Genomic DNA, 144,179 nt, shown 5'->3' with positions numbered 1-144,179 from the left:
TAAACTTGTCCGTAAACACAAAGGAGCCTGCTAACAAGATACAAGAGGGGTGAATAAGTACTGGCGGCAGCAGGCTAGTTGCCACGGTACTCTGCTCTGAGCTCCGTGCAGGGCGTTGCTTTAGATATAGCTTTTTTTCTCCCCTTTTATCGAGAATGCTGAATATTATCAGCGCAGCATGCAATCAGCGACCTTTGTATAGGAACTAACGAACCTGTCATTGGTTTCTTTCTCAGTTAAGCGTTTTCCTTCTTGCTGCTTTCCCGATCGGACCTAAAAGTTACCGTGCTGGAGTAGTCTTCTTTCTATCCCCATGTGCCTGAGGTCGGAGGTGATACAGCCGTCTCCTGAGGTCTCGGCCCTGGTTTCGCCGCCGCCGTCATCTGGAGTTCAGCACAGCCTGCGGCCCTGGTTCCGGGCCGCCCTGGAGCTCCGTCGGGGAGGAGACAGTGGAGCTGTCGGCGTGATCCCCAGCTTGGTGTCAGCGTTCGTCAGGGTGGCGATAGCCTCAAGCTCCAAGGAGAAAGCAGCACGGAGTATACAGCTGGTAAACTCAAAGCAGCTGATCAGGTGACGGGCAAGGCTTTTGACAAGGGGGTTTTCTCGGATCGAGAGGAGATTTTTCGTGTTGCGGGGAAGTTAGAGAATTCCCCCCTACAAGTGTCGAGTGAAATTTCTTCCAGAGCTTGGGTGGCGGGGGTCAGCAACCCTACGAGGGTTACAACGAGAGCCATATCGAGAGCCAATACGGGGGTAGTTCACACCCAAAAGCCAGTAATACCCTCGTTCCCTAGAACTAAGGAGTCCCTTACAAACAAAATCTTGGGTGAAAAAGTTAAATATAATGCAGAAAGAAGGCGCTCACGTAAAAGCAAAGTGAGTAGGAAGCTTTCAGCTGAGGTTGTGGCTGGGGTTGGCACTAAGTCTGATACAAGGCTGGATTGCGGGAGCGCTCCCCAGGGTGGCACAGAAGGAGGTGGGGAATCGGTTGAGCCCCCCTATAAATTAAAACATTCTGAACCCCAGATCTCCTCAAAAACTTCTTCTTACTTGCATGTTGAAGTTAAGGCCAAACATACGAAGAGGTCTGGCAAATTAGCTAAGTCTAATAAATCTACCAAGTCAAGCAAACCGCTTTTAGATTCTACCTCAAGAATTACACCCTCATTACGATCGTATTTTAAGGTCGTTCCTCAAATACTTGATCTGGCTCAATCCCAGCTTCAGACTCCTTCTGTCTCTATCTCCTCGTTAACAATTTCCAACATGTTGGCACCTTCGGTCATAGGGGGCCTTCCTGAATTGTCACCTCAATCTGTAGCTTTAGGGCCTGTTGCTTCATCTGCGAAGTCACCGGTATGCTCTCCTATTAGTGACTTACTACCAGCCCCAGTCCCGGTGGATGAGAATGATCCATCTAAGGAACCTAAGGAAACCGGGGGTAAGACAGTGCACCATGACCCCCTAGACTCCAGCAGCAGCAAGGTCCCAAGCGATTTTGACAGTCTTGGGGCTGAGTGTGCACTTACTGGAGAGGATCTTGGGCAGGGTTCGGATTTTGAACTCGTAAGTTTGAGGAGTGCTGTTCAGAAAGAGCTCCCGCCCGCCATGGATGTGGTACACTTGAACCTCAACTTAGGTAATACTATTGATTCTAACGGTGGCTTAATCTCAGACTCTCCTGCTTCAGATCTCCCAGTCTCCGCCTTACAGCTTATGTTTGCTACTCTGTCGGCTGATATTAAAAGGGGTTTTGAGGAGTCTGCATTAAATCAGCGGGAGATAAGAAGCTATTGCGAATCCTTAGACACAAAGATTGATGGACTCTGTACGAGAACAGGAGTCTTAGAAGAGACAGTTGCCAGCATGTCGATACACCTTGACAAAGCTAAGGAGGAAATTGAGAGGCTTAAGAGAGCCGACATCGCTATGGCTGAAAGAATGGAAACCCTTGAAAACAATGCCAGACGGAGCAATATCCGTATTTTGAATGTGCCTGAGGGCAGTGAAGGATCTGACATTAAGCGCTATATTATCACCCTTTTGAGACACTCTCTTAAACTGAATCAATCTGAGGAGGAATTAACATCTGAGATACAGCGAGTACATAGAGAGCCATTTAGGCTGAATCCACAACGGACAAAGCCAAGGAAGATTTTGTTGAACTTCCATACCTACTCGCTGAAAGAACATATCCTTAATCTTGTACTTAAGCAAAAATCCCTTGCAGGGGTGGGTTTTACGTTTCAAATTCGATCTGACCTGTCGAGGGTTACCCTTGAAAAACAATGGGAGCTAGGAAGCAGAATGGAGGCTTTTAGGAAGTTTGGTGCATCAGTTCAGATGGGGTTTCCAGCCGCTATGAAAATAATGATCAATAATAAAATGCATAATATTCGTTCAGTACAGGCGGCGGATGATCTTCTGATGTCCTTAGGGGGTTCTAAGGGAGGTTCTGGCTCTGGTTGAGAGTCTTGGGTTACTATCTTTGGATTCTGACCTCTCTTGGAACTCTAAAGCAGTTCCCCTACTTTTTCCTCCTATCCTCTTGTCTTCAAATAGATCTTTACCCTTGTCCCCACCTGTGAGAAGTTGGCCTGGCATATGCTGGTCACTAGTTATAGTGGCCACCTTGCACCAGTCCAATTCGACTCTTATGGTAGATAGGTTTAAGACAACCTTTTAAAGAAAGCTATCCTAGTGGTAGCTGTGGAGAGCAGCCTTCAGGCTAAGTCTCAGAGGAATGTAAAGCAGCTTGTTTTACCTTATAATCTCTTGCATTACCAAATGAAAGGACACCACACAGGTATATATATCAAATATATATGTATTTATTACTAGACACACTCTACTAATCTCTTCATGAGATTAGAAGCCAGATACACATTCAAATGTCAACGTTTCACAATAAATTAAGCACAAATATGGCTGGAGCCCAAGGGGCGTACCAGACCATATACTAAAAAAATGGTATAAGAATGTCGACTTGCAACATGACAAGGCCTAGGGCCTGGGGAATCGCTGGGGCTTCACTACTGCAGTGATAGCAGGTAAGTAACAGGCCCACGGGAGACACGTGCAGTGTGTGAACACAGCCCCGGGTTCCCTATTGATTATAATGGTGCAAGTCGCGGTTTGATTTTTAAAGTTCTAGGGTACTTCGGGGAAGTCTACAAGCAAGCCACTTACAAGGTAAGTATTTCGAGGGCCAACACACACTAGGGCACCGGAGTGCACGAGTTACCTCACCCAGGGAAGCCGGGTGAATAGGTGTCTTTTGGTGTTGGGTCGCGTCGCTGTTTTCTATGGAGACCAAAGAAGACTTGCTGCTTGCGTCGACTGAAGAAGTGCCCGGTGGAATCCAAGGGTGGATTTGAGATGCTGAAGACCTGAAAATTCAAGGGACAGTGTTCAAAGTCACTTGACAGTGACCGGTGGCCAGAAAGATGGATGACCACAGATGTCGGGTGATTTCAGGTCATCAATGGTGTTTTGACTCTTTGCTCACGAGGTCCAAAAGGGATCAACGATGACCAGCAGCTGGATTCGGAGTGTCCCATGACGTCTGCAGCTGATAGCAGTGTCGGCAACCAGATTGGAGCCAACCAGCCTTGGCAACTGCAAGTCTCGTGTAGACTGAAGAAAGTCGATGGTGCAGACCGGCAAAGTCTGAGGGACTCACCCAGCAAGGGTAAATGAGGGCAGGCCTGGAGCAACCAGTGGAGCCCTTTTAGTTGATGAGAAAGTCTTTGGGGGACCCACAAGCTAATGGGCAAGGGATCGTGAAGGCGCCTCTTCAGGAAATGCTTCACAGGAGCCCACGGTCACTCGGGACAGGGTAGGCCTCTGATTTTTGCTGCGAAACCTGCTGGAGGCTTGGGCCACAAATGGTCCAATGCACAAGTCTGTAGGACTTCGTGAAGGGTTTGCACTCAACAATAGTGCACGGTCCCCAGGTATTGCTGTTCCTCGTCACTCGTGGGGTCCACTCACAACAGCTTTGCTGGGGACTCACAATGGCCATTGAGAAGTCAGGAAATCCACTTCCAGGGCAGCAGGACTTCGAACTCCTGCGGGAGCGGGAAAGTTTCCAACCATTGATTAAGGTTTTTGGTGCCTGCCAAGCAGGGGAGTCACTCCTTGACTCCCAGGGAGATTCTTCTGTCTTCCAAAGGTAGTGGAACATCGAAGGGCCAGGATTCTTCTTTGTAGAGAGTCATCCAGGGTTATCTGATTTGCAATGGCAAAGCTTGCTATCTTATAGTGAAGATAGGGGAGGGAATAGCTCTATGACCACTCCTCTAGGAGGGTCAGGGGAGGTGGTGGTTACACCCACTTCCCTTTGTCCAGTTTCGTGCCAGAGCAGGGGCAGGTAGCCCCTGAACCGGTTTGAGCTGGCATATGCACAGAGGAGCCTACTGCTCTCCCAGTGCAGGACTTCAAAGCACTCACCCAGCCCCAATACACTAAATCCTGTCTGGAAGGTGGTGACACCTCCCTGTGACAGGATGCCTTTTGTTGGGCTTCCTCCAGCAGGAGGGCAGCCCATTGTCTGTGCTGGTGGCATCCATTTTGTGATGCCAGGGCTCTATAGGATTTCTATTGTTTTACATGTCGTCCCCTCTAGAAGGGTGGGATCATGTTCCCACATCATGGACTGATGTGGGGGTATGATTCCAAGTTGTTTGACACCAAACACGACATGTTTTGATGCAGTCATTCCAAAGTTAGCATTTTAATGCACTTAAGAGTATATGGTTTAACCACATCCACAAACAGCCATAGAGAATAGACTCTGGTAGCTGCAGAGGGGCCCTGCTCACGAAGAGGCACCCCTCACATTGTAAACCATGCACCCTGCCCTCAGGATTGATAGGGCCTGCCATAGGGGTGGCTGATAGGTTTATATGTGTGTGTATGGTGAGATATAGAAACCTATATCTCAGTGAGGAGTGCTAACACTACCTCACACAGGCTGCAGTAGCAGGCCTGTGGTGTCAGATTGAGAATGCTTCCCAGGGGTGGCATAATACATGCTGCAGCCCCTGGTAGGCCTGTGACGTGCCTATGCCCTAGGTACCTAAGGTACCATATACCAGGGGCTCATAAGGTACCACAGTATCCAATCACCAGTGCATCTAATATGCACACCAAGTTGTTTAGAGAGAACAGAGAGACTGGGGCCCTGATTAGCAGGGACCCAGCCAGACAATAGCCAGAAACCAGTGTATACATCAGAAAAAAAGTGGGGGCAACATAAGTGCAGATCCTACTCTCCTACACCACCCTTATCTGGAGATTTAGAATCTTGCTTCTTTTGGTCACCACCATTCAGATTTTTCTGCTTTACCCTGGTTCTGACCCACTTATCTGCCTTCTTTCACAATTCTCGGGGAGAAGTCAGATCAGAGTCTACCAAGTACTGATGCAATAACTGATTTTGGCAATTATTAAGGATCTGCTCCCTCATAAACAAATTATACAATCCTATAAAATCATGTACTTTGCTGCCAAGCCACCAGCCTTCCAGTGCCCTAATAGCACTGTCCACAAGTCTACCCAGTCCTGATTCTGTGCTTTCTGAACTTAGTCCTATATTGTTCAGTGGTTAAGCCAAACCCATCAATGAGAGCACTCTTTGGGACTGATTAATTGTCAGTATCCTCTTCTCTAACAGTGAGGAGATTATCTCTGCCTTTGTCAGCAAAGCAAAGCCACAATATGTCTGCCCACTGCTCTTCAGGGACCCTCTGAACTTTATAGCAGTTATCCATTTGTGGATGTCATCCCCAACATGGTAGGGAGGGACATTCTTGCTTGGCTTCCTATTATCAAAGGAATGTTCCTTAACTCTAGGGACACTGTTGCTGCCACCATGGGACTCTAGTCTCTACTTTTGTCTGTCTCTCTGGACTTCTAGGGACTCCTTATCAATGGCCAACTGCTCTTGCCTGAGCCTACGCCTAGTTTTCTCAAGCTCAAGTAGTTGGTACTCCCTATCAAAAGAGTGGTCCCATTTGCTAGATAAAAGAGGTCCCTACAGACTGTCCTGAGTGATTAGATTCTGCAGAGGGAGATCTAGATCTCTTTGGTAAACTGCACTCTTCCAGGAGGTGTGAAGAGGGGGCCTTCGTGGCCTTCTCCATTACCCTCTTGAAGATCTGAGTTCTCCAGGTGGGGACCATCAGGTTCTCCCTGGTCAGGGTTAGAGTCTAGGTCATAAAAGGTGTCACCTCCTGACCTGTCTTCATTCACTGTCCCAACCACTCTCTCCAGACTCTCTGGAGGTGTGTGTTTGAAATCCACTGCTGCCACCAATGTGAGAAGTTGGCCTGGTATATGCTGTCTGCTATTTAAAGTGGGCACCTTGCACCAGTCCAAACAACCCTTATGGTGATTTAAGAGGTCAAAGATAACCTTAGAAAGCTATCCAAGTGGTAACTGTGGAGAGCAGAATTCAGGCTTAGTCATGAAGGAATGTTGAGCAGCTTATTTTACCAGAATGCCATCTTTTAGTATTGGTTAAATGAAAGGAGAACCACACAGTAGTTATAAAAATATTTTTTTATTAATATAACACTATCTAGTATGACACAGTATCTCAACATGGAGATAATCACAAAGCACACAATACTTCAGGACAGAAATGACAGTAAATACCACTAATACACAGTGGGCCCAAGGGGGGGACTAAACCATTTACGAGTCAAGACAGTGTTGAGAGGACGTAGAATTGCTGGGACCCCAAGGAACCACCCAAAGTGAGTTGATAGGGACACCACGGAGTGCGTGTGCAGTGTGGGAACACGACCACGTGCTCCATACAAGTCTATGGGGAAATTGCGGTTGAAGTTTTAGAGTTTGAGGATCCTTCCCAGTGGACTTCGAAGAAACCCTGTGGAAGACAGAAGGTTGGAGAGCCACCCCACCCGTGGATACTGAGGTAACCAAGTTACCTATCCCAGGGGAGCTGGGTGCATAGGTCTGAAGTGGCATTGGAAACCACAGTCGAACCCAATGGAGAAGTTTGAAGAAGAGCCGCTGCTGGAAAGAAGAAAAGGGTACGTTAAAATCCAAAGGTGGATTTTTATCGAGGGGTACCTGAAAGCAGAGGGGACAGAGTCTGGGTCACTTGGGAGTGACCAGGTGCTCGGTAGATGAATGCCCACCGATGTCAGGAGCTTCAGGTTGGCTGACGGGTCCTTGGCTCTGCAGCTGTGGGGACCAGGAGACATTGAGGATGACCAGGAGTGAGCTGTCCCACAATGGATGTCGAGTGCTGAGGGGTCAGTCTCTGGCGGGAGCATCAACAAGCCTTGGCAACAGCAACCCACGCAGAAGGTCAAGGCAGTGTACGATTTGGACAAGCAATGCCCAGGAGACTCACCACACACAGGGGAGTCAGGGCAATCCTGGAGCAACCAGGTGAGCCCAAGAAAAGCAAAGTTGACCCTTAATTGGACCCACAGGCTGGAGGGACATGAGTCACGAGAGGACCTCGAGCGATTTCACCAAACAACAGCCCACGGAGCACTCAGTGTGAGGAGGTTAAAGTTCTTGGTAGGAAATGGTGCCAGAGGTTGGGGCTACTCAGAGCCCAATGCACTTGTTTGAGAAAGGCCAACAAGCATATATACTTGCAAATACACGCAGTGCACAATCGTTCGGGTATTGAGGCCCCCAGGAGGGATGCTGGCCTCAAACTCAGTAAGCAGGTAGGTCAGGCCTTGAGAGACATAGAAATCCACCTCCTTTGTTGCTAGACACTTCAGAGTCCATAGGAGCTTGGGATCAGCAAACGGGTGAGCAGTGTTGAGGCACCTGCAAATGCAGGGGAGGGACTCCTTCACTCCAAGGGAGATTATCTTCAGTTGCCCTTGATGCTCCACAGGTCCTACATGGATCCTGTATGGTGCACAAGCACAGACGATGCTTCAGACTGAGAGGGAGATGAAGTTGGGCCCAAACGAAGCCCAGCGAAGTCCAGAATGTCCAGACAGTCGAAGTGCAGTGGTTTCTTGTTTCAGAATCTTGTCCACATTGAACATAAGGACCTACAGCCAGGTAAGCCCTTAGGTACCCACAGTAGAGGGTTGGCAAGATTCAGGGGACCCTCCCAGGAGAGGGTCTGGACAGTGGGGAGGTTACTACCATGTGCTTTGTACAATTTTGTGCCAGAGCGGGATCCATCGGCTCCCAGGACTGGTTTGAACTGGAGTATGCGTGGGACACCAAATGAGCCCCTCATGCAGACTTTCAGTCGCTGACAAGCGCACTCACCCACTCCCAATACTCTAAATACTGTCTGGGAGGTGGTCAGACCTCCCTGTGACAGGATGCCTATTGTTCTGCCTTCCCTTTCTTGAGCTTGACTCAGCAGCAGGAGGGCAGAAATGTGTCTCTGGTCAGCAGCAACCATTTTGTGCTGTCTGGAGTTAGAAGGCTGGTACAGGGAGCACCAGGGACCCCATGAAACTCGCTTCTGAGGGATGGAATCATACCTCCGGTAACCGGTGTGGGGGTATGATTCCAACATGTTTGACACCAAACACGATAGGGTTTGTTTCAGCCGTTTTAGATCTGGTCATCACGTGGTCGCGTAATGCCCCTCTATATGTTGAATATGGCTGCTTCACTGAAAACCCGGGAGAATGGACTACGTAAGCTGCAGGGGTGTTCTGCTCATACAGTGGTACCCTCTCACTTAGAACCAAGCACCCTGCCTTCAAGACTGTAAAGTGTATAGGTGTGACTTATAGGTTTTAAGTGCAGTGACCCTTAGATATAATAAACCTATATCTTAAGTAAGTGGTGCATGCCCCACCTTACACAGGCCGCAATGGTAAGCCTGTAGTTCCATTTTGCATGGCCTCTCATGGGTGGCATAATACATGCTTCAGCCCATGAGAGCCCTCTGGGTACCTTTGCCCTGGGTACATGTGTACCATATACTAGGGAGTGACACAGGTACTCCAGTATCCAATCTGGAGTGTACCTAAGTACATGGCATAACAGTTTAAGGAGAATGCAGATAGACTGGCATCCTGATTAGCAGGATCCCAGTCAGACTAGTCAAAAACAGTATTACATATAGCAAAAAGTGGGGGTAACCATAAGAAGCAGATCCTACTATCCTACACACGCTTTCTGGACAATGATCTAGCTTTCAACCAAATTTGGTGTAAATCCATTCAGTGGTTCGGCTGTAGCTGTGTCTAAACATTGAAAAATCTCCATAGACATTGCATGTGGCAAAAGCGTTTTGAGACCCCCCTTTTTTCTTGGCCCCCGCTTGACACATCACTCCAAAAACTTTCAAGACAGCAGCTGAAGTAAGTGGCGAACTAGTTTCGAAGATTTCATGAAGATTGGTCAAATGGGGCCAAAGTTATTAGGAAAATAAAAAACGCCTGGTCTATTGAAAAAGTTGGTCCCAACTATAACTACCTACTGGTGGTGTCCTAACTTTAGCTGCCTACTGGCTACTGCCGGGAGGTAATATAGATATATGATTCCACTGTTTCCTTTCGTTGTGTGAACAAGGCAACTTGTCTGTCGAAACGCGTTACAACTTAAGTCCATTAAACCTCCACTTGGTGGCATTTCCTGAGTGTGCGTCTTACCTTTTGAACTTTGTGCGATAAATACATACATATATATATATATATATATATATATATATATATATATATATATATATATATATATATATATATATATATATATATATTCACTGAAAAAAACATAGGTTTCAGGCACATTATAGTTAGAAATTATCATTTAAAAAACCTTTGAAATTCACTGAAAAAAACATAGGTTTCAGGGATGTTATAGTTAGTTGGACATTTCACCCGTACAAGACCATAGAAACTCCCCCGTTATAGTTAGTTCAGCTAACTATAACTCACACCCCCGCAATGCACTGCTGATGACGTCACATATTACATCATTCATGACATGGTCAGTGACATCACTGATGACATCTCAAATGACATCACTGATGACATCATCCAGTGACTGTGTATTTCTCTAAAGTGGGTGTATAAGTGTCTGGATGGAGGATTTAGTATGTGCGTGACTGACTGTATAAGTGAGTGATTAAATGTGCCTTACTCAATGCATGGGTTAGTGACTAAACTGTCTGAATGTGTGTATCAGCATGTCTGTTGTTGTGTAAGCTGCTGCATGTGTTGGTCAGTAGCTACATGAGTGTCTATATAGGTTATTGATTGGTTACCTGAGTATTTGTATGGGAGACTGAGTGTGTGTGTGGGTGGGAGGTGTGTGACTATGTACATAGATGTGTGAGTGGTTGATTCACTGGGTGTATGGGTTCAAGAGTGCATGTGGAAACAGCTGTCTGTGTGGGTGAGTGTGTGTATGGGTATGTTGGTGAGTGACTGGATGTCTCAGTGATAAATGTCCAAGTAACTACATACATAAAAGGCAGTGTATGTGAGAGTTGGAGTATATAAATGACTATACTTGAGATCCATACAGCCACTCTCACAATCACTGACTGAGTGTGCACTTGTATCAGTGATTGTATACGAGAGTAAGTATGTGTTAGTATATGTTTGAATAAGTGAGGTAGTGTGTGTATAACTGTATAGGTGAGGAAATGGGAATGTGATTGATTCTTTGCATGACTGATTACTGTGAGTAACTCCATGGATGAGTGGGGGTGTGTGAGTGTCTTTATAGGTCTATCAGTGCATATGATAGTGTTCTATTGATGAGTGACTCTATGTATAAGTGATTGTATGGGTGAATGAGTGGATGTGTATGTAGACCTTGGAATCAGTGAGTGCGTATGTAGTAACTGGTATTGGTGTGTCAATGGGTTCGAAAATGGTAGTCTATTTTACAGTGGGTGTATCAAAGATTAAATTAGAATGTGAGGAGGTGCATCAGATTTTGACGTGGCTGATGTCATCAGTGATGTAATCAGTGATGTCATTTGAGATGTCATCAGTGATGCTACTGACCATGTCATGAATGATGTAAAATGTCACATCATCAGCAGTGCATTGCGGGGGCGCGAGTTATAGTTAGCTGAACTATAACGGGGGAATGTCTATGGATTTGTACGAGTAAAATGTCCAACTAACTATAACGTGCTTGAAACCTATGGTTTTTTCAGTGAATTTCAATGTTTTTTAAATGCTCATTTCTAACTTTAACGTGCCTGAAACCTATGGGTTTTTCAGTGAATTTTAATGTTTTTTTTAATGCTAATTTCTAACTATGCCTAAAAAATTAGGACATGTGAAGAAAGTGAAAGAAAAGCGCAGCAAGAAGAAAGACAAATGCAGAAAGAGGCAACAGAAGTCCAGAAAGACGAGGAAAAGTGCAGGAAGAAGCAAGAGATGTGCAGAAAGAACCAACAGAAGAGTAGAAAGTCCTCCTGTGCCCCCAACGTTTTAGTGACGGGTACTGGTGGTAACTAACTCTGACTAACCAGACCTGGAGCCAGTGCTATGCTAAAAGACACTTAGAATTCAGTGAAAACACCTACATACACTAGGGAACACTATGCGTTGGGGTACCCCTGTAATTTGCATGACCTCCTCTGTATTTGCCATAAATCAGTGCCTGGATCATTGCATGAGTACATGGTTAGTGACTGGATGATTATAGTGCTGCAAGGACAGTGCATGGTGAATTTATAAGTGCTTGGGTTTTGGTGGCGTGATTGCATAAGTACACACAGGTTACATCAGGCCACGCCCCCTCCCTGCACCACTGTGCAAACGCACCCCCTGGTGCATTGTAAATTGGGGTATTAAGTCCCCTAGAGTCCTGAAGGTCCCTGGGGGCCAACTAGCCCACCAGCTACCTCCAGTAAGCGCCACAGAGCTGCGTTGCAGAGTGGTGTAAAAAGGAGGCGTGGCCTTGGACCACCTCTCTTTAAGGCAGCTCCCTGGTGCTTACTAGAGGTACCTGGTGGGCTAGTTGGCCCCCAGGAACCCTCAGGATTCAAGGGGACTTAATACCCCAACTTAAAACGGGCCACAGGGCGTGCTTGCACAGTGGTGCAGGGAGGGGGTGGGGCCTGATGTGACAAGTGTGCAAATACACCCTGTGGTGCAATTTAAGTTAGTGGATTACGTCCCCTTGAATCCTGAGGGTCCCTGGGGGCCAACTAGCCCACCAGGTACCTCCAGTATGTGCCAGGGAGCTGTGTTGCAGAGAGGTGTTCCGAGGCCACGCCCCTTTTTACACCTGTCTGCAATGCAGCTCTTTCTGGAGGTACCTGGTGGGCTAGTTGGCCCCCAGGGACCCTCAGGATTGAAGGGTACTTAATCCCCAAATTTACAATGTGCCAGTCTTTAAAAATTCTTTTTAAAGGAGGGGGGCTGCATAGCCCCTCTCCTAAGGCTTCAAGTGGCCCCGGGGACCCCATCCCCCGGGTCTGTGCCTCATTTAAAAAGACAAATGTTTTATATTTATTAATGGAAGGGGCTACAAGGCCACTCATGGCCCTGGGGACTCCATCCCCCGGGGCTTGGCCTCACTGTTGGGGACCGTGGGGGGAGCCCCAATGCCCCCACGGTCCCGCCGGCTCCCCGCCTCCTGCGGGAGTCTGCATTGCTTTTCCACAAGGAAAAGCAATGTGGTTTGGATGTTGTAAGCGAGAGCAGGAAACCTGCTCCCGCTTACAAAATCCAAACCAGAGATTGCTATGACAGGGCGAGAGCCGCACGGCTCCCGCCCTGTCATAGCAAACAGCAGTGTCCCGGGGGTGGGCACCCCGGGACACTGCAGGAGCCGACCCTGGGGTATGGCGGCCCCAGGGCCATCGAGGGCTCCAGGAGGGGAGCCGCGTGGCTTCCCTCCCTACAAGTGCAAAGCCCCGGGGAGGTGGCGGTCCACAGAGCGTGTGGGGGCTTGAGCCCCCCCACACAGGTTTATTTACATTCCTTTTAAAGCCTCGGGGGTGGTGGTCCCCGGGGGGGCAATGTGCCCCCCTGCAAATAATTAATAAAAGCCCCAGGGGGTGGCGGTCCCCGGGGCTTGGAGGGCCTTGGAGGCCCCCCACACATTTAAAAATTAGCCCCGGGGGTGGCGTTCCCCGGGGCTGCGTGCACCCCGTAATTCATAAGTCAAGCCCCAGGAGGTGGCAGTCTCCGGGGCAGTGTGGGGGGGATTGGGCCCCCCACACATTATTTTCAGTGCCCCCGGGACCTGGCCCATCCGGGGGCTTCAATACAACGAAGCGCGGGAGTCCGCGCTTTGTTTTTTTTAATTTTCTCGGCCGGATTCGTGACACCAGCGCATATTCGGCCAAATACTTTTTAAAAAAAATACTTTTTTGGGCCCTGGGGGTCCTTGTGGGATCCGCTGAGCAGGCCTAGGGGGTCAAGGTGTTTCTACCCCGCCCCCTTTTCTTGTTTTTCGCGTTTGTTTCACTGTTTTCTTGTGACTCGGTTCTACCGAGTCACAAGATGGCTACCAACACTTCCTGGTTGGGAGTCTTGAATAAAGCTTGCAGTCGGGAGGGTCCGCGGATCCACCGCACCTCTAGCTATCGATATTTTTATTTTTTTAATTTCTCAGCAACTACTGAACGGATTTACACCATTTTTAAAAAGGTCGCTTACTGAGCCAAGCAGTAGCTTTTTGCCAAATTTGGTATAATTCCGTTCAGCAGTTTGGGCTGTAGCCTTGGCTAAAGCTTCCTATTGGAAATTGATTTTTTGACTCTTATTTTTTGAATCTCTCAAAAACTACTGAACGTATTTACACCATTTAAAAAAAACATCGCTTTCTGAACCAAGTGCCGCCTTTTTGCAAAATTTGGTGTAATTCCGTTCAGCAGTTCGGGCTGTAGCCCTGGCTAAAGTTTTCCATGGAAATTAACATGGAGAAAACACTTTTTGGGATCCCCCTTTTTTCTCAGGCCCCTCTTGATGAATCACTCTCAAACTTTCAGGATAGGAGCTGACCTGGATAGACTTTTTTTTTTAGAATTTCCCGAAGAGTCGTCAAACAACGCCAAAGTTATTAGCAAATCAAAAAATGCTTTTCCTATGAAAACTAGGTTCTGACTATAACTACCTACTGGCTGTTCCATCTCCAACGACATCACTGATGACATCATCCAGTGAATGTGTGTTTTTCTGAAAATTAAATATGTTTTATATATGTATATCTCAAGGTCGATGGAAGAATAAATGGGTATTATAAGTGTCTAAATGGATGATTTCTTTTATGAAAAATTGATTGTATTACTGACTGATTAAGTGTATCTTAGTGAATACATGGCTTAGTGAGTAATGTTTAAATATGTAAATATCTGTATCAGTCTCTCACTTTGTGTATAAGTGGCTGAATGGATTGGTGAGTAGCTACATGAGTGTCTGTATAGGTTATTATTTGGTTGTTTGAGTATCAGTATAGATGCATGAATGAGTGACTCACTGTTTGTATGTGTTGAAGACAGCATGTGTGAAGGACTGTATGGGTAGATGAGTGTGTGTATGGGTGTGTTAGCGAGTGAATGACTGTCTCAATAGTGTCTTTATGAGTAACTACATATGTTTTAAACTAGTATATGTGACTATTGGTGTATATAAGTGAGTATATGTGAGAGTGAGAGATTGGAAGAGTTCCTGTATGAATAAGTATGTGTTTCTATAAGTGATTGTTTAAAAGACTAAGTATGTGTAACTTTCTGTAGAAGTAAGTGTGGCGGTGTGTGTATAACTGTATATGCAAGTAAATGGATGTTTGATTCTTTATTAGCATGAGTGACTGTGTGTGAGTAACTCTATGGATGAGTGGCATTGTGTAACAGGATATATAGGTGTATGAGTACATATGATGAGTGAGTACATATATGAGTGACTGTATAGGACTGTTGGCGAATGAGTGGATGTGTATGTGGATCTTAGAATTACTGAATAGGTTGTTGTAACTGGTATTGGTATGTCCATTGTTTTGAAAATGTTTGTTTCTATCTTTGAATGTGTGTATCAAAGGTTATATTAGGGTGAGAGGATGTCTGCCACTCTATCACAAGGATGATGTCATGAGTGATGTAATTTGAGATGTCATGAGTGATGTCATGAGTGATGTCACTGACCATGTCATGAGTGATGTAATATGTGACGTCATCAGCAGTGCATTGCGGGCGCGCGAGTTATAGTTAGCTGAACTAACTATAACGGGGGAATTTCGATGGTTTTGTACGAGTGAAAAGTCCAGCTAACTATAACGCCCCTGAAACCTATGGTTTTTTCAGTGAATTTCTAAGGTTTTTTAAATGCTAATTCCTAACTATAACGTGCCTGAAACCTATGGTTTTCCCAGTGAATTTCAAAGGATTTTTAAATGTTAATTTCTAACTATGCCTACAAAGATAGGACATGTGAAGAAAGAAGAAAAAATGCAAAGAAGTAACAGAAGTCCTCAAAGACGAAGAAAAGTGCAGGAAGAAGGATAACGTGCAGAAAGAACAAACAGAAGAGCAGAAAGAAGCCTTGTTGCAAAATCATCCGGTACCCTCAACTTTTTCAGACGGATACTGGTGGTAACTGAGTCTGACTAACCAGTCCTAAGGCCAGTGCTATGTTAAAAGACACTTAGAATACAGTGAAAACACCTACATACACTAGGGAACACTATGTGTTGGGGTCCCCTGTGATTAGCATGACCTCCTCTGTAAGTCCCTAGTATATAATAGGGCAGGGGGATTAAAACTGCCTCTTAAAATGCGCCACAGGGCATGTTTGCACACGTCACCTCAGGCCCCGTCCCCTCCCTTCCCCACTGTGTAAACACGCCCTGTTGCCATTTTAGGTTGGGAGATTAGGTCCCCTTGAATCCTGAGGGTCCCTAGGATCCAACTAGCCCACTAGGTACCTCCAATAAGCACCGCAGAGCTGCGTTGCAGAGAGGTGTAAAAAGGGGTGTGGCCTCAGAACACCTGTCTGCAACGCAGCTCCCTGGCGCATACTGGAGATACCTGTTGGGCTAGTTGGCCCTCAGGGACCCTCAGTATTGAAGGGGAATTGATTCCCCAACGTACGACTTGCCAGGGGGTGCGTTTGCAGAGTGCTGCAAGGAGGGGGCGTGGCCTCCGGTGCGATGCCGGTCTTTTATTTATTTATTTATTTTAAGAAGGGGGGCTGTGTAGCCCCCCCTTCTTTTTCTAATTTACCAAGGACTGCCCCCTAATTTTTAGAAAAAAATAAATTTGGAAGGGGGCTGTGTGGCCCCCCTCCCGAGGCCTTAATCAGCCCTGAAGACCCCAACCCCCGGGGCATGGCCTTTTTTCTTTTTTATCCTTTAGGAGGGGGGCTGCTTTGCCCCCCTCCTCAGGCCACTTATGGCCCCGGGGACCCCATCCCCCGGGGCCGGCTTTTTAAAAAAAAAAATATATTTATAGAAACACCTAGGACATGCTGGACAAGCCGTACGTACCTATCACCATGACGATTTGCGTGATATTCATTAAAAGGCGATTTTGCATACAATGAATCCAAGTGGAATGTGTTTACACAGCTAATGAAGCTCTGACGTGTCTGACGCCCTACCGTGCCTAATCCCGGTGCCCCCGCCGGTGGGTACTCTCCAAGTAGACACCCTTGTCATTTATTTATACAAACATGGGTAGCTATTGACGGGTACATTTAATACACATGCACACCAAGCCATTCAAAGGGGATTCGACAAAAATTCGACCAAAACTATGCAAGAAACCCCCCTCACGGTTAATAAAACACACATCCACCGCCGGATGTGTAATACTTTTCATTTTACTCTCTGGAAAGGAGACGAACCTCACTTGAGAGTCACAGTGCGCTCCTGGCTGAGCCCAATGCTGTGTTACACCCACCTGTGCCCGCCGAGTGCCACACACCTCTGTGATGTATTCCACCAGCTAGTGCGTATGCTATGACACTCTCTAGCCCATGTGCACTGTAACACCACCCCGTGAATATGTCATGCCACACTTGCCTTCGCACGGGTTATATTGCACCATCTAACGTGCCTTCCTCGATGCCTATGTTATAATGCACAGCGCTATGCCATACATATTACAATGTGGGGTCCATATATTTGTCACAGTGCATATGCAACGTTACACTCCCCAGCACATATTTTATATTACAACTGTAGAGACTAGTTAGGTTACACAACACTACCCTGTGCATATTACACTCCAAGGTGTATATCGCATAGCACGAGCTAGTAGTGCCTGTGCTATCTCGCGTTCTCCAATGAATCTGTCATTGCGCACAATGTATTGCATATTATATTTCACACCCCGGTTCATCTTATATCACACTTTTTGGTGCATAGTTTATACTATACACTATATCTAGTTTTCATTTTCAATCGTGCTCTCAGGACTATATTCTATATAACACTGCATTCACCTACCCTTTTCACTGGCATTACATTTTCCGATGGGGGGTGGAGGGTCAGGGGGTGTTTCTGCTAAGTGAGCCCGGAGTCACAGTCACAAACGTCCTCTTCTTCCTGAATAAAAGTGAGGTTATGCTGCATACTTGTTCATATTTTAAGTAGTTCACACAGACACACATTTTAAAAACAATAAAGTTCCTAATACCCACCTTCTCTGAACAGTTAGCTTGCTGCCCCATCCCCCTCCTCCCTATCCTCTGTTGTCTGAATCCATGGACTAGCCTCCTCCCTCCTGCCATGCATGGTCTGATGTGCTGCCACTGCCCTCCATTTAGCATGATGTACCAGTCCACTCCTCCTGCCCTCCATTGTCCAATTCTATGCCCCATCATTGACCTCCTGCTTAGCCTCTGTGCTTAGCTTGCTGCCCCTATTCTCCTTCCCCCTGCCCTCCGATGTCTTTGTGCATGCCCCTGCTCCATCCTTTTTGCCCACCATGTTCCATGGACCTGCCACTCCTATCTACTCTGAGTGTTCTGTTGAGCTGCCACTCCCCTCCCACCTGCCTAGCATTGTCAGATGACTGTAACCTGTCCCTGCCACCTCCACCCTGCCTATCCACAATCCATGCCCCTATCCCCTTCCTCCTGTCCTCCATGGTCCATTTTACTGCCACACCCTTCTGCCGTCCCTGGTCTGTTGTGCTGCAACTGCTCCTCCTGCATGCCCCACGTGGTCTGTTGTGAGGCCCCTTCCCCTGAACTCTCTTGTCTCTGCCCAGGTCCTGACCCTCCCTTCTATCCTCCATGATCCTTTGTGCATGCCCCTGCACCCTCATTCTTGCCCATCATAACCATTGTGCTGCCACTAACCCTCCTGCTTGCCATGCATGGTCTTCTGTGCTGCCACGACCCCTCCCACCTGCCCTGTGTGGTCAGCTAGCTGCCCCTGACCCCCTCCCACCGTCCCTCCATGGTCTGTGTGTATGCTATCATAGTCTCACTGTTGCTTTCCATGGTGTGTCTGGCTTCTAGTGCCCATCCTGCCTGACCTCCATGGTCATCTTGCTGCTCCTGCCCTGCCCACTTGCCCCCAGCCCTCTGTTTCCATGTGCAGACTCCTATTCCCTCCCTCCTGGCTTGTCTGTTCCATTGTAATGTCCCTGATCCGTCCCTCCTGCCCTTTATGGTCTGTTATGCAGCAGCTTTCTCTCCTGTCTGTCCATTATGGTCAGCTAGCTACCATTGCCTCTTTCCCCTCTGTTCTCTGTTGTCCATGTGCATGGTCCTGTCCCCTCCCTATTGCTTTCTATGGATTGTTGTGCTGCACTCCCGTCCTGCATGCCCTGTGTGGTGTATTGTGCTGCTGCAAACCCTGATGCCTGTCCTCTAGGGTCAGTTTGGTGCACCTCTCCATGTCCCTCTTGTCCTCTGTTATCCGAGTCCATGCCCCTACCCCAATTCCTCCTGCCTTCCATGATCCAATGTACCATACTTGCGAACATTTTGAAATTGGTAAGAGGGAGATTTTGAAAAAAAACTGGGGTATTGATTTTCCCCTTTGAGTTACATTGAAAAAGAGGAGATTGTAGACAGGAGACAGATCAAATAAAGCCCATTTGAGCTTAAAAACATTGGACGTTTCCTGGCTGAATCGGGTCTGTTGGCATGTATGGTTGTACTACCACTGCCTCTTCCTTCTGACCACAATGGTCTATTATATTGCCACAGCCTCTCTTGCCAGTCCTGTATTGTTAGTTTGTTGCCCCTGCCCCCCTTTCCACTGCCCTCCATAGTCTGTTGTGCTACCACTGCCCTTCCTGCCTACCCAGTGTGGTCAAATTGTTGCCTCTGCACCCTCCTACCTGCCTTCAATTTTCGGAGTCCGTGCCCCTAGCCTCTGCCTCTCATCAGTATCGTAATGAACAACTAGATTGCTAACATTCTATATTTATTACAAAAGTGTGGAACGCCTGACGTCATCTTGATGTAATCAAAACTGTAATACCTAGAGCATTTCCTTTACAAAATACATATATGAGAGGGTCTTATTTGCATCAAAATTATGGTTAGTGCTCTAAAAAACTAAAATGAGGATATATTTTCTGAGTTTTCAAATAGCGACAAAGCACTTTTAAATTATTTGTTATCTTTATGGTTTTTTTTATCCAGTTGACCACTTGATTAAATGTTGCACTTAGGGGAGAGGATGTGATGTTACTTCCAGAGCTACAGACTTTACAACTGGGGAACCAGGTTGGAGTTTTTGCTTCAGCTCGACATTCTGTGATTCTGGTCAAATCACTTAATCTCCCCATGTCTACAACCAAAATGAATTTGTTCTTGTGTGATGTAACCAATGTTCATGTAAAGCACTCCAATACCTGACAAGTCTGCACTATATAAAACTGCAAGAACACAAAAAATAAAAAGTGTTTTGCACACTTCTGTCATTGGGCTACATGTGGGCTACATCTGGGTGATATTTGTGCTGCATTTGGGCTCTTTTGTCTCTGGTGGCCATCTTGAGAGATTTATTTGTTATGAAGTTTCCTAATTTCCTCATTTACTGCAGTCTCCTCAGTAGGAAATGCTTTCAGTTTTTTACTTTGATTCCATCAAGAAGGAATTCAGATATGTCACACATTTGCCATAAATTCTGAATGTTAGCACTCTAGTTGCTCATTAGATCACTGTAGTAAAGCTACTGCTCACCACAGACGTCTGCTGCTGGTATTAAAAGTGTATGTTTCAGTCTGCATGTCAGAATGTTTTAATGAAATCGAAGAGGATTTGAGGTCACTCAAAATGTGCCCTAATTTGTCTTTCTTCAGCACTAATAATAATTTCTATGGCAAAATGAACCCCCTCATTGTGTTCCTTTTTAAATTAAATGTTTTAAGTGTTACCAGTTTATTCCAATCAAGATGGCTTCAGGTGTGCTATACCTTTGTCACAAGTAAGACAGTAAACTCTCTAGTTGTTATTAAGAACACTCTGGGACATTCTGTCATTGTGCTATACTTGGGCTACATCTGGGTGATATTTGTGCTACGTTTGGGCTCTTTTTTCTCTGGTGGCCATCTTGGGAGACTTATTTGTTATGAAGTTTCCTAATTTCCTCATTTACTGCAGTCTCCTCAGTAGGAAATACTTTCAGTTTTTTACTTTGGTTCCATCAAAAAGGCATTCAGATGTGTCACACATTTGCCATAAATTCTGAATGTTAGCACTCTAGTTGCTCATTAGATCACTGTAGTAAAGCTACTGCTCACCAGGGAAGTCTGCTGCTGGTATTCAAGGTGCATGTTCCAGTCTGCATGTCAGAATTTTTTTAATGAAACAGAAGAGGATTTGAGAAGTCAAAATGTGCCCTAATTTTTCTTTCTGCAGCCCTAATCATAATTTCTATGGCAAAATTAACCCCGTCATTTTGTTCCTTTGCAAATTAAATGTTTTAGTGTTACCACTTTATTCCAATCAAGATGGCTTTCAGGTGTGCCGTACTTTTGTCATAAGTAAGACTGTTAACGTTCTAGTTGTTCTTTAGAACACTCTGGGACATTCTGTCATTGGGCTATACTTGGGCTACATCTGGGTGATATTTGTGCTACATTTGGGCTCTTTTTTCTCTGGTGGCCATCTTGGGAGACTTATTTGTTATGAAGTTTCCTAATTTCCTCATTTACTACAGTCTCCTCAGTAGGAAATACTTTCAGTTTTTTACTTTGATTCCATCAAGAAGGCATTCAGATGTGTCACCCATTTGCCATAAATTTAGAATGTTAGCACTCTAATTGCTCATTAGATCACTGTAGTAAAGCTACTGCTCACCAGGGAAGTCTGCTGCTGGTATTGAAAGTGCATGTTTCAGTCTGCATGTCAGAATTTTTTAATGAAATAGAAGAGGATTTGGGAAGTCACTCAAAATGTGCCCTAATTTTTCTTTCTGCAGCACTAATCATACTCTCTATGGCAAAATGAACCCCCTCATTTTGTTTCTTTTTAAATTAAATGTTTTAAGAGTTACCACTTTATTCCAATCAAGATGGCTTCAGGTGTGCAATACATTTGTCATAAGTAGATCTGTTAGCGCTCTAGTTGTTCTTTAGAACACTCTGGGAAGCTGCAGTAGAACACAAAGGAATCAACTGACAGTCTCTGCCGTTGTTGGATGTACATGTTTTACTGAGAATGTCAGACTTCATTCTCACATGACTAAGAAAGATAATGTGAACTTACAGAAAATATGCTCTCAGTTTAGCTAATAGATCACCTTTCAAACCCCTGTGGGAAAAGCATGAGAAAATAGTTTTCTCTCAAACATGATTCATGATACCCCAGCAGAAGGCTTTTTCACATGGTAAAATCACCTTAGAACACACCACAATTCCTAAAATTAGTATGGTATCATCAACAAATGATTTATCATGTAACGAAAGTCTTAAAACCTTCTATTAACTGCAATGCTTTTTAATGAGGTGCTATCATGTATATTGGTCCCAAGATGGCTGTCAACACTTCTTGGATGAAGTGCTGACAGCCAATCAGATCTCACGATGAGATGTGTGGTTAGGCTCCGCCCAGATATATATAAGAACTTACTTTTGATTTTCTCAGGAACTACTGAACGGATTTACACCGTTTAACCAAAAGGCACGACTCTGAACCAAGGGCTACCTTTTTGCCAAATTTGCTGTAATTCTGTTCAGCAGTTCGGGCTGTAGCTGCGATTAAAGGTTCCTATAGAAAATTGCATGGGGAAAACACGTTTTGGGACCCCCCTTTTTTCTCGGCACCCACTTGACGAATCATCCCGAGGCTTTCAGAACAGGAACGGACCGGAGCACCCAACCAGTTTTGAAAATTTCACGAAGATTCGCCAACCGGCGCCAAAGTTATTCCAAATAGAATGTTGCAGATTTCCTATGGATAATAGGTCCTAACTATAACTACCTACTGGCAATATATATATATATGTATATTACCTACTGGCGGTCGCCAGTAGGTAGATATAGGTAGGACCTATTTTCCATAGCAAATCCGCACCATTCTACTTGGAATAACGTTGGCGCCGATTGACGAATCTTCGCGAAATTTTCCAAACTTTTGGCCAGCTCCGGACCGCTCCTATCCTGAAAATTTCACGGTGATTTGTCAAGCGGGGGCCTAGAAAAAAGGGGGGTCCCAAAACACGTTTTCCCCATGCATTTTCCCATAGGACCTTTTGACGCAGCTACAGCCCGAAGTGCTGAATGGAATTAAACCAAATTTGGCAAAGAGGTAGTCCTCAGTGCAGACTCATGCCTTTTGCTTAAATGGTGTAAATGCGTTCACTAGTTCCTGAGAAAATCAAAAGTAAAATCATAGATATAACTATGGCCTCGGTGGATCCGCGCACCCTCCCCGCACCCAGAGCGCACCCTGCCATGCACGAGCTGTATTCTAATTGGCTGTCAACACTCCAGATCAGGAAGTGTTGGCAGCCATCTTGTGCCTCGGTAGAACCGGGGCACAAGAAACCTATAAAACAAACGCGAAAAACGCAAAAAGGGGGCCGGGTAGAAACACCCTGACCCCCTAGGCCTGCTCAGGGGGTCCCACAAGGACCCCCAGGGCCAGAAAAAGTATTTTTTTTTAAAGAAAATCGGTGGGATTCGTGCATTCTAAGCGTACTTACCAGTAACTTGTATTTCCTTCCATAGGAATCCATTGTGTGGTTTTCACCAGAAAAGTTTCTAAGTGTCCATTTTTGAAACTTACAAATATTCCTCTAAAATCAGCCGAACTACGAATTCCGATTTACTCACCTGTTATCAGGAGAGAACCCAGGGCTGTATCTTTTAGCCCAGCACTGACCCTGAAAAGTAATTGTAAGCGTACTTACCAGTAACTTGTATTTCCTTCCATAGGAATCCATTGTGTAGTTTTCAAGAGAAAAGTTTCTTGTGTCCATTTTTGAAACGTTCAAATATTCCTCTAAAATCAGCCGAACTACGAATTCCGATTTACTCACCTGTTATCAGGAGAGAACCCAGGCTGCATCTTTTAGCCCAACACTGACCCTGAAAAGTAATTGTTAGCGTACTTACTAGTAACTTGTATTTCCTTCCATAGGAATCCATTGTGTGGTTTTCACCAGAAAAGTTTCTAAGTGTCTATTTTCACAAACTAAAAATATTCCTAAAAAATCGTCTGTATGACTTAAACACATTCTTTCAATTGTTTACAGGAGATTGGCCAGTGCTGGATCCAGGATCTACAACTGAGTAAGAAAAAGTAGCAATAACACTACTTACCTGCTAAGTGAATTTTCTGCCATAGGATAACATTGGTGATTCTATGTGAAAAATTTCTAAGTGTCAACTTTTAAAATACAATAATATTCCTTAAAAATCACTACTGTAACCAAAAGCCTTTTACTCAACTGTTTACATGAGATGTCCAAGGACTGAATGTAGGATCCAGTCCTCTGGTTAGAAAAGTAATCCATAAAGTAACTAATTGCATTTGACTATAAATTCACATTGAGCTCAATGTAGCATTGTGTTTGAAATTGTGTTGGCCATTGCAACAACTGTAACTACTGTACTTAAAAGTCTATTGCCTATTTGCAAAGTATTTAAACTAAAGTAATTCATTCTGAGAAAGTATATTTTGTATTGTAATGTATAATGTAATTCAAAAAATAAAATATCTAAAAATAAACAGTTTACAAAATGTAGTAAATCAGTATCAAAATAATCAGTATAACAATTAATACATTAAAAATTGTCATTTACAAAACCTTTGAAATTCACTGAAAAAACCATAGGTTTCAGGCCTGATATAGTTAGGAATTAGCATTTAAAAAACCTTTGAAATTCACTGAAAAAACCATAGGTTTCAGGCCTGATATAGTTAGGAATTAGCATTTAAAAAACTTTTGAAATTCACTGAAAAAACCATAGGTTTCAGGCCTGATATAGTTAGGAATTAGCATTTAAAAAACCTTAGAAATTCACTGAAAAAACAATAGGTTTTAGGGGTGTTGTAGCTAGCTGGACATTCTCACTCGAACAAAACCATTGAAATTCTTCCGATATAGTTAGTTGTACTACATCTCGCGCGCCCGCAATCCACTGCTGATGATGTCACATATTACATCATTCATGACATGGTCAGTGACATCACTGTTGACATCTCAAATGACATCACTTATGACATCACTGATGACATCATCCACGTGACAATCAGATACACCTCATCATACACTAGTATAACCTTTCATCACTCACTCACTGTAAAATACAGAGTGCCCAATTTAAAACCATTGACACACCAATACAAGTTTCTAAACACCCACTCAGTGATTCCTAGATCTATACACACATGTAATCACTTACCTATAGATTCACTCATACATGCTGTCAATGATCAATAGAACACTATCAAATATACTTATACACCTACATCGACATTACACACCAGCACACATCCTAATCACTTATGAAGTCATCCTACTCACTTATGCAAACAATGGATCATACTTACTTTTACTTAGCTATACACTTATAAAAACATCACTTCATCTATTCATATAGATAATAACTCATACTTAGTGTGTTATAAAAACACTATTACAAGTATACAGTTATCCATACAGTCACTCATACAATCACTGAGTCTTATGTATACTTATTTATATACAACAACTGACACATACACTGGCTTTTATTTTTCTAGTTTGTTGGACATGTACCATTGAGACATATATTTGCTAATCGCCACACCCATAAAGATATTCACTCACCCAAACAACTGTTATAACATGCAGTTTTAACTTCATATACCTACTGAATCAACTATTCACACATCTTTGGGCCGTCACACACCCCCCACCGAACCACATCACATTCACTCTCCCATACTCTGCCCTATCCAACTTGGATGAAAATGAGTGACTAGGGCTGCAAGAATTAACTATAGTGCCTGATACTCAGCCTGCAGTTCCAGATATAGTGCCATTGATAGTCAATGGCCCTAGTCACGGACCCACGGGTCCTTTAACTAAATTGGTCATCTGGAACATAGCTGGGCTGAGAAATAAGACAGATGACCCAGCCTGGAGAGATCTTATCTGCTCAGGCGAAGTAATCTGTCTCCAAGAGACTTGGGATACGGATAACACCCTGTGTATAGATGGATATAAAAGCTTTTTTGCTCCTGCTGTACCGTCTAATATGGGGAGGGCTAAGGGGGGGTTGGTTACCCTGATTTCAGCTAGCATCTCTGGCTCGCTGACTCAACTTGACACAGGCTCATGCAATTGTCTGGCAGTCCTAATTTCCCTCAACGGGGGTAGTAATTTTTTAATTGTTAATTTTTATAATTCTTATCACAGAGATACCACGGTTGATCATCTCACCGCATTAAATTGTTTTTTGGTTAAATTTAAGGAGGAAACCGAGATAATTTGTCCCATCATTATCATGGGCGATTTCAATATCCATAGATGTCCAGAGAGATGTCCTTTGACGGATCCCCTAGGCCCAATAGAATCACGAGAGGCCCATTTTGAGCACTCACCTCAGGGTGCTCTTTTGGAAATAATCCTTGCTGACCATGGCTTGCTACTCCCCGCCATGGTGGATGAGAATACCCCAACATTCAAAGGGAACGGGAAATACTCCGTGATTGATTATATTTTCATCAGTACAGTACTGAGGAACAGGACTATGGAATATTCAGCAGCCTGGACATATTTTAGTGACCATAATCCTGTGGTCCTCATTTTGTCTGATCTGTTTTCACAACCTGTTACGGCCCCTGATAGAACGGACAAATCTCACATTTGCCCCAAAGATCAGGATCGCAGGATCAGATGGAACAAAGTAATTCCTGATGATTTTTTTGCTATTTTGAAAAAGAAGGTTGGCCCCGAGTTGACCATGTGCCTTGACCCAGAAGCAGGGAACGTGGAAGTACTAGGGGCGTATTCCGTAATCTGCTCCCAGATCTCAGCAGATCTTCGGTGTCCAGGTAAAACAACGGACAAGACAGAGTTAGGTTGGTTTGACAATAAATGTTCACTGGCCAACAGAAAGCTGAGGGCGGCCTTGAGCAGTAACCCTTTGAATCGGTCTAACATAGCCCAACTCAGGAAAGAATATACTAAAATCTTGGCAACCAGGAAAAAGGAGATCCGGGAGGACGCGTGGGAAGAACTTTCTTCCGTCGACGTCCTTCGTAATAGTGCAAAGTTCTGGTCTGTCGTCAATAAACCCTTCTTTCGTGATCCCTGCAATAATCAATTAGATTGCGGTATTGGGGTACACCAGTGGTATTCTCACTTCAAGTCAGTCTACGAAGTGGGTATGAATGGTGGATTGAATCCCCCTCTTCCCACTGTGAAACAATATACTTTATTCGTAACCAAGGGCGAGGTGGCTGAGGCCATCGGCAAGATGACGAGCAATAAGGCTCCAGGACCCGATGGCGTCCCATCGGACCTTTTTAAATCAGATATTGAGACTTGGTCTACAGTTCTAACGAATATTTTTAACAGGGTATGTGTCGCAGGCATTCCGGACACTTGGTCCGAGTCCGTGATCATACCTATTTTTAAAAAGGGTAATAGAGGGGACCCTTGTTGCTACCGCCCTATCTCACTCATTGATTCCGCAGTAAAAGTCCTCGGCCGAGTAGTCTTGGGTAAATTAACAGAATGGTTGGAGGATACCAATACCCTTTCGTGCCTACAATATGGGTTTCGTAAGGGCCGGGGCACCATAGACCAAAGCTTGAATCTTTACCTTTTAATAGGTAAATACACCATAGCTAAGAAAGGGACGTTATACCTTGCCTTTATGGACTTATCCTCGGCCTTCGACCGAGTGAACCGGTCGAAATTGTGGGAACTCCTTCTCAAGCAGGGAGTAGATGAAAACCTTGTCTATTTCTTAGCAGATCTTCATAGAGATCTCTCTGCTACTGTTAGATTCGACCGATTGGGTAACTGCACTGGCAAGATCGGAATCTCAAATGGTGTCAGGCAGGGCTGTATTTTAGCCCCCCTGCTTTTTACACTTTATATCAACGACCTAGCCACTGCCTTAACTAAGACATGTAAGGATATTCCTAGGGCAGGGAAGTACCATATTCCAGCATTATTATATGCAGACGATGCTGCACTGTTAGCGCGTACAGCAGTAGGGCTTCAAAGTCTTTTAGATACATTTGCCGATTTTATGAAAAGACTTGATTTAAGCGTGAATTTCACCAAATCTCATGTTATGACTGTAGGTTGTAAACCCAAGAAAATCAAGACTATGCTTTGTGAGGGCCACGTCCTATCCAGAATCACCAGCTTTCCATACCTGGGGGTTATTTTCGATGACAAGTCATCTTGGGTCCCTCAATTAGCTGCAAAACGAAATGCCTTTGCCAGATCAACCATAGGGGTGTTGGACTTTGCTCGTAAACTGGGGGTGAAACCCATGCAAGCTATATTGAACATTTATGCAGCTAAATGTATCTCTATAGCTATGTATGGTGCGGACCTGTGGGGATTTAAAAATGTGAAGGAACTTCAGGTGGTAGAGGATAAGTTCCTAAAATCCATTCTATCACTTCCCCAGGCAACCTCCGGTTATATTGTACATCAAGAATGTGGGGTTGGTAATTTAACTGACCGGATAGCACTAGCCCCCCTATTAAAATGGTTATCAATCTGGCAAAATCCGGAACTTGAGCTAAATCGTGAAATTATAACAGATTGCTTATCGCTCGAGCTCGGAAAGGCTATTCCCTGGTTGCGCTATGTTAAGAACCTAAGTGACGAAATAGGTCGCCCAGACATATTTGATAATCCTAACAATTTATCAAAGGGAGACTTTAAATGGGTAAAAGATACATACAAGCTTAGAACTACTTTAGTTAGAGAAGAAAAGGAGTTAACAAAACCCACAGTAAAGGCCCATCAGTTATTAATTACTACAGGCAGCATTGAACCCTATTTGACCACAGTGAACAACATGAATCATCGCTTTTTATTGACAAGGTTTAGACTGAACAAATATCATCTTTTGCTCACTGATTCTAATGGTTGGATGAAGGACAGGGACCTGGAGATCTGTTCTTGCGACAGATTCTCCCTCAAGGATACTGCTCACTTTCTTTTCTTTTGTAAACATTTGTCCCCTCTCCGCAAAAAATTCATCATCCCACTTATTAAGAACAAAGGATTTAGACAAGTCAAACCCGCTCTCTTGTATCTTCAGTTGCTAGGTACTACTTGGGAGATTTTTAATATAGCAAATTTCTTGGCTATCGCGATGAGATTAAGGAAAAAAATCAAGTGGACATAGTGTTGTTTAAAATTAATTGTGAATTTTGATTAATCTTGACCCAGTCTTATTTTAAGTAGTGTTTTAAAATCATGTGTAAACGTTTATTTTAAATGTTATTTATTGTATATATATGTGATGTTTTGCACTTTTATGGTTCTTGATATAAGCCGAATAAAGTAATTTTGACTGACTGACACTCTCCCATACAAATACTCAGTTAACTAATCAATAAATAATATAGACTTTCAAGTAGCTAGTAACCAAATAGTGCAGCAGTTTACACAACAACTGACAAAGTGATACAGATATTTACACAGTTTAGTCACTATCCAATATATTTAGTGAGACACTATAAATTAGTCAAGTAAACAGTCAATCACACTGCTACTGAATCCTCCATCCAGATATTTATATTTATATATTCACTCATTCTTCAATGCAAATTGCTAGATATATAATACATATTTAAATAACGAACCAAACCACATTCAATGGATGATGTCATCAGTGATATCATCAGTGATGTCATTTGAGATGTCATCAGTGATGTCACTGACCATGTCATGAATAATGTAATATGTGACATCATCAGCAGTGGATTGCGGGCGCGCGAGATGTAGTTAGTACAACTAACTATATCGGAAGAATTTCAATGGTTTTGTCCGAGTGAAATGTTCAGCTAGCTATAACACCCCTAAAACCTATTGTTTTTTTCCGTGAATATCAAAGGTTTTTTAAATGCTAATTCCTAACTATATAAGGCCTGAAACCTAGGGTTTTTTCAGTGAATTTCAGAATTTCAAAGGTAGATCGATCGATAGATAGATAGATAGATAGATAGATAGATAGATAGATAGATAGATAGATAGATAGATAGATAGATAGATAGATAGATAGATAGATAGATAGATAGATAGATAGATAGATAGATCTTTCTATATATCTATATATCTTAATAAATAACAAGAATTATATACAGACATACATATATTACACAAATATTTCCCAAGGAAATTTTCCACTCGCACTCATGGATATCTTTGTAAACCAGTTGTTGATTTACTTGGCAACAGCTTTACTGGACCAAATTAGCAACACCCAACGCGTTTCAGTCTCTCCAAGACCTCGTTTAGGGGTAAAAACAAAGGTCGGCATTTTTTCATTATTTAAATAAAGCTTACAGCATTTCTTTACATCATTTCCTGTATTGTGCCGCTTTGCATTATGGATAATGTAGTGTGGTGATTACAAACAACACCCATTCTTGTAAAACCACCACCGATTCCAGTGAAATATTAATAAAGTGGTTCAACCGAATAAGGTAAAATTAACACAAAATTGAATACAGTTAAATAAACAGGTGTTCCAAGGGTTGCGTATTCACATTTGCAGATAATCTTTATCATGTCCCAAATATGATGATGTTGTTTTTCTCACAGCATCCTCTATATTCATATGATTATGCTCAAGTTTCATTTTATACTATTTGTGGCTCGTATGTTTAGACCGTACCTGAGTATGCGTACATTTGAAAATCAATTAGATCGTAATCGAATGATTCGATAACATAGTTAAAATCTATTGGTCACATACCCCACTGAGGCTTCCTTGCGTGGTATGGGTGATTACATTCTTGGGACAGACCCTTATTTATTTTGTTTTTTATGTTTTTACTACAGACGCCAGCCCTCTGGTGAACAAACTGAATTGGACATTTACATAGGCCAGTCTTGCTGTCACGTCGGACGTTTAACTATGGTTATTCAAATTATTATAGGACACTTTAGGCAAGCATAAAGATGGTCACAGACTGGTAATCAGGTTCTTATACATTTGGGGTCTATTCTGACAAATTGGAACACCTGGTTATATAGATGTCATAAAAATCTGGTACAAAAACAAGTGAAGATAAAGTGAAGGTTACCATATATACAAGGGAAATTGCATTTCATTGGGATTCAAAATATGGGGAGATTGCATATAGGGTCCATATTTACAAATGTGAATGCATTTCTTAATCTTGATTCAACCCATTCGGGGTGAGTGTGTGGAAAGCTAAGATGTGACATGATTCTTTTTGTCTTAGAATCCGTTCCCTGTCGCTGCCTCTCACATGGCGTTCTACTGCTTCCAGTAGATTCCTCTTCCAAACTATACCCTACTTCCACTCTCTGACTCAACCCAAACCTCTTTTACTACTATGAACTCCTAAGCAACTCATTTCAAACTCTTCCCTCTTCTATCCATCCTTTATTCTATTCATCCAACTAACAGGCTCTCTGATTTATCGTCAACCTCTTTTACTACTATGAACTTCCAAACAATCCTTTCTAAACTCTTGCCTCCTCTATCCATCCTTTATTCAATTCATCGAACTTTAAAGGGCTCTCTGACAAATCCTAAACCTCTTTTACTACAATGAAGTCCCAAATAATCCTTTCTAATCTCTTCCCTGCTCTGTCCATCCCTACTAATCCACCACTAACTGCTCCACAGTTGGGTTCTGGAGTAGCATGCTGCTCGCCAAAAAGCGCTTCAAGGCCTCATCAGGGGTAGTAAGCGCTATATAAATACAATTACAATTTCTTTCTGCGGGTGAAGATGTAAAATGTTCAAATTCAAACTTAGTGAAGTTTTGTTCTCAAACTTGGAAGCCCCCATATCGATCACAAATTTTGCAAAGTTTTATCTTGGTTTTAAATCGCTGTAAAAACTTGTAAAACTCGAATTTGTGGGTCACAGCACCAGCTGCTAAAATCTTTTCTTGAAGGAATTGTCAGCCATACCTCGCTGAATTTGAGTGGATCTATGTAGTACGTCGCTTTAAAATATAATTTGTCGACTTAATCATAATTATGCACAAATGTGACTTCTGAGGCACCTTCCTTTACAAAATGTCAATCTTTGACCTGCCCCACTCCTATATCGAACGGAATCAGTTATCCAAACAATTTGGATGTGACGCTCAAATAAATTGTTTTATTTCTCGGCCCAGCCTAAATAATAAAACCTCGAACAAATGAGCAAGGATAGCTGAAACCACCTGTTACTTTCCATCCTCGCACAAAATGGCAAGTTTTCAGGTTGGTGTAAACAGGAAAGACCACGGGATTTCGAGGAAGGAAGAGCTGACACGTGTCCTTCTCTTACGCTTCATTTTTGCAAAATAAAGACAATTCTAGCATGAAACTTGCGTTGCCTGTCCCAGCCCCCCGCGACCTCCCTTGAGGTTCTGTTTCCTTCAAGATACTCTTGTGTTCCTCTTTACAGTCAGCAAACATTTCTTATTCTCCAATACTTCCCGGTAACCCAAAGGAAAGCTATATAAGGCTCTGCTGCTGTCTCGCCATGACCTTGTCACGATGCAGTCCGCTGTGGCCCGAGAAGGGCTCCAAGATGACTTCATGCTGTTCTCCGGTAAGTGGTTTGGGAGTTGTGGCCTAGACATTTAGGCATGGGCTTTGGCACTAGGAGGCCTGGATTCGAATATCGGCTTCCCCACTGGACCAGAAAACGGTGTGATCCTGGTCAATAACTCTATCTGTCAACATTTGAAGTGCTTAGAAACGAGGAGAACAACGTTGTGAGTGGTATATATTACATAAAAGATAGTAATGTCCCTTGTGTTGGTCCTAGAAACCCTTACAGAGGATTTCGTTCCCAAGATTTGGAGAGGGCATCTAAAAGTGGATGATGCAAAAGTCATAGTCAAACTAAGATGACATTTGAAATCCATTTTGTTGATAATGTAGAGCTTGGTGGACAGAACTGGATGCTTTGCGATTCAAGGATCCATTTTGAACAACCACAAAACATCATTCCTCGAGATTTGGTATAAAGCAATTAGAAGAAAGTGTGTCATACTTTTCTTCTGTAAAAATGGTGCACGACAGCCTACCTAGGTGTAAAAAAAATATATATATATATTTTTTTTTTTCTATGCTCATGAAGCGTTTGACGGGGGAACCAGTATTTAAAGTAACGCACTTTTAAAAAGTTCCAATTTTACTCGTTTGTACTACCCATTTTTTTAACTACATGACAATTATTATTCGCTAGGGATATTTACTTGCAAGTTGTTTCTCAATAAACTGTTTTGATGATGTTGAGTGAGATATATGATGCAAGAGCATTTATATTTTAGTGCACCTGTTTTTAACAACTTTTGCAGTAACTGCAGTTTTAAGAAGGCGCAATTTTGCTTTTTATCTAGCGTGCTTAACATGCACCTTACGAGAGGAGCTCTCCAAAAGTAGATGTAAATGTTCAGATTTGCAACAGGCTTCCTACTGGGAGTTGCACACCCCTTGAGAACGCTTAGTGGAGAATGATAAGAACTATGAAACAGGAGACCATGGTGCTTGCCTGAAATTCCACAGAGAGTCACTTGTGAAAAACAACTGCTTTGACCCACAGTTACCTACCACCAGTAAACACCGCAAGGCCCACTAACAAAGCCATCAATTGATTTAAAAGTGCAATGATTTTGCAGGCTGTGAGACAGCACTCGTACACTGATTTAATATGGAGTAATATTACCCTAGAATGGTGAAGTAGTGCGCACGATATCACTCTTCACCTATTCACCTAATACTCTATCCACACACCCACATGCACCAAACGGCAGTTCTCAAAAGATCTCCGAAAAAGAGACCCTTCGGGGGACCTGTAGAGCATTGCACCGCCGGCCCGACGAGGAGCAACTGCCCAATGATGAAGCATGACATCCTTTGGGGTGTGTGAGGGCATCAAGAGACAAGACTTGATTTCCCCCTCTTCTTACCGAGTCCCAGACCTAGCACTCTATCTTCTCTCTTTTCCAACTTGTTTCCCCTCCTTTCCTTGGAGTGAGTGCTTGACATTTGGCACCACTCACTCTGGAACAGTGCCCCCCCCCCCCCCTTTTGTTGTTTTCAGGAAGTAGTGTGTGTGAGAAGTTGGCCTGATGTATGATGTCACTAGTTATAGTGTACACCTTATATCAGTCCAAATACCCTTATGGTGATTGGTTGTAAAGTCAACCTTATAGACCAGCTATCCTAGTGGTAGCATGGACAAGAGCAGTCTTAGGCTAAACTCTGAATGGCATGTGAAGCCAGCTGTGATACCATATATAATCCCTTGAATACCAAATGAAAGGACACCACAACAGATATATATATAAAATAAAGTGTATTTATTCTAAGCAAACCCTCAGCACTCTTTATGAGTTTAGAGGTAAGTACAACACAGTCTTATTAATGCATACAGTAAGTCACACAGGTAAGTAATACAGTTAGGCCCTAGGGGCCACGCAAACCATATACTAAATAAGTGGTATAAGAACCACTGTCACGGAAATAGAATAGGCCTAGGCCTAGGGAATCGCTGGGGCAACACTACACTAGCGTTAGTTAGGGAGTGGGAGGCCCACGGGATTCGTGTGCAGAGTGGAAACACTCACGCGTAATGCGTAAAAGTCAATAGCAATGTTACAGTTTAGAAATAGATAGATTTAGGACACTTCCGGAGTAGCTAGGAAGTTGAGACTTGAAAACTAGACACTAGGATAGTCACTATCCTGATGAGCACCGGAGTACCCAAGTTACCTAGCCCACAGGCTGCGGGTGCATAGGGGTGAAGATGCGTCGTTTTCGTCGTCGACTCCTATGGATGCCTGAAGAAAGATGCTGACAGGCAGTCAGGGGAGAGTGTCCGGTGGATCCCAAGCCTGGGATCAAGAAGAGAAGAAACCTGCAAGCAGAGGGGACAGAGTCAAGGTCACTAGCCAGTGACCACGTGGAACCAGGAAGGAACCAGGCGATGTCGTGAAGAGTTGCAGGGGAAGGTGAAGCTTGTCGCTGGAGCCAGGAGGACCAGGAAGCGTCGAGGACGACCAGGACCAGGAGGCGAGCTGTCCCACGAAGGCTCTTGCTGTCGGCGGCGTCGAAGTTGGACTAGGACTCACCAAGCCTTGGCAAGCGGAACCCACGAAGAACAAGGGACTTGCTTCTGGTGCAGACCAGGAAGGTCTGGGGTGCTTCTTCTTTGCAGAGAAGCGGGAGCCAGTCTGGAGGAGCCAAACCAGCGCAGAAGATTTTAGGGAGCGTCGTCACAAAGGCCACTAGCCAGCGGGCAAGCAACCGGACAGACGCGGCAAGCAGGAAAATGCTGAAGGGCCCCACGCAGGACTCGTGGAGTGTGGGGGGCTGGTCTTCGGTGCAGATGGTGCTTGGGGTTGGGGCTTCTCAATCCCCGGTGCACAACTTCGAGGGTACCTCAGAAGCTGCGCTGTAAGTTACTAGCCACTTTTCCCAGGTAGCCGGTCCCACGTCGCTCGTCGCCTCCACGGATCTCAGCTCTGCTGCAGATGTGGATGAGGGTCGGAGAAGTCTGGAAATCAAGGCTCTGGTCGGGCTCTGCAGTCGGTTCCTCGTCGAACGTTTCACAAAGCAAAGGGTAGTCACTTGATGGTGCCTGTTTGCACAGGGTAGCCACTCCTTGGCTACAAGGGAGATTCTTCAGTCTTCTTCTTTCGTCGAATGTCGAAGGTCCAGAGTTTCTGTTCAGTTTTGCAGGTTCAGGATAATCTAAAGTCTTGAGGCCCAACTCCCACTCTTATACTAATCTGGGGGGCTGGGGCTACCTGCTAGGTCACGCCTTATGGGTGGGACCTGGGAGGGGGTGGTTACACCCACTTCCCTTTGTCCAGTTTCGCGCCAGAGCTGGGGCTGGAGTGCCCCAGCACCGGTTTGAACTGGACTATGCAAGGAACACCTTGTGTGCCCCAGGCATGTCTCATTCCTTTCAGCCCACCCTGCCCCAATACACTAAAGGCTGTCTGGAGAGGTGCTAGCACCTCCCCAAGCAGGAAACCTATTGTCCAAGCCTCCCTGGCTGGGATCACTCCCAGCTGCAGGAGGTCAGACTTGTGTCGTGGCAGCAGCATCCATTTTGTGATGCTGAGGCTTTGGTCAGAGGTTACACAGCAAAGTATGATTTTAACATGTCTCTCCCTCTAGAAGGGAGGAATAATATCCTCATCACCAGAAATGGTATGGGGGTATTATTCCAAAGTGTTAGACACCTTACACGACATGTTTTGATACAGCCCAACCATAGTTACCATAACCGTTTAAGATTATAAGGCACTTTAAGAGTATATGGTAGGCTATATCATAGAACAGCTATAAGGACATGGTTCCGAAAGCTGCAGACAGGCTCAGCTCATGCTAGAGCACCATCTCACATGTTACCAAGCACTCTGCCTCCAGGATTGTTAAGGCCTGCCATAGGAGTGACTGATAGGTACACATGTGTCTATATATAGGGTAGGTATAGGAATACTACACCTAAGCAAGGGGTGATTACACGACCTTGCCCCAGCTGAGTGATCAGCCAGTTGTGTCTGATTGGAAGGCCAGACCAGGGGTGGCATAATACATGCTGCAGCCCCTGGGAGGCCTAGGGTACACCTATGCCCTGGGTACCTAGGGTACACTGTACAGGGTCCAATAAGGTGATCCTTACCAATTGGGAATGTACCTAGGGTACATGGAATCCATTTTACAGAGAGAGCAGACAGCCTGAGACCCTGAATGGCAGGATCTCAGGCCAACTAAGTCGAAAAACCAGCTAGACACTAGGCAAAAAGTTGGGGGTAACCATAGTCAGATATCCACCTTCCTACACAACCCCCCCCCAAACGAAAGGAGATAAGGCTGGCCTTTACAAGGTAAGCCTCTATTGCCTGAGTGGCCATATAAGGAAGAACCAGCACTGGCATGGTTACCCCCTGTCTCATGGTCCACTAAGCAATCCCTCATCCTAGAGATATCATAGGGTCTCCACCATAGGGAATCTCTACCTTTGGTGTGTCTTTGCAAAGAAAAAGGCTGGTGTTGAGATGGAGTACTGAAGTGAGTGTCCTCAAAGTGAGGCCTCAGCTTCCTCCAATCATCCTCCACCATGGATGCCTTTCTTTCTCTAACTGAGTTGCACTGTGCTCTCAGGGTCAGCCTCTGGCTACCTAAAGCTGGAGGCTGGGTCCCTTTTGTGGGCTTACTGGAGGGACAGGTCAGGTTTGGGGCCCTAAGGTCCCAGGTTTGCCTGTGCCCAACAGAATCCCTCTGGGGGAGGTCCCTAACTACCTGTGAAGGGGATCCCTCAGGAATGTTTTTACCCATCACCTGGCTAGGGCAACTAACCAGGCAATCCTCATTCTTTTGAAGGGGGGGTTCTTGTGGACAGGGGCCCTCTTGGGGTCCACTGGCCTCCCTGACCTCTGCAGCCCTGGGCTGACTGAGGCAGGGTAGAGAGAGGCAGGCTACCTGCACCAGACTGGGTCCCACCTTGGAAGGGGCCACTGACATCAGAGGCTCTGCCAGGCCAGGCCTGGCTACCTCTGGGGCAGTTCCTTCACAAGGGGTGAGGTCAGATCCCTGAGGAGGCTGACCTTTTCCTAATGTCTGGGGAGAGGGAGACTTTTCTTCCTCCCCACTACTCTCTGTTTGTGTGGAGTGATCCATAGTTTCAGGCTTCACTACACCTATATCAGTCTGAGTGTGGGCTGAGACCATTACAGCCTTGCCAACCTTTTCAGGAAGGCACTCAGTTTGTGTTTGAGCTGTGACTGTCACAGCTCTGCCAATTTCTACAGGGAAGTCTGTCTGTGCCTGGGCTGTGGCTACCACTGCCCTTCCAACCCTTTCAGGGAGGAAAGCTACTTGGACAGGGGTTGTGACTGGCACAACCCCACTACCCTTTTTGGAAAGGCCTACCATTTTGGAATGGGTGTCTTGTTCAACTCCAGCCCAAGCTGAGAGTTCTAAGTCATTCCCCAGCAAGCAGTCCACAGGCAAGGTTGGAGACACTGCCACCCTTTTAGGGCCAGTGACCCCTCCCCAGCTGAGACATACTTCTGCCATGGGATGACTATTTTGTTTGCCATCAATGTTAGTTACCTGGTATGAGAAACCAGGCAAAAGCTGCTCAGAGGGAACTAGCCTATGGGCCACCATAGTGATGCTAGCTCCAGTGTCTCTGTAGGCCTCAGCTTTTCTACCATTGATGTAGGGTTCCTGTCTGTACCTACCCAAAGTGTTGGGACAGGCAGTGAAGTTGGCAAACCCCATGCCACCATCACAGACAAGAGTAGCTGCTGCAGGGGAATTGGCTAAGCCAGGATCCCCCTGTGTTCCCCAAGAAAACCCAACCAAATTTTTGGGGGCACTCCCACCACCTGGGGGATTACTGCTGACAGTAATAGGTGGTGTTACAGGAGTAGTTGGAGGAACAGTTTTGTTTTTAGCCTGTGGACAACTGCTGTCAGTTTTCCAATGCCCAGGTGTTTTACACACATGGCAGTAAGGCTTTTTAACTGTGGAAGAGGAGGGAGCTTGGGACCCACCACCCTGTGTGGAGTTTTGGGGCCCTGAGGAAGATTTCTCTTTTGCTTTATCCCCACCCTTCTCTTGAGGCTTGGTGGTATCTTTCTTTTGGTCACCACCCTGATTTTTAGGCCTAATCCTGGTCCTGACCCATTTATCTGCCCTCTTTCCCAATTCTTGGGGAGAGGTCAAATCTGAGTCTACCAGGTGTTGATGGAGAAGCTGGTTCTGACAATTACTAAGGATCTGCTCCCTCATAATCAAGTTGTACAATCCTGTATAGTCCTGCACCTTGCTGCCAGTCAACCAACCTTCCAAAGCCTTAGTGGCACAATCCACAAAATCAGACCAGTCCTGTGTCTGTGTCTTCTGGGTGTCTCTGAACAACAACCTATATTGCTCAGTGGTTAAGCCAAACCCATCTATCAGAGCACTCTTCAGGACTTTGTAATTGTTTGCATCCTCATCACTGACTGTGAGGAGCTTGTCTCTACCTTTGTCAGAAAAGGAGAGCCACAAGATAGCTGCCCACTGACTTTGGGGTACCTGCTGTACTTTGCAGGCCCTCTCCAAAGCAGTCATCCATTTGTGGATGTCATCCCCATTCTGATATGGGGGGACTATCTTGCTTAGGTTTCTATGGTCATAAGACCTATCCCTATCTCTAGGAATGTTGCTGCCACCAGTGGGTTCTGACCCACACAATTTTTGCTCTCTAGCCAGAGCAAGCTTCTCTTTGGCAAGGGCAATTTCTTCCCTCTGAATCCTCAGATTAGCTTCCCTCATTCTGGCTTTATGCTCCTTTCTCTCAGGTGAACTCATTCCCCTGTGAGAGGAAACATTAGAGATGCTAGAAACATGGGAGTGGATGGATTCCACTGAAGGGGATCTGTCCCTCCTGTTTCTCTGTGAAAACCTACTTGGGGGTCTGTATGGGGGGACCCCATGCAAACTCCCATGTAAGCTTAGGTTAGCCTGGCTAAGTCTCCTTACTTGGCCCTGGCTGTCTACCTCCCCATCTGAAGGCCCATCTGACTCCTCTGTGGTGGGTAGACCCCTATCTACAGCTATGGCACCATCCCTGGCAGCTCTTTCAGCATCATAGGCCTCCAGAAGCTCCACTAGCTGTCTAAGGGTAGGGTTTGCACCCTGTTTTATTCCTCTGGAGGTACACAAGTGTCTCATCTCCTGGAATGTGAATGCATCATACCTAGAGGGAACCTGTCTAGGATTCTCCTCTCCTGAGGGAGCATCAGTGTGATCTCCATCCAGGGGCATGATTCTAGTGAGGGTGTGGTGTGTGCACCTACCTACACTAGTTGTTTCTACTAAACCTCTCTAGTAGTTGTAGTCAGGGTGTGTTACTCCCTTCAACCTACAACCACTAAGTCCAGTAGGACTTAAGTATACTAAACTATGTTATATGTACCTAGACAATATCTGTGTGATCTTCCAATTTAGTATCTCAAGATTATAACGGTATTACAACAGCAAGCTCAGATCCCAACCGCTGCTCACCAATGTGAGAAGTTGGCCTGATGTATGATGTCACTAGTTATAGTGTACACCTTATATCAGTCCAAATACCCTTATGGTGATTGGTTGTAAAGTCAACCTTATAGACCAGCTATCCTAGTGGTAGCATGGACAAGAGCAGTCTTAGGCTAAACTCTGAATGGCATGTGAAGCCAGCTGTGATACCATATATAATCCCTTGAATACCAAATGAAAGGACACCACAACAGATATATATATAAAATAAAGTGTATTTATTCTAAGCAAACCCTCAGCACTCTTTATGAGTTTAGAGGTAAGTACAACACAGTCTTATTAATGCATACAGTAAGTCACACAGGTAAGTAATACAGTTAGGCCCTAGGGGCCACGCAAACCATATACTAAATAAGTGGTATAAGAACCACTGTCACGGAAATAGAATAGGCCTAGGCCTAGGGAATCGCTGGGGCAACACTACACTAGCGTTAGTTAGGGAGTGGGAGGCCCACGGGATTCGTGTGCAGAGTGGAAACACTCACGCGTAATGCGTAAAAGTCAATAGCAATGTTACAGTTTAGAAATAGATAGATTTAGGACACTTCCGGAGTAGCTAGGAAGTTGAGACTTGAAAACTAGACACTAGGATAGTCACTATCCTGATGAGCACCGGAGTACCCAAGTTACCTAGCCCACAGGCTGCGGGTGCATAGGGGTGAAGATGCGTCGTTTTCGTCGTCGACTCCTATGGATGCCTGAAGAAAGATGCTGACAGGCAGTCAGGGGAGAGTGTCCGGTGGATCCCAAGCCTGGGATCAAGAAGAGAAGAAACCTGCAAGCAGAGGGGACAGAGTCAAGGTCACTAGCCAGTGACCACGTGGAACCAGGAAGGAACCAGGCGATGTCGTGAAGAGTTGCAGGGGAAGGTGAAGCTTGTCGCTGGAGCCAGGAGGACCAGGAAGCGTCGAGGACGACCAGGACCAGGAGGCGAGCTGTCCCACGAAGGCTCTTGCTGTCGGCGGCGTCGAAGTTGGACTAGGACTCACCAAGCCTTGGCAAGCGGAACCCACGAAGAACAAGGGACTTGCTTCTGGTGCAGACCAGGAAGGTCTGGGGTGCTTCTTCTTTGCAGAGAAGCGGGAGCCAGTCTGGAGGAGCCAAACCAGCGCAGAAGATTTTAGGGAGCGTCGTCACAAAGGCCACTAGCCAGCGGGCAAGCAACCGGACAGACGCGGCAAGCAGGAAAATGCTGAAGGGCCCCACGCAGGACTCGTGGAGTGTGGGGGGCTGGTCTTCGGTGCAGATGGTGCTTGGGGTTGGGGCTTCTCAATCCCCGGTGCACAACTTCGAGGGTACCTCAGAAGCTGCGCTGTAAGTTACTAGCCACTTTTCCCAGGTAGCCGGTCCCACGTCGCTCGTCGCCTCCACGGATCTCAGCTCTGCTGCAGATGTGGATGAGGGTCGGAGAAGTCTGGAAATCAAGGCTCTGGTCGGGCTCTGCAGTCGGTTCCTCGTCGAACGTTTCACAAAGCAAAGGGTAGTCACTTGATGGTGCCTGTTTGCACAGGGTAGCCACTCCTTGGCTACAAGGGAGATTCTTCAGTCTTCTTCTTTCGTCGAATGTCGAAGGTCCAGAGTTTCTGTTCAGTTTTGCAGGTTCAGGATAATCTAAAGTCTTGAGGCCCAACTCCCACTCTTATACTAATCTGGGGGGCTGGGGCTACCTGCTAGGTCACGCCTTATGGGTGGGACCTGGGAGGGGGTGGTTACACCCACTTCCCTTTGTCCAGTTTCGCGCCAGAGCTGGGGCTGGAGTGCCCCAGCACCGGTTTGAACTGGACTATGCAAGGAACACCTTGTGTGCCCCAGGCATGTCTCATTCCTTTCAGCCCACCCTGCCCCAATACACTAAAGGCTGTCTGGAGAGGTGCTAGCACCTCCCCAAGCAGGAAACCTATTGTCCAAGCCTCCCTGGCTGGGATCACTCCCAGCTGCAGGAGGTCAGACTTGTGTCGTGGCAGCAGCATCCATTTTGTGATGCTGAGGCTTTGGTCAGAGGTTACACAGCAAAGTATGATTTTAACATGTCTCTCCCTCTAGAAGGGAGGAATAATATCCTCATCACCAGAAATGGTATGGGGGTATTATTCCAAAGTGTTAGACACCTTACACGACATGTTTTGATACAGCCCAACCATAGTTACCATAACCGTTTAAGATTATAAGGCACTTTAAGAGTATATGGTAGGCTATATCATAGAACAGCTATAAGGACATGGTTCCGAAAGCTGCAGACAGGCTCAGCTCATGCTAGAGCACCATCTCACATGTTACCAAGCACTCTGCCTCCAGGATTGTTAAGGCCTGCCATAGGAGTGACTGATAGGTACACATGTGTCTATATATAGGGTAGGTATAGGAATACTACACCTAAGCAAGGGGTGATTACACGACCTTGCCCCAGCTGAGTGATCAGCCAGTTGTGTCTGATTGGAAGGCCAGACCAGGGGTGGCATAATACATGCTGCAGCCCCTGGGAGGCCTAGGGTACACCTATGCCCTGGGTACCTAGGGTACACTGTACAGGGTCCAATAAGGTGATCCTTACCAATTGGGAATGTACCTAGGGTACATGGAATCCATTTTACAGAGAGAGCAGACAGCCTGAGACCCTGAATGGCAGGATCTCAGGCCAACTAAGTCGAAAAACCAGCTAGACACTAGGCAAAAAGTTGGGGGTAACCATAGTCAGATATCCACCTTCCTACAGTGTGCTTGCCTAAATCTCCTCCCAGACGTGGGAAAAGGGCCATCCAGCGAGGGGATACTCTGAAAATGTTGGGAACACTCACAAACTTGTATCTTTTTGGTATCAACAAACTTGTCCATGACCCATTCCCATCAGGAAAATGGTCAGAGATTTACTCTGTTCAAAGGAAATTCGAATCTCTTTCCATGGTGAAAATGGAGAAAACCCCTGAAATTGGTGGGGTGTACGGGAAGGGATTTCCCACCAGGAAAAATATTTTTTCCTATGGACAAAAAAAGAGCAAAACATGCAATAGTTTGATGCAAAGGAATTTTCACATGCACTTTTGCAGTTTATGTTCAGTTATGCTTGCTTAAAGTCAGACCAACTGGAATTTTGCGATTCTGCTGCATTTTTCAGATAATTGTGGATTTTCTGCATTTGCCACATAATCCATCATCTGCTGCATAATCTCCATTCTTAACAAATAAATTGGTTCGAGGTCAAACGGATCAAAAGACACTAAAAACAAAGCAACTCAGTTGCTGCTTAGTGGACTCTCCTTCACAACAGCCGCGGTCCGTGGAGGGAGTTCCGTGGGGCGGAAAGGCGGGGCGGGGGAGGGGCAGGGTGGGGGGTACTAAACACGGGAATATGGATAATTGGAGGTAAGTAAACAATTAAATAAATAAAACGAATTTCGTAGCGCCCGCTGCATCGCATTTTGTGATGCAGCGCGCGCTATGAAATTCGTTTTATTTATTTAATTGTTTACATACCACCAATTATCCATATTCCGGTGTTTAGTACCCCCACCCTGCCCCTCCCCCGCCCCGCCTTTCTGCCCCACGGAACTCCCTCCACGGACCGCGGCTGCTTCACAACGGTTGACTGATCGCTTTTTAGTTGCTTATTGATGTGGTTGGGTGTAAAATTGGTACTAATGAGTTGAAACCTTTGCCCACACAGTGTCAACAAGGGTAAAAATAACAAAAGAACGAAGTAATACTATCACAAAATGTGCCACATTACACTGTGTAATTTGCCTTTTCTTGCCACATAGTATATTCTGTACTGCCACATAATTGGGTCCTCCGCTGCCGCATAATTCCAATGGCTGTGCTTAAAGCCCCTTTCAAGCATGTAAATTGGAATCCATAAAACCTTTCCAGAGAGCTCCAGTTTTGTGTATTCTTAAATGTGTTAATCTGCGCCAATAAAAACTTGGAAAGCAGCCGTGGCAGATTTCTGAATTATTTTGAAGAGGTGTGCCCTGTCCGCCTCACTCAGATAGAGCAAGCCAGTGAGTGGAAAATAGCGCGAGAAAGAAATAGAGAAAAGAGGAGGAGAGAGACAGAAAGAGGAAAAACAGAGAGAAAAGGAGAAAGAGCTAGAGAGAGAAAGAGGTGGGAAGGAGGAAAGAGAAGGAAAAAAGGATGGGAACAGAGAGCGAAAAGAAGAGAGATAAAGCGATAGAGAGAGAGAGAGAGAGACAGGGAGAAACAGAGACAGATAGGAAGAGAGAGACAGAGAGAGAGACGGAGATCACAATACTCATGGAGTAATGCATACCCATGTATCAATGTAGTGGTGACCAGAGTGAGACCGTGTGCGCTTAGATACTCACGTTTACAAAGGTGAGTAAATTGGTACCCATACAAAGACCGACATAGATTGTTATGGCGGTTTGGAATTACAGAGACAAAGCGTGTCAAATCTCCCTGAGGTCATATTGCTAAAATAAAGTGTTTGAACTTTATTGGCTTCGACAGTAGTTGTTTGCTGCAGTGTTTACCCGCTAATGTAATTAACTGTAGCATTAACTATACTGAGTGCATTCAATGTTTTAATTCCCGGGTCTTTGGTGTCACTGTATATCTAGCTATTTTGAAATTGAAATAACATTTTCAAATAGTTAAATGATATTGGTGGTAGTAGTCACAAATATAAATTGCTGGAACAAGAAAAATGCACAAAGTTGCTTTTAGTCAAGAACTCCATGAAGCAGTCTCTGGGATCCCATTCCTCATTCGTCCCACTTTTATACTTCAAGTCAAAAATTAGTATTGCCATGTTTCAGTGTACTTTTTAAAGACCCTAACTCGCTGGAGGCAAAACCCTAATTTAATTTTATTAAGGTGTTTTCTAAAATGGTTCTCGAGTTCACTTTGTTTGTTTCGGGAAATTATTAGGTACACAAAAAAATGTACTTCTAGTGTTGGTGGCTATGTGCCCATTTAGGGGCATATTATCAAGAAACGGCGTTAAAATTACATGGGCTTCTATTGGACTTCTCGAGCATATTATCAAGCCCATTATCGCCGCTTCTGCAGCAGTTTTCTGCCGCTAAAGCGGCGATCATTTTAACGGCGTGCTTGATAATATGCCCCTTAATGTTTATTCATCTGTGTGTTTAGGAAAAAATAGAAGAGAATGTAAAGGGAAATTCAAAAACGATTCCCTTTCGTGATTTTGCAGTCCCTAAGGATCACAGAGCACATAAGTTGTAATAGCTGCACTCCCTGGGGCTTATTTACAAGTCCCTTGCGCCACCCGTACGTCACTTTTCCCATGTTAAAAATGACGCAAAAGTGTCGCAAGGGGCTTGTAAAGAAGCCGCCATGGGGGATATTCACAATGACGGGCGATAACTATCGCCATTGTCAGTCAACGTCAGAAAAGTTAACGTCGCTTAACCCTGATTATTATCGCCATGTTAGCGGGGTATTATCAAGCCCACGCTACATGGCGATAGTAACAGGGAAGGGGTGTTAAAACACAAGTTAAAATCATCGCGATGGCGATATTAAATCCTGCGTTAGCCGGCGATACGTGGAGCTTGGGCAATTATCGCCAGAAAAGTTGCATCATCACTCCCGGCGATATTGCCATGTGGATATGCCCCATGGTTCTTCTGATCTTGCTTTGGCAGTAAGGCCTGTGTAGATGGGTCAGTTAGGGCTGGGAATCTATGGCTGGGTGCCCAGCTGTTGTATTTGTCCTTGAAGTGCAAATAATTGCCTTTTCTGTTCATTTGAATGTTAATATGTCATTTAGAATGTAGATAATTTGGAACTGAGCCAAGGCAATAGCAGCCTGATCCTCGAGCTGAGGAGCGGTGTTGGTTGTGCTTCAAAAGTTAATAAATGCACTTAATTTACTAGCTGTTGTCTTTCTTGGAGAGAAAACACAGCACGAGCGCTTTATAAATACAACACATAAATATATTCTTTCTGTGACTGCAAGAGGGCTGAGTCAGCCGATTCATTCCACAGCACATTTGAAAACAATGCAAAGATGTACACGAAGAAAACAGATAAAGAGAACTTGGGGGCATACCTACAAGGCGGCGATAAAAATTTATCGTCGCTTTTGCGGCCATTTTCGGCCGAAAAGCGGCGATAATTTTATCGCTATATCAGCAAGGTCACGCTGTCGCGTGAAACCTTGCCTTAGCGCCTGTTTACTGAACGCCCACTTTTGCATCTCTAATGAGATGCAAAGTGGGCGTTCCTTCCCGAAAAAACTGGAGAAATGTCTGTCTCTAACCGACATTTCTCAAATTATCAAGGGAATCGCTAACAAGCATAGCGATAAGAAAAGTAGCGCTAACCATGGTTATCGCTACTTTCCTTACGGCTGCTTTAGTTCTGATTTAGCCATGTAATCCAATGGGAGGTGGCTTACATGGCTAAGACCACTCTGCCCTATCAGCAAGGTATCGCCGGTCACAGTGCGATTACAATCCAGCGATAATCACACTGTTTTCCAGCTAACGCTTGCATTTCTATCGCTTTGGAGATAAGCGCTGCTGATAGCACGCTATCTCCGTGATAAAAAGCAGCGATAGCCGGCGATAATTATCCTAGCTCTAAGTGCGCTTAGCGATAATTATCGCCGGCCCTTGCTGATATGCCCCTCAGAAAAAGAGCGACATCTTGCTTAGGGCCCTCACCAGGGAAGTTGCGAAAGACGACTTCTGTATGACAGGCAGGTGCTTATGTACTCGGAGCAAGGGGTACATGTGCAAGATCACAGTCGAACACCTCAATTGAACTGCCCTTACTTGTACTTGGTGGGGGAACACTATTGCTGGGGCAGATGACAGGACATTAGTTTTAAATCTCTTGCGTGGTTTGTCCTCATCTTTTGTCTCCAACGTTGACAGTTCTGTTTCGTTTGTCTCCTGTGGGCAGGTGTAGGGTTTATCTGCGAGCTGCTGTTATTCACTACTCAATAAAAATGAAAGCCCTCGGCAACGGAGTTCGCCAAAGCTCAGCCACGGCCCTGCTATTTAATAACCAAAGAAAGTCCCAGTTACAGCGTAAAATATAGTCAGGGCCACATGAATTATGCTATTGTGCGGTTGTGGCGATTTTTGCATAGTTATAGATTTGCCGCATTTGCCACAAAAACCATATTCTGCAGTATAATCTGCAGATTATAACAAAAAAATGTGTTTCTAGCACAAACGGTTCAAACGTTACTAAAAATGTTACACGTGTTGCCTCGCAGGGTAAGGCCCTTTGCAAAGCTGGACTGGTCACCTTTCTGTTGCTTATCGCTATATGAGTGTTAAACTGATTAACTAATTGGGTGCAATCAATGCCAAGACAGTGTTATAAAGTCTGAAAATGACGGAATAATAAAGTGATACTATTATAAAATGTGCGGCATTATGCCGCATAATTTGGCTTTTCTTGCCGCATAATTTACTCAACGCTGCCTCATACTTTGGCCCTCTCCTGCCGCATAAATCCAGTGGCTCTGAATATAGTTCCTCATTTAAAGACCTTGCGCGTTTTCTTGGATTTATCATCATTTGCAAATTTTGCACTTGAAGGTACAAAAACATAGGAGGATATTCATAATGACGGTCGATAACTATCGCCAACGTTAGTTTACGGCAGAAAGGTTAGCGCCACCTAACCCTGAATATTAACGCCATGTTAGCGGCGTATTAACAATCTGTCGCTACGTGGCAACAATAACAGGGAAGTGCGGAGAAAACTCACGATAATATCAGGGCGATGGCGATAGTGAAGCCGGCATTAGCCGGCGATACTTGACGATCGGCCCATTAGCGGCAGAAAAGTGCAGTCCGTCCGCCTCCAGAATGCATAGCGACGTTTTATGTAGATGAGGAGGGCAGGAGCTGTCTTCGAGGACATGCTGCCATGTGCCGCTGAGGCACCCTGCAAGCATGGCACAGTCAGCACAGCACCCTGACTGCCTCACATCCACTCGCCCACAGCACGGTGCCAGCGCAGCACCCAGCTGACCCGTACTCGTCACCCACAGCCGCGGCCCGTGGAGGGTGTAACGTGGGGCGGAAAGGCGGGGCGGGGGAGGGGCAGGGTGGGGGCTACTAAAAACCGGAATATGGATAATTGGAGGTAAGTAAACAATTAAATAAATAAAACGAATTTCGTAGCGCGCGCTGCATCGCAATGCGATGCAGGGCGCGCTACGAAATTCGTTTTAATTATTTAATTGTTTACTTACCTCCAATTATCCATATTCCGGTGTTTAGTACCCCCCACGCTGCCCCTCCCCCGCCCCCCCCCCCTTTCCGCCCCACGGAACTCACTCCACGGGCCGCGACTGGTCACCCACAGTACCCAGTGTGCAAAGCACAAGGACTGCCCCGGACCTGCACCCCAAAACACATTTAGCAACACCACCCTGTAAGCATAGCACCAAATAAGCATAGTGCAATGACTGACCTGCACCTGCGTCCTCAACACCCCGTCACCCACTCCACCATGGTTGGCCCCCACCTGTCCCCACAAAACCCTGTCAGCCACAGCACCTGCCAGTAACAGCACCCTGTCAGCCACAGTGCACCTTGGGCCTCCAAGGATCCTATGAGGCTCAAGCACCATGTCAGGGAAACAACCATAGCCCTGCTCGTGTCAGGCCTCTCAGTTTTGGGGCCATGTGAACAGCCTCGCTATTTCAGCTCTTTGGCACCTTATCAGCCACAACACCTTGTCAACACCAAACATTATGTTGTACCACGAATCCATGTTAGATGCGTACTTGTCTGTCCCCACACTCTGTCAGTCCTGCCACCAAGTGACCCCCGCTCCCTAACAGAAGTACCCTGTCAGCCCTGGTTTAAGAAATGATTGATTGTCACTCCAATTGTATTTCTATAGCGCATACTACCCCTGACTATGCGTCAAAGCGTTTTTCTGCAAGTGGCATGCTTTTCTAGAACCCAAAAAGGACAAGTGGTATGTTAGAAAATGTTGTACTATACCTAATGACACCCTAAGCCAAATATAAGGAGCACAAGACACCTGGCTTGCCTCTAATTGTTTCCTAATTTAGGGCCAGATGTAGGTAAATTCAATTTAGCGAGTCCTTAATAGCGATTTTTACCGAATCGCTATTAAGGACTCGCTAAATTGAATGTAGGTAGGAATCGCTAAAATATTATCGATTCCTTAAAATTCCTTAATAACGAATCGCAAATTGAGATTCGTTAATAAGGAATACCTACTCATTCATTCCTATGGGCTAGGAGGCCCATAGGAATGAATGGGAAGATATTCACTATTTGCGATTCGGTATTAAGGAATCGCAAATAATGGGAGCTATTTCAAGGGTGCCAGGGTGTCAAAAGGACACCCTGTTGCACCCCTGAAATGTGCATGTGTGCACATGTGGCGCACATACATGCCCTAAGGGCATGAATGTGTGCCACATGGCACTTTAAAAAAAGCAAAAAAGTGCTTTTTTACAGGAAATCGCTAATTACCACCAACTTGAAGTTGGTGGTAATTAGCGATTCCTTAAGCCTAAAGTGCAATTTCTTTTGTGCTACCTACATTTCATTTAAGGAATCGCAATTTGCGATTCCTTAAATGCAAGGGCAAAATAAGGAATCGCAAATTTTGCGATTCCTTATTTTGCTAGTAGGTTTAAACTCACTTACATTGCTCTCAGCCAAATACCGATCGCAAACGCTGAAATTCTGCGAATTTCAGCGTTAGCGATCAGTATTTGGCCACCTACACCAGGCCCTTAATCTCATCAGGGTAGAAGTCCCTAAGTACATTTTAGGAACTCACTTCAAATAATTGCCTCTCAAGGCACTGATATCATCAATTCTACTAAAGTGACACACTTCCGCAATCCATATCCAGTGTTTACATGATGTTTGTTGCATGATGGACACGTGAGACCTTTTCTTGGCTAGGCTCGTGTACAGGCTCTTACAGCTAAGCAGCAAAGGCCGTTTGAATGCATCAGTGTCTCTACATAGCAGTATTGAAATTGCCCCGTCCAACCCTGTCTCTGGCCCAACCCCCTGTGGAAGAAAAAGAGGAGGGCCCCTCTGGAACCTCTTTGGAGTATGTTGGGGGTAAAGTTGAGTTTTTAATGTAGGGACGGTAAAGAATGCAGGCCATAGCAGCAGGGCTCAATGCGGTGCCTCACAGGTTTGATGGGAAGCCAAGCAGTTCCAGGCTTCCCAGGTAAGGAGTTGTTAGTGGCAGATGTTTCATTACAAACACAGGGAAGGACTGTCCTCGCCAGGCAATCTCCTGGCTTCTTGCCAGCAGGCTCAGTGGGCCACAGGCAGAAAGAAGGAGAAGAGGAACCCCTTACCCCTTTGGAAAAAGCCTTAAATAGCCCAGTAGCCAGAGCCTCATAGCAAGGCTATCCATTGTCTTTCTTCCTCTGATTGATTGAAAGGATTGTCAGCCACTCCCTAAGGACACATGATTCCTTGGTCCAATGGACATAAAGATCACCAAAGAACCACCAGCTGTTATTGTCACATGATTATAGGTACCAATCAGAGCCCAGTACTCTGCCCTATTTCTTTCTCTATAGATAAAAAGGCGAACCCTTCCTTAATTTTGGACTACTCTTGGGCCAGAAATTAAACTGGAAAGCTCCCCAACTGATGGTGCTACATTGGCTGGCACTAGGATCCCTTCCTCCATGTTAGGTTTTGCTATGTTATAGTTTTTATAGAGCTAAACGAATACCTTAAAAAGGTGCCCTGGCGCTGAGAAGACCACTATAAACCAGAGACAAAGGATGAAGGTAATTCTTGTAGAGCCACGTTTTCAGGTCATTCCTGAAGTGGAGCAGATCTTGTGTTTTACGAAGCGTGAGGGGAAGATCATTCCAAAGTATAGCTGCTAGAATTGAGAACGCTTTGCCCCCCCCCCCCCCCGTCCCTCCCGCGAACCCTTTTGAATTTGGGGTTGGTCAGGGGAAGGCAGAGTAAACTGAGCAATACCAAGGAAGTGAATGCATACCGTGGAAGGCCCATGGCCAATTTATCAGCCACATTTGGCTCATTTGTATCTTTTTTATCAATCCCAAAGGCAGGCCCAGAAACAGGGATTACTGTAATTCAAGTGATTTAAACTAAGCGTCTGGATTAGGACCCGGTGAGTGGCTTTAGGTAATACAGGTAGACTTTTCTTAATTATCTTTAGGAGATGGAAGTCAATGCCGGGGGGTTAACTTGTCTTTCTAATGATAATTCCGGTTCAAAGAAGCCTAGATTTCACAACCTGTGCTGGGTCTGGTGGGGATTTCCCAGATGGAAGCCACAAATCAGTCAGACAAGGGCAGCGTATTTGAGTATGGTCAAACCACAGTACCTCCATCTTGTCTGTGTTAAACCGCAAAGTATTGCTTTTCAGCCAAGATGAAACTGTCAACATGCACTGATGAAAGGATTTGCAGGGGTCACAGCCAATATGTCAATGGCCATGTTTATTTGAGCATCATCTGCATAGTACACACATATGAAACCAAAAGATCTGATTAGTCTAGCCAGAGGATGGATGTAGATATTAAAAAGGGTTGAGATTAGAGCAGACCCCTATGCCACTCCATGATATAATGACTTAAACGCCAACCTGAATGGAGGTAGATAGATTGCTTGACACCTTTCTTTCAAATAGAACTTGTTCCATTAATTAATGTTACCTCAGATTCCAATCTCCCACAGCAGTCTGTTTAAAAGGATGGGAGGTGATACTGTGACAAATGCAATGGACAGGTCCAACAGCACAAGTGCTGTGCAGAATACTCTGTCTACTGACAAACGCAGATCATCAAGCACTGATTGTAAAGCTGTCTCAGTGGTATGAGAGAATTGGAAGCCTGACTGGACTGGATCTAAAATCTGATTTTGCTCAAAGAAAGCTGTAAACAGCTGAGCTGATTCACATATGTCTCTAAGTTTGTCACTGAGAAAGGCAGCAAGAATACTAGCCCAAAGTTGGAAAAGACCTCAAGATTTCCTTTGGGTTTCTTCAGCAGCAGTATTAGCTTTGTCTTCTTTAGTGAAACATAGCCAGTGGCCAAAGAGTGGTTTCAGATCACCAATAAAGGGGGGAGGCGAGGGGTGAATTCCAACATATCCTCTTTCCACCTGTCTGGGGGAGATAGGGTCCAGGAGGGAGCTAGAGGATATTGATAGAGCAGTACTAGTAAATTGATCAGGAGCAATATGTGCTAAATCCTCTAAACATGGAATAGACGTTTACCCATTAGTCATTGTAGTCAAACTGGAAGTTGTCGGTCCAGTTGAGACTATAACCAATTTCAAAGTCAAAGGCCTTGATGGAAACTTTACCTGCGGGTTAAGGCTCTCATTAGGTGGTGCCAATGAATTACAGATGCTTGTCATTTTCTCCTCAAAACATGTTGAATGTCTATCAGCCAGAGTCCATGATTTTTTGACTGTGACTATGGCACACACCGCAGAAGCGAAGGTTCAAACTATATGGACGAGCTACTGGAGTTGGATGGAGTTCTCAGCATCCAAGTTAGTAAAGAATTCTGCTTTGGCGGAAATAACCAATTGTGTAAAAAATATTTAGTGCCTTTTTTTAATTGAGCTGAAAAGGAATAGCCCTTCCACCATGGTCTTTCAAATGTCTTGCATCCCAACTGAGGTTTCAATACAATGAATAGTATCTGTCACCCCCAAAACGAGACCAAGCATATGAACTTAAAGATTGGTTTGGTGCTAGACTTTCATTCATGGACGGCTATAAAGCTCCTCCCCCGCTTGCGTGATGCCTCTCTAGGGGTCTTATGACAGAGACTTACTAAATGTGGCAGTCTACTTGGTGTTTGGTTGAAAGAAAAGGGACTTGGTTAACTTCTACACATGCTTCTGGTTACCGTAGGGTATCGCTCAAATTGCTCTGTGTTTTTCAGGTGTACTCCAAAGTATCTAGAGGAGTGGACTGAACTGCAAACCCCATCCATAGCCTTAAAGTCTGTAGCCAAGGTACCGTTAACACTGCCCTCTGTCGAACGTAAAGACAGAGGTGAATTTAGGTTCTGTCTTCTAACCCTAACTCACTCGCATTGGCTATGTGGAATGTGCCATACGTGGTCGCCATTAAAGGGGCATTCAATCAGTTTTTGTTACAGTAAACAGCATGGTGTTTTGGCACTCTATTAGCATTAGTTTACCAGTAGAAGAGTGGATCGTTGAGATTTCTATTTAACACAAAACACAGGCAGTGGGCTAAAACACTGGTGTATCACAGCCATCAACATTTCAACCCATCTGGTGTTTGCAAATAATAAACTGTCCCCTTAAAGTAAGAGGTTGGAATCCACAGCAGTTACATGCTGTTTTATTCTTCTGATGCCAATAAAAAGAGTGCCACTGAGTTGTGTGATATCTGTTAGTATTAAATGTATCAAGCGTGATAACAACGTTTGTGATGCAGTACATAATGATCATTATAAGGAATCGCACCATTATACTTAAATACCTTTTTTGTACTCAACTATGAGTCAATGTTGTACCAGCTGTATCAATTAATGTCTTGTGTTTGTTTATGGTATTTGTTTATTTAAGACAACAGATACCTTCCAAGCAAGGTGAGACTGGTTCATGTGATCTGCGCCCTGCTGGCGGTGTCTTATCTGCTAATCGTGGTGCTGTTTGTCACATCGTCCACAAATGGTTAGTAACTCTGTATATTTTTTTTTACTCTTTATAGAACTTGTGTTTGGCCTCTCTATTGGCCTCTCTATATATCCTGCCCATGTGTACTTTGATCTTTTGTGCTTTATGTAAATATAAAATTCACTCTGTGAATGTGACAGTTTTGGAGACCACTGGAGGCCAAGTGGCTGGTATGGTATGAGCCATGCCCTAATGGCCACTGGAAATTTAGATGAGTTGATGCAGTCCATGACTACGATGGACAAGATTGGTTTGGGTTGCCAGATAGCTGGGCTTACTGGGTGAGACAGCAAAAAAGCCAGTCCCCTCTCTTTACTAATAGTTCAGCTCTTTGCTATGCGTTACCTGTGTTTTCTTTTGCTGAACAGGCAGAGAATAATAAGACTATCAAATAAAAAAATTCAAGTATTGTGGATATTGTATCAACATATTGTCACTACAAAAATCTTGAGGAGCAGGAAAGTAAGAACTTAGTTTTTTATGTATATAATGTTGTTTAAAAAATATTATGTAAAATATCATTTACTTTAATAAAGTTGTATTAAATATGCTTTAATTTATTTAATATATTAGTTATTATGTTCATTGTAGGTGTTCATATTATTAATATAATAGTTTTTTTAAATATAGTTTGTCATTTTTAATGTTTAATTAAATATGTTTATATTTAATTAGTACTTCATAATTTAGTATGGGTTGATGGGTTTGTAGGGGTGTAGGGTCCAGAGATTTTTAAAATGATATATTATTGTTTTTTATTTGCAAATACATTTTTAGGCTAAATAAATATTTCATTGGTAAATACTTGAATTAGTTAATTGATTAATTTGTATTTTAATTATCTGAGTGTATTTTGTGATTTTTAGTGTGTAATAATGTTTTCTACACTTTATTTGCTAGTTTATAATTTAGTAGAGATTGTAGGGTTTGTCAGGAATAGAGTGGGGAGTTGTTTCAAGTATAACATTTATCTTTTAATTAGTGTTTTCATGTTTTTAAATGTTTAATTGGTAATTAATTATGTAAATGTGTTAATTGATCATTTGTATTTTAATTATTTAAGTATATTTTGAGATTTATTTATGCATATTGTATTTGCCTATGGTTTAATTACTAATTTATTTTTTAATAGCTGGTTGTTGGGTTTGAAGGGGAATGGAATGTTTTTTAAATTATATTGTTTACAGATTAATTTTTAAGCTAAATAAATATTTAATTGCTCAATAATTATCTAAATAATGTAATTGATTATCTCTTATGAAAATTAGTTTGTTGCATTGTAATTAATCATTATTACATTGATAAGTGTCATTAAAATGTAAAATATGTGAAATATTTTATAGTTTTTTATTGATTTTAATAGGATTCTTTTAATTTCAGTACTATGTTAATAGTCATTATTGTTTTACTTATAATTTATTGAAATTTTGTTTTTTGTGTTTGCGTTGTTCAGGTAGAAGGGATGAAAGTGCCTTTATTTAAAACATTTTGTTTTCATTATTTCTGTTTTATTAATTTTTTTATTTTGAATGAAATGTAACTTTATATTTTGAATACATTTGAAAAATTATGCATCTTTGGATATATATATTTTTTTTAAAGTGAGTAGAAGTCCGAATGGCACATGTAATCCTTCCTAATTCCAACCCTTTCCATGTTTTTGCTTACGATGGAGTTTGAATAGTAAATCTAGTGGAAATTGTACATGTAACCCCTCCAAAGTCCAACACTTTCCTTGATTTTGCTTAGGTTGAGGTGGGAATAGTAAATCTAACCCCTCAAAAATCCAACACTTTCCCTACTGCAGTTTAGATTGGAGTGGGAACAGTAAATGAAAACCTTCCAAAGTCTAACACTTTCCTTGATTTTGCATACATTGGAGTAGGAATAGTAAATCCAACCTGTTAAAGTCCAACACTTTCCCTGCTGTTGCTTACGTTGGATTGGGAATAGAAAATCTAACCCTTCAAAAATCCAACACTTTCCTGACTTTTGTACAGATTGGACTTAGATTAGTGAATCTGACACCATTGAAGGCCATCACTTTTGCTAGTGTTGTTCATTTTTGCTGGTTATTTTTTTTTAAAATTTCATTTTTTTTTTTAAGGTTTATATTATTTTTTTAAAACAAATATTTTTTATTTACATGTTACTTTTTTATAATAATTCTATTTATTTAACTACGATATATGTTGTTGTTTCTATATGTCAATTTTAATTGTTACGGTATTGTTAATCTAGTGACATATTTTTTGCAATTATTTAAATATTATCTTCTATCTATCTATCTATCTATCTATCTATCTATCTATCTATCTATCTATCTATCTATCTATCTATCTATCTATCTATCTATCTATCTATCTATCTATCTATCTATCTATCTATCTATCCTATATATATGTAGATTTATATAGGTATATATAACCCAGTGAGAATCGCCACTAAGTAGTTTTAGTTAGGATCGTGTTTCCATAGGAAATGCATTTTTGGTGTTTCTAATAACTTTGGCGCCATTTGATGAATCTCCATGAAACTTTCCAAATAAAGTGCTACTTTTTGATTCATTTGAATTTGGAAAGATTTGGGGTGATCCGTCAAACAGGGGCTAAGTAAAAAGGGGGTCCCAAAATGTGTTTTCCCCATTTATTTTCCCATAGGAACTTAAGACAGAGCTACAGCCTAAACAGCTGAATGGATTTACACCAAATTTGGCAGAAAGCTAGATCTAGGTCCAGAAAGAGTGCTATTTAGGGTCGTCTGTACAGTGCTTGCGCTGTGCTTGTAAAATCTAATGTAATTAATCTAAATCTTAAAAGAGGCTTTCATCCTACCCTTACGTTTCATTGGTTTGTGTGCTTGCCTCTTATTTTTTCTCTGTTTCTAGTGGCTGTAGCATACTATTTGCTGTTGGTCCTCGTGTATTTCTCTAATCAGTGTCCCAAGGTCCAAGTATTGTTTTCATCCACTTTTGTGGAACTTTTTTGTTTACATAATGTTCCCAGGGCTGCATGCATTTCAAGCGTGCTCATTTTCATTTCATGTCAGCATTCAATATGAGTGCATGTGTTCCATCTTTCCAGTGTTCCCTATCACTTCTCCCCTTACCGCCGTTGCTTTCTCTTCATGCGCCACAATATGAGTACATCCGTGCTTTGCAGCTACAGTGCTGCCCGAGTGCCGTGGGCTCAGCAGGCTGTGCTGGTGTCAGTGGAGACCGCATGATCCTAGTGGAATCATTGTGGGAAGCCAACCATAGACCACACTCAACAGCCCCCCCTCCCGAATACAAAGCAGGGACCCAATCCAGTGCTCCCTTTTGATTGTAAACTGAGCAACTCGTGAAGCACCAGCAACAAGTGGGAGCGTTGCTACAGCTGCTCGCTCTATAGATTTTATGTTCGGGAACAATCTCATGCTTGTGTTTGCACAGAGTGGGTTGCTAGTAAAAGGTCGATAATAAGTTGTTGCATTTCTGCCTATTACCACTGCGGTGAGCCAGCAATAAACACCCTTTGACCTGAAGCATCTCTTTCAAATTCATCTCTGTATGGGGCTTTCCTTTCCTGCAGTACATGAGACACTCGTCGCCCAGCGAAGCAGTTTTATCACTTCCGGACTCTAGGATACCTACCCAGTTGCAGCAGGCGAGTAGCTCTGAGAGGGGACCTGTGTGGATAGAGCTCACATGTCCCTCCCAAATCCTAGCACTGCTTCCTACCACTTTCCTGTCAGTGGGGGCCACCTGCTCTCTGCCTTCGCAGGTGTGCTATGTTTTTAGTTTGTACAGCTCCAACCACTGTTGCATTTACATTCTCTATCCTTCAATTCTTCTGGATCTGGGAAGATCACTCACTGTAGAGTTGCGCTCAGTAAAATTAAGAGAGTGGATTATCCGTCAGTGTTCCTCTAGAAGTGATCCAGCATTAGCTTGTCACTAAGAGTCTGATTAGGATGGCGCACCTTATCGCACCCTATCGGACAGCGGGACCATCAGACATGCTGTCGGCGGTCCAGTCAACATAATTACATGCTACCGCCTCCAAGGCGGTCGCACTGGCAATCTTGTGTATTGCGGTAGGTGCTGCATGCTGCAGCACCCGCCGCAATACGAAAAATGAACAGGAAACATATTCCTGCACTATGTGGCAGGCACCATGCGGTGCCTGCTACATGATGCAGTGATATGTTGGGGGCACCTTAGGCGCTCCCCAACACCCAAAGTCAAGGACCACAGGGGGCCCGCTACAGGCCCCCAAAGTCGCTTCCCACAGTGGAGAGGGACATTGTAATCCCTACGGCGGTGCCTGGCAGCCCCTGCCACCATGGTAGGGACTACAACCCCCTCCACCACACCGGCAGGCTCAAGGAGCCCGTCGATTGCGTGGCGGTCGGTCTTTCTGACCGCCATCACTATGCCCGCCATCCTAATGTGGCGGGAGGTAAAAATGATTCGGATTGCGGTGACAACACCATCCTACTCAGGCCCTAAGTGCTTTTTATGTCTGGTTAGAGATAGCTTTAGATTCTTTGGAAGAACTCATTTCACAACACACACAACGATACAGAAAGAGTGTTTGGGTGAGTCCGGGGTCTTTAGCTGAGTCCCCTTCAGGCAATGGCTCCAGGTGCTGCCCATCACGTTTTAATATCTGGCCACGACATTTCGAGATGTTTTCATTTTGCACTTACAGTTTCCATAGGTGACTAGGAGAAAAAGTAGTTTGGATATTTAACTGCACCACATTCAGCTCAATTTCGTTGTGCACATTGGTGTAACCTCCTCCCCCAATCTGCCTCCCTCTCCCCTGCCATGTTGAAGCCCTCTTGGCCTCCAGCAGCATTAATGTCTGGGGGCTGCAGCAGGGACTGGACGCGAGTCACAGTCACAAAAATTGTCCACTCAGAAGTGATTCTCTTAAAGCCTTGGCGCGCCCACTGACCCTCTGTGTCCACGACTCTACAGTTCCGGCAGCTGTGAGAAACACCGCCATGAAAACTGCGAGCTGACCTTCACGGAAGTACTGAGCTGGCTGCTGGTGAGAAACAGCATTTTTAAGCCCATCATAGCCAAACTCAAATGACAGACTTTACATTGGCCCCAATCAGCACTTGTTGTGGGTCACTCAATCCCTTCCGCCAACACTCCCCTGCCCCAAACAGTCACTCAGGCCTCACATCCAGAGCAGAGACATCTCTTTTTACCCACTCCTACCATGTCATCACCATTCAGGATGAATTCAGTGGAGTCTGGCGATGTAGTGAACTTGTAGGTCGCACTACACACAGATTATTCAATACATGACTAGTGTTGTAGAAATTCACCATCTCCCTCTAGATGTAGCATATGTGTGTCCAGTTTTTCCATCATCCTCGATCAGGAGCACCCATCCTGGTAACAGGTGGTCCCATGAGCACCCACACTGGTCAGAGCTGGTCCCACAAGCGCCCACCCTGGTAAGAGCTGGCCCCACGAGCACACACCCTGGTAAGAGTTGGTCCCACTAATAGCACTTTGTTTCCTGGTGCACAGCTCACACCTCAGTTTTTCACTGCACCTACTGGCCAGAAATCCTCAGGCTCAGGTCTGCTTATATGTGCCTGGGTGGCTGCCAAAGATATTTCATGTTTTGTGAAAAGATGTCTTGAAGACAGTACTGAGCAGTAAAATGTGTAACTGTCTATGTTGTAATTGGATTGCATTTATTGAAAAAATTACCAATATATTTTCCTTACTTACCTCTTCTTTCCTAACCTCTTCTTTCCACTTTAACATCTGTTTAGCTCTTCTCTTCAGCACTAGCCTACAGGCTCTGTGCTTGAGCTTCCCATCCATTCATGCTCTCTTTCGACACCCCCTTCTTCCCTTTTTCCCTACCACCTGCTTTCATGTTACCTGATATACACACTTCTCCCCATCCTCAAATCCCTGCTCCCCATTTCTCAACTCTCCTATACATTCTTACTTCTGCCCACACTTTCTCTCCTGACCTATTCTCAACAGTCTCCCACATCTTCATATTGTTTAACCACCTTTTCTTTCTCTGATATCGTTCCCCCTTCTCTCAAATTCCCTATACCACTATTGTTCTGTATTCTCGTTTTTATCCTTGCCACATCTGTCTGCAGTTCTTTCCTCTTACTTTTGGCGGACCTTTCCCTTTCTTCCTACCATTTTCTCTCGGCTCTCATCTCCCCATCTCCATATCCCTCTCCCAGTCTCTCAACTTCCTTAAACTATTATTCCTTTCCTCTCTCCAATTCACTCCAGCCAGCACTTAAGTTCTCTTCATCTCATTTTCTATTTCCACTTTTCTTCTCCCTCATCTGTTAACACAGTGCAAGCCTCTTTGTTTAACATTGATTGAATTATAATTAGGAATACAGTAGTGGTCGATGGGCATTAAAAACAAACAAGTATTGGCAATGCCAGAAGGTCTGAATGTAATGTGCTACACCCTGCACTCACCAAAGCATGCCACTCACTCTGCATTCACAAGGGTACACCTCTCACCCTCTCACCCTGACACTCGTTCCTCCTGCAGTCGCACAGGCACAACACTCGCCTCTCAACCTGCACTCACAAACTGAGCTCCCTTTCCTTATTCTCCTCTTACCCACGACTCGCCCTCTACATCTGCTGTGTATCCCTTACACTCTTACAGTTCCGCCCTCACCCAGTGCTTCACTTATACTCATCCACCACTGACACTTCACACAAACACCACTCATCCGTAACCCAGATGCCACTCACACACTTCTCATTATGCACTCACAAACCACAAAAACACTACTCACGTTGACTGCTCAACCTCGATGTTCCCACATCCAAAAAGTCAACTGCCTTCCACTCTGCAATGACATACCACTCAGCCTACATACATGCACCACTCATCCTACACCCACATGCACTGTTCATCTTGCACACTCACATTACTCCCCCTCTACTCATGCACCGCTCACCCTGCTGATTCATACATTTCTCACCCTGCACTCAGGTACCTTTCAACCTGCACTCTGACTCTTCACTCCCTTCACTCAAGCACCACTCACCCTCGCTAAAACACCACTCACCTAGCCTTCAGACACCTTTATTCTCAACAGCTACTCTGAGCTCTGATCCCACTCAACTTTCATCCAAGCACCACTCACACTTGCTGAGATACCTTCCACCTTGCCCTAAGGCACCCTCATTCTCCATCCCCACCCTGCACTCTGATACCATGCACTCTTCAGTCACGCACCACTCACCCTACAATCAAAAACTTCCACCCTAGCTCAGACACCTCTCACCTCGACCTCAATCTATACACCCACCCTATACTTTGACACCACTCACCCGTCACTCAAACACCACTCACTCTCACTGATGAGACACCGCTCACCTTGCCCTCTGACACCCTCATCTTTACACCCACCCTGAACTCAGTCATTGCTCACCATGCAATAACACCCCCCACCTTGCACTCATACACCACTCACCCCAAGCTCAGAGACTGTTCCCCTGTGCTCACATCATTCAACCTGCATCCACACACCACTCATACATCTCTCATCCAGAACCTGCTCACCGATAATCCATCCATCATTTACCTGCCCTCAGTCACCATTCACTCACCAACGATTCACGCTGAATTCAGAAACAACTTACCCTGCACTTACGAACCACTCTCACTGCTCTTGCACGCATTCTTACACTTCCCCCACACCACTCCTGCACACACACACCACATTTCAAAGCATGCACAAGGGTGACTCTGGGTAGTACATTTTACACCATAGTTTCTCCTGCAAAAATTGCACGCAAGTTATATACATACTCCTTCCACAGTTTCAGGTGCCCACAGGAAGTCTGCGAGCCTGCCAAGGAAATAAATGATAAAATGTACGAAAGTAGGGTACAAGAGTCACACTAGACTTAAGCAAGCAGGACCACTTCTGGCCAGTCCTACAAATGCCTCTGACAGTCCACAAGAGAAATAACACCATTTGACGTCCTCTTCTTCGATCACTGTTCACCTATGCAAAATCTATTGGCTTTGTCAATGTTTTTACATGTCGCACGACAGTCAAGCTGCTGTACAACATGGCTTATAATGTGTTAAAAAGCGCTAGGACGTGGCCAGCATTGCTCGTGTCATAGCGCTTTCTTTTAACGTTTAAGTGATTTTGCATAGCAGCTCTACTGCTCTGCAATATGTAAAAAATACATAATTCACAGCCCTAATTGCTGCACCGTAACACGCTGTGTACCGTGTGGGACCAGGCAGTACATCTTGGGACAGGTCTGTAAGTGATATGAGAAATGCCCTGATTTACATCATATAGTGTCTCGAAACAGTTAATATATCAGTCAACAGGCCTGTAAGTGTTCTGAGAGCTGCACAGGTATACCCATATACTGCCTCGAAATAGTCATTATCCACCTCATCCATCTTCTCAGTCACAGTCCTAACACAATGGGGCTTCTGTCTCCTATGCACAGACTTCACCCATATAAGAAAAACACACAAGTGCCCCTCCCAACATGGTTTGAGTGAGGTTTGTGTTTTACTGTCCCTAACTCAAATGATGTGTCTTTGTTGATATGACCCCATTGTAGACCCTGAGTATACTAATACATTGAATGTCACAGCTGAGTGAGAAAATAACTTCAAGGGCTGTCACATTTCATAAGAATCTGTTCTGTCGCTTTCTTCTCTTGCAAGGAGAGCTGGTGTAATCCTCAGCATGGGTTCTTGAATGCTGCAAAACGCAAGTGTAATTTCACTTGTGTACGTTTTGCCTGCACAGTGCTTGCACTGTGCTTTTTTGGTTTGTCCTCCACCCTTTATCTAATTTCTCCATGGCTGCATGCATTTCAAGCATGCTTGTCAGCTGCATGTTTTTTTCTTGGTCCTTTACCCTTTATAGAATCTCCCCACTTTATATTACCACAAGTTACTGCACAATATATTGTCTTTCTCAATAAACAAGTCATAACACTTTTCCGAAGTTTCAGTAGCTTATATTACACATCTGCTCACCAAGCGAAAACTCACAACCGCAAAAAAGTATTATTAATCACATAGGCAAAACCTATTGCATTTGCCAATGCTTGTTTTAATTAGGTGTAAATCCGTTGCATAGATTTTGAGCAATTAATTCTCAAAACTTTATATATCTAGGGACGTGAAGCCTTGTGGATTCCGACAGACCTCAAACTGAGACCTGACTGGCTGCAACCACCTCAACTAGGAAGTGGTGGCAGCCATCTTAAGACTCAGGACTCAGTCTTGAATGCTACAAAAAATTCAAACAAAGACACAAGGAGGCAGAGTAGGAATGCCCTGACCCCCTAGGTCTGGTGGTAGGGTCCCACAGGGACACTGCCTGGACCAAAACTGTTTAAAAAAAAAACATTTGCAACAGATTTGCAGAAAATCCATCAATCTGTGGTAATTATTTAAAAGCGCAGGCTTCAGCATTCATTTTTCAACCCTCCCCCAAGGTGGGGGAACACTGTTATTTTTTTGGGGTGAGGGGCGTGCTCATGGCCCCCCTCCTTAGCCCGGGGACCCCATCCCTCAGGGTGTGGCACATTTTTTAAGGGAGAGGTGCACGCAGCCTCCCTCCCTGGGCCTTTTTAGGCCCAGGGGGACCCATCCATCAGAGCCCGGCGCATTTTGAAAGGGGGGGGGGGCAATTAGTTTCCCTTCCCAGGCTATTTTTGTGCCCGTTGACCCCATCCTCTGGGGCTCGGTGCATTTTGGATTGACCCTTCCATGAGCCACTAAATGTCCTGAAGAGCCCATTTCAGGGGCCCCAAAACTAAATTCAAAGGGAGAGGTGCTGCGCGGCACCCTTCCTGAGCCATTATTGGTCACGGGGACCCCATACCCGGGGCCGGCTCAGATGCTATGTTCCGAGGAGCCTAGCCCCAGGACATTCCAGTTTCTCTGCTGGCAGCAGCGTGGACAGGGAAACCTGTGCTTGCTTTCACTTGGCGGGAGCATTTTCAAAACACCTGCCAAGCAGGAGCAAACACCAAGTCCGCTGCCAGCGGGCAAGAGCTTAAAAAATGCTCACAAACGTAAGAATTAAAGATATTTCTCATTGTTATGCCTTCACTGAGAAAGGCTTAGTGTTTTGACGCTCTCCCAAGTTTCCTAACATTAGAATCTGGGAATGCGCCAAAATCCATGGATGGATGCATGGGATCACCCGTGCTCCACCCAAGGAACGCCAACCGGCTTGAAACGTAACGGAACACAGGTCAAGCTGCTTCATTGCATTACATTTCTTTACAAAGCCACGCAAGGTGGTGCAAATCGTCCCTTGTGTGACTTTGAAAATGATACTGAAGCCTTTGCTTTGTCGCAACACAAGGACAACGCAAAGTCTTGATAAATCTGGGCCAAAGATTAGAACAAATCAGTACAGGTAATGTAAATAGAATGAGATTTTGAAGGGGAAATCTGTCAAACGTTAAAAACACAGCGAGCAATAGGATATATATTATTTTAAAACAAAAGTGTACATCTTCGTTTATAAACAGAGGTTACTGATTGAAGTCAGTCTTACACTTTTGTGACAGTGTGCGTACTTAGGGGCATATCAACAAACAGGCGATAAAAAATAATCGCCGCTTTTGCGGCCGTTTTCGGCCGAATAGCAGCGATAATTTTATCGCCTAATCAGCAAGGTCACGCTAACGCGTGAAACCTTGCTTTAGCGTCAGGATTCCTAACGCCCAGCTTTGCATCTCTAATGAGATGCAAAGTGGGCGTTCCTGACCTGGCATGACAGGAGCAATGTCGCTAAGCGACATTTCTCCTATCAGCAAGCCTAACGCTATGAAGCATAGCGTCAGGAAAAGTAGCGATAACCCCTGTTATCGCTACTTTCTTTACGCCTGCTTCAGGACTGACTTAGCCATGATATCCTATGGAAGGTGGATATCATGGCTAAGTTTGTGAGTCCCTATCAACTAGCTAACGTGAGATTATCGCTGGGTTTCCAGCGATAATCTCACGTTAGCCAGTTAGCGCTAGGATTTTTATCGCTGATGAGATAAGCGTTGCTAATAGCACGCTATCTCAGCGATAAAAATCGGCGCTAGCCGGCGATAATTATCCAAGCGCTCAGTGCGCTCAGCGATAATTATCGCCGGTTGTTGTTGATATGCCCCTTGCTGATTAATAGAAAGTGATTCACCACAATACTAGCGGTAATTGCACTGTGCACCCTCCATCTCCTGATGATGACCCCGTGTTATCCCCTTTCCCCACTCATCACCACTAAACAGACTCCGACTACAATAGAGGGTCCAGGGTAAAATCTGTGAGTGTAAACCAAAGAAGAAAACATGGTCTGAAAGCACAGTAGGATTAGCAGGGGTCAGTGCGAAGGGGGCTCAAGGTCACGCCAGGGATCATAGAGGTCATTAGGGCTTCCACGAGCTGCAAATTCATCCTGAGCCGTTCTCACCTATAATGTGCTTGCTGCAGATCTCGGCCTTCTTGGTGGCCACTGAAAACCAGTTTGGGCGACGAGTTATTTTCACTATTTGCAAATCACATTGGCCTCTATCTCCTCCATTGTAATTTTGTACTTCCTGTATTTTACTGTGCCGTGTATGAGCCTGTGACATATAAATAATCATTATTTATGTGTTTCTAAAAGCACAGAACATGCAAAGTGGGTTTTAGTGAAGTATAAAAACATGATAAATTAAATAACAAATCACTTCACAAACAAATTGATAGCTGCCAGGTTGGGTGCTATGTTAAATATTTTTGATACTTTTCACTTCTGTTATCATGATTGTACTGTTATTTTTATTCTTGGTCAATGCAGCCCCAAAACCACTCCAGCAGGTGAAAAGCAATGATACTGCAGTGGTCATCGCTGCCATGAAAAGCAGTGGTAAGTTTTGACAACAACTATATTTTACTGCGCCCCATGGTGATGGTCTAACTCAAGGTAGGTGGGCGTAAGTCCAGGAAGACACAATCCATGCTAGATTTTCACGACAACCATGTGGTCTTACGTGGGATAAAGTACAAGATTCAAATAGCAGATGTTTTTTATCCATTTAGGGAGTGCACAACACAAACTAAATTATCTCTTGCAACTTCATTAATAGCTCTCCTATTACCCAGCCAGTGATACTTCTTTCATGGACATTGGAAATATGAAAGCCTAAGACGACCCTACACACAGATATTTTATTCAGTGGCATCTGGGCTACACATAGAGTACAGATTAGATACCAAATATCTTGATGTTTGTTAATTTTTTATACATATTGCCTAAAAGTGCTGAGATGTCAAATGACATACCAACAGGTTTTGTTGCTCTAAAAGCTCCACTACATAGCATAGCAAAAATAAAAGGGATCATGTTATAAATAAAATAAAACATATATGTCATACCCTGTTCAGGAAGCCACAGGGAAGACAGGTGATTATAGGCCCCAGCACTGGTGGTGGAAGTCATCTGTCACTGTTTTGCTAGGGTCTGTACTACAGTGACTATGCACACTGGGACAAATTCAACCTATTCCACACTTGATTCTTTGGTTTGGGAGGCTGAGCAGTCACAGGCTTCTCAGGGAGAAAGTGTGTAAGGGGAGGAGCAGAGTTTAGAACTCAACAGACACAACAATGTAAAGTCCAGCCCGATCAATCTCCCGGCATCACCCACTTACTTACTCTAAGTGATCCTCACACCGGGAACACTCTAAGCCTCACTTTTTGGAAAATGTCTCCTCCTGCATGGCCAGGCACACTTTTTCCCTCCTTGAGCAGACAGGCTTACAGGCTTTTCAGTCACATCCTCAGCTCTTTCAGCGAAAGTGTTGGCTTCATGTGATATCCTCTCACCTCTGAAAGACTGTCTGTGAGACAGACACCAGCTCTGGTTAAACAGCAGATACTTTTTGCTCAAAAAGAACCTGCAACTGGAACCAAGTGGGCAGGTTTTATCCCTCTTTTATGCACACTTCTCAAACAAGGGATGTGGATCCACTGTCTCATGTTTCAGAACTGGTTTGAGATGGTACCTTTCTAATTTCGATCTCTGGCGGCCTCCAAAATACAGCCTTTGTGCACAGGGATGTCTCTCTCAGCAGGTAGCAATAGGACTGGCTCCAAGCAAGAGTTCACACAATGGGCGCACTGAGCATGGTTGTCATAAGCTTTTCTGAAGTAGTAACCAGAGATAAAGAGAAGGGCAGGCCCTGCCTAGAAACTTCATCACCCTGAGCAGCAGAAACTGCAGTCACCCCTAACCCCATCCATCTACCATATGACCGCCCTCAGGAAGAACTAATCAGTGGCCTCTTGTTAACAAAACCTTCATGGAATTTCTAAAGGCAGCCCTGTCTCAATCCTCCTAATTTCTGTGTCTGGATCGCCACCTCCACCTGTAGGAATGCAAACAATACATTTCCATTGTCTGGATAAACAATCTTCATCCTCCATCTTCTGCCAGGCTACAACTAGAGGCACCACAATGGTATTATTGGTCTCAGTTCTGGGTTTCACATAACAGGGGAACTTTACATTAGAGGGGTCAGAAGAACATGCTGTAATTGACACAGAAATGTCTGATCATACTACAAATGACTAAACAAAGTACGCTGCCACTATGGCTTTAGGTGGAGCACCCAGGACAGGACAGTAGTCTACTGTTAACTTGGAGGGCATGTTGGGTGCACCTGCTCAAGCTATATGACAGGTCCTGGACCTCACATAGTCAGTAACAAAACAAGGCCTCTGTGCCCACACTAGATTGGCATATTGCCAGGGCCAGAAATAAAAGTCATAATCCCAGCATCACTTGTAGTTTGACACTCAGGACAGGGGACCACACCTGTATACCATGAAGGGGATATTCTTATCCCAACATTATAAAATAAAATGTAAATCTTACCAAAACATAAAATAGTGACCAGGCATAATATAATACATTCTAGAACATAATCTCTACCATAAAACATATAACATAAAAATACAACATAACCGAAACTATATGACTCAACATATCATAAAACTCTATCATTACCTAAAAGAGTAGATTTTGCTGTCTCTTGTTTACCGTACTGTTTAAAATAAATTTGCCAGTCGTAGCACAGAAATGGTGTATATGCATGCACCAGTGCCATATTAGATTCTTTGATCCCTCCTTAAGCCGTCTCACTCCCAAATCTAGCTCACTGGCCTCACTGACAGAGCCCATTTCTCTTAGTTTGCATCTCGTTGCCCCAACCCTAATGGGGTTTCAGTGGCCCAATAAAAAGTGCACAGGTTTTAATCTGCCAAGTTTATAAAATAGGTCATAACGAGGTACCAGGCAAGGCTGATCTACTGCAATGGCTAACAACCAAGGAAAGAACCTATTTCTCCTTTAAAAACACACACAGTGCCTATCGCACTAAGAACTGACGGTACTTGAAGTCCTTCCAACCCACAAGGTGCCCAGATATGTAAGGTTGGGCCTTCCTGTGTGATTAGGCATTTTCAAATTGCTGATGGTACAGTGGGAGATCTCTCTGTGTACAAGGCTCCACCTTCTGGAACTCAGGAAATTCTGATTGTTTGAAAGTATAGACTTATAAAGAGTCTACAGGGATAAAGACTCCAAAGTGTCGATTGTAAGAATAAAAACCATACAATAATATCTATCTATTTGATTTTTGACCAGCTAAAAAGTCCATTTTAAACTTTTAGCAGGTAAATAGTTTTGTATGGTCTTTGTTTTTGTGGTGCGATTGTTATCTTTGTACTTTATATTTTCACATCCTACCTGAAATGCTACTTTTTTATGCCACCTACATGAGTGATAACATACTATCAACAAAAAAGTAAAAGTACCAAAATCAAGGCATTACATTACATACTTACAATCACCCTTATAGGGAGTACTCTGACGAGGATGGAAAGTGAAATCAATCCTCTAGGCAAACCTTAATAAATAATAATAATGATTCTGATAGTATTATAAAGAGGATGCTTTCAGTCATCCAGATGCCTCTGCTCATCTTTCTCGAACAAACTATGATTAAATACACGTGAAGTGCCAACACTTTGTTGAGAGATCCTGGCATGTGCAGGGTTCAGCATTATCAGACTCTTATCCACAGCACGTATGTATCAAAACCAACCGCTGAAAATGTATTGAATGGCCAAAAACAACTCTCCTCCCTTCGACATATTGACATTATTCCCAGAATTGAAAGGTATGATGAACATGAAGTGGCTCTCAGCACTATTGGCACTTTTCACCTTTAACCTTGCTTTCTGGACAATGCTTTGAAGTGGCCTTCAAGCCGCTTGAGGGCCAATCAGTGGCCTTCCTTCTCTGAAAGTAAAGATCCCCGATGATCCCATACTTTCCCCTTCAGGACCAATTCAGAACAATTATCGTCATGTGTCTGAGATTCCCACAACGTGCACTTGAGTAATTTCAAGTCTGAAATTTGAGATGTGACAAATTAACAATCCCATTTTATAGCATTTTAAACGCCTCTGTTTTATTTGTTCCATCTGTAAAGTGACACATTGTACATGTTTGCAAACAGTGTAACTTCAGCTGCTTCCTCATGCTAAGGACAAAGATAACTTGGGGGGTTGGAGGGCCCTACACTTTTACATGTGGGCATGCAGGGTAATGTGGCATGGAGAGAATTCATTGTATATGTATGTGCATGCAGGTGATCGCTGATAGATGCTCATTAAAGTCCTTGGTAAAGCAAGCATCAAAACGTATTAAATGAAACTGTTTTATAATAATAGCACAAATGTGCCCCTCAGTCTCCTGTTTGCTTCTTCCTTTAGTTCAAGCTGTTTCTAACAAAGCAGAAGCTTTAAAATCAGACTACACTGCGGATTTAACCAAGCTCAAATCTGAAGGTGAGGCATTGGCATTTTAAGGAAAGATGGGTCAAATAGGAGTCGATAAGTCATAACTGGGGTTGTGTGTGTGGATGAAATTGCTCATGGCGTTGCCTTTAAAGTCCAAGCTCGTAGAAGTGCTTCATCTCCTGCTGGCGGTTAGTTGAAGGTTATTCTTTGCCACTTGTCGTATCTGGGCTCTTTAGTGGTGTATGGCCTGACCGCACTAGGTAATAACAGTGTGAGATAAATGAATACTTTTCTGTTGTTTGACCTAAACAAAGGCAAGCGGTGTATACCACTGCAGCCATCCCCCAAAGGCTTCCAACAGCAATGAGAATCTCTAGCCATGGAAGGCCAAGCCCACCGTACTCAGACCTCAGCACAGACCACCGCGCTCAGACCTCAGCACAGACCACCACAATCAGACCTCAGCACAGACCACCGCACTCAGACCTCAGCAGTGGAGCTTCATTGTTATAGAACACTATTCTCCAAAGTCGGTCCCGGAGGGCCAGATCCATTTTTTGCATATCCCCATTTAGATAAATGTAGTTATCTTAAAGATATGGCACACGTCTGGCCCTCCAAGACTGACTTTGGAGAGCCCTGATATAGAAGATGGGTTTGGGAAACAGAAGAAAGGAGGAGGATTTCCACAACTCTCACCTACTGATGGGGGGTGGGAAAGCTTTTGATACTCATAAAGGTGGAAAGAGTAGGAAGCCTTTCACTGTGTACCTAGATAAGGCCAATAAGAGAACCTCCATGGAGAGTAGGAGGAAATCAACTCAGTTAGGTGAGGGAGTCTATGATGCTTCTCTAGATGGTGGAGAGTGAGGAGGATTTCAACTCTCTCAACTAGGTGAGGAAAGTAGGAAGGTTTCCACTTTTTACCTCAGAGTAAGACTAGGACTAAGACTTCCAAAACTTTCACAAACAAGTTGGGGGGCAGGACAGCTTCCACCACTTTCACGTGTGTGGTGGAGAGTGGAATTCCACATCTGTTGCCTGGATTAGGGAGGCTCCGAATACACCTCTCTGGACAGATTTAAAGCTCAGTCTGGGAGGGTTCATTAGCTGGCTTACAATTTGTTTTTTTATAGAGAGAGTAGATTGACTTTGAAGGATCTCTTCTCATTGAGACAGTAGGGTTGTCTCCATTACTCTCTGTGCAAGAGTAGGCTGGCCTCCACTACTTTCATTCGAATGGGGATATAGGTTCACCAGCACTAATCGCTTTTGGTTAAGAGAAAAGGCTGACCTTGTTAACCCTCTTCTGATTGGTTGAGTAGGCAGGCTACAGGTGACAAAAGGTCCGTTGTCTCAAATACCTTAAATCTATACCCACCGAACATACTTCTAGCTAGTCGTTTCATCGCTGTTCCTTTAATGTCCCTTCTCATCCTGTCTCTTGATCTGCACAAAACTTCTTATTCCGTCGGTATCCAGAGCTCCTGGCACCATCTGTTCATGTAGCTTAAGCCCCTTACACTCCCTTCATCTGGATGATAGGGGGCTGGTCAAGAGCTATTGCAAGTCAGGAGTATTGGCAGCCATCTTCCTTCACCTTTGCAATTAGTGTAAAATACTGTTTGCTCCATATTTGTTTCGCTGATTTATTTTCACCTCCGTCGGGATGCTGTTTATGTCATAGTAATTATTATTCTACTTATATCCTTTATGATGTCTGATTTCAAATACATTTACATGTCATTTCTTTTACATTATGTACATCAATGTATCTATTAGAAAAAATAGGAAATATTAAAAATGTGAATACCATTATTGCTTCTGATATTGATTTGAAGCATCCTTCTAGAAACAGCGATGGAGAAGCATGTACAGATGTGAGGGATTCAGACAAGTTACCATTTTCTTACTTGCAGTGTATTAAATATCCCCTGTTTTTCTTGATAGTGTGAGGGTCCTTTCAGAGTGTGTTATGTTATTTGGACATATAAAGCGTAAACAAAAACCCAAAGGTGTCAAGGCGCTAGTATGAGAGTCGGTTGGCTTTTTTTGCTCTCTTCTGAGTGCAGGAGAGCAGCACTGCTCTCTGTTGGGTGAAGGAAGATGGCTGCCAATGCTCCTGCCTCGCAATAGCTCTCGAACAGCCCCCTGCCATCCAGATGAAGGGAGTGTAAGGGGCTTTAGGTACCAGAAGAGATGGTGTCAGGAGCTCTGGAGACCAACAGAATAGGACGCTTGATGCAGATCAAGAGAGAGGATGAGAAGGGTGAAGTTTCTAGGCAGTGTTGTTAAGTGAGGGTGCATTAACAGACACTGTCAGAAGCTTCAGGCATGGGACACACACACTGAGGAGTCCGGGGCCAATACTCAGACCATGTGAGGAACCTGGCATAAATAGTCAGAATCAGGAGTTTGGGAAAAATGGACATGCAGTGTGAAAATGCTGAGATACAACTTGGGGAGGCAGAGTGAAGAACTTGGAAAACATGGACAGTATGAGGCTCATCAGAAACATGGAAAGATGTGAGGCCCAGAGCACCTGGACATGCAGTATGAGGATCATGGGACCCAAGGACAGTGTAAAGAGCCTGAAACACTTAAACATGCCCTATGAGTAGCTGTGGATGCATGGATAATGGAAGAGGCCATGCAGAAGGAGGATCTTGGGACCCATGGACAGTGCAAGGAGCATGAAACACTTGAACGTACAACATGCGGCACTTGGGATGCATTGATTGTGTAAGGAACCTTAAACAATTGCACATGCAGTATAGTGGTAATGGGCAGATCTGTGTAGATCTTCAGTCTCCACCTCCCTCAATCTGCCCCTTTAAGTTCACTGTTACCAAAGCTCATAGAGGAGATTTAGATCATAGCAAGCACTAGATGAAAAGGATAGTTTTATACATTGTGAAGCCTGCTGGTATTGCAGGGTGGTAAAGAACATTTTTAAAGAAGGACTTTTTGAGCCTTCATAGGGATTGACGACACTAGGCAGCATACACATGAATGGCACTCTTTAACGAGATACTTGGAAACTTTACAAATTAATTATTAGAAACCTACCCTAATTATCTCATTTCTGTTTGTGTGACAGTTCAAAGTTCAGCTGATAGCCAGCGAGCCATGCGTGACCAAATTTCCAATCTGCAGAATCATGGTGAGTTTCATCTCTCTCTGCTTTATAGACATTGGACACAGCCATATTTTGTAAACCTTGCACAAGCACAAAAAAAAAATGTTCAATTTTTGTTGCTGATGTTTCGTGCATACCAGAGAATAAAGCAAACAATTTTTCCTCCCTCCAGGTTACATACATACTTTTTGGGAGTGCACAAAAGAAGGACTGAAATTGGGCAAATATAGTCGAAATACAACTCTTCTTTAGCTTAAACTTCATTTCACTTGTGTAATCAAAACATTCAATGGCTAATCTGTGTTGAAGAAACATTTGATTTAACCGAATTTGAACAAATTGATTTTCCCTAAATGTAATACAATCTTTCAGATTTGAAACCAGAGAAATGTGTATTTGCTTCTTTCCTAAGTCATAAACACAGTAAAATTGTGTACAATCATGCTTTCGCCATATTTGTGTTGCTCTTTTCAATTTACTATGTGGTGTAGACTATGCCGTGGTGTAGACTATGCCGTAGTGTTGAACTTTCTTCTTATATCATTTAAGACTTCAATGAAACTTAAGTTGCAAAAACATTACATTTTGTGTCTTGATGTACCCACTAGAAAAATAGACATATTCACGACTAACATACCAGTCAGCGCTTATGATTTTCCCTTGGATCTAACATGAATTAGCTCATTAAACAGCAGCAGGGTGTGCATATTATAATGGAAAATAGATAGGTGGTGATTTATAGTTTGGAGGACAGTGTACTCTGTCACAAACACAACATAGTACCTTGCTTGTCAAAATGACGGTCAGCCGACCCTGTTTAGGATCAAATGACCACCAGATTTCTGTCAACGGAGCAACTATCGGCTTCATTGAAGAAAAGCTCTCATGCAGCGTAGCATTTGTGGCTGCTGCACTGTGCTGTGTGAGTAAGTGGTAAATCTGGCCCTTCATTTGGAAAGAAGGCTTCAAGCAAAGCATACGACTCTCTTTGCCAGAAAGGCAAAGTACTAATCAGGAGTGATCCTAGAAGAACTAACAACCCCATAAACCAGGCTGGGTTCTGTAGACGATTAGGAACCACCACTAAAATCATGGATCTGGCACTGCTGATTGATGCAGCCAAAGAGGTAAAGCAACCGCTATTCCTATGTTTTATAGATTATAGCGCAGCTTTCGATCATGTAGACCGAGCTAGATTATGGCAGAAACTGGAAGAATGGGGGATACCGACGGCCCTCCTAAACCACTTGATCTTATTACACACAGACATTTGGGTCAAAATCAAGCTTGGAGCCGATACATACCTCTCTAGGCAAATAAACACTTCCAAAGGGCTAAAACAAGGGTGTGTCTTAGCACCCTTGCTCTTTAACCGATTTATGGCAGCCCTCCCGGTGGAGCTGTATAAAAGCATTTCACATGCCCCGAAATTAGGAAAAATGCTCCTTTCCAACCTTTTATATGCGGACGACATGATGCTAATAAGTAGAACGCAAATTGGTCTACAGCACCTCATGAACACTACCAACAACTTCTCACAAGCCAATGAACTAAGCATCAACTTAAACAAAACAAAAGTCGTGGCAGTGTATTACTTCAGGAAGAAAAAGCTGAACTGCTATCTGGATGGCCACCTCTTAGACTGGGCCACTAAATATAAATATTTAGGAGTTCTATTGGATAGCAGAAGCTCGTACAAACCTCATCTGGATGCCCTGCACCGGAAAGGCATTACAACTTCCCTAACAATGCGGCCTCTAAAAAAAGCTCTACCAGACCTAACCCTAGATCATCTATTACAGGTCATCCGGGCGAAGCTACAACCAATGCTAACATACGGCAGCAAAGTGATGCAAGGGAGGGATGCAATCGCGCTGGACAAAATAAACACCAACATTTATAGGCTGATCTTTCACCTCTCGAATTATGTGTCCCCTGCCCAAATATGCCTAGAATTTGGTCTACAGAAGCAGAGGAAAGAAGTGGGGCATACATAAAAAGTTGGCACAAGATCAGAGGAGCCAAGCCAGGATCATTAAACTTGCATATTTGGATTGAACTGACACATCATGAAAATTCACCCGCTAGAGAGCACCTGTTTGATTCATTATCAAAACTGGGGGGTTACCTCTACAACTCATCAGCAGTGTAAGAAGGAAGTAACAAATGCAACAAAAATAATATCTTAACAGAAGAAAAAGAAACCCTGTCAAAAGGGGCACATTGCTGGTCAATGCCCAACGACTACAAAGTTCTTAAACCACAAACCTATTTAAGCACAGGCTTCAAAATGAAGACAAAAGAAAATTCTTAAGACCGCGCTTTGGCATTCTACTAAACCTCCCGCACTATACCACACTTACCCCCCTGGAAAAGGACTACAGGAGAGAATATCTGCAGTCTCTGCGGATTGGGAAGAGAAGATCTTGTGCATGTTATCTGCATTTGTCCAAGCCTAATGGACATTAGGCGCACTTTACTCCACCTAACTTTTAAACAGAGTGGCATCTGGACTTGTAGACAGGCAGTGAAGCTGTGCTTCAACACTATTGCTACCCAACTAAACTGTTGTATTACAAAGTTCTTTGTCATAATGGAAAAGAGATTTATTAGTAATCTTTAAAGTCTATACGTATTAACTAAACTGCACTGGTTATGTTTATATCTGGATGCATCTGTACTTTACACTGGTATGGTTGACTTGGCATACTGATTTGGCAAAATTGAACTGGTTATATTTACATCTCCATGCACCGGTACTTTAACCTTGGCATACTTATTTTGTAGCAACTGTATATGGTGCACCAATCAAAAGATAGATGAATTTATGTGGGTTTTAATGTAATATCTCCATTCAATTGTGAACTGGTTATGTTTACATCTGTATACACCAGCACTTTAAACTATGGCACATAGATCTTGTAGCAAATGCATTAGGTGCATAAATCAAAAGATGGAAGATTTTTATGTGGCTTTTAATGCAATTTCTCCACTTAATTATTAGTTTTAATTAACTGAACAATAAACTGATAAATCAATCAATCAAAAAGAGAGTCATGGAGAACACCTGGTTTTGCGTTTACACATAGAAACTGTATTTTGACATTAGTATTAGTATGACAGTCTTTTAAAGTTTTTTAAAACCATTTACAATAAAAAAAGATAAAAAAGTAGGTTACTAATAATATTGTTAAATTATTTTAACATTTAAAAAAGCAATTTTCAATGTTGGTTTATCATAATTAAATGGTAAAAAGTTTGAAATCTATCACATTAGATAGACAATCACATTGTTCTTTCCATTATTTGTTGGTTTTAATTGTCTGTACTTTAAAATGTTCTTTTAAATCCTTCATGTTGTAGATATGAGATTGAATATTTCTTGTACATTTAGGTAAATAAAATATGGAACAGGAAAGTAATACAGTCATCAATGGGAATAATGTCAAATCAAGTAAAAGACTACAGCATGGCCTCAGTTATGGCCAAGAACTTCATGGTACAACCTATAATTTTTCAGTTCTGCCCTTGAAGCACAACATTGTTCCTTCAGCTATTGTTCTGATGCTGTGGAGTCTAAAACTTTATTTTATTAGCATCAAGTAGTTTAGGGCATATGCACAAGATATGTTCCATAGTTTCTTTATAGGAAGCAAATACATGTCATAGCACTTGTTTTTCAATTACATTATTTATGAAACCTCATCTTGGTATCTAAAGAAGACAAACAATAAGAAATGATTTTTTAGTTTGTGATGTTACATTGTTATCCAAATATGGTAGTCTGTTCATAGTATATGAAAGTTTAAATAGTTGGTATTTTTATATTTTATTGATTGAGCAAGGTCATACTTAAAGGTATTTATTTTTATGGAATTTTTGATTAATTACTTTCATTCTTTCCTGCTCATCTTAGTGAAAATAGGTACGGATGGTAAACCATAGTCTCTCTCCATTTAAACCAATTGTTTAAGCCTGTTTTCATCAGAGTTCAAACAATCGCAGTTGAATTTCATACAATTCATATTGTTCACTGCAAGTAATAACAGAATTTGAAATTCAAACTACAGTATAGGGTTCTGAGTCAATGATCTTAGGTACAATATAATTCGTATTCAGCTTAACCACAGTTTGTAGTTTCTCAATTAGTTTGGTGTTATGCATGACCAATGTACCATAAGTTATTTGCGGAATTAGCTTTGTAATAATCACTGTAATAGCTGGTCCAATGGCTTTATTCCCATATTTCTTTGAGGAGTGCTCAATAGCACCTGTAATGTTGGCACTTTTGTTAGATGAATGATGTGTTTTGTTTGGTTAAACTTGTTCTGTAATTCTACCGCAAGATAGGAGTAGATTTTTACAGTGTCATCTCTTTTCTTTTCAATTTTCCAATTGTGATTCGATGGGAAATTCACAAAGCATATTATTTTTGTTTTATCATTTATATATTTTCAGTTTGTTAGAGCTATTATATTGAAAGTAGTAATTTGTATATCCTCTCTATGATGCCCAACAGCAATGAACAATGCTTTCTGGCTGTGTTGACTTTCTGTATGATGCACTGTGTTTCTCATGACCACCCATGAGAAGTCACCATATATTAGCATCCTGCTTGACAACAAAATGTAACTCGTCGTCCCTTCAAAAGTAACTATGCAGACCATGAGGATTCCTTTTAAAATAAAATATAATGTCTAACTATTATTAGCAGTACAACTGGGATTGGAAATTGAATTACAAATGGCCAGGTACTCTTAAATACACCAGACTTACTAATTAGCATTTAGCGGTTGATGAGGAATAGACTGACCATTGAATATAAACCACGAGTCAGTGCCGGGATATGCTTCCACTATATGTCCAGGACAGTTATAAAGGACACTTTATATTTTACCTGCTTTGTTCAGTGTCTGGAACATCACAGTTGCCTTTATATACTAACACTGAATTTGTGTTTCGTGAATGCAAGAAATCAGTTTTAATGTACTTAGAGCACTCAATGATATGTGCGGAATATAGTTCCATCTGTCCAACAATTTTCAAGTTATCTGTTAATATTTCTCAAGGAGTATGAAAACAAGATAATATATAAGATCTAAAGAATCTTTTTAAAACGCACATCTATCACTTTTAGGTGTAATGCAAGCATTTAATTTAAAGTTTAAATGTTTTAATTCATATGGGAAGGAGCCTGCATTCTGTAGTGATTACATTGCAGGTAAAAATGTCCGGCAATCAAATGCTTGCTTTTTTTTTTTACTTTTAGTTGGCAACCTGTTATCAAAATTGACTGATTTGGAGAACAGTATGAAGAAAGATTTGCCTGGTAAGTTCAAAATTAATCTTTGCATTTACAGTGTTTAATTAAGAGCTTTCCCTCCTATAGGTTTTGATGTCAAGTAAGGTAATGTTATGCTGTGAGATTTAATGTGATGTAACATTGTTGGTCCTTGATGGGCAGTTTTTATTTGAAGGTTTGTGATGTTATATGATTTCAAAGTATGTATGCAATAGTATGTTACTTTATATTTTAAGACGTTCCACCAATATAAGACCCATATAAATCTGATGGTAAGTTACATAAAGAATTCTCCAGGATTCTGTTTATAATATCCTGTGTTTAAATTCATGCAGTTTTAAGTTAGGATTTGCCTTCAATTGTGTAAATCAACTAGGCACTTTCCAATTGTTTGATCTATCTATCTATCTATCTATCTATCTATCTATCTATCTATCTATCTATCTATCTATCTATCTATCTATCTATCTATCTATCTGTCTATCTATCTATCTATCTATCTATCTATCTATCTATCTATCTATCTATCTATCTATCTATCTATCTATCTATCTATCCATCTATCTATCCCCCTATTTATGTGTATATCTGTCCATTGACGTCCTGGTTAATCACGTGTTAATATCACTTAGTCAAGTGGGGAAACTGAAATTGAAATTCAGAAACCCTGGCTCGGAAAACAACGATTTAGAATTAGAGGTACCTGCCCGTTCTGAACTTTTTTGGCATATACAAGGAAGAGGTAGACAGTGGCCAAGAGAGAGAACTGCTAAATATATTTCTAATTTCCATTGACAAAACATGTGTCTATTGGAATCTACCCCCTGATGCTTCCTCGAAATTACTATGGAAGCAGTAAGAAACTTACACAGGTTAATACCAAAAAAACAGGTCACTATCTGAAGTTTTCTTTTTTACAAAACTTGCCTGGGCATGGTAGAGGGGAAAACGGAGACATTCTATTAACACCCGAAGAGTGCTGACAGAAATGGAATGGTGGGCCTATTCATGGCACGAGGAGGTGGGTTGCGTCACAGGACAGGAGTGCCAGGCTGAAATCAAACTGCTGAGACAGAAGAAGCTGAGACTTTTTCCTGAACTTGGTACACTCTGCTATCTATACATGTCAGCATGTATAGTCTGTGTTTTTGAAGCTATATCAGAGAAACTGGATTTTAGAAAGTCCTAGGATATCAACTACATCATAATAGATGGTTAGCTAACCGCATACAATGTGCTAACCTTATAGATTATTCCACTAAGCCGTATTCATGCTACTTTCCAGGTTCTTCAGAAATGATACATTTACTTGCAATGAATATAAATGGGATTCATTGATTATACTGAAAATTTGCAATGGATCTGTTTCCATGGACAAACCATGATGTCCCTGGTTCTAATTTATTTCAGACTATGCCAGTAGCATACCTCATTGGACTAATGCATCCATTGAAGAAATCTGTAAGTAGCTGATTCCCAGTGGGTTCCACACAACTTTGGTCGCTTATGAAGTCAATAGCATGAACATGATGCAACCTTCTTTTGTAATGCCTCATCCTGCACTATGGATACCCTCACTACTACCCTGCAAATGTGCCCCTCATCTCGCCATAGCCTCTCTCTCACGTTCAGTTTCTTTTATAGTGCTTCTCATCCAAATGTAGGGTGTCAGAGCTTTTTACATCAGGTACACAAATTTTATACAGAGACAATGAATCATACACGTGTGCAAATCTATGTGTACAACATTTAGGCAAGGTAAAATAAGACAATTAAGGCTGCAAAGTGTAGGAGTCACATATAATCCATGTCGGTAGGATTTGTTTGTTAAGAGTCCTGGGTCTGGAGAAAGACATCCTCAGGATTTAAAATGTAACAGTTATTGGGATTGTAGGCACTAATAAGAATGAATTGCTATCCACAGGAGCCATTTTAGCAACCTCAGAGTATTGAAAGATTGAGAAAAAAGCAAAAAGGTTCAAAACCTACACCTTGCAGTTTGCATGCAGCTCTTTGAGCTGGTTCTTTGCTCACTGTGCCATATTAGAATTGCAACTTATGAACTGCAAGTAACAAAAAGATCTCACAGTCACCCACTGAGCTATCGACAAAAAATACAAATCTACAAACTGCATGATTTGTGCCATGCCTTTTTAAAATTTTATTTTCGTATTTTTGTTTTATTATGGCGCGAACTTGGTCCAAGGGCATTAGAGCTCTTTACATGAGAATCAGATGACACTGCACAAGATCAATTTCTGCTGAGCCCTCTGCTGCTCTGCATGTTGACACATTGGTGGTGATGACAGACGGTACGCACAGGGACAGCATAACAAAAAGCAGAGTTTCTTGACTGCATCCATCGCCGAGCAACATGGCAGCGTTTTCAATAAAATGTGACTTAAAACGCAATTCTGAGTCGTACATGCTCCTCTAATGATTGTTGCTAATTCTGACTATGTCTGTCTCTGGCTTCTCCAGTCTCACTCTTGTCTTCCCGTTTCACCTACACCGGCGGCATCCATGCAGGAGCGAAAGGGAGTGGCTCTCTTGTCTCATACCCTTAAGTTTCTCAACTCCACTCCTTCATACTATAAGTCTCACCCTTTTGGGTCCAGACCTACTGTGTCCTCCTGCACCACTATCTTCTTGTCTTGAGGAGCAAAATCAGGATACAGGTAAGCAACTCGCCCTGTCCAGTTTACACGATGCAGCTCAGTCGGTTGCAACAGCTAGGGAAACATTGTTTACAACACATGGGTTACAACGCATGCTATTACAACGCAGTCATTACAACGATTGTGTTGTTACATCGCATACCATTAAAACGCAAGCCATTACAACGACTTGTTCGATCCTGTAAGGGGCAGAAGGTGTTGGATTTTAAATCCAGCACCTTCCCTAATGTTGCACAGACTGGAGTTGGAATAGTAAATTATACTATTCCAAACTCCAGCGCCCCCCTACAGCAAGTCGTTGTAACAACTTGCATTGTATAGGAATGCGATGTTGTTACATGGGATGTATGACATTACAACGCGGGTTTTTACAACGCGTGCAGTTACATCGCATGCGTTACAACACATGCAATGTTACAACGCTATGCCATTACAACGCAAGTCTTTACATCGACTTGCGCTAGATGGCGTACTAACATTAAAAAAGTGTAATTTACTATTCCAACTCCAGTCCACTTAACAGTAGGGAAGGTGTTGGGATAGTAAACTACACTATTTGTAATGTTAGCACGCCATCTAGCGCAAGTCGATGTAAAGACTTGCGTTGTAATGGCATAGCGTTGTAACATCGCATGCGTTGTAACGCATCCGATGTAACTGCACTGCGTGGTAAAAACCGCGTTGTAATGGCTGTTCCCCTGTTACATGCCCTATACCAAAAGCTACTTTCTGCATACAGGGTCCTTCACTTGCTCTGCAGTGCATGCTCATCATAACTCTGTCTTCTAGCAGGAGGCACGCACAAAGAAATCCCACAATCACTTCAAATTGGGTTTGCTAATAGTGGATATTAGCAAACCCAATTTGAAGTGATTGAAGAGGTGTGGACCTCCAGAGAACATATGAGGTAGGCCAAGAGGACCTGAGAGGGTAGCTTGGTGGGTTGGTCATGTGCTGCAGAGTGGAAACCATACATGCACAACTCAGCATTCATTCGTCCAAGTAGGGCCAAGTGTGACAGAAAATAGGCCTGGGCAACAAAATAAAAGTGGCCTCCATTAGTGAGTTAGATAGCTAAAAGGTTGGGCCACATTTGAAAATCAGGGCAGGTTTTAATTTGTAAAGACTTGCTATATAAGTGTCTTGCAAGGTATGGGAGACTGCATGAAGAGTGCAGACAATGTCTGTGGTAATATAAGGGAAATCAACAGTAAATACATGCCCACCAGACCATGAAACAGGCTCACAAACAGCCAAAAAACCAGCCTACACAATAACAAGTCAGACCAGCCGTTCAGACACTGCCCTATAGGGGAGTTCCACCCTGGTCCAAAGGTTGTGGGGAAAGGAGATTCATAATGGAAGACAAGATGGGCAAGTGAGGGCCATGAAGGAGAGTGGGGTTGGAAGAGAAGAGGCATGAGAATAGAGGAGAATGGTGTTAGGAGGGTGAGTCCAGGTTTGGTGTGTCGTTAGACAGTAATTGAGGAAATGGTGTGCTGAGTCTTCTTTTTGAGAAAGGTTGCGCTAAAGAGATTGAAGAATATTGCGGAGCTGCTATTTAAGGCTCCTGATTCTGGAACAACAGGCTAATGGGGCTGCACTTCAGGACTGACGTGAACTGGCACACCTGGTGTTAAGAGCACTCATTTTGTAAAAGCGGGATGATGGTGATTGCAGTGGTCCTGGCTTTGGATTTAGCCAAGGGAAGGTGCTGCAGGTGAGGGCTGAATCATACTGGTAGAGTTTCTTGTGACAGCTGTCCTATTGTAATAGCAGGAGAACGGTTTGCAGCCAGCTGCACCTACATGTTCCAAACCTAGATATTTTATTTGACAAATTCGTTTGAGGATCAGTAGCCTTGATCCTCTTGAACTGCACCAACACTCTTGAAAACTTTCATCTGTAAAACTACATAACTGGAGTTGGTTGTACCCACCGGTAAGGCTCAGAGGATTGCAGGTCAGGCTTGAGGTACATTGGCAGGGCTGTATGTGAGCACCACAGACTATAAAGTTTGGAGGCAAGCCCTTTGGTTGTGGTTGATCAGTTAAGGGTGTGTAGGCGCAGAATGCACAAATTCGTTAATGACCTGTGCACCTCTCACTGTTGCCAGAAATGCACCTGTTACTAGCCAATTCGCCCTGCAGTGAGTACTGGGAAATGAGGCGGGTGAGCTCCCTCCATTGGCATCACAAGGGCAAAATCAATAGATGTAATTTGCAATGACATCAATGTTATGCTAATAGATAATTTTGAAACTTGCAAAGTCCTACCTATTTGTTGTCCTATATTATCGGCAAGCAGTCAGTCCCAGAGGGATTTTATGGCACGACACGGAGGCCAACATTATGCAATAAATCCTTTATTGCCACGACTCAGCAGCAAGAAAAAAGGTTCTTAGAATAGAGAATACAGAACCTCTAAAAACATTCCAATAACAATAAAACTCCTCATCATCATCTCCTCTTCCTTCTTTTATTGCTGCTGCTCAAAGAGATAAATATTACTTCTGATTGATTTCATTGGAAATAATAAATTTAAGATTAGAGGACTGTGACAAGTTGATAATATTATTTTTATAATTTATAATTTAATTAGATTATTTATATTAGATTTGTAGACATGTTAAAAAAAACTTTTAGGTTTAAGAATTAAAAATTAACATTTCGAAAATATGTATAATTTAAAATGTAATATTTTTTGAGGAATATGATGTCATAATTATTATCTCTTGGAAAAAAGTACTTTTAAATAAAAATAACAATTTTGGAGCACAGGTAAAGTATGTGAATTACACAAAACGTTTACTAAATGTTCGTGTTTTTATGTGGTTTCTTGACTTTGATATACGCGGGCAAGTTTTCTTAAGTAAACGAGGGTTTATTTTGATAAAAAATAAGAGAAATGTTTCTTTTGAGAGAAACCGTTAACGCGCACTATCCCTTCGCGAGCGGTTTGAATTTATAATTAATCACGAGCTTTACCGTCTCAAGCTCTTTGTTTTTCCTCTCAAGCCCTTCTCATGACGCAGCTGTAACGCCCTGAACGTCTCAGGATCGTTTAACAGACACGACAATGAGGACGCAACCACTAGTGAAGGGTTAGTTGTTTTAATGAAGGCAAATATAATACAAAGAATAAACAAAAGTTATAGTCACTGGAATCCTCCAGGCTAAGTACGTTACCAGCCCACAGCACGGATGGTCCTAACCGTCCTCTGCATATACGCCGGTCCCGGCGTATGCCAACAGAGGGCAGAAATGAAATGGCCGACAATGCCAATCGGTAGGCTGTGAGGGGCACGAAGAGTGTTGGGGAGAATCGAGGAGTCAGGGAAACACCCAGCCGGGGTCTCTACCTGAAGGGAGCAGCCGCTCAACCTCTTCCTCAGACTGCACCGGGACGCGGAGTCACCTCCTGGTGATGCGTCACCGATACCCCAATCACAAGCAAGAAGACTGAACCGAGAGCAGCCGCTCGATCGATCCTGTGGACTTCCGAGTCTGTAACGCGGCAAACACCTCCTGGTGTACGTTACAGCTGGCAGTCCCTGTGTCTCTGGTCGGGCTGGGAGTTACGACTCCAACCAGCAAAAGCGCCACTGCGCTTGGACTCAGCCGAGTCAAAAAGCGAAGCTCAATGGTTGACCGGTAGAGCTTCCGGGTCCTTCACAGGTGACGATGGGGCAAGACACGGCCCAGGGAGTAACGACTCGACCTACCTCCGTTCTTGCCTTACTGGAGCACCACTCCGGAACACTGCTCTTCACGAAGCAGGTACGTCGGTGTGAACACAATATCCGACAGCGTTGTACCTCCCGGTTCCTCCCTTTATAGGGAGTGTTTTCCTTGAGTTATGTAACAGCTCTCCTGTTTACATAAGGGCGTGTTTCCCTTGAGTTATGTAACAGCTCTCCTGTTTACATAACCTCTCAACCGCTAAGCATCCTGGGAGATGTAGTCCGTTTTCGCCGGTTACCGTTTTCCTCCCCTCGTATGACAGGAATTCTTGACAGTACATCCTCCCTCTCAGCGGCTCCCCACGGGTCCAGCGCTGGCAGGAAAACGCCGATGGAACAAGGAGACCAAGCGCGGAGCATGAACCCCTTCAGCCGGTTCCCATGAATGCTCCTCCGGGCCATAGCCTTTCCACGCAACCAGGTACCACAGCTTCCCCCTGCGCCATTTGGACGCCCGTATGCCCGACACTTCATACTCCACCTCCGACTCCACGCATACCGGCCGAGGTGTCCCAGACGGCTTGGAGGGTGCTGGTTTGAGCAATGATACATGAAAGACAGGGTGTATCCGCAATGACTGGGGCAAGCACACCTTCACGTTCACGGGACCCATACACTTGGTAATTCGATAGGGGCCCATATACTTGGGATGGAACACACTGTTCTTTCGAAACCTCATGTTTCTTGTGGATATCCAGACGTAGTCTCCAGTGCGGTACAGTGGCCCGGGCCTTCTCTTCCTATCTGCCGCAGCCTTGTATCTTCTCTTGGCCTCTATTAGGACAGCCCTTGAGCGCATCAATGTGTCTTTTATGTGTGCCACCCTGTCCGCTGTGGCGGGAATCCTGTCCTCTCTGAACGGATGTAGAAATGGCAAGAACCTGGGATGTTGGCCATAGTTGCTATAGAACGGAGATGACTGTGTGGAGCTGTGAGTGGCGTTGTTATAGGCTATCTCTGCAACCCATAGCAAGTCGACCCATTCTTCCCTGCCCTGGTCCACAAAACATCGCAGATACTGTTTGAGCGTTTGGTTCAGGCGCTCGGTTTGGCCGTCCGTTTGAGGGTGGTAGCTGGTGGACAGGGCGGTCTTAACATGCAGCGCAGTGCACCAAGTCTTCCAGAATTGCGCAGTAAACTGCGACCCCCGGTCCGACACGATCACCCCAGGTAATCCATGCAGTCGTACCACATTCTTTAGGAGTAGTGACGCCAATTCCCCGGCCGTAGGGACTCTCTTGCAGGGGATGAAGTGCCCCATTTTCGTCAAGTAATCCACCACCACCAGTATTGCCGTCATCCCCTGGTCTACCGGTAGGCCCACCATGAAGTCCAGTGATATGCTATCCCATGGTCTATCCGGGGTTGGAAGTGGATGTAAGAGCCCTTGGGTTCGGCCATGGTCGGCCTTCATGGTAGCACACGTAGGACACTCCTGTCCCCACCTCCTGACATCCACTCTCATGGTTGGCCACCAGAAATGCCGTCCCATGCTAGCCACCGTTTTTTCAAAGCCCAAATGACCTGCGCATGGAGAGTCATGGCACCAGATGAATGCTTGTTTCCTTAGCCTAGGCGTGGGTATCAATAGGCACCTGCCCTTCAGGGGTATCCCGTCCTTCAGCTGCCATTCTCTGTGACTGAGGAGCCACCTCCGCCATGCGAATGACCTGATCCCTCTCTTTATTCCCCTCAGGAAAGTATCCGGTTGGATAACCCCCAATACCATCCTCGGGGAAATGATGGAACGCTCGGTCGCAGGCAATGGTTCCTTAACTGCAGATTGACGGGACAGGGCGTCCGCCTTTCGGTTTTCCGTCCCCGGCCGATATGTGATGCGGAAGTTGAACCCCGCAAAGAAGATCATCCACCGCAGCTGCCTGGGAGAAAGGTGTCTAGTGGCCGTCATGAACTGTAGGTTCCGATGGTCCGTGTACACCGATACCACATGTCTTGCCCCCATCAACCAATGCCTCCATTCGGTGAAGGCGTCCTTGATTGCGAGAAGCTCCTTCTCCGCAATATGGTAGTTGCGTTCGGCGTCGTTGAGTTTGCGGGACATGTACGCAACGGGATGAAGCACCCCTGTGTCGTGGTTGCGTTGGGACAAGATAGCCCCCAGCGCCACATCCGATGCGTCCGCTTCCACCACGTAGGGGAGATCCGGATCGGGGTGAGCCAACACCGGCGCCTTACCAAAGGCGCTTTTCAGGGCCTCAAAGGCTTTGTTCGCTTCAGGGGACCAGACAAACTCCTTGGACTTCCTCAGTAGCTGTGTGATTGGGGCCACCACTCCTGAAAATCCATCTATGAACCGCCTGTAAAAGTTGGCGAAGCCAATGAAACTTTGGACGTCCTTCACGCTTTGGGGCACCGGCCATTCTTTCACCGCCTTGATCTTTCGTTCTGCCATCTCCTGTCCCTCTGGACTCAGCATCACTCCGAGGAATTCCACGGATGTGACGTGGAAGTCACACTTGCTGAGTTTACAAAACAGCATGTTTTCCCTCAGCTTTTGGAGCACAGCTTTGACGTGGTGTACGTGCTCCTCCACACTGGACGAATAGATGAGGATGTCGTCGATATATACGACCACGTAGATATCCAACTCCTCTCTGAATACCTCATTCAAAAAGTACTGAAAGGCTGCCGGGGCGTTGCACAGACCGAACGGCATGACGAGGTACTCAAAAAGGCCGAACCTGGTCTTAAAGGCGGTCTTCCACTCGTCTCCGTCCCTCATGCGCACCAGATGGTATGCCCCTTTCAAATCCAACTTGGTGTAGATACGAGATTTCTTGACCTGTTCCAGAAGTACACTGATGAGAGGCAAGGGGTACCGATTTTTTATGGTTATCGCATTCAATGCCCTAAAGTCCACACAGGCTCTCAGCTCCCCATTAGCCTTCGGGATGAAGAAGAGTGGCGAGGCGGCCGGAGACTTGGACGGGCGGATGAATCCTAGCTTGAGGAGTTTATCCAGGTACCCCCGGAGATGCACGTTTTCAGGCTCCGTCAGGGCATACAGCCTGCCACTGGGAACGCTGGCCCCTGGCACCAGGTCGATCTGGCAGTCAAACTGTCTATGTGGTGGTAGCACTTCCGCCTTCACCTCATCAAATACATCCTCAAAACTGTGATAAGCCTGGGGGAGAGCCACATCTTTTTCTGCCGCTGTAGCCACCGTCTGACTCCCGCTCTCATCTGCGTCAAGGGATTCCGTTCTTATTCCACAATGCAGGATGCAATACGGTGACGTCATTTCGATGCGATGTGTTGGCCAATCCACAAAGGGGTTGTGTTTCTGTAGCCACGGCAATCCCAATATGACGCCATATTGGGGCGCTCGGATGATGTTAAAATCGATTTGTTCCAAATGGTTCCACCCATATCTTATCGGAAGGACCCCCGTGTGCTGCCCGATGGGCCCCGTCACCAATCGCCTTCCGTCTACAGCATAGACGTCTTCGGGTACAGCTTTGGGAAGAAGCACTAGCCCTAGCCTGCATGCCTCGTTGTGGTCCATAAACATGCCAGTGGCCCCTGAATCCACCATGGCCACAACGGGTATCCACTGGTCATGCACTCCCACGTGCACCGTGATAAACAGGTGTCGTTGTCCCTTAGTGACCGAGTTGGAAAGTGAAGGGATGGATGAGTGACTCCGAGATGCCCCTTCTCTGGTCTTGGAGTCCTCTAGTTTTCCGCCGGTATGTCCACCACGGCTGTTACCGACCGGTTGGCCCGATAACGTGACGTCTTCGGTTTGGCAGGGCATTCACGTACGTAGTGGCCTTTTTTGCCACAATATAGGCACAATCCTTGTTTACGGCGTGAAGCTTTCTCCGTGGCTGTGAGGCTCGCTCGTATTGCGCCGATGTCCATGGGTTCTCCCTTGGATGCGGTGGAAGTTTCAGGACTTCCCGCCGTCACATAGGATGGAAGGGATTTTCCTTTTCTCCCATGATCCCCCTTTCTTTCACTTAGCCTATGTTCCAGCCGTAATACCAGGTTGATAAGGCCCTCACATGTCTTGGGTTGAGGGTCAATATGAGCCACGGCGTCCTTGAGCTCATCGCACAGCCCTTGATGGAAGAGCGCCGTCTGTTTAGCAACAGGCCACTTGGTTTCCGCAACCAGCCTTCGGAACGCGTTGAGATACTGCACCAGGTCGTTGGATCCCTGTCTCAACTCAAGCATTTCACGGTCCGCCGTGTACGAGTCAGCCCTTCTGTCGAATACCTTCAGGAATTCCTCGCGAAAAGCACCCCAATCACATAAGAGGGGGTCGTCCCTGCTCACCAGAGGTACGGCCCATTGTGCCGCGTTTCCCGCCAAATAGGATATAAGGAAAGCCACACGAGCCTGACTCGTGGGGAACGCCTTTGGTTTGCACGATAAATGTAGCGCCACTTGTGTGAGGAATACCTGCACTGTGTTAGGATCCCCACTGTACCTCTCTGGTGTCGCCAAGGGGATGGCTACCGGCATTTCCACTACTACCGCAGGGGTCTGATTCGTGAGGGAGGTGCTGGGCGTGAGCGGGTCCAATTGGATAGCATCCAGTCTGGCTTTTACATCGGCTGTTTCTTGCCTAGAGGCAGCCACTTCAACTTGCATGGCCGCTAAAGCAGCCAGCACATCATCAAGTGTTGCCACGTCTGTTATCGACCGGGAGACAGTTAGTGTTATTAAGGTCGGATATTTTGTAACGCCCTGAACGTCTCAGGATCGTTTAACAGACACGACAATGAGGACGCAACCACTAGTGAAGGGTTAGTTGTTTTAATGAAGGCAAATATAATACAAAGAATAAACAAAAGTTATAGTCACTGGAATCCTCCAGGCTAAGTACGTTACCAGCCCACAGCACGGATGGTCCTAACCGTCCTCTGCATATACGCCGGTCCCGGCGTATGCCAACAGAGGGCAGAAATGAAATGGCCGACAATGCCAATCGGTAGGCTGTGAGGGGCACGAAGAGTGTTGGGGAGAATCGAGGAGTCAGGGAAACACCCAGCCGGGGTCTCTACCTGAAGGGAGCAGCCGCTCAACCTCTTCCTCAGACTGCACCGGGACGCGGAGTCACCTCCTGGTGATGCGTCACCGATACCCCAATCACAAGCAAGAAGACTGAACCGAGAGCAGCCGCTCGATCGATCCTGTGGACTTCCGAGTCTGTAACGCGGCAAACACCTCCTGGTGTGCGTTACAGCTGGCAGTCCCTGTGTCTCTGGTCGGGCTGGGAGTTACGACTCCAACCAGCAAAAGCGCCACTGCGCTTGGACTCAGCCGAGTCAAAAAGCGAAGCTCAATGGTTGACCGGTAGAGCTTCCGGGTCCTTCACAGGTGACGATGGGGCAAGACACGGCCCAGGGAGTAACGACTCGACCTACCTCCGTTCTTGCCTTACTGGAGCACCACTCCGGAACACTGCTCTTCACGAAGCAGGTACGTCGGTGTGAACACAATATCCGACAGCGTTGTACCTCCCGGTTCCTCCCTTTATAGGGAGTGTTTTCCTTGAGTTATGTAACAGCTCTCCTGTTTACATAAGGGCGTGTTTCCCTTGAGTTATGTAACAGCTCTCCTGTTTACATAACCTCTCAACCGCTAAGCATCCTGGGAGATGTAGTCCGTTTTCGCCGGTTACCGTTTTCCTCCCCTCGTATGACAGAAATTCTTGACAGCAGCGCAGTCATCTCTGATTCGAACGTGAGTGAACGCGTGATTACGCGTGTACGTTCGAGGTCAGTTTCATGATTGTTGAAAGATTGGTGTTGCCGTACACGTTCGGTTGCTTAGCAATGATGTTTTATGCCAGAATCGGATGTTCTAGTGAGTTTCGTGAGGAGAGGAAAGCGTTTAAGGTGGTGTTTGAGATTGGTATTGCTTTAAGAATAGGTTTCGAGACTGGATTTTATGTGTTTTGAAGCTTGGGAAAAGGAATTTTATTTCATTAATTAGAGAAGTTAGGTTTTGTAAAGGAAAATAATAAATTGGTAAATAACTAATTATTTAAAGTACGATTTTTTAGAGTGTATTTTTAGAATGTGGTGTAGAATTAAGTGGTTATTATGAAAAGGAGAGGGTTCTCTGGAGGAGATATTGAACAAAGCAATTGAGAAAATTACAAAAGAGGTATCTCTGAGAATGGAAAGGAAGTTAGAACTACTGGCTGTTTCTAAGTCTAGTAGACAGGAGGAGGAAAGGTTTTGGTCCGCTCCTGAAAATGAAAATGTGAATGGTAGCAATAGAAAGGCATCACGCAAAAGGAAACCTGTTTCTTCCAGTGTTCAACTGGGGAAGAAGAAGAAATCTACTATGGTAGAACATGTTTGCTGTTCAGACAGGCAAGTTGAAGATGCCTCGGGCATTAAAGATGGGCAAGTAAGAGGCCCAAGTGATGCATCGAGTAAGAGGATGCGCAGACATAAATATGTGGTATGTGAGGATTCCTCTGAGAGTGCAGAGGTAGAACTAAGTTGTAGTTCTGATTTTAATACTGAGGATGAAGTAATCAAAAAGAGTGCGAAAAAGGATGAGACGTCAGGTTCAGAAACTTTTAATCTTAAAGATCCTTTGGGTGACAATATGTTTGATCCTTTACTTATAAAACACCCCTTTTCACCAGAGTGGTCTCCATCTGATCATGTGGCAGAGTATTTACAGTACTGGATCAGAAGAGAAATACCAAAGGAAGTGCGTGTAAGGCTCAGATCTGAGTGCCCTTGACCAACTGTTGATAATAAGGTCTTGATTACACCAGAACTTGACTCTAAGATGATTGCATTTATTGCTAAAGGGGGACGTGACCCTAGGAAAGGAATAGATCGAGGGTTGAAGTCCTGCCAGGACAGATTATTGGATTTTATTGGGCCTGTTTCAATAATTTTTGACATGGCAGAGGAGGCTTATGTCGGAAAGCACAGTGTTGATGTGGAGGAGCTACGTGAGTGGATCCAAAGGGTGGTCTGCTTATTAGGCAATACAAATACGTCTCTCTTCATTGAACGCAGAAAGAGTATATTACTTAAAATAGACCCAAAGTTGGTAGACCTAGCAACTAAAGAGGAAGGACCTTCGGCTAAAGGTCTTCTCTTTGGAGACAAATTTCTTAAGAATTTGTTAAGGTATGTAGGAGCTTTTAGCAGCCTACAAAAGTCTCAGAGAGAGATTAAAAAGGTTTTCAGTGATCCTGTTTTTGGGTCAACCGGGAGAACTCGGAGTCGATTCCCTGGCCGAGGCCAAGGCATCACAAGAGGCTCCTTTTCGCGTGGTTTCGGAAAGAGAGGTTACCAGGGTCAACAGTATTTTTGCGGGGCGAATTTTATCTCAGAGACAACGTTCTAGTGGAAGATACAACAGAGGTGAAAGACGAGGCAGAGGCGCGACTGGTAAGTTTAGACCCTTCTGCTATCCACTTAAAATTGGATGGCAGACTTGCCCAATTTTTTCAAGTTTGGTGGTCGATAACAAAGGACCCTTGGGTGTTGGAAACTGTTCAAGGTTTCAAGATAGAGTTTATCGCAAACCCAATTCAGAGGATTGTACCAAAACAAATGCATTTTCAAAAGGAACAGGTAAAAATGATAGACTTAGAGGTACAAAGATTTGTTAAAGAAAGGAGCAATAGAAAGAGAGCGAGAGTTTGTAGAAGGGTTTATCAGCAACATCTTTTTAGTGGAGAAAAAGGACAAAGTGGGTATGCGTCCAGTAATAAATGTATGACAGTTGAACGATTGGGTAGTTTATCACCATTTCAAAATGGAGGGGATACATCTGTTGAAAGATGTGTTGTTGAAAGGAGACTGGATGACCAGATTGGATTTGAAGGATGCTTATCTTACAATACCAATTTGGAAAGAGCATCAGAGATTTTTTAGGTTTGTGTGGAAAGGCCAAATGTGGAAGTTTGTTTGTCTATCATTCAGCCTGTCGTCAGCTCCGTGGTGTTTCACGAAGGTGCTACGACCGGTGGCGGCTTTTCTGAGGGAGAGGGGTGTTCGTCTAATAATCTATTTGGACGACATTTTGATTATGGATCAGGACAGAAACACTCTTCTTTCTCATACAAAGTTAGCAGTAGAGTTGCAAGAGTCGCTGGATTTTGTGGTGAACAGAAAGAAATCTCAATGTGTACCAAGTCAACAAACACAATTTTTGGGTTTTGTAGTGGATACGGTGGAAGCTGTTCTGAAACTTCCAAAGGAGAAACTAAAGAGAATTCGAAAGGAGTTGAAAAATGTTCTGAAATTAAACTGTATCCCTTTAAGAATGTTAGCAAGCATTGTTGGACTTCTGTCTTCTACAATTCAGGCAATTTTCCCAGGTCTCTTACATTACAGGGCATTACAGAGGTTAAAGGCATTGCATTTGAGGAATGGTTTGAAATATTCAGAGAATGTATATCTTTCGCAGGAGGCAAGACAGGAGTTAATTTGGTGGCTGAGGAATATGGAAGCTTGGAATGGGCGTGCAATTTTTGGAGAGAATGCGGATCTGGTTGTGGAGTCAGATGCAAGCTTGGAAGGTTGGAGTGCAAGATGCGGATTGCTAAGTACTGGTGGTCGTTGGGCAGGTCAGGAAAGGAAACTGCATATAAATTGTTTGGAATTGTTAGTTGGCTCTTTTACAATAAAATGTTTTGGGGAACAGACTGCAAGATGCTTGGTTAATATTAAGGATGGACAATGCTTCTGCTGTGAGGTATATCAACAGGATGGGAGGTCCACGTTCAAAAGGTCTAGCAGATTTAGCGAGGATCTTTTGGGAGGATTGTTTGGAGAGAAACATTTATGTTCAAGCGGAACTTATTCCAGGTAATTCCAATTCAGTAGCAGATTGGTATTCGAGGAATTTTTACGATTCTAGCGATTGGACCTTAGACAGGATGGTTTTTGTGAAGTTGAACCTCTTTTGGGGACCTTTTCAGATAGATCTTTTTGCGAACAGAATAAACACACAACTAGAGAAGTTTTTCAGCTGGTATCCGGACCCGGAGACTCTGGGGATAGATGCTTTTCTGCAGGATTGGAGAGGTCTTCGGCCTTATGCTTTCCCTCCTTTTTCAATGATCAGCAGAGTAACAGGGATGATTCGGAAATGGAGTGAAACGGTGGTGGTGATCACACCGTTTTGGAGTTCACAAGCTTGGTACCCTATGTTGTTGGAGATGAGTGTGGATTTGCCAATACTTCTGCCAATGTTTCAAGGAATCTTGCGAGGTCCTCTGGGGGAGGTTCACAGTCTGGTAGAATCAGGTCAACTTTAGCGTGTGGCTTGGAGACTTTCAGGAGAGTCTGGAGAAAGCCAGGACTTTCATCTGAGGCTTCGAAACTCACTGAAGAATCATGGGCACATGGAACTAGGAAGGTATATAAGTCAGCCTGGAATAAGTGGAATGGTTGGTGTGTGGAAAGGAATATAGATCCCGTTTCAGCAGATGTAGTTCATGTTTTGAATTACTTAAATGATTTGTATAAAGGGGTTTGGCTTATAGGTCAGTGAATTTACATAGATCTGCTATTTCAGCAGGTCATGTTCTGGTGAATGGTATTACTGTCGGACAAGACATTATGGTTAAAAGGTTGTTAAGAAGCATCAGGTTGGCTAAACCCCCTGGTCCAAGATATACTTCTCTTTGGGATGTGTCTCATGTTTTACGTTTTCTTGAGTCATGGGATGACAATATGCATTTGGATCTAAAGGATTTATCCTATAAACTTAGGATGTTGTTGTGCCTTCTTTCATTCAGAAGAGTTTCTGATGTGCGTGCTTTGGAAATTACAAGCAGGTGTTTTACTCCTAAGGGAATTTGTTTTTCCATTAAACAGAGAACAAAAACTAATTCAACTTCTGTTTTTTATCCGTACCTGTTTGAAAAGGAAAAGCTTTGTGTGGTGCGTTGTGTGAAGGAATATGAATGTAGATCGAGGCCTTTAAGACCTGTTGGGGTGGATCAATTACTCATTTCTTTCAGGTACCTATATAAAGCTGTTTTATCACCCACTTTGGCTAGTTGGGTGAAAAGTTTAATGGAAAAGGCAGGTATACATATAAGTATGTTTGGTGCACATTCAGTGAGGGGTGCAGCTGCATCAAAAGCACGTATATTGGGAGGTAGTCTGCAGGATATTCTAAAATGTGATGATTGGTCAACAGATTCTGTTTTTGGACGATTTTATTTTAAACCCATTGATAGTGCAGCTATATGTCTGGTTAATATGCTTTGAACTTGCATAATGTTGGCCTCCGTGTCGTGCCATAAAATATAGATTTTCCACAGCCTTGGTGGGCTGAAAATCTGGATTTTATTAAGGATACGAAGGCTAATATTATCCCTCCCATGTTTTTTCCTAACCCTGATGTTATTTTTGCTTTGTTATTAATACAGGTCAAAATTAAGCTGTTGGGGAGTGGTTGGATATGAACATATCTCATCTCTACGTTTCACGAAGCAAGAAGATTTCTTTTGTTTGGATTATTTAGTGGCTGAAGACTGAAAGTATTAATTTGTTTGAAGATTTTTCTCTTTTAGCAGGCAATGTAAGAAGGAAGAGGAGATGATGAGAAGGAGTTTTATTGTTATTGGAATGTTCTTAGAGGTTCTGTATTTAGGCTGTGGAAAATCTACACTTATCTCCACAGAGCATGTTCCAATTCTAGAACTGGAGTATGGAATCAAGTGTAGTGAATGAGCCACTTTTGTGGTCTGACACCCTATGATGACCCTCAACCACCACCATTTTGTACTGACTTAAGTGTGTTATGTTGCCCTAGCCTTAATGTAGGATGGGCTTCCATATGCCCGCTTCTCTTCTGCCTTTTAGTGGAATAGTCTTTCCAAGAATAGAAGGCATGGGATGTTGAGGTGCAGTGTTGTGGGTGGTGGTGCACACATGTGCTCAATGTTGGATACTGAGGGATTAAGTGTATAATGTTATTTGGGTTAGGTGAATTATGACTTTGACGTGGTCTAATGTCATTCTGTTTTCTGACTTTACCTTGCTTTATGGCAGTGCTGACTTTTGCCTTTGACATGTTCTCATGTCATCTTGCTTTTCAATTTCATCTTGCTTTGGGCCTTTCTGTGTGCATGGCTTAACTTACTCCATTTTCATGCTGAAGCCATTTTCTGTGCCTGCACGAAGCTGCGGAGGTGAAGAGGGCATGTTTTGCTTTCCTCCTATTTTTTTACACTTTACTGACTAGAGAGACCTGGTTCTTATCAGAGGAATGTACATGGTTTGTCTCGGAGCCATACCAAAGGCCTGATCAACCGTTGCGGTGGCCTTGGAGCAGGCTGGTACGGGCTCTCATGAGAACGAAGGGGGCGAGGCTTGCTAGAAGCTTCGCTGTGTTTGAATTTGTATTAAAAAGGGGAGCCTACACTGGCCTGGTGGAAGTTCACGCCGTGGAGCAGGCGTGCTGTCACGGAAGAGTGGAGGCTGGTGTCACCTCTGAGTTTTCGTCCGGTTCAAGCAATGGACTCCCCTTGAGCGAAGTGGGGTGAAATGATGGAGCAGTAGGTGAGGTGTCTCTGCTACTAACTGTCTCTCGATTCTTTACTGATTCTTTCCTTTCCTTCTTATTTTCTGATTCTTGTATCCATATATATATATATTTCTACATATCTATTTGCCTTGATTGTGTTTCAATCATACTATTGATATGTTAGAGTCTGCTATGATAGGTGCATTTGGCTTACCGTGTGGTGCTATTTCCTAATAACTACATCCCAGATATACCAATTCGTCTTTTCCTTGTAGCAGGAGGTGTGGACTCTTCTTGGGAAAGTATTCTGTTGTAGAAGGATGGGTGAATTCCCTTCTAGCAGTTAATTGTGTTATAGGAAGTTGTTCTACTCCTGGCAAGTGATGTGTAAAGTATATTTCGCTCTAGAGAAGTGCTGTGTATATATTGTTTTCTTACCTTGCCTTTGGGGGGGGGGGGTGTTGAAAGTTTGCCCACCTTAGGAAGTGCTGTGTATATGTTATATTCCATAAGTTTGGAACTGATATTCTCTCCCTGGGAAAGTGACGGTACATACTTAGCTATTCTCATGAGGCCATACTCTAAATAAGAAAAGATGAATCTTCATTAAAGTCCAACTCAAAGCTGTATGTCTCAATTAGGCCTCCTATCAAATATTTGCTCATCACCCCCAGAGAGTTCTCAAATCAAATATTTGGGTTCTCATCAGCCCAAGCTTAAATGTGCATTTCTTTGTACCGACACTTGGAATGGTCACCACTCTGAACTCCTCATGCTATCTGACAATGACCAGGATACTTTGTTTAAAATCTTGATCTTCTGCAACATCTTTATTTTGATCTTGGCGTGCAGACCTTTCCGTCTTCTGCAACATCTTTATTTTTATCTTGGCGTGCAGACCTTTCCACTCTGAGGCAAAATTTCTTGCCCTAGCCAGTCAAGTTATCCTCTTTTTTCCCCATTCTTCAGCTCTTGGTAACTTCAATATTTGCGTAGATGACCAGTACGCTCTTCATGACTTAATATGTAATCTTGAAACTCACAGATGCACTTATTGCATTTCCATGGACACTCATTCACCTAACTCTATCATTAAGTTCGTTGTCTTGACTTCCCACCTGATAGATACAATAGGTATCACACTGTTGGCCTTGACAGAACCTGATTCAAGTTTCTATTTCTATAACCTCCTCATCAAATTTGAACATGCTAGCTGGAGTTGAATCAAAGGATCGCCTCCTTAGACAACTTGACATAGCGACAGTTTCTGCTTTCCTTTTGGAAGCTCCAAGCATGTTCCACTTACCAACTCATACATTTAGTCCCCATCTCTCCACACAGAAAAACTGCTAACCCATCTATTTGAATTTGGATGGGGACACTTCTCCTCAGACAAATCCTGTGAAGTTTAGTATCTCTGTCTGTGTAGGTAGAGAAATGTATTAAATCCAGAGAAAGCTGTTCTTATTTTTCTGCCAGATTAGGGTTTCCCTTGTTCCAGGCGCTGGCAACCCACACTATGCCGCTGTTTCTCATTTCTCCTGGGAACCCCTCCATAACACTTGTATCTCCTTGGACCCTTACTATCATATCATTAAACGTCAATGACCTGACCAGCTATGTTAAAAGGCATGCTAACTCACCTAAGTATAACCAGGCGGACATTGCAATGATTCAGGAAACCAACCTCTCACCCGGTGAGGCAGACAAACTTGGGGTTTGGAGGGTAGGGTAATTTCTAGTTGACGTACTGCCCCGAAAGAGAACCACCAGTCCCAAATGAGTAATCCAAACAAAAATGTGGAGTTGCTCTCCTTATAAATAAATCTCTTCCAGAAAGTTTTGCACACTTGGACAGATGAGGAAGGAAGCTATGTCTTAGCAAAAATAAAAACATTGGACCAGACTATGATTCTGGGCATCATATATGGCCACAACACTAATAAGGTCCTCATCCTTTTACCTTGTAATGAGGTCGTTTTTTATTGTCTTTGTTCTAGTTTGTCTGCGCTAAGTATGTTACTGTTTTGGTTGCACAATGGAATGACATGCCTGGCTGTTCTGCAGTATGTAGCATTATGCTATGAAATACCTTGTATAGAGCATCTGTAATTAATGGGCCATTTTCATTCATTGTAGTGCTGTGTGAGTTAGCAATGACAGAACCCTTGTGGCTCCTGATGGACTACGTCGAACTGTGATGTAAGCGTTAGAGCATAGTGAAGTGAAAGCAGGCTTAGAATGTTGAGTTTGCAGTTACACACAGAAGAATAAAGACGTGTTATACTAAGCTCTGTGTGTGGCATTGTCATTGGTGAGTACCCAAACTGGGTAGGATGCTACACTAATCATTCTTTCAAATGTCACTTCTGTGTTGCCAGCTAATCCGTGCGGGACAGGCCCTGAGGCCTGGGAGTATTATGGTGGGAGTTGCTATTTGTTCTTGAATGTGAAATCCAACTGGATGGCTGGAAAGATGAAGTGCGAATCTAAGAACGCAACCCTGGCTGTCATCACCAGTGAGGGAGAACAGGTAAAGGGGGTTACATGGTGGGTTGAATGCCTTTAACAGCACTAGTTACTGATAGAAACAGATGCACCTGCGTTGAAAAATTAGAATCTGAGGATATATAGTGGGAAAAACAAACAATGGATTCTAATGTGGCCCGAGTAATTACCAGTAGTTGAGATTCATTCAAGCATTCAACCCAGCACATTTCTCTATTCTTGATTGTGACACCTTAAGTGTGATGGATATGCCCAGACGTAGGACCTGGGTTCACTGTGCCACTAGAAGCAAGCTACACTGACAGGAGTGGCCAAACTAGGTCAAGACTGGTTTCAGGTTGCTTGTGTTCTGGCTCAGAGAGGACATGGCTTGGTAGTTGTGGCTTGATTGCTACTATTGGAGAAAGACCAGGGCTGATTTGCTTATGGCTGGGTCTAATCACAGGTGGCATGGTGAGCATAAAAAACGATGGACTGGGATGCGGCCCTGAGTAACTATCAGTGGCTGAGATTAATTCAAGCAGTCAAACCCATAATGTTTTTGTATTCCTTAACGAAAAATTGGACAGAATTATTTTTTCACCCCCAAAGTTTCCATTAAGCAATTTTCTTGCGTGCCTCTTCAGTTGCATTTTACATGAATCCGAGAAGATTGACTGTTATAAAAGTAATCTTTGTGACAACATAATAAAGCAGGCATATTTGTAGAGCTCACATTCCTCCTCAAGGAGGCTGCCTAATGCTACTGACATGGATGTTTATTGACAGATATGGTGTCATTAGACTAGACTGCAGATCCATGTTGTCAATCTTGACTGTTGTTTCAACGAATAGAGTAATTCACTGAAATCTCATTGCTTCTTTCACATTCTTTACAGAACTTCCTCAAAAGCAAAACTAAGGACCAGCGCTATTGGATTGGTCTCACAGATGTGGACGAAGAACAGGAGTGGCAATGGATAGACAAAACAGACTACAAAACCTATATTAAGTAAGTAGCCAACAAGCTTAGGGCCGTTCCACACACTGGCAAATGGGTAAGTAATGTGGTTGGCAAACAAAAGGAGATGATGGACGGAGCACTGAAACTTTTCAGACACTCACCTCCAGTCACTGCTCTGGGTTGAATCAGTCTCTGTTCTTTAGCACACTTCGCCACCCCAGTTCAGACCCAGCCAAATGCAAATCAGTCTTGACCTTGTTTCTCATGGGAACAGTCCAGCCCGAACTTCCAAGCCAAATCTTTTCTTGACAGAAAACAAGCATCGTGGGACCGGTTTCTGGGTAACACCCCTCATGAGCCAGGCTAGCTTGAATCCAGTGGCAAAGCGAGCAAGGGACCCATATCTGAGCATACCCTGCCAACTTAGAGTGAACAAAGTAAACAAAAGGAGATGATGGACGGAGCGCTGAAAGTTTTCAGACACTCACCCCAGTCACAGATATGGGTTCAATCCATCATCGTTTTGTACACTTCGCCACCCCAGTTCAGACCCAGCCATATGCAATTCAGTCTTGACCCTGTTTCAACAGCCCGAACTGCCAAGCCAGGTCTTCCCTGGACTGAAAACAAGCATCCTGGGACCCGTTTCTGGGTTTTCAGAAAATCAGCAATACATTAGAAAGCACTGAGTAGATACATCTTTACTCTAATGTCACGGAGAAAGCACAGACTTAGACTTGTAGAATGTCAACAAGAAAGCACAGACTTAGACTTTTAGTATGTATGAACAGGAATCGGTGAAAGCACGTTTACCACCTCACAAGTACAAGGATTTTCAGGAAAACAGCAGAAGTACCAGATTGGATCCAGAGACGAAATAATCTATGCACTCATTTAGAACAGCATTCAGGAAGGAACTGAAAATGCATTTCTTCTTAGAAATTCCACTCGGTGATCCCTTTTGCAACTCATCTCTTCAAAGAAGACTATCTCCACACTGAAGCTTACCTTTTCTCTACCTTTCTGTAATTATTTTCAACAATGCACCTTCGCTTTAGTCCTTCTGTTCAGCACACCATTGTTTCCCAGCAGTTTGAACTACATAACCCCCACAAACGTGCACTGTTACAACAGGTACTTATGATAGGAGGTTGATATATTCCATCACCCTGTGGAAATGTTTTATCTAAGGAAAAGTCAAAGATTGATTAGGGAATAACATATATCTTTTCTCTGCCTCAAATTAAATTACAACAGGAAAAGATTTTAGGATTAAGTGGATCTAAACATATACCCATACATGTCTATTCTTTTTACATCTGATCATACCCTAGAGCCTCTTTGTATGCCTACTTGTGTACTGACTTACTTTTATCTATGATCTGTGGGGCAGTAATAAGTGTCTGAACATTTGTTGATTCTGTCTTAGCTTTGGTGTCTTGGTAAATGGACATGGGTACCTGGCTTGCCTTGGCCTCTTTCTAACAGTCTACCATTCCTAAACATACATTGACCCCTGATTCTTCACATGATTTGACCTCTCTGCATTGATATCGTCTTTTATCCACTACTCGCTCCTTTCACGTCCAGCACTTGTAAACGGCCTTCCTACAGCCCAAAGCACTATACAAAAAACCAACATAACATGTAATTTGGTCTGTGTGTATGGGCGAGTGCATGCCAGGTGGATTATGTGTATGAGTGCCTGTAGGCCTATATACATGAGTGCATGTTTATCGGTTGATCTATGTGCAGGGATCTCTGTAAGTGTTCTGTGACGTCTGTATATTTGCGTGCATATGCCATCTATGTCAATGAATGTTTTGATTGTTTGTGTGTATGCACCACATAAAAGTTAAACCTGTTGGTTTTGTCACTGTTTATACCCTGTAGTTAAATGCCTCTATTTACATGATCACCCAATTTTTTGGACTGATGCTGCTAGTTGTTTGTGCACTGGGACTCTACTAAACAAGCCCCAGTGAATGTAGTCTGACCTCTAAAACATGTCAAAATTGTGTATACTAGTAATTGCCATCTTCAACTTACCCCCTTAGTATCTGACAGAAAGTGTACCCAGGGTTTGTGATTTAAATGTCACTACTGGATTGTGACACACTTTGTGTCACCACTACAGTGGCAGTGCCAAACATGGTTGTAGGCCTATTACTGTAGCCTGTATGTGCAGTTTATAACTGCAAATTAAACATGCCAAAACAAACCCTTATTAACAGGCATAATCCCTCCTTTTAAATATGAATATGTCACCCCTAAGTAGGCCTTAAATGCCCATAGGGCAGGGAGCTTGGTACTTAAAAGTAGGACATGCAAATGGTTAATGTTCCCTCCAATAACAAGGTCCTAAAATCTATTTTCATTATAGCATGGTTAACTGTTCCACAGGAAAGCATCGGGCTATATTATTCAAGTTAATAAAGTTATCTCTGCCTAGGAACCAGCAAAAATGTTAATTCTGGGACTTTTTGAAAATATTTATTGGAAGCTCATTTGCATGGGCTTCCATATGTCACCCAAAAGCTGAATAGTGCCTTTGATGAGCTGTAAACCTGCTCCTAGAGCTGAGACAAAGGCCTTGGCAGTTGGGGTTGTACTGTTCCTCTTACAGGATGACCACCTGGACAGTGCCTAGGAACTTAGCCTCAAAGAGGTTTACCCTGTCACAGGCAAATGTAGCTAACACCTGGGCCTATCCATTCTTTTGTTCCTCTAGTCAGCCATGCACCAATCCCTGTGGGAGAGGAGTTCCCCAGAACCAGTTTTAAGTGACCACAGAGATGTGGTTGCTCCTTTCCCCACACTTCTCTGGTGGCCATAGGAGCTCTGCACAGGGGAAGGAAGGTTCTGCCATGTGGGAGTTTGGTAGTGAGGGGCACTGTAGGATGGTTTGTAGAAGGGCACACAGATACTGCTGTAAAAGTGGGTAGGGTTATCTCTGGGAACGTGTTTCCTATTGGTTAGGGAGAAGAGAGGAGTGGCCCCAACCCACAGACTAGTGTCAGGCAAAAATGTGGCACACTTGAGTGTCCAGAACACTACTGGACCTGTGGAATACAGAAGGAAGACTGCACCTGCTGTTGAGACCTGTGAGGAGAACTCTATGGGCTGGGCTTGCTCTCACTTGTACGCAGGACAAACACGTTGACTCCAAAGGTCAGTTGGCTGACCACTTGTTAAGCTACAGGGACACAAAAGCTGTAAGAAGCCCACTTTCCTGGAAGAGTCTCGGTAACTGACATTTTCAAATGGACCTGTCTTGGACCCTGCGGGTGACTCATATGGAGTGAGTCCTGACCCCCAAGGGCTGTTCCTAAGGTCCTAAAACCCTTGCTAGCATCAGAGTATACTTCTCTTGCTTAACATTAAAATATGGGGACTTACAAACATTTTGTTAACTTTTTGCCTGAAGAACTGTTGAGGGACCAGGGCCAACCGATCCTATGAGGGTGCATCGCTGGTGGGTATGACTCCACCACAGCTCCGGCTACATTCTCCTGTTGACACAGGAATCCATTGGTGGTGAGCTCTCCTTGGTTCTCAACCCCGGCTTTATCGACGCTGCTGTCGAAGGAAACTCTTATCGACACTGAAGACCTCCAGAGAGTGAAAATTTGAACTTCTCCCACCAAAGGTTTTCCTGCATAAACCTACGGTATCGGAGAGGCTCATACTCAATACCACAAACCGCAGAGGTTGAGCCCCTTCTTTCTGCGCCAGTCCACAGCCTACTTTCACTGAAAGGCTGTTGACATCGGGAGGTAACTGTTCTACAGATATGAACTATGGCAATGCATCCGACTAGCACTCTATCATATCTGGCATGTCTAGCATGACCAGTTGCTCATGGTTGTCGCCTTTGGTGCTATTTATATTTAAAACTTTTTTTAAATTCCAGTTTCCCTTATTGGATGTTTGCCAATTTGGTGTCATTTAGTCTCATTTCTACTTGTGGTGGACTACCATCCATCCTACTAATAATCCACTTTCCAACACACCATGGACAGCAGTTTTGCAGATTCAAACTCAAAATGTTGTAAATATCTGATGTTATTATTTCCCAATGTAATTATACTCAAATGACTATTCTTAGAGGGATGAATGGCTGAGTGTGCACTGCCAGGGACCTAATTCAACAGAATAAATTCAGCCAGGAGATTGAATGCATCATGGGTGGCTTGCTGCAATATAGTATGAATGATCAAACTCTCCTAGTAGAGTGTCTACAATTATATAGGTTCCCAATGATGAATTCCACTTTTGCACCACAACACTGCACTTCCCCAATCACTAAAGGGAGTTGAGTGTAAAGCAGATAGATTCTCATTTCACTGAATATTGCGAGTCATGGTACCCATTCACATTCAACCCCGCTTCCGCACCCTGCCCTCACATCACCTCCATGTAATTGAGGCTCCATTTCTGTGGTTCACAACCTTGGGGCAACAGGTTCATAAGGATCATCCTGCTCTTAAAGGCTTCCGAAAAGAAAAAGAAAACAGTCAAATCAGACCATGACCAAACACACAGTAATAGTCCATAAACATAACAGAGACAAACACATACAGATTGACCTAGAGACTTATAAAGAGAATCCACTTGGTGAAATGGCAGTTCAGAAAAATCTGATAAATACTTAGGAGTGCATGAAAACATCAGGATGACTAAAGTTAAGGAAGCTGTGATGAGTCTTGACATTCCCTGTACAACAAACCTTTTGCAGGATAAAATAAGGAGCATTGAACCTGGGCTCTCTCTTTATTCCACCTTCTTTCTCCTGTGTTGTATAAGTAAGGCTTGGTTCTTCATATCCCCCCCCCCCCGGTCATCCCACTGCCTGGGTATTATTTGGTTGCCTTGTGGTGAATCCCCTGTTTGGCCCTGTTAGGGCCAGGGGGAGGCTTTGGATAGAGCCCCTCATTCGCCAGTGACAGGCTAGCTACACCTCATCCTGAAAGAAACCTAAAAGCCCCTATTTAAAGGTCCAGTAGAAAATAATCTACTTAGTCTCCCTTGAAAGCAAATACAGCAACATTTAACAATCATACCTGTGCTTTACATCTTTATGTTTGTCTTCCTAAATTTGTTTCATCTTCTTTTTACTTGGTTCTTTCTTTTTTCCACCTTCTTGTCCCCTTCGTTTCCCTTTCCTTCAGTATTGTTTCTTTCTCTCCCAGTTTTCTACCTTTCCCTCTTATTCCACACTCTTTCTGTCTTGTTTTCTGTATCTCCTAATCTCTTCCTTTCTTTTACTTTCTTGAACTAATGGAGTCCTTCTTCTAGTGTTGTCTGGGACTACCCCTCCCTCTTCTGGCCTCACCCCTTCCCCCTTCGCTTTCTTTCAGTTATTTGATTCTCTTCTATACAGGACTCCAGCCGAGGTATACAAATGAGGGTGGAATGTTGAGAGCATCTTCCAATGGTGCCTTCCCCATTTGGATCTGGGAGGGTGTGGGGCAATTAACCCATTCTCTTCTGCTCCTCGTCTCTCCTGTCCAACCCTCAGCCACTCTCTATTTAATCTTGTGTGAATATCATACATAATTGCTTTGCTGGTTTAACAGTGCCCTCAATGTGTTTCTCCTCATTTGCTCCTAATCTCTATAGAATAGTCCTTGGGGGATTAACAGTGTCTGTAATGGGTCACACCGCGGTCGCTTTTGAACCATCTTCAAATAAAAGTACCTGATGTTTTAACAATGCCTCCAGTGGGTTGTTTTTCCATTGCTTATATGGTGTTCCTGGGTAGACCTCTAACACCCCTGTTAAATTAAGAGAGTCTTCTACTGTGATTTCAATGATGCTACCAGGTGGCGTTTAAAGAGTGTCTGCATTGTTTTACTTCCCTCTTGCTCCTGGGAGATTCCATATAATACCTCTCGATGATGTAACAGAGCTGCCAATGCTTCGCATCCTCCGATACTACTAAGTAATCCTCATACACCACAATGAATCCCCACTGATCCCCACATCCGCAGCAGCCATGCTTATGCGCAGCAGCACTGCACTCCATCAAACCTTACACACCTCCTTGATATATCCCACATAGGTCAAACAACAAGCTATCCCCTTCCAACGAAGCATTCCAAAGTGTGCTCAGGAACACAAAGCAAATCGAAGCGCTTGATGAATTTGCCCAGGGTATGAGGCGCTATAGAAATAATGCAACTGGGCCATCAGAACTCTAGGTCTCATAATGGACATTGAAAGCGCTCTACAAATAACTAATATAACTCCTTAATTTCAAGTAAACGTTGTAAACATCTAACCTTCAGCAATGCTGTACATCCTAAAGTTATGCTCCTAAAAGTAATATTGTATTGCCATCTTGTATAAATCATTAATGTACGCATGGATGAAGTCAGGATTAGAGACAGGCAAGACTGCAAATTAACAGGGACAGGTGAGTCAAATTGTACTAACACACTTTTGTTGTGTAATTTATTGTGTAAATTAGACAACAAATGTGTAAAAACATGATGAAGTCTTAAAATTCCATACATGGTTTTCTTAAAAATTTAGAAGGGTTTTGATTAGATCACATCACTGTATTTAGTGACATTTACTAACAATTAAAACTTCTAAATATGTCCAAAGAGACATTCATGAACTGCTTTCTTAGCCCACCCCTTGTTACCACTGTAAAATGATGCGACAAGCAAGCTAAGAGACAACTCAAATGTTATGCACTCCCCTATATATAGACCATATTGTTATGGTAGATAAGCAACATTGTAACGATTGAACCATACATAAGAGAAAATGTTGTAGATCACATACCGAACTGGATTACATCAATGTGCCCACAAAAATGATATGCAATGATAATATAAACAGTGAAATAAAGGGATTTGGCTATGATCGACTTGGTAAAGGCAATAAGCAGGGATTTGGAACCCAGGTTTCCTGTTTACACAATGTGCTATTTTGTTATGGGATTGATATCTTCTTTCATTTTGCTTTTCACATCAAAGGACAGTGATTTTGTTAAATTCTACAAAGAATTAAATAGTGCACTGTGTTAAATAAATACACTGATCACATGCGTAAATTAATCATACGCAAGATGTCTTTCTTTAAAATAAAATTGAATAAAGTTATAGGAAGCCAGGAGCCGATACCAGTCTCACTGCACAGGTGATGTTGGTCAGAGGAGTGCTGAAGGGCCTGTGATGTGGCGGACGGAAGGCACATGTGCTTCTTTCTGATGGCACAAACTAGGGAGGCAGGCAGTGGTACATTATGCTAATGTGGTGCCCGGATGGGTGCTTTTATTTATATTTATTTATTTATTTATATAGCGCCTGAATCGACCCCCGAAGGGGTATCTCTGCGCTGTAGACAGGCAACAGGAAAACTGAGGGACTGGAACAAGATCAGAGACAGAAAAGAAAGGTCTTAAGGTGCTTTCAGAATTGGAGGTGGTCAGGGCATTGTCTGAAGTACAAGGGGAGCTGGTTCCAGTAAAGAGGGCCAAGGTGGGAGAATGCCTTTCCACCCAGTCTGGCCTTCCTAACTCAGGGGACCACGAGAAGGGATTTAGTTCCAGAGCGGAGGGACCTGCAGGGCGTGTACGGCATGAATTTCTCAGCAAGATAGGTGGGGCCGAGATTGTTTAAAGCTTTGTGGACCATGCTACAAACCTTAAACTTGACCCGCTCGCGTACAGGGAGCCAGTGAAGCTGATGGAGGAGAGGGCGAGAGGCAGTCTGGGGAGGGGCATTTAGGACCTGTCACACCGCGGTGTTCTGGACTGCCCAGTGACGTAACGAAACTTGAGGGGGCCCCCCAGCAAAGTACACACACTCTGGACCCATTCAGGAGCTCTCTGGCCAGGGGCCAGCCACTCATGCACAATGCTGGAGGGGGCCCTCTGGAGCTTGGGACCCCGCACTACTGGGTATGCGGGAGCTATTGTTATGTTACTGTTGAGAGGATAGGTGAATGAGTGGGTCTGGTAGCTCAGTGGACCAATGCTTCAACTGGAGGGGCTTGTGTTTGACCTCATAGTCACATATTTAACTCCCGGCTGGTCCAGTTAGACTTTCATCCATCTAGGGTCGATAAAATGAATACCATTTATTTGGGTAATAATAAACATATGTTATTCAACGCCAAGATACCCTTCTGCATGAACGTGTGCTTTACAAATACATATGTTATGTGAGAGGATAAGTAAGTGAGAGGAAAGATACATGGGTGGATGAAAGGATGACAGAGTAAAGGGAAAGGGAAATTTTAGAGGATGGATGGATGGCAGAGTAAATGAAAATCTTAGAGGATGGATAAAATGGCCAATGGATGGAATGGTAAACGAATGAAAGTTGGATGAAATAATGAATGAATGACAGAATGTAAAGGTGAAATGATTGATAGCAGAAGGTGGATGGGATGGTGAAAGTATGAATGAATAGATGCTTGGATGGAAGAGACAGAGGAGCACTTCTAGGGTGTTTGGACACACTTGCTGCACTTGCTTGGTGCCATAAGAGCTTTGGTTCGAAGTGGTAGGATACACACAGGCATGCCTCTCCCTCTGCATTCACCCAGCCCCTCCTCTTTCCATGCATTCAGACAGATGTGCCTCTCACCCTGCATTCACAGTAACACACTCCCCCTGAACTCACATGACTCACCCTCTACTTAAGCGAGCACACCACCCACTTTGCACTCACGGAGGCCCACTACCCACCCAGTTCTCACACAGGCACACCACTCACCCTGCACACACACACCAACATCACTCACTCTCTGCTCACATAGGCACCCCTCTCACCCTGCACTCACATGGGTAGACTGCTACTCACTCACAGAGGCACACCCTCCTTGTGCACTCACATGGGGAAATCCTCCCCTGTGCACTCACCAAGGTTTATCTCTCATCATGAATTTACAAGGGCTCAAATATCCCCCTACATTATCCTTGGCTCCCATGCATTTACAAGTGCTCAGATCTCACCATACACTCACAGAGGCTTACCTCTCACCATATACTGTCGTACACTCACCTTTCACCATGCACTAACATAGGTAAGCCTCTCACCCTTCATCCACACAGACTCCTCTCTCACATAGGCATACCACTCACCCTGCATGAACATCAGCTCCCGTCTCAACCGGCAGTCACAGAGGCACACCCTGCATTCACAAGGTCTGAAGTGCATTCAGAGAGGTCCCCCTTTCACACTGCATTCACACGGCTCAGCTGTCACTCTGCACTCACATGGGCCTTCACTCGGCGCTCGGACAGGGACATCATTCACCCTCCGCTCAGTCACACCTCTCACACTGCATTCCCAATCACATCTCTCACAGCCTCCACTCACAGACACATCACTTACCCAGCACTCTCACCTGGCACTCGCAGTCACTCCTCTCACCCTGCAGTCAGTCACACCTCTCACCCTGCACTCACAGTCACATCTCTCCAAGCGCTCAGGTGCCTCCACAAACGCTCCTCGGCGGAGGTTTGACTTTCCACGAGGAGCCGAGGCTCGGAGCAGCTGGGTTTGGTGGAAGGGAAGTAGACTCTAACAGGATTCATAGCCTGGAATCTCTTCAGACACCTGCAGCCCGATAACTGCTCAGATGAAAGCATTCTTGGGACTTGCACTTTCATTTCATTCTCTATCACTGTGCACATTGGCATATACAAAACCAAAGGGCATGTCTGCAAAGAGGGCGAACCGTTTCCTTGGAGGGTGACATACATTACAATGTCTAAGAAACACTGGAGGAAATTGGCGCTTGTGCAGGAAAAGTAGAAGACACCCAAGTGCTAGTCATGCAAACGAACCAAACTGACGCAGTTTCATTGGTCACAGCTTGGCTTGCATTTACATTACTCCAACCTAACGAGGTAGTCTACCTTATTAGAGGCACTATGTTCTGCCACTGAAATACATTTTCTCATCTAAGTGGCGATGCGGACCTGCTGAGGTAATGTTTAAACCAAGCCTTGTGAGGGCAACTTTAAAATACTCAGGCCCCAGCCGCTGCCAGAGACCTAACAGAATGTGAGAGGGCCCCCTGCACTATGTGCTGAAGGGGCCCATCACACTCACATCCGTAGGGGCTGAGGGGAACCCCCTCCAGTATTAAACAAAGTAGGGCTCGGACACGAGCCCTGGGGAACTCCCTTGGTCAGCTTCATAGACGCCGAGCGATAAGGGCCAAGATTAACGGTCTGGGATCGGGAGAAGAGAAAGCTCGTCATCCACTGCAAGGCAGAGTCTCTTGAGTCCAATCTCTTCCAGTCTCCTGAGCAATATCTCATGTGAGATCGTGTCGAACGCGGCAGAAAGGTCTAACAGCACCAGAATCGTGGATTGGTCCCTGTCTAGGGTCATCCTGATGTTATCGGTGACCGCTAGCAGGGCTGATTCGGAGCTATATTTGGGCCTTAAGCCTGACTGGGAAGGATCTAAATACCAATGAGTTCGACGTGGTCGGACAGATGTTTGTTGATGTGTTTCTCTAGTAGTTTGCTCAGGAGAGGGAGAAGCGAGATGGGACGGAGATTGCAGAGATCAGTCATAGGAGCCTTGGAGTTCTTGAGGATAGGCATAACCTGTGCTGCTTTCCATTCCAGAGGAACGTGACCCTCTCTCAAAGAGAGATTGAGGAGAAACTCTATAGATGGAGAAAGTTGATAGGACAGGGAGGCTGCGAGTTTAGCCGGGATATTATCTAGGGGTGAGCCAGATTTTACGGTATGTAGCAGTGCTTCAACATCAGAAGCAGGACTACTGGCATGACCATTCTGCGTTGGCCAGTAATTTGATTAAGATCACACTATTTAAGGCCAAAACTGGAATTTGAACCCCATGTTTTCAGCCACTATCTTCTTCTAAAGCACATTTGACACCAAAGGACCATATTTCTCACAGGAGCAAAGTAATACACTGTATTAAATAAATACTGTGGTCATGAGGTAAGTTAATCTGTCACAAGTCAGTGTTCTTAAAAAAAAAAGGGAAGTACAAACTTAAAGAAGGGAATTTAGGAGTACATGGCAGTTTTAGCATCCTTGCTCTGGGGAGGCTGACAGCCTGACACAGCTTTGAAGGAAGGTGCCGACCACATGAGTTGCAGATCAAATGTGGGGCTCAGCTGCTTGCATTTAAAACAACACCATGACCATCCTGCATGGTGACAAAATTAGGGACACACAGAAACAGAAGCTGTTACCTTGCGCAGAAGGGCTTGTACAGGTTTCGTGGCACTACTCCATGGTGAGGAGAGGGAGAAGCGGTTTGTCTGTTCCTGAAGGTGTTGATTTCATCTCAAAGAAAGACGGGCACGCACAGATTCAGCAACTTTAGTCCTCACTTTCATTTTCGGTTTCTGAGCTGATAGAGCCTGGAAATACTGCCCCATAATCCCCCCTAAACCGTTGCCCCACGCATTGGCATGCCCCAGCAAGCCTGATTATGAAGAGGCCTGCCTGCAGACAGTTTAAAGACGACGACTCTACACAGCACAAGAGTGTACATTTTTACGGGAGGCACTAAAAAATATGGGCTGGCCTGGCCCCTGTGCCCCCTCCTCCTCCCACTCACCACCTCCCCCTCCCCAGCTACTGCCCTGAAGGTTTTTATGACCGAGTCAATTTGTGCTGATAATTTTTCAGGGGTCAGAATTGAAAGCATCCTGAAGATATAGTTGTAACAATGTGAAATGATCATTTGTAACGCCTGTAGATGGCCCCATAGAGACAGTTGAAGAGCAGCCCATGTGTTGAAGTTGCTTCAAGTTTTGGTTAAAAGTGGCAGAAGGTTATCTTCCACCATAATTGTGGAATGAGGAAGATCCCTAATTATCTCATTCCTGCAGGTACCCATCAGAATTGGAATCCCTCTATGCCGGCTGTATTGGTGATCTGGGACATGAGCATCACCTTTACCTTTAATTTATATCCTGGGAATTTAGTGACGGTACCCACGAGGCCAATAAGGGAAGGACGCAACCTAGCAGGGTTGGTGACGGTAATGAGTAAGTCATCATTGAACAGGAGTGACTCAACAGTGGTACTATTGACTGACTAATATGAATGGAGTCTGAGTGCCATTGCTAAAGGTTCCAGGGCCAGGAGGAACATAATTGGAGACAGAGGGCAACCCTTTCTCATTCCCTGCCTAATGGAAAAGCTGTGTGACAGAAAAGCTCCACAGTTAAGTTAATGTGCCTGAGTTTTGGTATAGATATTTGACTTTGGTTATGAAGTGGCTTCCCAAACCTAATCTGTCTAAAACTTTGAAGAGGTAAGACCATTTGACCGGGTCGAAAACTTTTTTTGCATACAATGTATACCTGACTAATGTTTACCGGTCCAGGTTCTTGTATGTCCAGAGGAGGTGCGCCAGTGATTCCTGGATGAGCGCCCACGAATTAAACCTACCTGAGAGCGGTGTATCAGGGAAATAATTACTTTGCCCAAACTGGTCACCAGTATTTTAGTCAGGGTTTTAATGTCCTCATTTTGAAGAGAGACGGTGGGCCCACAACTCCCTAGTCGAATGGGTCTTTGCCATATTTGGGCAGCACGGTAATGATGGCTTTGTTGGAGATAGCTGTTCTGCTTTGGTTTTTGGATTGGGTAGAACCTGCTCTACAGAGCCCTTCTGACCCAAAACAGAACGTTACCCCCTCCCTAGGGCCTTTTTACACCTAAATAAGCATATATATATGTACCACCTAAGGACAGAGAATTCCTATTATATATATATATCAAGACCTCACAGCCTAGCAATCTCAGCACCCACAGTCTCGCGACCTCAGTCAGGTCCAGAATCTCCTACCTATCCGGCAGCAACACACACAGTCTCGCGACCTCAGTCAGGTCCAGAATCTCCTACCCATTCGGCAGCAACACACACAGTCTCGCGACCTCAGTCAGGTCCAGAATCTCCTACCCATTCGGCAGCTACATACAGTCTCGCGACCTCAGTCAGGTCCAGAATCTCCTACCTATTCGGCAGCAACACACACAGTCTCGCGACCTCAGTCAGGTCCAGAATCTCCTACCCATTCGGCAGCAACACACACAGTCTCGCGACCTCAGTCAGGTCCAGAATCTCCTACCCATTCGGCAGCTACATACAGTCTCGCGACCTCAGTCAGGTCCAGAATCTCCTACCCATTCGGCAGCAACACACACAGTCTCGCGACCTCAGTCAGGTCCAGAATCTCCTACCTACACGGCAGCCTTAGCACGAGCTCATCCTATTATTACTGTGATACACAACAGGGGAATCGGGATTACCATATATCAGATCACACAAAGACTATTAGTTGAGCACAACCTGTTCTCTAGTTCGAGGGGCTTGTTTTCCCCCTCATCCAGTTACCACTTACCTGACCAGGATTAACCTCTGTTCATTTTAAGGCAACTCTGACTAAAGAATAGGCTATCCTCCTATACAAAAGTACACAACACATGCTAACGTACAACAAGCTAAATACTTTATTTAAATGCCACATGCACATTCGCAGAATACATTATATATATAGACAACCTGCAAGGAAAGTGAAAGGTTAAGTTGTATACTCTAAAGAAAAAGGGGTCGACTTCACCTTTATGGTACGTAGCCCGTGCTCAATGGTCATCTAGGTTCCCTTCTCGTCTATGCCTCGGCTTCGCCTGGAAGTCACCCCTCTACAGTTGTGGGTCTGCTCCCTTCTCCCTCTCCGAGTCCCTGGAACCTCTTCCCTGTCGGCTACTCTGTCCTCTTTAGATTCGAGTTCGTCATCCGTCTTCCCTGGAATAAGTAATAGCTTTTCTGCTAACGGCCAGATGCCGCCTATGGTCTAGAAGCAAGTGCCAGTGTCTGCCTCAGACTTTCACTAATATAGATGTGCATTCTCTCATGGAAATTTCCAGCTCGAAACCTGCCGCCCACCAAATTCCTGTACCTCCCCGCACCAAGGACACTTTCCCTGCCGGCCGGCCTGATGTAGTGTCTTCGGCATGAAGAAAAATACAATCCTTCGATAAGGGCCGGCCTGAACCGGTTCTCTCCGAGCGAATAACACCTCATAACTAAAACACTGCCTATGACCTAGAAACTTCCCAAGCTGCCAGAGCAGGAGGAAAGATGGAGTCTCTCCCGTTTAAGGCCTACCAGGCCTGAATGCAGCACAGCTCTATGAAATACCCTCACTATAGGGCAAGTTATCCTCAAGGCTACCGAATCTATCCCCTAGGCTATGTGTGTAGGCCCTGAGCTATGGGTAGGAGCACGGGATTGTGTCAAAAGTGTCTAATAGACAGGCCCTATTCACTACTCCAGTCCTTAGACTTGGATGGAAAGAGACTGAAGTCATATGGATCGCTCTATAACACCGGAAGGCCGGGAAAATCGAGCAGTACATTCCACCCTTGACTTCAGTCTATTATACATACTAAATGGAGTTAACATCTGTGGAAGAATAATATGAAACAAAACTAACCGATCTATGTCTAGTACCAGATGTGCAGAATTGAAGCAGTGAAGGGATACACTGAATAAAACAACAGATAGAAATTAAAACAGCAAGAGCAATCAAAATGCCACCTAATGTGTGGCGTAGCATATGCATGTCCGGCAACCAATTAAAGAGCCAGTCAAACCAGCCCTGATCAATGTGTTTCCTAACTTCATTAGTTAAATCATGCAATTTATCTATATGTGCACGAATGGATTGTGTATGATCAGATAAGTTAAAACAACAGAGACCTTCAAAGTCAGAGCAGCCATGTCCATGTTTAAGCAGAAGATAATCAATGGCTGCTCTATTTTGCAAGATGGCTCTACGTTCACCCTGGGCGTCTAATAGCAAGTCAGATAAGACTGTAGAAGTATGATTAATAGATTTGACCATCCAGCAAGCCATTTTCCCAATGGATTTGGCATTGTAAACCGCCAAGGCAGGGACACCAATAATTGAAACAGCTAGACTAAGATATTCAGACTTGGAATATAAATGCAAAGATGAGTCACAATCCTCCTGTAACAGTATTGTATCTCGAAGCACACGAGAGTTGGCATTTGGATGTGAAGAAAACATCAACAAACTTAACCTAGTAATGGCACACGGGCCGCCGGAAATGTTTGCGGGGACATAGGGCCAGGAAGTATTACCACATGAGAAAAGCCATCCGGCAGGTAGCAACATCGCACGATAGTGACTGGGGGTAACTACTAAACTATTGCAAGTCATATTGTTCTGGACGGAGATACATTTCGTCGGTGTCCTCTGGAAACACAAAGTTCGTTCATGAGATGTGAGAGAGGTGGCGCCTCTTAACTTGAGACGTAGACATTCAGAAATTGCATTAGGATTACATGTGAGGAAAAAACATAGGTCGCCTTGTGTAATATTATACGTAGTTATTTGGGATTGGATGGGAAGTTGCTCATTCGGCAGTTCAGTACACAAAGGACAATATGCATGGGTAGCAAAATCACCCAGAATAATATTCGGACGAGCCTTTGAAATGTTGAAGATGCTTATTAAAGTATCCAGCGAGGCGGGGACAGCAACTAGGCAGGTCGCCAGGATATCGTGCACAGATCTCATCGGTGTCAAACAGAAGTGAGGGGCATCAGTCACTCTTTTCGCCAGGAGCGTCCAAAAGTTCGATGACGAATCCCACGCATTGAAGGAATGCAACACTCTAGTTCCCAATTCATCCCGGGTTGATGGGATCCCTTCTCTCTCTCCGAAGTAGTCCGAACGGTGTCCAGTACCGACACATCCTGCAGCAACAATCCAAAGAATGATCTGAAAAAGAACCAAATACAGGCATTAATCATTCTCGTAAATAACATTTATCAGCTGGGACAGCTTCCCAGCTATCTTTCCCTGGCCTCATAACCAAAATGGTATTATCCTGACCGGTGGCAATAACCTCTGCTTGTTCAGGGGGATTCTTAGGCGATTGCACCCAAACCTTGGCCCCAGGGTTATCCGTAGAGCCAAAGCCTTTCTGGCCTCGTACAGTTAGCAAAATTGGGGCAGTGCCTTTCATTATTTCACCACTGAAAACAGGCATAATGAGTAATTGAGCCACCCGGTCGGTGCGGTGTATCAGCAAGTCATTCTCACTGCTATTTAGCAGAAGTACCTTAATCTCTCCCTGATAGTCGCTGTCAATGACCCCTCCAAGTACCTGGATGCCTTTTACAGCCAGCCCCGATCTAGGGGCGATCAATCCAAAATTCCCCGGTGGTATATGAATACCAACACCGGTAGCAATGATGACCCGATTTTTACTTTCCAGAACGGTGTCATCCATAGCATGCAAATCTAAGCCTGCCGACCCTGGGGTCGCTCTGCATGGAGCCAGAGCTCCGGAAGTAATCTCCCAATACATCACAGTTTCATTGATTACATTAGGCATAGTCTCAACCTTTGGGGGAAACAAACGCATAAGTGGAGATTCAGCATTTAAAAAAGGACGATTATTCAGAATCAATAGTGCTTGGGGTAAAAAGTCTCGCCAATTTTTATACTTGTCATCTGTTAATTTACGCAGTTGATCCTTTAGCAGGCCATTCAATCTCTCCACCAGGCCTGAGGCCTGCGGGTAGTAAGGTATATGAAATATCCATTCAATATTATTTTCCACACAGAATTCCTGTACCAATCTTCCACGGAAATGGGATGCGTTATCAGATTGAATTTGGAATGGCACACCATAATACATCATAATCAATTCTAATGTCTTTATGGTATTCAACTGGGTGGCTTGCTTACATGGAAAAGCTACCAGCAAACCACTATATGTATCGACAATTGTACAAACATATTGACAATTTCTACTCATGGGAAGGGGTCCAATGTAATCAATCTGCCAAATTTGAGCGGGCAGTTTCCCACGATGTAAATGACCTCTAACAATTTGAGGTACTTTACGCTGTCTGATATGCTGACAGACGGGACAATGTAGAATAACATTTTTGATTAGATCCAGGGGAATATAAATTCCTCTATCAGCAGCCCACCTGCTAGTGGCCTTCTCTCCAAAGTGTCCTGCCTTCTGGTGTGCCCATTTCGCCAATCCCGCAATATCAGGATCTTGTCTGTCCACCACTGCCTCAGCAATTTTAGATTTCTCATCTGCAATATTATGAAAAAATTTGTCAAGAGAGTCTATTGGGGTGTGAGCATCCACATGGAAGATGGTAACAGTACTCTGTGGGAGCATTTCCCAAATCTCTTGCCATAACTCTTTTCCCCATAACTCTTTGGAGTGTAACCTCCAATTATGGGAATGCCAGGTCGGCAACCAAACAGCCAGTCCATTGGCAGTGGACCAGGAATCGGTGAAAATGTGGCATACGCCAGGTAACTCCTGTTTCAAAACTTGGTAAACGGCATAGAGCTCGGCAAACTGACTACTCTTCCCTTCACCAGTTGTGCTCAACAGTTTTTGTGTGATCGGATTATAAGACACCGCCTTCCAGTGCCGTGTCGTTCCAATAAACTTTGCTGACCCATCTGTGAACCACACATGGTTCCTGTCCTCGACGGATAAATCATCAAAAGGTCTACCCCACTTGACAGGAGACTCCTGTTCTAAAGGTACGGAACACTCACTCTCAGTCTCAGTCGATGGTGCTTGTGCCACTTGCTCATGTAAAGACGCAACTCCTTTCGGACCCACACGTGCCCTGTCTTGTATGTACCATTTCCATTTAATCACACTCGCCTCCTGAGCATGCCCAATTCGATGAGTTTTTGGTGAACTCAAAACCCACTGCATAATAGGAATTTCAGGACGCAAGAATATGTCATGTCCCAAAGTCAATTGCTCGGTATCCACTAAAGCCCAATAACAAGCAAGTAGCTGCTTCTCAAAGGGTGTATAACGCTCACCAGCATCAGGTAGCTTTTTGGTCCAAAACCCTAATGGTACTTTACACCTGCCTTGTTTCTGCCACAGACTCCAGTTTGCATAAGGGCCTTGCACAGACACATTCAAATCCACATCACCATCACGTACAGGCCAGAGATCCATAGCATGTTGAATTGCCTCTTTCGCCAGACTAAATGCATCTTGCTGTTGCTTACCCCATTCAAAAACATTCTTTTTACGTGTAACTCGGTACAAAGGGGCCAATATTTGACTCAAATGAGGAATATGCTGGCGCCAAAAACCGAATAAACCAATGAATCTTTGGGCTTCCTTCCTATTCCTCGGAACCGAAAAATCAAGAATTTTCTGTTTAACTTGAGGGATCACCTCGCGGTGTCCCTCATGCCAATTAATACCTAAAAATTTTACAGCTTGAGACGGACCTTGTAATTTGTCCGGGTTGATCTCCCAACCTTTCCCACGCAGACACTCAATGACTCTATCTAATTGTGTCTGAACATCCTCTTGTGTTTCGCCTTGGATCAAAACATCATCAATATAATGACATATCTGGATTTTGGGATGAACTGGTACCTCAATCAAGTGTTCTGCCACCAGCCGGTGACAAATCGTAGGACTATGCACATAGCCCTGAGGAAGACTTCTGAACGTCATCTGACGCCCATTCCACGTAAAACTGAACTGTTCCTGACACTCAGGGGCAATTGGAATAGAAAAGAAAGCATTAGCAATATCGATGGACGCATACCATGTACCTGGATGTGTTTGGATTCTTTCAATCAGGGTGATAACATCCGGTACTGCAGCAGTCAAAGAGGGCGTGTGTTTGTTCAATTCTCGATAATCAACAGTCATGCGCCAAGAATTATCACTTTTACGCACCGGCCAAACAGGATTATTCCAAGCAGAAGTAACTGGAGTTATAACGCCTGCATCAACCAACTCCTGAATGGTGGTACTAATCTCTTCATGACCACCCGGAATACGATACTGCTTCTGACAAACCACTTTGGTCGCCTGGGGAACTTGTATGGGGGGCATCCTTAAACGACCAACCCGTATAGGTCTGGACAAGATATAATGCGTCGTTCCAAATTGGTAACACCCATCATCAAGATGCAATGTCATTCCCTTCAAAATATCAATTCCAATTATGAATTCTAGAAGTGGCACCACTGATACAGAATATTCCTTTCTAGGGATTCTACCTATTCTCATTTCAAGCAAAGTTTGAACTGCAGGGGTTTCCTTTCCTCCTAATCCGGTAATAGTGAAAGGCTGCCCTGTAAATTTCTTTGATTTTCCATGAATAAGAGTGGCCTCCGCTCCTGTATCAACTAATGCTCGGGCCCTTTGGATATTACGATGTCTCCAAAAAATATCAATATCTACATAGGGTCTATTATCTCTGTGAGCCCATCTGTGTACCGGAGCTTGACCTATTTCCTAGTCATTCTTACTGCATTCTGTGTACCAGGACAAATCAGGATAAAGACTCTCACGTTTCTTAGGTATCGGTACCTCCTGTTCATATCCATCTCTATTACGAAATGGATTCCTGTCCTCTACATTGCACTGCGAGTTTCGATCGGCCAAACTGTATCGATCCTCCCTCCTTCTCAATTCAGGGGATTGATCCCTATCATCTCTACGTCTGCTGTAAGCATGATCATTTCTCCCCCTTTCCTTTTCCCCCTCTCTCTCCCTGTCCCGCTCTCGACGAGGGGACAGATCACGTACAGGACGCCGATCATCACGACGATCAAAGCGCCCACGGCGATCATCATCACCGCTACCATCAGAACAACCACGATCACACTCAGTCGTCCGAACACGCCGGGCACCCTCCTTCCGGTCCAAGCCCCGTTTGCGAAACATTTCCCACAAACGAGCAGTAGTCTCACCATCAATATCCTCCCGACGCACACCATCAGCCAAAAGACCAGTAAAGATATCACGTCTAGTAAATTTATATTCACCAGGAGTACGAGTGTCAGACCGGGACTAACGTTCAGGTTTAAACCACTCACCCAACTCACCGAGTTGGCGTACCGACTCCAACACCGTAGATAGTACATTACCAGTCTGGTTAATCAACAAAGTCATCATGACCTGCTTGTAGGCAAAAGGAGAAGAGCGAATGATACGATTCCGCACCGAAGAAGTCAACAACCCATCAAGCAACCTGTCAGCAGTGCCCAGAAAAATAGCCGTTTTCATCACTTCCTCCTTAAGACGTTGCGCAGCATCACGCAAGGTATACCACGGCTTGTCATTGACAGGCCAGTCAGATTCAGTAGGATACTTCAAATTGCAACCTTCAGTCGCCAATTGGAGCAAAGAAATTTGACCACCACCATTATAGTTACGAAAATGATCTTGCACAGTAGAATCCAAACTCAAAGAACAAAACTTCAAACAATCGCCAGTATCCAACATAATACCAGCAGCGCCTAGTTCATAAAGGCGCACCATCCACGTGAGCAAAGCCTCACCAGTCCGCTGCCGAAAGCGTTGCAAAATATCACTAATTTCTTGCTGGGTAAAATCTTCCAAACAGTCCAAAGAAACACCCTGCGGAGCATTGGGAGACTGCTGCAACTTCCGACGAAAAACCGGGTGCGCAGAAACAACGGGACGAGCATCACAAGGAGCCCGAGCAGTACGAGTAGAGGGACAGTCAGTGGGAAAAGTATCAATCCCGCCCGAAGAACGAGCGCAATCACGGGGTGCACCATCAGAGGTGCGAGAAGTAGACTTACTGTCAGGACGGGAACGAGAAAGCTCATGCATAGCACATTCCTCATCCGAGGAACAAGACGTAGTCGAGTCCCAGATATTACCATCCCATTCATCAGGATTCCAATCCAGTCCAGCTTTCGCCACGACCAGACGCACTTTACGCGACGAAACACGACCACGCCTGTTCTTGTACTTATAACGAGCAATCCGCACAGCCGCCCTTTCGGCAACCGTTTGGTAAGTGTCAAGTTTGTCGGAAAGCAACTTATTTTGACACCGCAATAAAGTGTTAGAATTCTGAATCTCAACAAGGTGTGATTCCGCATCCTTAAAAGAGACCTGCAATTTCAGCAACCTCTCATGCAGAATCCGATACGCAGACAGAATAACCCAACCTCTGCGCCCCAAAGCGGGAACCTCCTCACCCTTCAAGACAGGTGCCGTCTGCAAACAAGCAATCACGTCAGCCGGTTCCGCCGACTCCAAAGAAGAATTCCAATTTTCACTCAGACCAGTAGAATCAGCCCACTCTCGGGCCAAGGCACCATAAGGCGTTGAATCCCATCCGGGAATATCAACGGACAATTTAAGAGTAGATTTCGATTTCCTAGAAAACATCGCGAAAAAGAAAGAAAAAGAAACGCAGAGAAAAGAAAGGAAGAGAGAAAGAAAGAGAAAGAAAAAGTATACACGCAAATATACAAAAAAGAAAATCACGCACACGCCGAAAGCAAACACAAGACAACCACAACGCACACAGGTTACGTAAACAGTTCGTGACGCCAAATGTTCTGCTTTGGTTTTTGGATTGGGTAGAACCTGCTCTACAGAGCCCTTCTGACCCAAAACAGAACGTTACCCCCTCCCTAGGGCCTTTTTACACCTAAATAAGCATATATATATGTACCACCTAAGGACAGAGAATTCCTATTATATATATATATCAAGACCTCACAGCCTCGCTATCTCAGCACCCACAGTCTCGCGACCTCAGTCAGGTCCAGAATCTCCTACCTATCCGGCAGCAACACACACAGTCTCGCGACCTCAGTCAGGTCCAGAATCTCCTACCCATTCGGCAGCAACACACACAGTCTCGCGACCTCAGTCAGGTCCAGAATCTCCTACCCATTCGGCAGCTACATACAGTCTCGCGACCTCAGTCAGGTCCAGAATCTCCTACCTATTCGGCAGCAACACACACAGTCTCGCGACCTCAGTCAGGTCCAGAATCTCCTACCCATTCGGCAGCAACACACACAGTCTCGCGACCTCAGTCAGGTCCAGAATCTCCTACCCATTCGGCAGCTACATACAGTCTCGCGACCTCAGTCAGGTCCAGAATCTCCTACCCATTCGGCAGCAACACACACAGTCTCGCGACCTCAGTCAGGTCCAGAATCTCCTACCTACACGGCAGCCTTAGCACGAGCTCATCCTATTATTACTGTGATACACAACAGGGGAATCGGGATTACCATATATCAGATCACACAAAGACTATTAGTTGAGCACAACCTGTTCTCTAGTTCGAGGGGCTTGTTTTCCCCCTCATCCAGTTACCACTTACCTGACCAGGATTAACCTCTGTTCATTTTAAGGCAACTCTGACTAAAGAATAGGCTATCCTCCTATACAAAAGTACACAACACATGCTAACGTACAACAAGCTAAATACTTTATTTAAATGCCACATGCACATTCGCAGAATACATTATATATATAGACAACCTGCAAGGAAAGTGAAAGGTTAAGTTGTATACTCTAAAGAAAAAGGGGTCGACTTCACCTTTATGGTACGTAGCCCGTGCTCAATGGTCATCTAGGTTCCCTTCTCGTCTATGCCTCGGCTTCGCCTGGAAGTCACCCCTCTACAGTTGTGGGTCTGCTCCCTTCTCCCTCTCCGAGTCCCTGGAACCTCTTCCCTGTCGGCTACTCTGTCCTCTTTAGATTCGAGTTCGTCATCCGTCTTCCCTGGAATAAGTAATAGCTTTTCTGCTAACGGCCAGATGCCGCCTATGGTCTAGAAGCAAGTGCCAGTGTCTGCCTCAGACTTTCACTAATATAGATGTGCATTCTCTCATGGAAATTTCCAGCTCGAAACCTGCCGCCCACCAAATTCCTGTACCTCCCCGCACCAAGGACACTTTCCCAGCCGGCCGGCCTGATGTAGTGTCTTCGGCATGAAGAAAAATACAATCCTTCGATAAGGGCCGGCCTGAACCGGTTCTCTCCGAGCGAATAACACCTCATAACTAAAACACTGCCTATGACCTAGAAACTTCCCAAGCTGCCAGAGCAGGAGGAAAGATGGAGTCTCTCCCGTTTAAGGCCTACCAGGCCTGAATGCAGCACAGCTCTATGAAATACCCTCACTATAGGGCAAGTTATCCTCAAGGCTACCGAATCTATCCCCTAGGCTATGTGTGTAGGCCCTGAGCTATGGGTAGGAGCACGGGATTGTGTCAAAAGTGTCTAATAGACAGGCCCTATTCACTACTCCAGTCCTTAGACTTGGATGGAAAGAGACTGAAGTCATATGGATCGCTCTATAACACCGGAAGGCCGGGAAAATCGAGCAGTACAATAGCCCAGTGTGATGTGTCTACCTTCCGAAAGGCTCCATTGAGCATAGGGACTACTTGATGTTTGCAAGTCTAATAAAATTTCGTCTAATGGGTATGCAGAGCAAATTTCCTTGCTCTAACTGTTGGCGAAGAAAGGGAGTAGGAGAGGCATTAAATTGCAATGTTTGGGTTGTTATGATAATAGAAATGTGTTTTTATTTCTCCCTGGGCATTCCTTGGTTTGAGTGTAGAGTCCCTGATCAGGAGGCCCCTCCAGGTTACCTGACAGGATGCCGATAGGGTTTAGGAAGATGTCACTGAGGGCATGTTTTCTGTATGGTATGTATGGACATGGGCATTTAGAAGGCCTTTGTCCTCTGGTGATTTTTTTGGAGGTGGGCATCCTTCAGCATTCTCCTACCAGTCGTCCGTAATCTATTTGAAGGGAGAGTAAGACCAGGCAGTGACTGGATATTCCCCAACTGGTACGTCAGACTGGAATGGTAGGTAGAGCAGTGGACCTCGGATAAGAAAAAAGTCTGCCTTAGAAGAGGCGCCATGGACAGGGGGTGAGCAAAGCACCAGACATCCACTTAACCCTGGTCCTTTATCACATCAGAAAGGAAGGCTCTGGCCTGTGCATTGCCTTTATCAGGGGGGCCAGAGTGATCTATGATTGGGTCAATGGTTATGTTCCAGTTTTCTCTTCTATTTACTCCTGCATATCAAAATCCGATCTACATAGGTGGGCAAAGAAGGAGGACCTGTTAGTATGCAGGGAATATGCAGTGCCTAGAATCAGAGACTGGTCTATTGTTCTTATTTTTGCCAAGACATATCTCCCTTCCTCATCTGTCAATGTGTGCAAGACTTTGAGTGGGAGAGGTTTGTTAATAAGCACGACAACGCCACATTTTTTGTTTAGATAGCTGGATTGGGACTGGTTGTTCTCTTTCAGGGCAGTGCAGCACCTAGAAATGACTGTCCCCACCCAACCCCCTTCAGTTTGTCTGCCTCCCCAGGTGGCGATATATGACGTTACAACACATGCCACTATATTGCATGCTGTTGCAACGCCAAACTTTACCCCGACATTCTGTCGGGGGAGCGCTGGAAGTTGGAATAGATACATTTTCTATTCCAACTCCAGTGTGTGTAACAGTAGGAAAGGTGTTGGAGTTAAATCCAACACCTTCCACCCACTGCTGCACACCTTTTTCTTTGCAACGGCATGCGATGTAACTGCATGCGTTGTAACGGTTGCGTTGTAAAGGCTGCTTCCCCCAGGTGGGAGGGGAGTTTCCTGAATCATGGCAATATTTGCCTGGCTATGCTTAAGGTAAGTTAGCTAGTGTTGCCTTTTAACATAGCTGTTCAGGCAACTGACATTTAATGATATGATATTAAAGGTCCGAGGGGAAGTTGAGAAGTGCATTTGTTTGTTGTGTGGTTCACAACAGTATTGTTGACCGTAATAATCTCACCCATTGATGGCTTTAGTCACAACGCAGGGCCATTGGGTGTGGACCATCGAATGGATAAGGATGTCAGTTTGAATAGGGTTAGCTCTGCCATTGACTTGGTCGGTGTTGGAGATTATATGCTCGGGAACAGAGTGAGCTGGGGAACTCTTAAAACGGTCTGGGCCTGACTAGGATGTGTCCAACGCAGCCTATGGGTTTCCTTCTCACTTGTGACCTGACCTTTAAACTGCGGGTTGTGCTCCTCCACCCACCAATCGAGGGTGAGACAATTGGGGTGCCTTGAATGGTGTAAAGTACCAGTTGGATGGATTACTGTTGCATGCATAGGACACATTACTGCTACGGCTTCTGCTGTGGCGTAGAGCTGTGCTGTGCTGACCGTAACGCATCGTGAGGTAGAGCGAGGAATTGTGGACACGGACGCAGACCAACGCTGCTTGTGAGCGAGCGCATCTGAGTGAGAATCCGGGAGGAAGGTGCGAGGAGAGAGGAGAAAGACACGACGTGGCGTGGCACGTAGAGAAGCCCCTCAGGCTGCTACGGGCTGAAGTGGTATCGAGAAGCCCCTCAGGCTGCCACGGTTTGATGGAGTACCGAGGCGCCAAGGACAGAGGTGGCGTGAATCCTTTAACTTGAGCTAAGCAAATAAGGTTGGGAGTAAAAGTCTGTGGTCTAGCAGGCATGTGGTGCTTGGGGTAAGCTTGAGGCAAGGCAATCGTGCCTGAGAAAGCGGAATAAACCCCCTGGCCCAAGGGAAACGTGGAGAAAACATGGAGGAACGTAGTAGTTAAATCGCGCACAGTGGAGGTAAGTGGACCAGTAATTGTGATTAAGCCGCTTTATAGATAAAAATTTAGCCTAATCTTGATATTAGCTTATAGGATATAGAAACTGATACCCCTAAAGTAGAATTGTAAGAAAGGGGGGGCGGAGCTAATAGACGGCCACACAACACACTGGTGGAAAGGAGATTGAACAAAATACAGCCTAATAAAGCAAGCTATTCTTACTTAATTTGGAAAGCTAAATACATTGTATGATGGCACTAAAAGCCTTAAAGGACGGAAAGATCTGGACAGCCTCATTAATGAAGCAGTGCCTGAAAGTGAGCCCCGGGGAGAGAGTACGGATATACTTAAAGGCGTGGCAAACAGGTCTTCTAAAAGAAATAAAAATATAAGTGAAGGCACCCAGGCAGGAGTAAAAGGAGGAGCACAAGTATATAAATCAAAAAAAGACTTTGTGGGAAAACATTTTAAAAGACTGCAAACCCCTGTAAGAACCCCGGACCTGAATAAAGAACTATTGTATGAACAAACGGATCGGGAGAACTGTGTGATCAGGACAGATGCATCCTTCAGTAATCAATTGAATTTAAGTCTAATTGATGTTACCCCGGAACCTAGACTATCTTCCTCACCTCGGATTTTCTCCCAGTCCGATGGCATAGATATGGTCCATGAAGGGATGAGCCTAACTAATTCAAGAGAACAGAGAAGTGACTCTGACCAGACTAGAATATCTACGACTGCTAAGAGTACGGAGCAACCTGAAATTCAAGGAGCTGAATTTATAGAAAATTCAGCACGTAATAATACTTTGGGTATAGATATATCAGCGACATCTTCGGCCTCAATGTTAGATATAATGTTAATGCTACAAAAGACCTTGCAAGGGTTGTTAGAAGTGTCAATGTTAAATAACAATATCTTAAAAACCCATGAAACACTATTCCAAAAGATTGTAGGGGAATTGCAAGAAATCAGGGGGCTGATGCCCACAATAGTGAGACCAGTTCAGATCCCGGACCTCCCGTCACAGGTAGATGAGAGGGATTGTGAGCAACTAACCGACCCTCAGGAGGTCTATATATCGAGATGCCCGATGTTGGTAAATAGATGGAGGGACCTACTGGGTTACAGGCGATATAACGTATGGAGATCTAAAGGAAGAACAGTGTCTTTAAAAAGAAAGCCAAGGGTAGGGGGGAAAAAGCTGGAAGGAACCGCAAAGGTGGTGAAGAAAAGGAGCAAAGGAATGGTAGCCCCCCAAGAAGGCAGGTATAGTAAGAAATAGGAGGTCAATGAGGGTCCCCGAGAAGACAGTAATGGGGAAAGGAGCAAGTAAAACCAGCACTGTCAAATAGAGGGGAGACCAAGGTGGCTAACCCATGGAAATCACCTCAGGGGCAAAGGAATATGAATAGAATACTAGAAAGGGGAGAGGTCTCTGTAAAAAGAGGAAAGGAAAGGATTGGGAAGGAGGGGGAGCAACTTGGTACAATACCTGCAAAAGATGTGAACAATCAGTGGTTATACTTTGAACCAATGGAAATAGAGAAGGGGAGAAAAAAAGGCAGGAAGGTCATACCCCTAAATCGTTCCCAACTGGTATACTCCTTCTCTAAATGCCCTAGTCTGAGGTAGTTGGGTACGAAGGACCTAAAACAAGTAGGTTTCAGTAATAATAACAATGGGAAAGAACTTACAAAGGTATTATTGTACTCAAGCCTGGTAAAAACGGCAATCATAAGGCCAGAAAAAGAGATAGCAAAATAAGGGATTAGGTTGATACCAGCTAGAGAATTAGAGGAGAAGAACCAGCATGATAGAGCCTTCTTAGCTTGTCATTCAGGCTTGGGGAAAATACAGATAAGTCTGATCTTAGGCAATGGAAGGGTAAGAGAAAATATGAGAATGGTAGTTGAGAACCATGAGTCGGGGAATCCCTGGGGGGATTGGTCTGTCGATGATAGCCGGCGAAACGCCCTATACGGGAATAATACCATTACCGACTACCTCAGCGATATTGATTAGGGAGGAGGGGTGTCGCATAGCATACATCTGATATCCTGGAACGTAAACGGGCTAGGAGGGGTGACAAAAGTAGAAAGTATAAAAACGCTAGCCCAGGAAGTGGAGATAATAGGTTTGCAGGAAACTTGGCTATGCGACAATACCCCTGTCGTTGAAGGATTTATACAATTGCATAAACCAGCAAGAAGGAAAAACTGTGGTCGCCCGGCTGGGGGGATTATGACTCTTGTTTTGACCAAGATAGCGAAAGGGGTTTTGGCTATAAATACGACATGTAAATGGTTGTTGATTAGTGATCTATTTTTGCTGGGCTCTGAAGGGTTGTATGATCATATGGTAAGTGTAAATGTATACATACAATGGGGAACAAATGAAGAATATGAGGTAGAAATGAGACGCTTCGAAGAAGACATGGACATGCTGTGTGAAAAATTTGAAAATGAGATCATAATTGTAATGGGTGATTTTAATCACAAACTGAACCCTTTAAGATATGACCCCCGATTTAAAGATCTTTTGGGCTCAAATAATATATCCCCAGCGGTTTTTCCAAATTATGCTATCTCTGAACAAGATGTGAAGCTGGGCAAATACTTGGAGCTAAAAGGGCTGTTCTGTCTAAATGGTAGATGGGATCAGATTGCCCGGCAAAGCAGACCTTCTAGATAGGTTCCCAACCTTGTCCAATTGATTATGTATTTATGCATGCCTGGAATTTTGACCTCAGTAAAGGATTTCGGATAACTTCCTGTGAAGGTAGTGACCATAATACCTTGCAATTCGAATAATTGGGGGGCCTACCAGCTCTAGAGAAATAATCCTCCCCAAACGAGTTGTGTACCCTAAACGTCTGACAACAAGATTAACAGAGGAATATATTGAAAAGCTAGCTAGCTTTCAACAGGAAGTAGGGTTAGAAGACGCTAGAACTAAGAAAGTGGCATGGTTTGAGGAAATGCTAAAAGAAATGGCGCAGTGCCTTAAAGTAGAACTAAAAAGTAAGAAACCGTGCCCAAACGCTAAACATCCATCACAAGGTAGACAGTCAAGCTGGTTTACCGGGGAGTGTATAAATATGAAAAGATTAATAAGAAGAGAAGAAAAAAACCTAAGGACAAAATATGATCCAATAAGGCACAAACATTTAAGTAAAATGAGGAAGGAATATAAGATGTTAGTCAGAAATTTGAAGAGTGCCTATAAAGAGAAATGCTAGGTAAACTTGCTGGAAATTATTGAATCTAAAAATTTGCATACGTTTTGGAACTTGATAAAGGAATCATCTGGTCAGGTTAACGGGGCTATGCCCTGGGTAGTGGAGGAAGCAGCATGGGAAGAATATCTAGGTGAGTTATACGGAACAGATGTTGAAGTGGCAGGTGGGCATACTTGTTCCTGGAGGGAGGCTGTAGTAGATCTAGAACTCCTTTTTACAACAGAAAAGGTGAATGATATCATAAGAAGCTTAAACTTAAACCCATTGTTGCTGTCGGTTTAGTGGCAGCGGCCGAGGTCAGCTGTCCCCACATGGCGGCTGCGACCTGATACATTAGAAGACCTGGTGTTTAGCGATACGGTCCTTCAGGGCGTTGAGCGCTACTTTAGGGAGAATGAGCGCTCAGCTACCACGAGATCAATCGAATGGGATGCAATGAAGGTGGTGGTCAGAGGCATTTGTATGGGCAGATTTTTGAATGTACGGACGACAGTCCTGGCTGGTTTGGGGAAGGCGGAGGGAGCACTGCGGGATCTGGAGCGGCGCTGGCCTGAGCGGCCAGACTTACAGGCCGAGCTGCTTGAGGCGCAGGAGTTAGTGGCGACTGAAACGGAGCGCCTGCGGTGTTTTGATTATAAGTTGTATGTTACCAGAGTGCATGCGGAGCGAGACAAGGTGGGAACATTACTGGCTAGGCTATATACCCCGGAACCCAGAGGTAGCCCAGTCATGAGCATTAGAATGGAGACGGGGGAGGTGATCTACTCGCAGGCTGCGGTTTTGAAGCGCTTCCAGTCGTATTATACGGGCCTCTATGAGAGCCAATTGGGGGTGGGCGTCTCTGCAATAACCGACTATCTGGAGACTATTCAGCTCCCGGTGGTGGATGCTGAGACTGCGAAAGACCTGGGCGGACCCATAACGCTATCAGAGATCCGGGTGGCCATCAAGTTGATGGCTAGAAATAAAACACCGGGAGTGGATGGCCTGCCGGTTGAATTATATGCGCAGTATGTAGAGGTGTTGGCGCCCAGGTTCTTGCTGGTCTACGCGGAAGCCTTAACGCTTGGGCGTCTACCCCAGTCGATGAGGGAGGCATTGGTAGTGCCGCTGCTGAAGCCTGGCAAGGAGGCCTCCGATGTGACGTCGTATAGACCTTTGTCTATGCTGACGGTGGATTACAAAATACTGAGTCGTATCCTGGCCACTAGATTGCTGCCACACATGACGAAGCTGGTTCATGGGGACCAAGCCGGCTTTATTCCTACCAGGAGCACATCTATAAACGTTCGCCGCCTGGTTAACATAATGGATAGCGTTTGGGACCTTGATCAGAAACCGGCAGTGTTGGCAGTGGATATCGAAAAGGCTTTTGACAGCCTAGAATGGGGGTACCTCGATGAGGTCCTAGGGAAGTTCGGCCTGGGAGATGGCTTTGGGCGTTGGACGAGGGTCCTCTACTCCTCGGCCACTGCCAGGGTCCGACTGGGATCTGTCATATCCTCTAGTATCCGGGGCGCAGGGGGACGAGACAAGGTTGCTCGCTGTCTCCCCTGTTGTTTTCATTAGCGATGGAACCTTTGGCGGCGCGGGCGAGGACAGGGAGGGAGTACAGTGGGATTAGCTGTGGTGAAGCGACTCATCATATATCATTGTACGCTGAAGACCTCTTACTGTACCTGGAAAACACCGAAGAGGCCCTGGTGGGGGCTGTGGGGATGCTGTCGAGCTTTGGTAGGCTGTCGGGCCTCCGGGTAAATTGGACGAAAACTTGTGTGTTCCCACTGCGGGCAGATACGCCGTATCCCCCCCCAACGGTGGATGTGGTCTGGGAGGCTACATGCTTCACTTATCTGGGGGTCCGAATCTATCATGACGTCGCGAACTTGTTAGACTGTAATATAGGGCGCTGTATAAGGGCCCTGAAGGGGTGCATGACCTTTTGGGCCTCCCTTCCGCTATCAGTGCAGGGCCGGGTCGCATTGTTAAAGATGGTGGCTCTGCCTCGACTGCTCTATTATTTCCGCACTCTGCCAATCTGGGTCCCACAGTGGATCTTCAAAGATCATCGGTTTCCTATGGGGGACCGGACGTCGTAGGGTGGCCCTGACGACTCTGATGCAGCCTAAAATCGAAGGAGGGTTGGCGGTCCCAGATTTCGAATTGTATTACCTGGCGGCGCAGCTCCAAGTCTTGACACAAAACATTGCTAGAGTGTTTAGAGGCCCGGAACAAGGGAGGGGGACCGGCATCCAGAGACATATTTTATCTTATATAGTAATGCAACAGAAATTAGACCTGAGAGGCTTGTCTATAGAGGAGAGAACACTTCAGCTGTGCTGGCGCAGGGGTATGAAGAGAGCGAAAGCAGTGTGTCCGTATGCGCCGGAGATCCCTCTGGGGATGCTGACGGCGTTACTGCATGGAGGCGACTGGTCCCCGTTGGCAGAGTGGGAGGAGTTGGGGCTGCAGATGGTGGGGGACCTCTATGTCGACAGGGTGCTTGCCCCCTTCGGGGAGTTGCAGGCGCAGTTTGGCCTCCCGGATGGGAGTTACCTCCTGCATGCGGTGGTGATTACAGCGATACAAAAGCATTGGAGGGGAGGGCTGGTGGAACCTACCGCAAACGCGGCCTGCCAGTACGTGGTGATGGTGGCGGGAACGCTTAAGGCGGTGACCTGCCACCACTCTAGAATGCTACAGGAGGGTTTAGAGCCGCTCACAGCGTTGAAGGAGACGTGGGAGGAAAGCTTAGGCAAACCCATTCTGGACACGGTCTGGAGCCATATTCTGCGAAGAACGTGTAAGGGTAGCAGGAATGCCCGTTTTCAGCAGGTTAATTTCTTCCTCCTACATAGGGCCTATATGACGCCGGGAAGGATTAGACGATACTTTCAGGTGCAGGAGGCGGCGTGCCCGAGATGCCTAGCGCTTGGGGCCGAGCTGAACCACCTACTATGGGGGTGCCCGAAGCTGGGGACATATTGGGCTGAGGTGGGAGAGCTTTTGAACACGGTCACGGACCGGGAGGTAGAATTCGACATGGCGGCGTGTCTCCTGCTCTGGTTCCCTCACACGGCAAAGACGAAGGTGACGAGCAAGTTCATTGACCTAGGCCTCATGTTAGCCCAGAGAGAAATTACATGGCACTGGAAGTCCCGGGAGGGCCCCTCAGTTAGGAGATGGACGGCTGAGCTGTTGAAATGGTCTGGATGTGAGAGTGTGCTCAGAAGGCGACAGGCTGTCAGGACAGGTAATGAAAAGGGATTGGAGTGGGCGAGGGCTTGGGAGATGATAGTGCAGGCTCTGCAAGACTATCTACTGGAGGGTGCGGAGCACGATCATTCGGAAGGCGGGGTTCCCGGAGGCTTGGGAGACTAAATGCACAACCTGATCACTGGCGAACCATAGTGTCAGAACCCACAAGTATAACCCACAGCAGCAGCAGTTGGGGGGTGGGAAGGGTGGGGGGGAGTTCATGGGGTATAGTTGTAGGGATATTACGAGCGATGGCAGTCCGGCTCTCTGGCCGAGGCCTAGGAGGGAGTGAGGTTTCAAAGTAGCTTTCCTTAGATACCGATAATGTGATGTTGGGTAGGCGGTAGGCGCAGCACCTCCGGGAGGGAGCTAAGGTGGACCGGTGCTGTGGACAAGGATACTCCTGGTGCAGCCGCCTCTGAGTGGCTGATCGCATTTGGAGGCGATTGAGGGGAGGGAGTTAGTAGGGTGTAAAAGCAGATACTACATTACGCTGTTGACCTGACGTCACTGTGAGCTGATCGCCTGGACACTCTGAGTTACTGTACTGGTACGCCGCCCGGCCTCCGGGATGTGGGCTGAATGGCAGTGTGCATTGTTATGACGGCAACTGAATTTTGAGAGGTCAAGCGTGTACAGGTTGACTTACCGGATGCCTTGTTTACAACTCTGCAATAAAAATATGTTTAAAAAAAAAAAAATAAGAAGCTTAAACTTAACCCATGCTGCGGGACCAGATAATCTACCAGCTATCATTATAAAATCCCAGCAAGATTGGTGGGCGGAATTCTTCTCCTGTATGTTTCTGGCTATATTGGAGTCGGGTCAGATCCCTGAAAAGTGGCGAGGAGCGGGAATCAGACCCATCCATAAGAAGGGAGATAGGAAAGCTCCAAAAAACTACTGACTGATTAATCTACTGGATGTTGGGGAAAAGGTATTTACTAAAATAATTTTGGGCAGTTTAAAAGACTGGGTGGAACAGTGGTCAATCGTGCCAGTGGAACAAGGGGGCTTTAAGAAGGGGCATTTCACGATCAATCACTGTTTTGCACTGTGGGCAGTGGCACGGAAGTCCATGGAAAAGCAGGGAAAGTTGTGCTGCTGCTTCGTTGACTTCCGTGCGGCATTCAATCTAGTGGATAGGAAATGCCTTTGGGAGACCCTAAGGAAATATAGCATTCCAGAGGGGCTCTTGGTAATTATCCAGGAGCTACACAAACATAGCTGGGCGCAAATCATCAAGGATACAGCTGGGGCCTTGACACCGAAAATATTGATTAAGAATGGCTTAAGGCAGGGATGTGTATTAGCCCCCTTACTTTTCGCTATATACTTGGCTGATCTCCCAGCCACTTTGGAGGGGATTAGAAGTGCCAGCCCTAAAATGAATGGGAAACATCTTTCCTGCCTGTTGTATGCCGATGATTTGGTAATCTTTGATCAGACGGAGATGGGATTGCAAAAGAAGGTAACTGCTTTTAATGAATACTGTGTGACCAAACGTCTGACTGTAAATATGGATAAAACCAAAATGCTATGTTTTGAGAAAAAATCCAGAATTTTAATTGGTATCTGTGCTCTACCAAATTGGAACTTGTGAATGAATATAGATACCTCGGTATAAGGTTTGAAAAATCTTTAAAATGGGACATCCATTTGGTAGCCCAGAACGCCAAAGCCCATACATCGGGGTGAGGGTTAAGGAAATGTAACCGTATTTATGGGGATATGTCCCATAGACCTTTATTGAAAGCTTATAAGGCAATAATACCCCCTCAAGTACAGTATGGTGCTGAAGTCTTGTGTTTAAATGGAAAGACAAGCTGGGATATTGAGGAAGGGAAATGTTTGAAACCACTAACGTCATTACCTAGTTCCCCCATAATACAGGCAATCAGATTGGAACTAAGATTGACATCATGGAATGTGCAGGTGCAAGTGGCCCTTTTAAGATTCTGGAAGAGATTAGGATCTGAGGAAGTCACAAAAGTATCACAATGGTGCAAGGAGGAGGCCTTGCATAGTGACTTAAAGTTGGCAAAATTGGTTAGAATGAAATTGTGCACAACGTGCAAAAATCTAAAAGTGAAATTTGATCAGGTGACATTCTTGGTAGAAGCCACAAATGGGGAGCTCAGAACAATAGGAAAGGAAGTATCCAGGTTAAATGATATATTGTACCTGAGAAAGAAAGCATCAGTTCATTATATGATAAATTGGTGGGAGAAGGAAATGTGGTACCCTTACCTGGACACACTACCTAACTCTGTCCTCAGAGACGTAGTGCTCAGATGGAGAATAGGCGTCAACAATTTGGTAACAAATGTAAGTAGAAAAGCAGTAATGGTACAATCTGATGGCAAATGTCACTGTGGACTAGGTACTAAGTGTGACAATTTACATATTTTATTGGACTGTCTAAAATTTGTGCCACAGCGGAAACTGTTTTTACGAACCATCTTTTTAAAATATGGTATAACTGTATGCCTGTTAGCAATCAAACTCCTTACTGACATGCCAAACCTCGATATAGCAATTGCCATGGCATTTTACATGAAAGTGATAAAAAGGGTCTCGCTGGAATGAATATGGTTGGATAAAATTAGCACGGAAGTAAAGTGGGGCAAGTTTTAAATAAATAAATTGCGTTTTAGGCTGTATATTAGTTTTAGGATATATTCTTAAATAGTTTTTTATTAAGAATATTATGAGTGTTTTATATGAAATTTGTAAGCTGTGGGGGGGAGGTAGGAATTGCTTTTTTAAGATGTTAGTGAAAATGCTCTTATGTTTTAAATTATTTATTGTAAGATGTTTTATGTTGTTTAGAGACCTACGGTCTAAATAAACGTATTTCTAAATGAAATGAAACAGTTGGATGTATGATTTTTAACAGATTCTAGTGAGTGGAAGTTGAACAGAAGTGTTTGTTTCCTTACAAAAGATATGGGGTCGGTTGGAGATAGATCTCGTACAATACTTTCGAAACAACTTCCGGGTTACTGCTGTTAGAGGCCGGATACAGAGGCATTCAGGGCTCCAGCGCTTGGATGGGAAAGTGACCTTGTCCTTTTTTTGGATCTTTGCTGAACTTCATCATGTAGCTTGTCATTTTACGGTCTAAATCAGGGGTTAAACATTCTTTATTGGGTACTACTGGTCTTGAGCACTCAGGTCTTAAAACATTTCTTTTCTCTGGCTCTAGAGGCTTACGCATTTTAGAATGTGTATATCATGATTAGGGTGCCCTGTTTTCCATTTTTACTGATTTATACAGATAAATACAGACAGAAAGCATTGTGTTTCCTGTCTATATTTATTTTTAAAAGTGAAAAAATACAGATAATTTGGCTTTTTTGAGTGACTTACCATGCTGAGATTAATGTCTTTAAGGCCAACAGCTGTACACATTGGCAGCATAGGGAGTTAGAAAGCTAAAGGAGATCTGGTTGAATTACTGCATATCTCAACATGCATGTGTGATGTTATGCAAATATTTTTCATGTGAGTTTAATATTTTATTATATTTTGGCTGTGTAATGTGTTAAAACCTGGTGGGTATCAAAGTCTGAGTGTACGTTTACCTTATACATAAATGTGGAAATATACAAGTTATCAGCTCTTCTGTTCTCAAAACACAAAATAAATATGGATAAATACCAATAAGATGGTTAAAAACGAAATTTGGATAAATACAAACGGAAATGTTAAAAAAAGAAATACAATAAATCCGAGAGCCCTTATCATGATACTTGGCCCAATGACCACCATTCTCCAGATCTTGGATGCTGAACGCCCCCAAACTTGAAAATCTCTATGCCTTGGAGGTCTAAAAAAATCCTTTTTTTCATCTAAAAACAGATTATCATGTTAATCATCTGAATCATGCAGTGTTGAAACGTCCTGCAAAATATCATCATCTGACTATGTAAGGGTTATGTTCCTTTTTAATGTATTTCCCAGATCGTACCTAGAGAGTCATCCATTCTTGCTTCACAGGCAGATTTTTTACCATTTTTTGCAGAAAACAATTTAGGGTTTTATCATAACAGATAGTATTTTCTGATTGAGCCTGTACTGCATTTTTTATTCTCATGAATTCCCTGGAAGAGATCAACTTACGTTGCTTACCACTTCTCTTTCTCTTGACATCTTTCTACTCACAGTCAGACAAAGACACATTTTATTCTTTCTCTTGCTGCTGCAAAGGAACTTTTCCCTTAACTATTTTCATTTTCGTAGCTTTGGCCATACTTCCCCATGTCTGAGGCAATCATGCTCCTAAGCTCTTTTCTAGTAATTCAGTTTATGAAAGGCAAAAAATATATCCTTCTTTATTTAAATCTAGAAAAACTTTAAAGTGATTCTGTCTTTAAAAATTGGCAAAACGCTAGAGCTAATCACCACTGTCTAGCATCTCCTACTCTGTCATCATAGATTCACAAATTAAACAGTTAAACAAATTAAACACCTGTTTTCCTCCTCCTGAAAAGAATGATGTCCCAATTTAAGATGGCCGCCTATAGTAAGACACCTTCATCATATTTCTATTTTATTTCCATTTCCACATGAACACACATGCCTTTAAAAAATCATCTCTCACTAAACAGAGCTCACAAATAAGACTGAAGTTAAAATGGGCAAATCAAGCAGTACTAGTTACAGAATTAGGAGTGTGCGGTCACCTGCAACGTAGCTGTAACTTTGACTTCTCACTGAAGACTGCAGGTAAAACAGGTTAGTCGTTGCAGCACGAGTGGTGTGGCTAGTCTGTTGCATCAGCTCTAATTCTGACAGTGCATGCTCATAATTAAGATTAGAAATCTTGCGCTTCCTCCAGTGGGTAAGCAGTCCACAAGTTATTTAGTCTTTTCTTCTACGACTATAAAGTTATCACAGTTTCTTACTAGATGGTAATATAAGGTCATCAAAATCTCTTAATCCCAATAATCTTTGTATCCTTGGTTCATTTTACATGTATCTCTCTTACAATTGAACTTCCTTTTGTCTCATCCACAAACCAACTTAAAAACATCTTAAGCATTAACACAAATATTTATCCCTCTAAGAGTGCTGTCATTGAGTAATATAAGTAAAGTACGTTTTCAAGGAAAACATTCCAGTAAATTGCCCACTCCTTTCAGTCATATGTTATTTGCTCTTGCAGAGTAGAAAAAAGAACATGACTTATCAGGAAACATCATTAAAAGAGGTTGCACTCCTATTGTTTTTGAATGTTCTACATGTTTTATTCTACTGTTGCTATGTAACTGTGCTGCTAATCAAAAAGCACTAAAGGAGCTGTGTCTTGCAATAAAATCACATAATTTGAGTGGGTATACCAGATAATAATCATAGAGAGTGCAATATCCAAGAAAAGTTAACTCCTTGGTAAAAAACTGAATTTGGGTTGCCACACACTAAAATTAGTAATCAAGTAGGTCCCAAAATATGATTCTCGTTGAGTCTTTCCCAGAAGGCTAATTGTTTAACTACTTATTTGCTAGCTTTTACAGAACATGCAATTAATGTATTGACTTCCAAAAAGTGACAGAGGGCTATTGGGCAAGCTGTACTTTCTCACTACTTCAGAGCATTCAGGAAGGAAGGTTGAGTTTGGAAGTTATTCATTCTTTGAGAGGTGGAACAATTTATTAAATATTGAGTGATGTAGTTATAGCTCAATCATCATTTATCCAAGGATTTTGGAGGCTGATGGAAACTCCACAAAGTTTTCCAAAACTCTGAAAAGGCAATTGCTTTCTGGGCTGTGAAAAGAAAAGATGCAGGCAATTAGGCTGGCCAATTTTTACAAATATTGCCCACCTTTCTAGACGTTTGTTTTCTCTTAATTGAAGTGAAAGCTACTAGTGTTAGACTCCACACATCTATTATTTGTCACAGAGAGTTTACCGTAAATCTGTCAGTGTAAACATCATAGGTTGTTTTGAATAAACTGATAAGGTAACTTCATCAATCAAGCAATTGGCCTGATACATAAATCGAAAAGCTGTACCAGACCCTAAAAAATTCACCACTTAATTACACAACTTCCTTACAAAAATGAGAGCTGTATAGAAAGATCAGTCATCCCACTAAAAAGATAACTCAGCCGATTAGCTGACTTCTGCATACACAGATTTGGAATCTGCTAGGTCCATTTTTGAATCTTGCATGAATGGCTCAGCTTTTCATTCGCAGCGGATGAATAGTACGCCCTTGAGTTGAGTAGAAGTATACAAAAAAATGATGATGGAATGCTAGAATTAATCTCACCCAATGGTAATTTCTATGGGGCGCATCCCTGTCCATCATTATTTTGTACGTCATGCCACGTTAGTTTGGATCCAGTGATATGCCAGTCAGTCTTGACCATGCTACAATGGGAACAGTCCAGCAATGCCTGCCTGGCCAGATCCACCCTGAACCGGAACACAAACAAACAAGACCGGTTTCACCCTTAGTAGGGCTCATCAGTCAAATATAGTTTGGTTCCAGTGGAACAGTGTGCCAGGGACAGTTTAAACCTACTTATCCCACTTACAACATCACACGAAAGTATACTTTTTTTTTTTTACTGATGGATGGAATGCTTGAATCAATCTCAGCCACTGGTAACTACTCAGGGTCGCATCCCATTCAGGGCCGGGCTGATTTCGTTGATGGAGACCTGCGTGTACTTCGAAATAATTAAAGCAAAACGAATTTCGTTCAGTACACGCAGGTCCGCATCAACGAAATCAGCCCCCAGCTCAGCAGCATTCCAAAACGCCCGGGAGTAAGTCAGGCCCTGATCCCAGTCCATCGTTACTTTGCAGATCATGACATCTCAGTTTTGACCCAACCATACAAATCAGTCTTGGTCGTGCTCCAGTGAGAACAGTCCAGCTGGAACTGCCAGGTTAAGTTCTCCCTGAACCAGCACAGAAGTAAACCAATCCCGGTTTCTCCCTTATTAAGGATCATCCGTCAGGAATAGCTTGGTTCCACTGGCCCAGTGTGTACGTGACCTAAATCTGGGCATACCCGTCCCACTCAGGACATCACACGGAAGTATTCAAAAAGCGATGGATAGAATGCTTGAATTAACCGAAGCCACTGGTAATTACTTGCGGCTGCATCCCAGTCCAACATTACTTTGCACACCATACCTCCTCAGTTTGGACCTAGCCATATGCAAATAAGCCTTCACCCTGCGGGTGGGAACAGCCCAGCCCGAACTGCCAGTTCAGGTTCTCCCTAATCTGGAACATAAGTAACCCAACACCAGTTTCGCCGTTATTAGGAATCATCAGTTGGGTTGTATAGAGGCAATATCTGTCTTTTATATGGAAGCCAGACAGTTTCCAATGTAAGGTGCTGTGTTAAATAGATATTTGTATACATTACTGAAATATTCAGTCATTAGGACCACAATCTGTATTCATGGATGTGGGAATATGATTTCGATGTTTTTTATTTTTAGGTTTTGGAAACCTGGAGAGCCGAATGACAGTAACAAAAATGAAGACTGCGCCCATCTCTGGATTAACGGTGAATGGAATGATGTGCATTGTACTTACCAGTGTTATTCGCTCTGTGAGAAGAAAGCGAGCACCTTGTAAGCTGGGCTGGCCTCTTGACCGTGTGATGTGTGGCTTTTTTGGGCTTTGCTTTGCCCTATTAGAATCACAAGAGGAAGTCCACCTTTCCTTACAACCCGCACATCTGTTGATATATTCCAATACTACCCCAACTTTGTAACACACCATTTTAAATTGAAATAAAGAGTTAACTGTACATTATTGGACTCTAAATTGTCACACAGCTGAAAATGCTTTACACTGTGGTCAGCAACATCATTGTAATGGATTTGCAGTTTAGTTGCTGTATCCACACGTTAGGAGAGGATTCATCGACTGCTGGCAACAAGGTGAGTTACACCTCCCTTTCTTGTGGGTTCATTGTAGATGTAAACGAATGGACAGAAACACAAGCCTGTAAGGTGGTGTTGACTACAGTGTTTATCAAACCAACAGCAGGCTTTATCGTTGTGTTAACTATCATATGTTTGTGTATGCACGCTGGTGTAAGTAAACATACCATAAAAGACTTGTGAACTGTAGTCTTATTATATGAAGCTTCATACAAATACTATAAAAGTTTATTTGAAACACCGATACCTGCAGGCAGTCTAAGGAACTTTAAAAAAAGATACCACCTTTCTGTGTTCAACCACACTGTACTTGACACAATCACAGTCAAAATCATTGTTGCCAACTCTATCGACCAATAGAACGTTTCAACACATCCGAAGCTTCCATTGACATCCTTCTGTTAGTAGCAACTAAAAGGTGAAACAACTCTGGTTAACGATTACAAAACGAATTTATTAAAGACAACAGGAAATGGTGTAAAGGGCAGTGGCGGCAAATAATAATCAGCTGCACTCAATATTTCAATATGTCGACCTGACTACTTACTCACTGCATGGAACAGATCACAAACTGTTGTGTAATTGTGCTGTAACTGGTCGCCGAGTTTTAATTAAAACGCCTCATGTTGCTTGCCTTCTATTCTTTTTCATGACAGGGAGCTTTCGGTTGGCATCTTCTCGCAGTAATGCAAACCAAGTATGATTATGTCAGCTGATTGTTTAGCCTCTTATGATACAGTAGTTAGGACTGGTCCATGATGGCAACACCTGCAATATTATTTCCAAACCTGGCATATGAGTGTGATACTCGGCGGCCCATTGCATATATTGTTAATTCGTGGTAATTGATTACTCAAATCCCTGGCATATGATTGCAAAGATGATCAAAGATGGCGCTCCCTGGCACGTGAATGCCATTCCTAGTATGCTGGCAATGCCAGAGAAGTTACAGCGACCACAGACATACCATAATGATGCTTCGGTGAGTTAAAATGAGCGTGGACATATTAAGGTGTCCCTGAAATATAACAGTGTCACTTGGGCATATGAGGCAGTATGGATGTATGAAGCTGACCCAGCGCTACACTTTCTCAGGGATCAATTCTCAATAATATCACATACATAGACCTATACACATTCACCCAACTCTCGAAATCCCTGTTGCACTGGGGGGGGGTCAAGTTTAAATGACGAAATCAATGGTTTTCTCTTACAGGTGCATATTTAATTTTCCCAAATACATAACTGAATCTGTACATCAACTTTTCTTTCCTCCGGCCGATGGACCATTAGTTGAAGAGTTGATGGTAGTAGTAATAGTACTATCTAAATATCTAGCAAGCTAAATAATCACAGACTCTCTGTAAGATTAATACATTTTATCGCAAATAATGTGTAATTAATGGTCATTGCATACAGGTTACAAGGCAAACAAAGAAATCTCACAAAAGGGAGAGAAAAACATTAGCATGATGCAAAACACGTGTCATACTCGTCAAATGAATGATATGCATATGAAGGAGTAGATAAAAATACATTTGCAAAATGATTATGCAAATTTCAGCGACACTTTCAGCAATAGTAGTCCCAAGATATTTAGTGGAAAACTACCCCCTTGGCCATAAGGGATAGAGGGGGTCCCCCAAGTAAAGGTTCAGGGAACAAAGAATTCAGGACAGGAACAGGATACCGGGTAGGCCTTAATTTCGATACAGCAAACCGACAGACAGCGGCGATCTCCCTCTCTCTAGCCTCTCTCTCCTCGTACCAAAAAAACCACACCCCTAAGGGCACCCTAGTTATACCCTAAAATCTCCATGTCCAACTCACGACAGTTGAAACAAGTCAATAAACTCAGCTTCTTATTGGGTGGTTAAAGGGACGTTTAATCACACCACCATGATCACATTCAAAATTCTACAGTCTTCTTTGTTTTTACATCGTTCACATTACATAATATTAGACTTTTCCATTTGTACATTGTATGTATCTATTTTGCCTTTCACATGAGTTTTCTCTGCTACGTCTGCAGAAGAAGTCTTGGGTCCCACGGCCAGTCTTGTCTCTTGGCAGATAAACAATGTTTTCGTAGCTGATTAACCTTGACTTTTTGTGCTCTTCTGCAGCGCTCAGCCTATCTGTCTATCCATGCGTTCCCATCTATAATGTCAATTTTAGAAAAAATTCTGGCCCGTTCAGTTCACTATGACGAATAAAACAAAAGCATTTATTAATTACATGAAAATTCACTTTTCACTGTTTACCACCCACTTTTGCACTAACCCATGTTAATATTTTTCTTAGCGAAGCTTTAGTAAAAAGCGGCATTATTTATTGTTATTTTCAAAGTAAGATGCAAGATGCGAAATGTGGCCTAGTCCTTTCATGCATTAGCTCACATTAGTGAACGCATACGCAAAGCAGTTTCCCGTGTATTTCACGTGATTTATATGTTATTTTTCACTGCACATTGTTAGTAAATATTACGGGGGTGTTAATTCGAGCAGGTTTTCTTTTTGCAAAATCCTGCTCCATCAATCCCCCCTCCGATGGTTTTGAGTCATCATAAATACCCACCATACCAAGTGCCATCCTTATTTTATCTAAAGTTCAGTATTCTTTTCTCTTTTGAACATTCTTTCGTCTAAATCTTTCATTATGTCATAGTGATATCTTTTCATATCTTCTAGTTCTATCTCATCTCTTTTTCTCTTTCTTGCCCTTTGTTTGTTATCTGATTCTGCCATTTCTTTTCTTCTACGTCTACACTTACTACATTTATATATTGTTATTATTACTAGAGCTATTACAGCTACTGAAATGATTGGCATTATTATTTTTTTAGCTGAATCTCAGGCAGAAGATCTTCATTCCGGGCAGTGATACATGTGAGCAGTTAAAGGAAATGAGAAACTGATGTTTATAGACAGAGGTGTTTGCTAAAGAGACAAAAAGCTTGTATTTATGAACAAAACAATGTATTTTCAAAAAATGACAAGTGAATTCCTGGGGACAAATAATGTTCATTTTCTAAACTTGGAGATCTACCGTTTAGGGACAAAAGAATAATTTTTTTGTAATAAAGAACTTGATGCCTGGGTGAAAAATTACTTTTTTTCACAAAACAATTAAAATATGGTATTTTGTGACACTGTAGGTATAATTAGCAAAATGTCACTGTCATATTTTGGGAAAAATAATAACGACCTGACTATTAAAAGCCAATAGAAAGGAACAACCTGGTGTGTAGGGATAACTGTAGTTTATTTAATATAAATGAAAAGCTGGTAATTGGGTACAAATTAGCTATATTTTCAGAAACCAAAAGGGTAATGTTTGGGAACAAAATTACTTTTAAAAAACCCAGCTACTGCTGAAGGCTCACTACAGTGCCCAGAATACCTTGCTTCAGGAGACAGCTAGCGGGCTAAGCGGTACATAGCACCATTGCGTTTCACAGGACCCAGCCGCTGTTGGGGGCTAACTACAGTGCTCACAACTCCCCACTCCCAGGAAACAGCTAGAGGCGGTGAATGAGGGGCTAAGTGCTACATAGATAGGCCAAACATCTTTCTTCCCGTCAACAAAAATGGGCAAACAGAAAGCAGCAGGTATTATTAGCACACCCAAGGGTCTCAGGAGACAACATGGCTGTTGTTCTCCATGGCTAAAAATTAGTGTTGGAAAGTCTAGTGTTTTGGCGTGGAGCTGAGTTTTGTAAGAAAAAAGTAGCATGAAGTAGAGTGGAATGTTGCAAAGTGGACTGTTGTGGAGTAGAGTGTTGTAAACTGTAGTGTTGTAAAGTGCAGTGTTGTGGAGTAGAGTGGAGTATTGTAGAGGGGAGTGTTGTAAAGTGGAGTATTGTGGAGTAGAGTGGTGAAGAGTGGACTGTTGCCAAGTGAAGTGTCCTAGAAGGAGTACAGTGTCAGAGTGGAAGGGCGTAGAGTGTCTTATAGTTGAGAGACGCAGACTGGACTAGAGTGGATTAGGTTTTAATGGAAAGGCATAGAGTGTCAGAGTGGAGTGGCATAGAGGATGTTGAGTGGAGTAAAGTGTTGTAGAGTAGAGTGGTGTAGAGCAGAGTAAATTGGCATAAAGTGTAGCAGTGTAGTAGGATGGAATGGAATAGAGTCCAGTAGAGTGGAGTAGCATAGACTGTCACGGACTGGAGTGGCATAGATGAGTGCAGTGGAGTAGTGTGTCATAGAATAGAGTGAAGTAAAGTGGCATGGAGTGGTGTAGAGGGAGTTGCGTAGTGCGTCATAGATTGGACTAGTGTCGTAGAGAGGCATAAAGTGTTGCGGAGTGGCACAGAGTAGAGTGCCATAGAGTGGAGTAGAGTTTGATGGAGTGGAGTGTCATAGAGTGGAGTATTGTGAAGTTAAGTGTTGTATAGTGAAGTTGAGTGGCCTTGAGTGACGTGTCAAAAAGTACTTGTATTAAACAACAGGAGCAAAAACCCATAAACCTTGTTGAGAATAGGGTAAGTGTGCAAAAGACAAAAATAATTTCTCAAGTGCTATCATTTAAAAAGGACAGTTAGGAATGCATGTACAAAGCATTACAATAAAGAAGGAGAGACTCTCAGTCGGTTAACTTTGGAAAATATGCACATGGCATCATGTATTTAACAAAAAGGAATGGCAAGGACAAAAAAACATAAATTAAATGGATAATATTACCGTTGTAACAGCACTGCAAGCAAAATAAATTAGGTTTATGGGTTTTTGCTCCTGTTGTTTAATACAAGATTGTGAGCAGCTGCTTAGCTGCGAGAGTAGGTCACACTGTGACCCACACCTCTTTTGACCACTTAATTTGGCTCTTTCTCTTTTATTCATATATTTGTCTATTAGAATGTCTAGGGAGACTTTCTCCTACTCAGAAGATTATATCCAACGTTTAATTGGTGGCCCCTCCCTCCTCTCAGGGCCCCACCCTTCCACCACCCCGGCTCCCACACCCAATTCTTCCCGCATCCAGCTGGACAAACTTGAGAAACTAAAGAAAAAACAAATTAGAACTGAACTACACGCCCGTATGCTCACAGAATATCTGAAATCAGGCGTAATACCACTCGGTTTACAAATCAGAAATATTCCAGCTATTTTCACTCAAGACCCCAAATTCCGCACTAGCTTTAGTCATCTAGCGACCACCTGCTCTCAACATTGGATGGTCTTAGGCATCGACAGCCATTGAACACATTCGTAAAGAACTTGAGGAAATAGCCGAATTAGAAAAACTCATTTTGGCCGACACCACCTGTACAGATGCGGAAAACCTTCTTGACAAAATCAACACAACCATTTCCACTTTCAATACCTTTGAGCTAAACAAAAAAGTAATTAAAATCCAG

The 144,179-nt window shown here is 44.0% G+C and overlaps 1 protein-coding gene across 1 annotated transcript; it reads left to right on the top strand.

Moving 5' to 3' along the window:
* Positions 1 to 32,022: 32,022 nt before the first annotated feature.
* LOC146856202 (hepatic lectin-like) lies at positions 32,023 to 138,684 on the top strand. Its single transcript, XM_085654249.1, has 9 exons — positions 32,023 to 32,122; positions 53,175 to 53,282; positions 65,124 to 65,192; positions 69,107 to 69,181; positions 72,234 to 72,296; positions 77,542 to 77,601; positions 97,872 to 98,023; positions 98,877 to 98,989; positions 138,371 to 138,684. Exons 1-9 carry the CDS (start codon positions 32,068 to 32,070, stop codon positions 138,507 to 138,509), a joined length of 834 nt encoding a protein of 277 aa, XP_085510375.1. The 5' UTR covers positions 32,023 to 32,067; the 3' UTR covers positions 138,510 to 138,684.
* The last annotated feature ends 5,495 nt before the right edge of the window (positions 138,685 to 144,179 follow it).

Source organism: Triturus cristatus, chromosome 4_1 (genome assembly GCF_964204655.1).
Source record: "Triturus cristatus chromosome 4_1, aTriCri1.1, whole genome shotgun sequence".
Lineage (NCBI taxonomy): Eukaryota > Metazoa > Chordata > Amphibia > Caudata > Salamandridae > Triturus > Triturus cristatus.
This window is presented reverse-complemented; position numbering and strand designations above follow the sequence as displayed.

Bases quoted from the DNA above. Each gene is read 5' to 3' on its own strand.
- LOC146856202 (XM_085654249.1), top strand. From the start codon at position 32,068: ATGCAGTCCGCTGTGGCCCGAGAAGGGCTCCAAGATGACTTCATGCTG. The intron at 65,193-69,106 runs GTAAGTTTTGAC...TTCTTCCTTTAG, and splicing joins CGCTGCCATGAAAAGCAGTG to TTCAAGCTGTTTCTAACAAA. The intron at 69,182-72,233 runs GTGAGGCATTGG...TTTGTGTGACAG, and splicing joins AACCAAGCTCAAATCTGAAG to TTCAAAGTTCAGCTGATAGC.